Genomic DNA, 144,179 nt, shown 5'->3' with positions numbered 1-144,179 from the left:
TGAGTTTTTCCAATCTTTTGATTTTCTCCTCTGCTCCCAGGGTTACATTTTCTTTTACGTTTTTTTGTCCCGGTTTCTTTGAAAATAAAGTAAGAGCAGCTGCTCTTCTTTCTGCTTCCTCCTCCTTTGTGCACTTCCCCAGTCGTACTGCAAAATGTCTCTTCTGGATGGTGTGCTCGCACCCCCTTATTTAATCCTAAAGACAGGGTTCCGTCTGCCGCGTGTTTGAGAAAATCCCAAATTGGCTCACCAAAAAGTCACAAGGTCAGGTATAAATTTGGCTATTATTCAGACACAAAATAGAGAAGAAGAAGACAAGCTCACAGTCACCTCCTTTTAAATCCCCACGCAGTCTGCAGAAATAAGTGTTCGATAAACTTGTCTCAAAACCTGAGTAATTTGCTTGCGCCTGTCACTCGATACACTTTGCAATCTCCTGGTTACATCCGTAACTTTAGAAACATGTCTGAGTAACCACCCAGCGAGTGTCACCGCTGCCCCGGTATGAAAGGGAATCATGCGCATCCGCCGATGCGTGTTCAGCTTAACCTACACTGGGGACGGATAACAGACACACAGGCTTACCTCCGTAAAGTCTATTACACCAAATGTGTGTCCTTGTGCTTCAATGGGGTTATGTAGCTCAAACACCTTCCACCACCGTTGTTATTCAATTGTTAATTAAATGACGTCCTACCTTATTCCCCTACACACCTAGCAGCCCGCACCTAAAATATAACTTAAAAAGTATGTATTTCATTATTTACATATTTGAACTCAATGAAATAATTAATTAATAAGTATTTGTTAATTAATTATTACTTAATTTACTTCCCAGCCTAGACCACTACAAACCTGAAAACCGAAAACTAAAATATGATTAAAATAATTAAATATTCCATAAATGGAATATTTAAAATTGGATTAAATAATGCATTTATAAACAATTATTAATAATACATTAATTGGTAATTAAATAACGTCCCACCCTATAACCCAATACACCTATAATCCCACAACTAATCTATTAGTACAATAAATCTGTATACCATAAGAATTACTGTTCAATTATTTATTATTAATTAACTTCTCACCCTATCTCCCTACAAACCCAACAACCCACAATGACGCTACAAATTACTATAAAAAATTAAATAAAAATGTATATATATTCTATATCCCACACAGTTCCTTGGCGGATGCAGAATAATGCACTCTCAGGACACAGATCAAATTTGCAGTTCAGTGAATTTAATCCGCTTCTTCATGAAAAACAGTGTGGGCAGGGAAAAGGGTATGGCCAGACACTACATGATAACATAGAAAAGTTTGCTCCTTTGTATCATGGTCCAATTTGATCTCCCTTCAGTGTTGACTGTAGTGTCAACACTACAGGCAACACTAAGGGGTGCGCATTTAGTGTTGATTGTAGTGTTGACACTACAGTCAACATTGAGGGGAGTGCAAATTGTGCACTGCATGTGCCATGATGCAAAGGAGAAAACTTTTCTGGGTTATGATGTAGCGTGTAACGTACCCTTTTTCCTGCCCAAACAGTTTTTCATGACCTCCTCTACCATTTATCACACATTCCTAATGTTCCTTTTTGTAAAAATTGCAATCCAGTCCATTGATTACACTGTATTTGGCCTAAGCATGGGCGGAAAATCTGTTCCGCTCACGGATTTTGCGGATTTTCGGTAAATTTGCAATCCGCGAGATTCGCGAATTTCCTGCAAAATCCGCGAGCGGAACGGATTGGGTCAAAAGTTCAAGCTGACTTTTGTAACTCTTTTAGAATGGCACTGGCAAGCTGCCAGAGCCATTCTAAAATAGTTACAAAAGTCAGCTTCAACAGGAAGCTCTAATAGATAAAGTAAAGCAGGTGCTGCTAAAATTCAGTTACACAATCATTAATCACCCCTAACTTGGGGTGATTAATGGTTGTGTAACTTAATTTGACCTTCAACTCCAGCACCTGCTTTACTTTATCTATTAGTGCTTCCTGTTGAAGCTATTTGCAGCTATTTTAGAATGGCGCTGGCAGCTTGCCAGCGCCATTCTAAGTGGGGCTGAGGGCAGAAGGGCAAAAAAAGTGGGACAGAGGGCAGAAAGGGACAAAAAATGAGTGTGGCAGAGGGCAGAAGGGCACAGAAACGAGTGTGGCAGAGGACAGATGGGCATAAAAAACGAGAGGGTGGCAGTGATTAACCAGCAAAAAAAAAAACCAGCGAAAACGCAAACGCCTCGCGAACACCCGCGAACACGCAAAGTGCCCCGCGAACACCCACGAACTCGCAAAAATAAAAAAATCCGCGAATCAGGACGAATTCGCAAGTTTTGCGGATTGCAAATTTGCAAATCCGCAAATTCGCGGATTGCGAATTCGCAAAATTCGCCCATGCTTAATCTGGCCCCAGCTGGAGATTACGGCTTGAACTGGAGAGTATGGCCCTAGCCGGAGCGTACGGTCCGGGTGCGGATAATCTGGCCCGAGTGCAGACATAAAGTTAGGAGTCGTAAGTGCATTCTGTGAATACCAAAATCGTAAGTGCCTTCTGTGAATAGCAAAAGTAGTAACTTTAGGATTTTGTCCCAGATTAGTTATGTGAATCAGCCCCTAAGAGATTACTGCTCCACTCTTGCATGTTGCATTTTTGCTCCCCTGAATTATAATTGGATGTGCAAAACATTTGTGGCTTGGAGCATTTGTTTACCTTATGTTTATGGTACTTCACTCATAATTGATATATATGATGTTTTGTAACTGAAAGTTATCCTTTGTGTGGATGCCTTATTTTCTATTTCAAAAGTAAAATATTTAAAAGATATGATCAACATCCACCCTGACTAACGTTGTGTGAGTGGAAGATGTAATGATCTGGAAGGATAAATGTTTAAATGCTCACCCTCCGAATTTCCTAGTCTAGCCCAAGGCATCCTCAAATTTTACTTTTGATTTCACAAGCTGCTCCCCATCCTGCAGCAGGTCTGCACTGCTAAGCAGGCTTCTAGTACCTTGGACAACAAGTGCTGTATTTTTTGGAGACATGAAACTTTTCCCGTGCCTCTTAGGGACGTGCTCAAGGTGTATGTTGGCAGGAGTCAGAAATTCCTGGCTTTATTACTAAATAAACTTGAACTTTAGCCTTTCTCAAGAGTCTAAAAGTAAGCTACAGTATGTGAAGTGCGCCTGTGTGTATAATTTATCAATCACGCATTATTTCATTATATTAAGATAAACAAAAATGTAACATATGCAAACGCAAAGTGACTGAAAAAGCAAGAAGTGGTGTATTTTTGTTGAAACGTAATCCATAGTTGCTTTTTGTGTGGTTCAATATATTAATGTGAGATAACCTAGCATTAAGTCACTGTGCTTCCTTTTAACTCAGATCCTGTTTGTAACCATGCCATACTGAAGGATTTGGCGAGAGTGAACTCTTATTTAAGTTTATTTTTTTACGTTTTGAGAAGTATAAGTGTTGTGACATTCATAAGAAATCACTTTAAGATTTTCTCTTGTAAATATGGTTTGAACAAATTGCCAAATAGAATCGATTTATAAAAACTGGAGGTTTTTTATAGAGCACCTGCACACCAAACAAAAGTTGATGTTTTCCCTTGACGAAAGATGCAAGAACATGTTGGACTATTGTATCTGTGGATTCTTGTTTAAGGCTTATGTTTGTTCTAGAAGCCTCTAAGTACATGGGGCCATATTATGGAAAGTGTCCTGGGGGTGCAATGGGTGTATGCACCTGCTTTGTGCACCCGGAGCACTTCGATCTTACAGAAAGGGCTGCAGATGCTTATGCGGCCCCTTCTGTAATGCTGATAGTGCTTGTAGTCCCCAGCGCTATCTTACTTGCCTCATTTTCATGCAGCCATAGAATCACATTGCCTCTGCGCCCTTGCTGTATTACAGACGTGGGCGCAGGGGCAACTATGTTGTTATAAAGCTCACTGATAGTGCGGCACAAAAATGTGGCACAATGTGAGCGCGCCCCCTAAGGGCTGTCCTTTGGTGGGGTGAAAGGGTGTTCCATGGACCCCCCCAGACATTCCCCTGCAGGTGGGTGCAGTCACTTACTGCATCTGCCTGAAAGGGCTCTCTTTGCCATCTTTAATGTGCAGGTAGTTTGCTGCTTGCCCAACGAAATGCGGAGCAACTTTTAAAAAGCTGTTCCTTATTTCAGTGAATTTGGTGCTCCCAAGGGCAGTGCAAGCTCGTTTCTGCCCCGTGGGCAGCTCATTCATCACAATAGAACACACTGTACCTGTTTGTGCCAAGTGCACCTGTTTAAAGGTGCGCTGTGCTGCAAATAGGGAAAGTGTGCCCAATTTGTTATGTGGCCCCGACGTTTCGCCTCCATGCCCATGTGAGGGTACACACTGGGGGTTCTATCACATAAAATGAGCACAGAGAGATACATTAAGATACATTCTCTGCCTCAGTTTTAAGGTGACTGATGTCTTAAGTGGTTGAAGAGGTGGAACAGTGCTATTTTACCACCTTTGTGCCAACTAGGATATTGGTTGCCTATCTGTGTTGCTAAAGTTGTTGTTTGTACCATCGATTTCCGAGCGCTTAGAGGCCTGCAGGTGATTGGGCGCGTTACAAATCAAAAATAACAATAACAATAACAATAACCTTGGACAGTTGTAAATACAGTTGTAATTGGTTGCTTGTCACAGGAACTTTCAAGGCATGTGCTACTTTTTGGTGAAAATATAGCAGTATATGTTGATATATATAAAGTAAGTAATACAACATAACACAATACCAGGCATCAAGCAATGTAACAACACAATTAAAACATGCATAACATGGCTTAACACAACAAAACTGTCAAAACAGAATGCAATGCAAAAACCACAGTGCAATATAACAAAATCACATTGCACTAACGCATAAAAACACAGCAGCGCAAAACTAAAACGAAAGTCCACGCAGAAAATGTGAACAAACATCCTTTCCCCATATTATCAACTTCAGAATCCAGTTTCCAAAATAACTGGCCTGACTGGGTAAGCAGATGTGTGCTGTCGTCCGGCAGCCTGGACTGCCAGAGGACCTTCAGAAAGGAGGAGCACTTCCAGCGGAGGGAGACCAGCTCACCTTGTCTTTGGGCCTAGGAGTCACTGAAACAATTGGAGTTTGGTTCACTTTGGCCGGTTGCGACACCCACAGGATCAGGGTGGTGCCCCCAGGCTGGGAGTGACAAGCTTTTCTCCTTCCTCACCAGACAGCTTGGTTGGAACTGCAGCCCTGCAACTGGGGCTGCCAAGAGGTCCTGTGAATCGGCTGTGCGAGGGACCAAATCAGTGGTGAGGAGCAGATAGACTTGAACATTTCTGGTGAGGTAGGGTAGCTGATAGGGACTGCTCCCTTTTGAGTTTTGCCCCTATACGGTGCCCTCGTTGCTACACAGTTGGGATGTGTGGAGGTTCACTTGCAGGGTCTCATGCAGAATATGTTGCCCTTGCATATCCTCTTTTCCTTGTGCCATCTGACCCCTTGCCTCATTGTCGCTAAAGGTATGCATGACATCACTCATTCATTACCCGAGACTCCTTATCTGCTGATTGGGTAAGGCATGCATTTCTCCCCTTGTTGCCTGCCACAGTATATATATCCTGATCAAACATGTGTCTGCAGTGGATGCCTCCAGATGCCCTAAGGTACAGAGGGTCCCCTTCTGAGCGACTGGGAAGCATGGACAGGCATTTTCACATGGTTTTAGTCCTGCTGTCAATAACTTAGCCTACACAATGAGGAGATGCCTGAAATGTGCGCTCAACGCTACTTGTAATTAGTGTCCTCTTCACAGCTGTGGGACCAAGGCCCCCTTGAAACTTGCTACCTGCCATGCTAAAGGGCTGCTTACGTTGTTGCTGCTAGCTGTAGCCTTTTGGTTTGGCAGGCCATGGAAAGCAGGTCTGTGGTCTATGAGCTGGTACTTTAGGAATTGGCAACCAACCTGATCTGGGTTCTTGAGCCAAGCAACACAGCAGAAATGGGGAGGCTCACAGAGGCAAAGTAGGCAAAATAGGTTATCAGTCATCGACAATCAGACATAAACTCAAGTCAATAGATCTTCCAGGTACTGGCACATCAGCACATGAACTTGTTGAAACTAAAACAGAAACCATCCTCAAAGCAATTGGAATTACCAAGAAATCCCTCAAATTCAACATCAATACTGTGGCTTTAGATCTAGGTCTTCTATGGGATGACCACAAGAAACTGACTGACAGAGTGGTGCAGTTAAAGCGTATGCAGCATGAATTGCAACCACAAACATATGTGTTGCAACAGCAAGTACACAAACTGACAGATTATATAAGCAGGGCGAAGATGCGGGGAGCCATGCTCAGCGAAGCAACATCAGAGTTGTGAGTCTCGCTGAAAGCTCCGAAGGACAACATGATTGACCTTTTGGAGTACTGGATTAAAAACTTTGTAGCTCCCCACAAACTATATTTTCTTTTCTCCATCAAGAGGGCCCACAAAGTACTGGCATAGAGGTCATTCCGTAACCCCCTTGACTAGACAAATTGAAGCCAAGCTGCTTCAGTTTAGGAATTGTGATGAAGTCATGTAGCCCGTCAGACAGGCTGCCCAGCTTGAAATGGATAATCATCAGCTTTTCGTCTTTCTGGCAGTACAGCACAAAAGTATCACTTTCACTGGGTTACAAAAAAAGACTGAGAAACCTGAGTAATGGATGTTGTTTCCAGCAAAGTTCAGCTTTCAACAAAACCATCCTACAATGCTTTCTAAAACACTGCCTGAAGATGAACGTCATTTTGCTTTGGCGATGGCAGCATCGTTCAGAGAAGGAATGGTGGCCATGGTCTCAGGACAGACTTATTCCTTGAGTGACAATGGCACTTCTTCACCTCAGATGTCTCTACAGGGCCCTAGTTCCCTCCCGGTTGTGACCCCAGGAACAACAGATACCTTACTTTGGGGAAATCATAATTTGCTTCGCCACTGTCTGTTTGTACTGTGTTCCTGAGTGGGTATGCTGATGTTTCATTGCTTCTATGACACTCTTGCCACACACCATAACTGACAGTATTAACAACTGGTTATCATTTATGATTACTGTTCACACCCGATGTTACCTATTTAGCACATGGTACACACATCACCAGTGCATCGTAACTGGCTATCTCCTGCAGTTATCAACTTGTGCTTGCCCGTTTCTCTCATGCATTAATGCTTCTGGGTTCATGACCCCAGCCAGCAACTATTCTGGAGCACCGGCGGAGCTCCATATAGTCACACTGCACTCCTCTTACTGGACGATTTGGGCGGGAGGCTGGTTGTCTCCTGTTCTACCTATTGGAGTTCTTGTTATTATTTTCACTTTCACAGGCAGGGTATGAGGTTTTTTTTATGTCTCTCTATTTTATATTACTGAGGCCACAGCTCCCACATAACGAATGTGCAACAGGGCAGGAAAAGTTGCCCAACAGAAAGAAATCCCTAACCAATACCACAGTGACTAGACTGGCTGATCTTACCTTTCTCACATGGAATATTAGAAGAATTCACTCCATACAAAAATTTTCCCCATAGACTCCTACATCAAATGCAGAGGGGGACAAATAGTTCTCCTGACAGAGTCCCAAATTACTGTGTCAGAAAAACTACACTCCAAAAACGATAGAAGGGGCAGGTTTTCATCACAAACTACTCTGCTTAAGCCAAAGGTGCTGTAATCTAGGTACGAGTAGGGGCTCCCATTCAACCATGCACCATATCACTGGGCAAGGAAGGTAGATATGGTCTAGTGGAGGAATGGCGGGACATCAATCCAGTCTTACTAGGGAGCATTTATGGCTCAAGCTCCAAGCAGGAGCATTTCCTAAATAGACTAGCAGAGCAGCTTGTTTAATGGGTTGACATCTGGGATCGTGGGTGGGAATGCAGTTGTGGCATGGATATCAGATTAGACAGATCCCATCTCCCTCTCTCTAAAGCGCCCATGACACAGAACATATGCAACAGTTGTCACTCTCTCCTATTTGCTCCACAAGGAATGAAATTGCTGTTCCAATAATCCTTGAAATAAGGTAACAATATGGACTCTATCATTATTTTAGCTATTGCATAAAACCTATGCTCCAGAGCGAATCACACATACATATAAAGAGCCCATTGGCTTCTGTTATACCTTTTTCTTCTCCAATTATGATTAGCAAGAAACACTGTTAAAATCACAGTGCTAATTCCCACAAGCTTTTAAAAATACATAACTGGCGTAATAATGTGCCAATATTCACTATGCAAATGTCATCTTAATATGCAGAAGTTCAAGAAAGCATCTCAGCGCGCTATGCCTCCAATTCCAATAAGCAAAAGCCGAAGAACGCGCTTCAGCACGATGTGCCAATGTCCCATATAGCAATATTAAGAAAGCGCTTCAGCGATGTACTGAAACCCAATATGCAAATGTTTCAAAACGCGTGTCAGCGCGATGTGCCAGTTTTTCCCATACAAGTGTCCAAAAAAGCACTTTATGTAAATGCCAATATACCAATTGTCCAAAAACACGCTTCGGCGTGATGTGTCAAAATTCCTTTAACAAATGCCCAAGAAAACACTTTGAGCAAAGGTACTCAAATACAAAATACAAACGTAAGCTTATAGCCCTCTTGAACCAAATGGAACGATCCTACCTGCTGGTGTTCAAAGAAAGGATTTATAACCTGCACTCAATTGACAAGAGGCTTCTGACTGCAACCGGAGATATTCTGCTACTGCTCATCAGAGTTCTCAATAACTGGCAAAGAGAACTGGGAGTGGAGTGGCCGCTATTTAAAGGCCTGAATGGATTGTGTCGAGGGACTTCCGCCTCCAGAAGGATGTGGAAGTTCCTCAACACATTCCTTGACTCTTTTGAGCCCCCATGAAAATGAGCTCAGGCCAGCCAGACACGGCCTGGCATCCCTATGTAAGCGCCACCCTATCAAAGGAACTTAACTGGGCCCTAAGGTTCGCAACCAATTTGGCCCTCTCAGGCTTGTATGTATGACATCATGTGTAACAACGTTCCCCACTGTATGTTAGAAGTAATTATTAACCAATGCAACTCTCAGGTGTCCGTCAACTATCTCTTCTTTGACTTTCACCCCTTACTTTCCTGCCCTATTCTGTCTTCTTTCTCTCTTCTTCACTGATAACGACATGTAGTGTTAGGTAAGAATCATAATGTCAAAATGCGTTTGGAATAACCTATGCTAACCCTGTAAAAGAATTGATAATGTGTTCTTGTATAAAAATTAATAAAACATGTTGAATTGAAAAGGCCTTCTCAAGAAAGTTCCAGATTCTACTGGAGCTGAGAAGGGCCAAAATGCCTTAGGTAGCAGACTGTGAATTGGATGTCTGCAATAAGCATTGGCATCAACAAGAGACAGTGCAAAACAACATGCACAGATAAAACCAATATAACAAGCACTGGTAAAAACAATAGCAAATATGAAAATACATTGACTGACAGGATCATGACAGTCCAAAAAAGCACTAGTAAAAACAATAGCAAACATGAAAAGAAAACAAACACTGGTAAAAATAATAGCAAATATGAAAGACAGTGATTGACAGACTCATGACACCGGGGTAGAGTTCACCCTCCCATTCTGAACTGGTGGTTTCAACACTGTATGCTAGAAGACCATGCATGCAGCCAGACTCTAAGTGAGAAAATTCATGATTACTTCATAAGTAGTCATGATGTAGCATCTTCTTTAGCAGGTGAATGGGAAGCATTCAAGGTTATGACTAGAGGCAACTGTATTCATGCAATGATTGGATCTTACCAAACTATGTAATTGTGAGTGGTAGAAGATCCCTGCTCCAACTAGAAAACAAAAAGGCGGTTGATCCCGCCCACAGAGATGTGCATAGGGCAGCATATATTAGGCACTAAGCCATACTTAAACAACTTTTTCCAGCTGCATCATTTGATTCTGGAAGTAAATTCAGAGCATAAATGGGAAATTCGGTGTCTTTTGTCTGTCATGAAAGAGCATCTACCATGCCATGTCTATTACCAGGCTGATAGGTGATTAAATGATTTAACCTTGAGAAGAGTAATGTCCATCTAGCTTACCTCACATTAGCATATTTCATGAAGATGAGGTATACATGTTTTGATGTCATAGTCATACTGTGATTCTGTGATGTTCCCCTCCAAATTATGTCTCCAGTTGGCAAATTCCTGTTTGATAACCATCAGTTGGCTGCAATAGGTTGTATAATTTTTCTCTGTTTCCCGGAGCCTCCTTCGAAAAATAGTAATTGTCCTCTATTTCTGAGACACCTTGAGAAATGGGATACAGAATGGACATTTTGCATTTAAGCATCTTGTTGAGACAATGCTGCTCATTGGCAAATGAAAATGCATATGTGTCTATTACAAACTGCAACATTATTCGACTTCATCTTCCGAAAAACTTTTCAATACAATACAATGCACTTGTAAAGTGCACAACTGTCTCCAAGGAGGCATCCCAGTGCTGGCAGAAGGATGACCTGTAAGAAACCTGGTAGCAGAGAACCTAGGCGATGTTTAGGCAAGGGGTTTTGTAACCTCTTTCTAAGGACAGCTTCAGAAGAGTTGCTCCTGAGGTCAAGAGGAAGAGCATTCCACAATTTCAAGGCAAGGAGAACAAATGATCAACCTCCTCTTCCAGCTTTATGGATACTGGGGAGCTGGAGTCTTTTTAGTTTGTTAAATCTCAAAGAATTGTTGTGGTAGTGGCGGATGGTGACATTTGAAAGTAGTGAACCGTAAGAGGACGGGATAAGTGTCCTGTGGCGAGCAAGCGTAGCGAGCGAGCTGAACCTTTATAAGAGGGGTCAGGGGGGGGGGGGGGAACATTTTGAAAAAAGAGTGAGAAAGCAAGAAGGTTAATAAAGAAAATGTGAAAGTGTAGTTATGACATCAATAAAGAGCCTATGGGTGGTATTACTTGAACTTCAGTCACAGTGGCAAGCTGGGGTGTTTTGGATGTCCATTTGGTGTTGTGGACATCCATTCCAAGGGCCCCAGGTTCTTGTAGGTACCTGTCCATTGGGGAGGTTACAGCTGTGGTACGGAGGTAAATGCTAAACTAGAATATCTGAAGGCTAGTACACCTGGAGAAAAGTCAATCACATGTCAGGCTGGTGTCTCTGAAAGGCCAGCATGGCTGTTTCAGTGTCAGACACTTGTCAAGTTGATCAACTGAAAGACCGGATGGGGGTGACAGTGTGTGTCCGATGTCTGACTAGTGCCTCCAACAGACGAGCTGGACTGGGCTGGTGTCAGTCGCTTAGTGGCCTGTCAGACTGGTGCCTTTGCAATTCTTGTTAGCAGAGCACATACTAACATCTGTAGACCTCTGAACAGTCACCCGCATAGAGCATAGTAGTAACCAAGGAGTTGCAGCATCTCCAAGCACTAGAGGTGTGTTAATAATAAAGATTTCTTAGAACCAATCCAAACCCACAAAGCAGGGGAAAGTTCCAGAGAATAATCTACTCCAAGCAGATTCTGAATTGTTCCTAATTCAATCTGCAAGTTTATTTCTATTCCTCCAACTGATGGAATATCATGGATAAAATGGAATGGAATATTGTTAAACATTTATGCCTTGCCGATTAAACTTATTGGACCCAATAGCACGTTATTTGGACAAATGTTCTAACAAAGTCAAATCATACATTACCACAGTGCAACATTACCTATTGTCAAAAAAGAATGCTAGTCTATATGAGAACAACATCACAACAGCCAACAAATGGAACCACACTGAAGACTTAGCTGTTTTGATTGCACTGCACTAACTTAGGGCCAGATGTAGGACACCAAATACCGGTTGGTAACTGCCGATTTCGGCCGTTACCGACCGGTATTTGGTGTCTGATATGTAGCGTTCCAATATTTATAGAATCAGTATTTTTACCGATTCGGTAAATTTACCGATTCTGTAAAATACCGAATCAGTAAATTTACCAAATCGGTAAATCCACATGTAGGTGGCACTGTAAACAGTGCCACAGGCCCTTCAGAATTCGTTATTTACCATGACATACTATGTCATGGTAAATAACGAATTCCTGTGTACATGCACATCTGTGCATGTACACCTGTGCCATGTGGCCCACAGACATGCCCTAAGGGCATGTCTGTGTGTCACATGGCACACAAGTCAGAATCAGGGGTGCAACAGGGTGTCAAAGTGACACCCTGTCCCCCTTGCAAAATCGGTAATTTTACCGAATCGGTATTTACCGATTCAGTAATTGAGATTGATTCAGGCCCATAGGAATCAATGGCAATTACCGAATCGGTAAATACCGATTCAGTAATTACCGAATCATACAGATTCGGTAAAAATTACAGATTTTTTACCTACATCTGATTTACCGAATCTAGAATACTGAATCGGTAAAATTCGGTATTCTAGAGTCGGTAAATCAGATTTACCTACATCGCACCCCTGATCCCTTGCGTTCCGGTTTAGCTTAACCCCATTCTTTATAACAACATCAGATAAAAACGGACTACCTAAACAGCACATACAGACGCCCCTTACAGCAATGATGTTTATCATTATTGTTGAGGGAGAGGGAGTAGTGAGTGCCATGAGCCACTCAAGGATTTTCCTCTCGAAGGCCATGTCGAATGGCCCCTCCCCAAATACTACACTCTGCACATCGACATATGTACTATATCTCGCAAATTGAAGTAGTTAAAAACTGGTGACGCACGGCAGCCTTGCTGATTGCAAGCGGCCTGGGCACTTTAAGCATAAGCCCTGGGTTTCCAAGGCTGCTTGTCAATCAGCGAGGGTGCTCTGTGTATTGCTGCCCCCACCCTTTTCCTAACTCGTCACATCATGGAATGGATGGACTCGTTTGGACTGGATTCACAGGACCACAACCACGGATGGCAGGAACAGAAGAGGAGGAGTGGACGGCAACAGTACCAGCAGCGCTCCACTGGAGAACAGCGACTCAGACAACGGGACCTGTAGGATGGAGGTCGCATTATGGTAGGGCCGGATGGCACCCGACTAACGGAGAGGGAGGCGATTCCGACACAGAACCAGTTTTCCCTATTGTGTCTGGTGAAGGAGATGCAGTCGGAGCAGGGAGGTGCTGCCAGCCCAGCAGATACGGAGTCATGAGACTTTTTGCAGGCCAGCTAATGAACTGAACCATGGGGGCAAATGGTCACCGAAACTGTAACTACGAGACTTGGCCCTGATGAGTTTGAACTTGGCCAAGGAGCTCCTACTTGAGGGGCCCAAGCCGCAGGGGCGATGGATTGATGTGGAGGAGTTCTAGAAGGGATGGACACCATTTTGCCACTGCCCCAGCGCACCACAGTCGGAGTGACTGTGGTGCGCTGGGGCAGCCTCGCTAAATCATTAGTCAGCGGGGACGCACGGTGCCAGATAGTTTGGCTATATATCTGCGATTGGGAGGGTTATTTTTTCTAGTGGAATTTTTTTCTATTGGAACGTGATAGTTGATATGAGGTGGGGGTTAGGTAAGGGGAGGCTGGCAGAGGTGGGGCGGAGTCCTGAGTCCTCAGACCACGGTTGGGTTGTGAGAATGCAGTACTACTGCCTGAGGGAGGGGGGTGGAGGGGTTGGGAGTTTACATTATTATGTTTCACAGTTTCATGATGGGACTATGCTTTGTCTAATCAATGCTTGTTTTATGAGGTTTCATCGCACAGGGTCACACTACGTCACAGGCGGGATCCTCCTCACAAACGAAGGGGGTACCACCAGATATCACACTCATGGTAGGCGATATTTAGAAATATAAATTCATAACGTGGAATGTAGGAGGGCTTAATAACATGGCCAAATGGGTAAGGGTGGCTACATATTTAAGAAGATACGGGATAAGTATAGCCTTTCTCCAGGAGACATACTTTTGGGGAGACTGCCTTATATACGTCCAACGCAGATGGAGAGGCCAGTTTTTGCTACTTCCTACTCTGAGTTTGCCAGAGGAGCACTTATATGGATAGTGCCTGTAGTCCCTTTCAAGGCAGTGAACACTAGACTAGATCCTGATGGGAGATTCTTGGTGCTGACGGGGCCACTAGATGGACGATGCATAAGCCTGGTAAATATATTCGCCCTAAATGGTGATGATGGAGAGTTTCTGGGACGGGTCGTGGGTCAGTTAGATCTGGATCCAGAGGTAGAGCTGATTATCACAGGAGACTTTAATTGTGCCCTGGAAGGAGAGCTGGACAAACACCCCCCAGGCTAGACACCAAACCAAAAGCAAGAGAGGTCATACGCCAGATGCCCCACAGCTACCACCTGTTAGACGTCTGGCGCCACCGCAATCCCTCCAGGCGCGCATACTCGTGCCATACACCTGCTGCCAACACATACAGTAGACTTGATTGCTTTTTATTCAGGTGACATCAGCTTCCCGGGTAGAGGAGACTAACCGTGGGCGCAAAATCCGGTCCGTTTGCGGAATTTGTGGATTTTTGGCAATTTCACGGTCCACGAATTCCGCAAATTTGCCAAAAAATCCACAAATTCGCAAGCTGGCGAATTTTTTTGCTTGGTTGCGCTTGAAAAATACAATATTGCGCGCGCGGCGTAGACTTACCATGATTCTGTGTTCGCAGAGTTGTTTTTCTCCCGGTTTGCATGTGCTGAGCCATTTTGGATCTTGCTGCGTGATCGCGAGAGAGTTTTTCGACCGCGATTACGTCATTGCGGCCCGCCATCTTGCACAGCGAGAGTTTGACAACGCCAGTACGTCATAAGGGCCGTGATCACGCATCGCCGTAGATGCGGTGCGCACTGACTTCCGGCGGGAGATTTGAACAGCTCGTGTTCCCAAACTTGCAAAAATTGAATTCTGCACAAGAAATCCATCACAGGCAGCATAAACCTTCTGAAAAAGATGATTTTGATCAGAATAACTCCTCAGATTGACATTTGGCTGCACTTTTTTGTACACGGAGTCCATTTTTTGGAGGGGGGTGGTAGGAAGTAAGTGCCCCAGAGTCTCCAACTTCCTGTTCCTGTCCAGCAGGCTCCTCCCAGTGCTTTGTCCATGTCCTGGTCACTTTTGATTTGGATCTGGAGCTGGAAGGATTACTTTTTGTGGCTGCTGCTGGATATTTATATTTAAGGACTTTTTGGAGTTTGGATCACTTTTGGATTTGAGATTTTACAAGTAAGTTGGTTTATAGTTTGTTTGGGGCATTGCAGTTGCTGCAACTAAAATGTTAAAACTTTTTCACAACTTTGAAAAAAAATATATTGTGGGTAGCCACAGTATCCAGTAGGCCCAGGGTTAGTCATGGGTGCATGATACAACTGTTTCAGGTGACATCAGCTCCCCGGGTAGAGGAGACTAAGCGTGGGCACAAAATCCGTTCCGTTAGCGGAATTTGCGGATTTTTGGCAATTTCGCGGTCCGTGAATCCAGTGAATTTGCCCAAATATCCGCAAATTCGCAAGCTGGCGAATTTTTTTACTTGGTCGCGCTTGAAAAATACAATATCGCGCGCGTGGCGTTGACTTACCGTGATTCTGTGTTCGCCGAGTGTTTTTTCTCCCGGTTTGAGTGTGCTGCGCCATTTTGGATCTTGCTGCTTGATTGCGCGAGAGTTTTTCGACCGCGATTAAGTCATTGCGGCCCGCCATCTTGCACAGCGAGAGTTTGACAACGCGAGTACATCATAAGGACCTGCGATCACGCATCGCCGTAGATGTGGCGCGCAGCTGACTTCCGGTGGGAGATTTGAACAGCTCGCGTTCCCAAACTTGCAAAAATTGCAATTCTGCACAAGAAATCCACCACAGGCAGCATAAACATTCTGAAAAAGATGATTTTGATCAGAATAACTCCTCAGATTGACATTTGGCTGCACTTTTTTGTGCAAGGAGTCCATTTTTGGAGGGGGGTGGGAGGAAGGAAGTGCCCCAGAGTCTCCACCTTCCTGTTCCTGTCCGGCAGGCTCCTCCCAGTGCTTTGTCCATGTCCTGGTCACTTTTGATTTGGATCTGGAGCTGGAAGGATTACTTTTTGTGGCTGCTGCTGGATATTTGTTATTAGGACTTTTTGGAGTTTGGATCACTTTTGGATTTGAGATTTTACAAGTAAGTTGGTTTATAGTTTGTTTGGGGCATTGCAGTTGCTGCAACTAAAATGTTAAAACTTTTTCACAACTTAAAAAAAAATATATTGTGGGTAGCCACAGTATCCAGTAGGCCCAGGGTTATTCATGGGTGCATGATACAACTGTTTCTGTGAGGTTTTTTAACTTAAATCTAATTTATGTCATGGAATGTTAGCTCACTGTTATATGTGGATTTTTTTTTTAATTTTGGGGTGCCTGTAAAGCCTCACTAGCCAGTAGGCCCAGGGTTAGTGAGTGGTGCATGGACCAAGTCTTTCTGTGGGGTGTCTTGAATTTAAACATCATTGAGGGCATGGATGGCGTTGGATTGTGGTGATGTTTGTGTGTTTTTCGACTTTTTGGGGTGTTCTTGGGACCAGGCCATGTGGGTGGGGGCCATTTTGAGGCCTGGCCATGTGGCTGGGGGACAAAGGTCCATTTTGAAGCCAGGCAGTGTGCTCAGAGCTGCACCCAGTTTGCCTTGCTTTTATCCATTATGCCCAGGGGTACTCAGTGGTCCATGGACCAAGTCTTTCTGTGGGGTGTCTTGAATTTAAACATCATTGAAGGCATGGATGGCATTGGATTGTGATGATTTTTGTGTGTTTTTCGACTTTGTGTGTGCTGTTGGGGCCTGACGATGTGGGTGGGGGCCATTTTGAAGCCTGGTCTGGGCAGGGCCTGGCCATGTGGCGGGGGACAAGGGGCCATTTTGAATCCCAGCAGTGTGCTTTGAGCCGTAAGTCTGCACCCAGCCTGCCCTGCTTTCACCCATTATGCCCAGGGGTAGAGAGTGGTGCATGGATCAATGCTTTGTGTGGGGCCTCTTGAATGTAAACATCATTGAGGGCATGGATGGCATTGGATTGTGGTGATTTTTGTGTGTTTTTCGACTTTGTGGGTGCTGTTGGGGCCTGACCATGTGGGTGGGGGCCATTTTGAGGACTGGTCCAGGCAGGACCTAGCCATTTGGCGGGGGGACAAGGGGCTATTTTGAAGCCAGGCAGTGTGCTTTGAGCCATAGGCCTGCACCCAGCCTGCCCTGCTTTCATCCATTATGCCCAGGGGTAGTGAGTGATGCATGGACAAATGCTTTGTGTGGGTCCTCTTGAATTTAAACATCATTGAGGTCATGGATGGCATTGGATTGTGGTGATTCTTGTGTGTTTTTTGACTTTTTGGGGTGTTGTTGGGGCCTGGCCATGTGGGTGGGGGGCATTTTGAGGCCTGGTCCAGGCAGGGCCGGGCCATGTTGCTGGGGGTCAAGGGGCCATTTTGAAGCTAGGCAGTGGGCTTTGTGCCATAGACCTGCTGTACCCAGGCCAGTATGCCTTGCTTTCATCCATTATGGCCAGGGTACTCAGTGGTGCATGAAACAACTCTCTCTGTGCGGTCTCTCTTCTATTCATGTAAACATCAATTTTTTATTAGAAATATATTTGCAATTTTTATTTTTGGTCTTTCCGATTTGGCGTGTGTTGTAATAATATAAATGCCTAGTTGCAAAGTATTAATTGAAGCACGACATATGCAACATTTATTTAACTGATGTTCCTCTGGCTTCGTTTGCTTTTAGGTACACAGAGACGAATCAACCTCATTGTTCATCATCAGTGCCAGGAAGAAGTCCTGCTGCGGTGTTTGCAGCGCAACGTCACGTGTGGCCACAGACAATTCTGCAACTCGTGCAACTGCGGCCTGCTTTTCTGACGTCTGAATAAGATGGGCCCAAAAACGATGGCCGTAGCTCCTCTACCAAGAAAGTTGCCAGTAAGAAGGAGCAGAAGAAGCAAGTGGCGCCACTTACCAAGGAGACTGGTGTGCCGACCAGCACATTTTTTGGGGTAAAAAAAACTACGCCTGCAGCAGCGGGGTTCGCCGGGGACCAAGCTGGGAGCAGCACCTCCACTTCATTGGGCTCAGGGCCACCACGCCAAGTTAGGTCCAAGTCCTTGAGTGCTGCAGAGGCAGCAACTGTAATAATTGCTCAATCACCATCGACAAGTGATGTTGGCTCATCGCAAGAAAGTAGCATCCAATCAACGCAGGGTACAACTCAACTGACGAGTGTTCAACAACCACAGCCGCAACAACAACCACAGGTGCAACTAGTACAAGCCCAAGTACATGCGCAAGAGGCGCAAGGACAGGCACAAGAACAGGCAAAAGGACAGGCGCAAGGAGAGGCGCAAGGAGAGGAGCAAGGAGAGGCGCAACTATAGGCGCATGGAGCGGCACAATTGCCCACAATGCTTGTTCCTCCAGAAGTAGGGGCACATCAGGAAATCGAAATTCAAGCAGAGGTATCATCCGAGGAAGCAACTCCACCTGATGATTCATTGTCTTCCAGATCCCCAGCAAGAAAAAGATCAAGGAGGGCTACTACAAGTTTTTCTTCAAGCCCCGTTCCTTCTGATGATCTTGATGTGGATTGGAACCCACCACCAACAACAATGCATTCTGAGTCTGAGAATGAGGCACGCCATGAGCCGACAAAGGTAGCTAAGCCTAAAAGGAAGGTTCCCGCAAGGCATTCAATTATGGGTGATGGCGACGAACAAGAAGTGGTGTATTCTGCTGCTTATGAACAGTCTGACGACGACCCAGTCATCACAGACGTCACTCCAGCCCCAGCGGGCATGCAGCAGACAAACATTTTTACCCTATCTCGAATTGCTGCAGACCGGGATGTGGGCGGCGTGGCACTGGTACCAACACCAACGCAGTTAACTAGTAAACCAACACCACCTACAGCTTCCATATTTTCTCCTCAGAAGGGCCGGCAGGGACCTCCATCCAGCTCAACCTCCATTACCTCAAGTAGTGGTGCTTGAATAAGTGCACAACAGAATCAATTTCTGCAATGTCCATCCTCCACTTCATCTGGCATTGAAACTGAAAGTTGCACCTCCACCACCAGCAGACATTTCCAGCCCCGAGTTTGGGACTTCTTTAGTGTAAGCACAAAGGTGGAAAACATGGTCATTTGTTCGATTTGTAGCCAAGTAGTTAGTCGGGGTAAGCTTGGTACCAAATATGGTGCCGGAGCCCAGATAGGTCATCTAAAAAAAAAACCACACTATTGTTTGGGAAGCGTACCTAAGGAAGATCCCAGGAGCCAAAAGTACAACAAATCCAAATGTATCCATTGATATTGCATCTGATGATGATGACGAGGGGCTTATCGTGCAGGGAGGGAATGAAGAAGTAACAGACATTTCTTCTGGTACACCCAGTACCCCTGGCAGCAGCACCTTCCCTACCCCTGCAACATGTATGAGGCACAGTAAGAGTCTGGGAGAGACACCAATGCAAAAAAGTACATCAATGAGCCTAACTCGTTTGAAGAAGTCTGCATCATCATCATCATCACGTAAAACGGTCCTGAACACCATTAGCAGAATGTTTTGGTCGGATGCACCATTTGAACGCAACCACCCAACGGCATGTCTGTATAACGCAAAGCTGGCTAAAATGCTAGCGCTGGACCTTCTCCCTTTTTCTTTCAAGGAAGGGGTGGGTTTTCTACAATTTGTGGCAACAGTCTACCCTAAATGGAAGGTTCCGAGCTGGTCCTATTTTGCCAGAGTTGCTGTTCCAGCACTACATCAAGATGGGCTGAAGGTGATTGGCGCAGCTATTCAGAAGAGTGCTGTTCACACTATCCACCTGGCAACAGACATGTGGACCAGTTGCCAAGCCCTTGATTACATGTGCATCACTGCACACTGGGTCTCTTTTGCAGGGGTAAAAGAAAAGGTAAAAACAGGTGTTGACACAGACACAGTTTTTCAAGCTACTCGGAAACATGCAACAGTAGCCATGTTTGCCATGGAGAAAACTCATACTGCACCTAACCTTTTGGAGGAGTTTGATAGGAAGGTCTATGAATGGCTGCATCCAAGAAATCGCATGATGGTTTATGTTTCCACGGATAATGGCAGTAATATAGTTAAGACCATACAGCAAGTTGGCTATTTCAGAGTGCAGTGTTTGGCGCACAGTATTAACATTGTTGTGCAAGATTTCTTGAAAAAAGAAACCACAGTCAGTAAGTTACTGACCACCTGCCGAAGAATCTGCACACATTTCAGCCATTCTTTTAAGGCCCGGAAGAAGCTGAGGAGCATGCAACATGAACGTAGACTGCCAGGGAAAGGACTCATCCAGGAGGTGGCAACAAGTTGGACCTCAACCTTTTGCTTGCTTGAGCATCTGTCTGAGCAGTGGGGGGTAATCAATGAGTATGTCTATAAACTGGGTTCTACTATGAAAGACATGAGGCTAGAGTTGGAGGAATGGAAGCTAGTTGCAAGCCTGACAGACATGCTTCGTCCTTTTGAGGTTTTCACGCGTGAAGTCAGCAGGGAGGACTGTTCTTTGGGCAAAGCTAGCCCATTGTTGCGTATGCTAGAGCACCAACTGAAGGCGGTGTCTTCAACGTTCGGAGATGATGCTGAAAAGCAAGACGCATATAAGTTGGCGGAGAGGTTATTAAGCCGCCTACATGACAATGAAAGGTTTAAAAAAATACATACAGAACAACATTACATTTGTGCCACTATTCTGGATCCACGGTACAAAAAGGCAGTGGCGAGAAAAGCATTCATTCCTTTTAATGAAGCATTGGCTAGCTGTGTCAGCCACTCAGTTCGAAAAAGAGCGGCAGAAAATTGAAGGAGCCGGCAGAAGTACTACTGAATCAGCAGGCCATCCGGCGTCAAGTTCCACTTCTGAATCTGTGGCCGAAGGGAGTCACTTTCCCTCACAGCCGTTAACGACACCAGCAACCGTATCATCATCCTCACCTGTACCAGGCCCAGCCATAATATTGTCGGAAGCGGATTGGCTAACTCATCAAGGGTTTGCTCGTTCCAGTGATGCAAAGGCCACAGATGGTACGCAACGTGGACAACCATGGAGAACCTTGAGTCGATGGGGCAGGCCTATCTAGATGACACAACAGAGGTCTTTGTTAATCAGAACCCATTGCTGTACTGTTATAAGAAAAGGCATCTATGCCCACTGGTCACCAACCTGGCTCTAAATTATTTGTCTTGCCCACTCACAAGCGTTTCTTCTGAGCGTGTTTTCAGTGCTGCTGGTGCCATTGTAAGTTCAAAAAGGACCCGCCTCTCGCCCAAAAATGTGGAGAGGTTAACAATGATCAAGATGAATCAGCACTTCATACCACCAGATTACAAAATACGTGAATGCACGCAGGAAGAAGAGGACACCGACTTAGGTGACGGAAGTTCTTCTCTGTTACCTGACCTACTCCCATCTCAATTCATAGAGTTTGAGGACAAGCTCTACTTCCCTGACACCGAGGCCGGAAAATGACTTCCTTTTTTTCGTCCTTATTCACTTTTATTCCTGCGTGTCTTTCTTTGTTTTGCAAATTTTACCACAACAAAACTCTAATCACCTAATCACAACAAGTCCATCAGCAGCATTGTCTTTATCTTATTTCCTTATTGATTTGAAGGTGCTGCAGTCTGCATTCCTGAGGTTCACAACTCAATCATGCTCCTCTATCCTCCTCCTGCAGACTCCCCCTATCCATTTCGATCAAGGCAGATGGCTGGATTATGCAGAATAAAGAAACTTTGTCTTCGTAGACAAGTCCCCTCAAGTGGGACTGGAATTACTGACTACATGCTTGCTGATTGCTGACAGTTACTTCTGAATTTGACAGGAGAGGCTGCCCTGTGGTCCCTCACTTTCAGAAGAATATGCGGACAAAAAGGGGAACAGGTAATGAATAATGAGAAGAAGATGGCATGCAGTGGACAACAATAGCTGTCTGGCTCTGATGAAAGCAATTGCTGTTTGTTTGTTGTGCATGAAATGAATCATATGCCTTCTGTTATCATTTAATCTTTTACACACTAAATGTAACTCAAGTCTACTCTGCTTTTTTTTTACCTTGTTTAATTCAAATTGTACTTCAACTGCAGGGGCCACTACGTTGCATTTTCCAATATGCAAAATGTCCTTGGACTTACTGTTTGCCAATATACCATGATGATTGATTAAATAATATATATTTTTTCTTTACAGTCGCTCACTGGGATGGTTAGATCATCAGCGTCAGTTTACGGAAGAACTATGGCCAATTCGTGAGTGGCAAACAGGTAAACCGGTCTACAACAACTACTACAGCAGTGTAGTGTTGTTATGCCAGGCAGAGTACAGACAGCAGTTCCTGTACAATTGGGGCTATGTGGCTTGCTACATACAATTAGATATGCTTTGTCTGTCTGTGTCAAAGAGCCTAGGTATGATCCATCAGGTTGCTTCCCTCAGTGGTGCCTGCCTTGACCGCCTGCATGGCCCTGCCGCAAGCATGGGCCAAAAATCAGTTCGGCTTGCGAAGTTTGCTGTTTTTTGGCGGCAAATTCGCAATCCGCGAATCTCGCGAAAATTCGCAAATTCTTTAGCGTAACGTTTTTTGGGCCCATGCAGGGCCATGCAGATGGTCAAGGCAGGCACCACTGAGTGAAGCAACCTGATGTAGGTAGATACCTAGGCTCTTTGACACAGGCAGACAAAGCATATCTAGGGTTTAGGGTTCAGTGCGGTTTACTAGGGTTTTTGGGTTTAATTAAATTGTAGGGTTCCCGGAGTCTAGGGCTCAGGGCCCGATGCAGGCTCATTCATAATGATGTTGGCAAGGTTTTAGGGGGATTTGGGATTTTTGGTTCCAGAATTGGCCGGATTTTGGCCTTTTTTGGTGTTTTGCGAGCGCGTGTGTTCGGGTGAACTAGTCGTACACCTTCCAGTGGATCGATTTTGTTCTGCCTTGCTGAGATTCTTGGGAATCAGTGAATCAAGTGTCCTGGTAAGTTTCAAGAGGATCGAAGTAGTGGAAGTGCTGAAAACTGCAATTTATTGTCAAGGCGCGATTTGCCATGTTTTGGGATAACAGTATTACATGTATTTGGAGGGCTGTTTGGGGATGTTCTAGATTTTTGGGGGTGGGTTGAGGGGTCTGGGAGCACTGCTGGGAAGGTCTAATTTTGATTACAATTGGTTTGAAGAAAATCCATGGTGGAAAAGGAGGGGTTGGGCTTAATTGCAGAGAGCATTTTGGCACGATCGGCAAAAATCGCCAATAGTTACTAATTACTATCCTTGAAAAGTAGACTCGGAGTACGCACTTTCGAAATGATGATTATATGTAATACTGTCAACTCTGAAACTGAAAGCGTTGTTTTTGCACTACACAGCGTACCTTATATTTTTTTCTCCGTGGTGTTTTAATATCACTTCCTGTTTTTCCATCAACAATTACAGGCCAGCTTTTACCCTGCGCTTTGGAACAAACGATTAAATCAGGCTTACCATTAGCGATCCGCAATTCCGCACCAGGCAGGCAGTGGACAGTGTGTCTGGTCACCAAGATTGATCAACGGAGCGTCAGATGGAATGGAGGAGTACCGCGAATAGGAGGAATGGCTGGATGCATGCAACTTCACAAATGCAACAGGACACCTACAACATACAGTTACAGAATCCTCTTAACTTCTTATCTTTTAAATGTTATTGTTGTGAACTTCAACTTCTACAAGTGTGACTCTGTGCGTTTGTTTGCTCTCTGCTTCAAATTCTTCCCTCCAGCTATTTGATAAGTTTCTTTGCTATTTATAAAACTAATTTAATGTACTAATAAGTGTTTATTCTCTCTGAGGGCAGAGAGGCAAGTGAAATTGCATAATTATAATTATTACTGCAGCCCTGTACTGTCAAATTGTTTCTTCATAGTTACAAGTAAGTTGTAGTAAGTGCTACTTTTCAGTAACCTAACCATCCATTTAGCAAACAACTTCATGCATGCAGTAGGGCATTTCCTTTATGTCCCTTAAAAGATTTATGGATATCTTCGAATCCAAAGATTTGTTTTTCTTCATTTGTTGTTTGCCCATGCTGTGTTGTTTTCCTCTCTCCACAAAACTTTCCCAATAACCTCCATTCCCATCCAATTTTCAAACCCTAACCCTCTTCCCCCAGGCTGTGTGTTTTTTCATTGAGGTGTGACTAAATGACAACAATAAATTCCACACACTTGCTGGGGAGGATAAGATCAAAGCAACAGAAAAATCATTCTAATCAGAATTTCATGTGCGCCATCGTGAATTGATCATCAACAACATCCTCCTCCTCCACGTGACAAATCGAATGCTTAATGCTTATGTTGCTTTGTTCTTTGCCTTAATACTATTTCTTATAGTAGCCATACTCTACGCAACTAGTACTTAGTTATCTTTTGAATACTTTAGCACTGCTTAGGCTACAATTTATGGCACTGTTCTCTACCGTACTATCTATCGTACTGTTTCTAATGCTACGCTCAGGCCACTCAATGTTTCATTTCCTTTTTTACATATGCTGCTACTGCCAGTGTGTACCACTACTACCACCAGAACAACTATGATATTTCAACAATCCAGGATTCAAGTCAACAGCCAAACTTAATCGCCATTTCCCAAGCAGCCAGCCCTGTGCCTAGCCCTATTCTCAAACACGAATCACAGGTAAGATAAGCATTTTGGGGAGGTAGAATAATGGGCTAGGACTCGGAGTAGAGGAGAGACTGACAGTAGCACTAGTAAAGTACTAGTAGGGCAATTGAATTCACTAACTCTGTTAGTGGCACTTTTGTACATGTTTGAACATTTAGATAATGCATGCTAGTAAGTTTGAAGAAAGCAAATGTACAGTAACCCCCGCCCACACAAATTAATATGAACGCGTATACTATGTTTAAGTATGTAAAATAAATTAATATTTTTCCCCTAACAAAACTAAACTAACCCAACTCACCCCCTCCCTAAACCCAACCAATGTCCAAATGTCCTTCTTCAAGTCCCTTTCCCCAACTCCCTATTCCCACCCCCCCAACAATCTTTAAAAAAGGGGCAAGGGAAAGTCACTTCCTCCGGCGGTGTCCTCCTGTGGACAGGTCCCGCACCTCTTTGCGGAGGTCCCGGAGCTGGCGCTGTTGCTTCTCTGCCAATCGCTCCAGGTAGTCCACTCACTTTCGGAGGTGGTACAGACATGCTATCCAGGTTCTGGGGGCAGCAGCTGTTGTTTTTTTAGCTGCTGTGCGGCGGCGGCGGGAGGCTGTTGGGCCACAGCGCCATTTCGCTGGAGGCTGCTGGCTGGTGGACCCGGGGGCACTGGAGGAGGATGCAGTAGTTGCCGCGCCCACAGCCGCCGATATTCAGCGCAAATGGCCTCCAGCTTACGTGCCCTGGCCCGGACAGCCATCTCCTTGTGGGTGAGCTTTTTTGGAGCATCTATATAAAGAAAGAAAGAAAAATACTGTAGCCAATAGACTTTAACATTAAGTCAAAGTAATTCAACAGAAAGGTGTCTCACAGTAACACTAGCAACTTGCAAGCACAGTATAACATTTTGGCATGTATCTTTCCGCATTCTTTGTAGGCCTGTGACATTAGCGGGAGTTTCAGGAATTCTACTAGCAGCACTATGGACTCACTACTACATAGTCAGAGAGTCAGAGACTACACCAGTCTTCTTCTTTTTTTCTCTTGTTTTGAAAAAAAAATTACTTGTAACTGAAATTGTGGTAGCCGGCATTATGCCAGCTCACTTAGCTTGCACCCAAGAAAAACAGACACAAGCCATGATGACGCAGACTCGCATTACTTTAAGCAGTACATGCAGGTGGGGATAGGAAGCTCTTTCTTTTCTATAGGAGTGGCACTGGCCATACTCGGTTACATCAAGGGCTACTGCTCAATGTAATTTATATCTCGCACTGCCCCCCCGGACCTTGACTACTACAAAAGGAAAATGAAGATTATTCATTTCTGATCATATATCCTGTCGATCACATGATCTTTGCTTATATGATGGATGACCTTAGGTGCTTTGGTTTGATAGATTGAGTGAACAACAGCAATAGTCCACCCATGACACAGCTGAAAGAAAATTATTAACATAGAGAGTAAGGGTGGTACCCATAATTGCCGGAGGAAGGGACTTGACTTGATATAATGTCAACTATTCAATACATACACAATATATGCTGCGCTTGCAAAGTAAACTACTGTACTGTTAGTCAAGGGAGAATGTTCGAGTGTTTTCGTCATGTTCGATTGATGGATACACTGCATAATCAGGGATTTAGTTCGAACCTCCGGGTTCCCTTTTTTGTGCGGCAGCCATTTTGTGGTTGCCCTCACATAGGCCGATGACTGCGGCCGAACGAGTCTTTGGGACACGTACACCTTTAGCTGACTTCTGTGTGACCTGAACGAACTCACTCCATTGCCCGAAGCTGACCTTGTTGAGCCAGTTCCTTGTTAGGCAGCTGGTCAGATAGAGATCAAAGAACAGGACCTTGCTGAGTTTATGGTACACGCACACACCCTTCTATCTTGCTTCTCATCTGTTTCTGTTCCTTCTTTTATGGCCCATTTATGGTTTGGGTTGAGGTCCTTTTATTATGGGTTTGTCCGGCCTGTACGAGCAAGAATGTTGGATTTTGCCTTGTCATTTATGGTGGGCTTGGCAACTGAAAGTGGGCTTGTCGTTATGTGATATCTTTTGAAATGTCACTGTGTGATTGGACAGTTCGTAAGTAATTGATGCTAGTCAGGAATGTGATTTTTAGCATAAAAGACGATGTCTTGCAATACGAAAACTGTGCAGTCTCTGACGAACTACCCGTGTCGTGCTTCGTAGACTTCTGTTCCTGGTTGCAGCCAATAAATTTGATCTTTGACGTCACCGAGAAGTATCCCGTGTCTCTGTATTCAAAGACAGGTGAACCCGAAGACATTGGGCGTGCCCCTGGCGCCACTGGGTTCTAAAACCCGGTTCTTCAGTTGGCGCCCAACGTAGGGCGACTTCAGTGGTACCGGTCCAAGCCTGAAGATCGTGAGGAGCTTCGTGTGAAAATTCTGGAGGAAGGCCTACCACTTCATCGACCCCTGTATGTCGTCATGGTCCGAAAGTCTTTGCTGTGAGGTTCCCCGCTTTCCGACGGCTACGAAGGACTGCTGCCCTGACTGTCGCCCTGTCTTGGAGCCGTTTGACGATTTGTAGAGCGAGACAATAGACGGGTCTTCTGGCGACGTCATCAATATTTCAGTTAAGTATGAGTGGAGCGTCTCCCAGTCCCTAGTTTTGTTTTGGGTATCCTCTTGGGATCTTTGATTTGGGACTTGCAAGCTCCAAAGCCGAGGAACTTGTGTATTCACGAGGCTATCGTATTCGATATTCCCTTGAAGTTTGAAGCTAGAATAGTGAGCGAAGATGCCTGGTCTTAGCAGACTTGGAAAGATATTTTGTTGTGGTTGTAATAGGGATTCCCGATTGGAGGACTCGTGTCCGGTGCCTCCGATTGGAACTCCAACCTATGAGCTCTATTTAAAACATGGCGTGGGCCCTATCACGTATAATGAAGTATGGATTAGATATACTAGGAAGGATGGTGTCCTAAAGTGGCCCCAATATGGTAGTTATGACACCGAGAATTTAGATAATTTAGAAGTAAAACTTTTCAAGAAGAAAGGCCGGCCGGCGATGTTTGACTCTTTCCGCCTATGGCAAAAGGAAGCCAAACAGAAAGAAAATAAATTAGCGAAGAGAAATAAAAGAGAGAAATGTATTTCAATAATGCAAGCTGCTATACAGTTTAAAGATAACGAAGAAAAACAAGCGAGTGAGCAGTTGCACAGGCAACGTAAAATGGCGATTGATAAGTGTTATCCAGCTTTGCCACCTCAACAGCAAGGTGCAACGAAGGACCTTGAGAAAGATCCTTTGATGTCACATTTGTTGAGTTCGCCACCCCCTTATGTGCAGAGTGCTACAGCACCTCCGCAACCTTTAGTTGCACAACCTCTGGTTGCTTTGCCTCCTGCTATTGTACAACCGCCAGCTTCTCTTCAGTTGGCTCCTATAACTCTGGTGCAGCCTTCTTAAGGGCCGCCGACTTTGCTACCTGCTCCGCCTCCAACTCCTACGGCTTTGTCTCCTGTACTTGCTACTTCGTCTGCTATTGTTCCTACGTTGGTTTCCTCTCAGTCTGCTTTGTCTCCTGTTCTTATGTCAACTTCTCCTTCTGTTCGACAGAGATGGACTGATACTGTTACTGGTCTCTTTTCTCCTCTCTTTGGGTCATTGGGTATGACCCCTGTTTCGGCGCGTACACAGTTGCATAGCCAACTGCCTGGTCCCGATGAGCGGGAAGTATTGGATCATTTGGCGCCCAAATGGGTTACAAATTCTTTAAGGTATACTTTAGAGTCTGTTATGGATGTCTTCTGTCAATGGGAAGCACCGAAGCAGAGATATGTTTTCGAGAAGATGTGTACTTTCCTTCATGAAGAATGGGAAGATGGTGATTTGGGACAGACTCCGTCTGAGTTGTTCCACGTACAGTCCGAGTTTGCGAAGGGAACTATAGTGGATTTCGACGTTGAAAGAGCAGTTGCGACATTGTTGTCGTTTAGGAGGGAGTCTCCTTCTCAGCCGTTGTTTGAGCCTGATTCTCCTGTTAAGAGAACAGTGTGTCAATATCCGATGAGAGAGGTTCCCCCAGTTTGGAGAGCGGGAGATGTAGCTGCTAATCCACTATTCCACCACATTTTCAGTGTGTTTGGGTACATGTTCCATGGAAGCGAGCTGAAGTTTTGGCCCTTAAGCAGATTTTGCCTGATCCATGTAAAAATCCTGCAGGGTACTATAAGGAATTATCACAGACTGCAGATTCATGTGTTATGAATCTAGCTGATATAGACATGTTGTTTGGAAATGTAGTTCCACAGCCTTTATGGGGACTGATTCGTCATATGGATCATGCGCAAGAGTTAGGTGATACATGGAATAACATTGGTGCTGCAGATGGCCGACATGTTGGTGGTGCTAAACCTGAGCCTTTAGTTGCAGAACTCCCTGGTAGGATTATTAACTACATGAAGACGTTGATGCCTGCTATGCGAGTAAACTGGGACAAATTGTCTGCCTGTAAGCAGAAGAAAGACGAAAGTGTGTCTGATTTCTTCACTAGGTTTGAAGAGATGTTTATCGACCATAGTGGTCAGGACATGAGTACGGAAGGTGGTCAACGATTGTTTGTCGATAAGTTTGTACATAATTTGCTTCCAGATTTTTACACTAAGTTGAAGGATTCTGAGAGTTCTTGGGCTGTTTCTTTGTCAGCGCAGATATTGGCTACTGCACAATACTACGAGAATAGGGATAAGGATGAGAAAGATAGAGCCGACAAGAAGACTAAAGAGTTGAAGACAAAGGTTCTTTTGCAGCAAGCGTATCCGCCTCGTAATAAATCAGTGTAATTATCAGCAACCTCAGCAGTATCAGAGAAACTCTCAAAGGTTTGAGTCTTCTCAACAGCGTTTTCCTGTAGGCCCTAATCAGTGTGTGTATTGTAAAGAAGAGGGTCATTTCAAGAGTAGTTGTCCGGTTCTTTTACAGCGCACGAATGGTGCTTCTGGTGTGAGAGGTCGAGGTGTTCCGCAAGCTCTAAGAGGTAGAGGACGTGGTGTGTTTCCCCAGAATGTGCGTTCTTTGCCTCCACAGAATTCTATGAATGTTTTTGATCATCAGAATGGTGCGTCTGGTAGGACGGCTCAGTTCTATGCGGACGACTACTATGTCGAAGGTGAGAATATGGATGGTAATGATTGCTAGGACAGCCATAGACAAAGAGAGGGAGTTGTTTCAGTTCCAGTAGATCAGAGTGGACCTTATGTTGAAGTGATTGCATCAGGTGTGCCAGAGCCTTTTCTGTTGGATACTGGTGCTGCGAAGAGTTCTATTATGCACTCTAAACTCCCTGGCGCACCTTTGTATAGCTTGACGAATGTTTATGTAGGTTTTTCTGGCGCCCCGGTTAGTAATCCGATTTCTAGTCCTTTGTCTCTTTCTTTTGGACCTTGTGAATTTGAAGCACCCCTGATTCTGACGACAGGTTGTGGTGAGAACTTGTTGGTATTGGATTTGTTGAAAAGATTGTATGCAACATTACATTGCTCTCCTTCAGGAGTACAACTTACATTAGGTAAGAGAGTGATCTCTCCGATGTATTTGTCTAAAGATCGACTTCCAGCAGAATTGTCTTCTCTTCCTGATTCTCTTTGGGCTACTGGTCCTAATGATGTGGGTCTTTTGGAGATCCCGCCATACGTTGTGATGCTGAAAGTGAATGCTAGATTGCCACGTATTCCCCAATATCGGATTTCTAGTGAAGGTGAAAGAGCGCTTTTAGCGATCATCTATGATCTGATTGAGAAAGGTGTGATTGAAGAAACGAGAGGTAATATGTGCAATAGTCCGGTTTTGCCTGTTCTGAAACGTACTGATTCTTCACAACCGCCTGTATATAGGTTTGTGTTCGATCTCCGCGAGGTGAATAAGATTGTAGTTCCGCAATTTCCTGTTGTGCCCGATATCACTGCTCTACTGATTCCGATTCCAGTTTCTGCTACTTGGTTTTCGGTGATTGATCTGAAGAATGCTTTCTTCAGTATCCCGATTGCCGAGGAGAGTAGGGATATTTTTGGCTTCTCTTTAGGAGGCCGAAGTTTCCGGTTCAAACGCACTCCTCAAGGCTATTGTGAGAGTCCATCGATCTATAGTCAGGCTTTGAAAATACAGCTTGATTCGTTTGTTTTACCTGATGGTGCTGCTCTTATTCAGTATGTTGATGACTTGTTAGTTGCTGCTGACAATGAAGAGATTTCTAAAGAGGCTACTTTGTCGTTGTTACGTCATTTGTCTGATTTCCATCATAAGGTGTCTCTTTCGAAGTTTCAGTATTGTCGAAGGAGGGAAGAAGATTGACCCCAGAACGAATTCAAGCAATTGCGAAAATGAGTGTGCCAACGACACTGAGAGAAGTGCGTGCTTTCCTGGGTATTACATTGTATTGTAGACAGTGGATTCCAAATTTTTGGCTTCTTGCAAAGCCTTTGATAGCCCTTACTGTTAAGGATACTCCGAATCCTATTCCTTGGACTGATGAATGTCTGAAGAGTTTTTCAGAATTGCGTGATGCGTTGTGTTCGGCTCCTGTGTTGGGTACTCCCAATTACAGTAAGCCTTTTACACTCTATGTTCACGAGAGAGAAGGATGTGCATTGTCAGTTTTGACACAGCAGTTCGGCGATAAGCAACGTCAATGTGCGTATTTCTCGTCGACTTTGGATCCGGTAGCTAGAGCGTTGCCGAGTTGTTTGAGAGCTACAGCGGCAGCGGCTGTCTCTATTCGACAGTCTGCTGGTTTGGTGATGGATAATACGTTGATTGTGATGGTTCCACATGCAGTGGATACCTTGTTGAATAGGACAAAGACACAGCAGTTAACTAGTGCTCGGTTGTCAGGTTACGAGTTGACACTCTTAGCGAGTCATGTGCACATTAATAGATGCAATACGTTGAATCCAGCTACGTTGTTGCCGATTTCAGTTGAGGCAGATGTTTCTGAACAGCATGATTGCTTTCTTAGGACAGAGGAGGAAACGAAAGGTAGAATAGACCCTCCTCTTCCAAAGTGACACTCCTCTTCCAAAGTGTGATGGTACTTTATGTGTTGATGGTTCGTGCTTCAAGCTTCCGAACGGTGATACGACTGTGGCATATGCTGTTACGACTTTGCATACGATTGTTGAAGCTGCACGTATCCCACATAATTCAGCGCAAGCAGCAGAGTTGATTGCATTGACAAGAGCGTGTGTGTTGTCGAAAGGGAAACGAGTGACTGTGTACACTGATAGCCAGTATGCATTTGGTGTGGCTCATAGTTTTGGACGATTGTGAAAAGAGCGTTGGTTCCTGACTTCGCATGGAACTAAGATTCAGCATGGTCAGTTGGTGAATGAACTTCTTGAGTCACTTACCTTGCCGTTGCAAGTCGTGATTGTGAAATGCAGTGCACATAAGAAATTTACTGATGATGTTGGTCGTGGTAATGCGTTTGCAGATGAAGTTGCAAAAGAAACGGCGAGAGATGTGATGAGTCGAATGTATGTTGCGGGTCCGGCGAGATAGGTTCCGGATAGAAGTATGTGTGAAGATACGATAGAGAGCGTGAAGTCCATTCAAGCTGAAGCTACAGAGAAAGAGTTGAATGAATGGAGAGAAAGTAAGGGTAAATTGGATTTGAATGGATGTTGGGTTGAGTTGTCAGAGCATCAGCAATGGTTGTTACCTGATGCGCATGTGCTTCCAGTGGTTACGATGGCGCATGGAACGGCTCGTATCAGTGTGAAAGGGATTTGTAAGTTGTTGGCTCCAGTATGGCAAAATGCTGGAATTCCTAAGTGTGCAGAGAACCTGGTTAAGAATTGTATGGTTTGTCTGATGTACAATCCTGGTAAGGGAACTCCAACTCCAGCTGGTCATTTTGTGCCTCCGACGTATCCGTTCGAGGTTTTGCAGCTAGATTACACCCACATGGAGAGGTGCAACAACTTAAAATACGTGCTCGTGGTTGTTTGTGTCTTTTCAAGATGGGTAGAAGCATATGCCCTGAAAGATAACACTGCTTTGTCCACTGCTAAAGCCATTGTCAAGGAATTCTTCCCTAGGTTCGGTTTACCGAGAATGGTCTGGAGTGACAATGGGAGTGAAATTGTGGGTCAAGTGATGAAGAGAGTGTGTGATGGTTTAGGAATCCGTCAGAAATGTCATGCTGCAAATCACCCCCAATCAGCTGGTTTGGTAGAATGCTATAATGGCACCCTTAACCTAAAGCTCCGGTCTACAATGGCCCGATGCCTTGCCATTAGCACTTCTGTCAACAAGAATGACTGTACATTCACAAATGGGACTTAGTCCCTATGAAGTTGTTTTTGGTCGCCCGGCAAATATATGGGGAGTGCCGTGGCCGACCAAATTTAGTGACATAGAGCACCCTGTATTGCTTAATTACCTTTATGAATTGACGGCTAAATTGCGTGTTTTGCATTAACAGGTTCAAGATACACTGCCACAAGCATCTGAAGATCCAGGACATGTTATCGAACCTGGTTCCTGGGTTTTGATAAAGAACTTCCAGCAGACTAAGAACGATCAGCCCCGCTGGATTGGACCCTACTTGGTGCTACTGTCCACGCAATCAGCAGTGCGAGTGCGCGGTAAAAAGAACTGGATCCACGGCGTACATTGTAAGAGGGCCCCTTTGCCTCTGCCGTACGACCAGTGGGTCCAGAATGGTATTCCTGACTCTGAAACTGAAACCGTGCCTCGTTTTCTGCCTTTTAGCGATGTACGTTTAATTGGGACAAACTCTGAACGAGAAAGCGACGATCTTCTGCAAGAAGCTGTGCTTCCGTCAAATCGTTTGTACACTTCCGAACCTGAACTTTTGTTCCGCGATCAGACATTGCCTGGCAAAGGCCATTATAATTTGCGACCAAGAGTCGTGGGACAAATAAAATGAAATTCTTTCTTTCCTATTTTCGAAATTTGTGTTCTCTCCTCCGAGGAACTGTTTTGATTGATTTTTGTTTTTCGAACCGCCATCCTGGTTCAGCTGTAAGGTCGCGGTGTAAAGACTTGGGAGTGCAAGCCGAAGACACAAGGTCAACGGTTCTGGTTGGTCTTAGGGCGTTCCCTGGACTGACAGACGCATTCCTCAGCACGGAAGACCCAAGCGCCACGAACAGCACGGTTAGAGGATGGAGTTTTTAGAGATGGAGAGACCTGTTGAAAGAATGAGCTTCAAGAGCAAAATGTGTACAGTGATGAGCAGAAAATGTTTTTTAATATTATGTTTGTTGATGTTACTTAGTTTAATGATGTTTCTGATGGGATATATAATATTCTCTTTTCGAGTGACGTTTGCACCCACTACACAACCTATACCTCCTCCTACTGTTTCTTCGCATTCTTTTCACCCTCTGCCTGAACATGAGTCCATTAGGAGATTGGAATTCGTTAATAACTCCTTTGTTCAGCTTCTGCACCAACACCAGCTAGTAGTGAACATGACTAATTGTTGGGTGTGTGGTCTTATGCCTCATACTACTGTTAAAGGTATTCCTTACCTGGTCCTGCCATTTAGTTATAATGGTTCTGTATGGTCATACAGAACGATGTTCATCTATGCTCGTGAAGTGTACCCCCTACGTTCTGTGAAGGATAGTCCAAAGAATAGTGCTCTAGTCAAGGGTATAGTCGATATGATTAGAGGAATTAGTTCCTATGAGACTATCCCGAAAGATGAGACACTAGCGTATTGGATGGAACATTACTGGATATGGAGTTAGTCTGAGTGAGAACCAGCGAGCGAAAAGATCTTCTCCAATTTGGATTGTACCCCATCAGGGTCATTACTGCCTGCAAGGTAATGGCAAGAATCCAAGAGCTCAGTTAGGGAAGAGTGTTTGCACTGAGACATATGTTTTTCCGTCCCAGACATCCCCATTTGCTATGATATAGCGTACACATGGTTGCCCCCTGATTTCTCAGGCACATGTTTTGTCTCGTTTCTGTTGCCTCCTACGTTTACAGCTGCGGCAGATTACCACAAGACGAGAGTTGTTAGAGGTGTCTTCAGTAAGGAAGATACTGCAGGACAAGTTAGGAGATTTCTTAAAGGGTTTTCTGCCGTTTTGGAGACCTATGGCTAACAGCAGGAACATTCGAAAGCTGACGAGAGTGGTCGAGTCCACCATAGTTGAGACTGTCGGTGCCCTTAGTAACTTGACTGCTGAGCTCCAGTCGAATCGCCTTATGACTCTTCAGAACAGAGTTGCGTTAGATGTCATACTTGCAGATAGAGGAGGGGTATGCAAATTGATTCAATCGAGCTGCTGCGTTTTCATTCCAGACAACCCTCCGACATTGTTCCAAGCTATTTCCAAGCTACATAAGATCTCCGAGTCTGTACATGTGGACGAAGGAGATTGGTTGTCAATGGGATGGTTTTGGGGATTGTTATCCACCAGGGGATGGAAGATTCTGATGGTTATTGGGATGATCTTAGCTATCTTTTTCCTGTTCTGTCTTTGCGACCAGTGTGCTCCTGCTATATGTGGCCTTTGTGCTACTTCGTGTGAGAGGAGACCTGTCCAGAGAGAGCTACTAAGTAATAGGATGATGCTACAGCAACATCTTGATGATCTGATGAATATAGACCTGGATTCATACTGACATGAGTTTGGGTTTATTGCCTATGTAAGGGCAAAAGGAGGGTCTGAGATTCCGTGATTCTGAACCCGTTCAATAAAGGTCGTCGTATCATGACGATTTTGGTATCAGCGGACCGCAAATGACGAGCGCGGTATGTACGAGTGTTTTCGTCAAGTTCGATTGATGGATACACTGCATATTCAGGGATTTCGTTCGAACCTCCGGGTTCCATTTTGTGTGCGGCAGCCATTTTGTGGTTGCCCTCATATAGGCCGATGACTGCGGCCGAACGAGTCTTTGGGACACGTACACCTTTAGCTGACTTCTGTGTGACCTGAACGAACTGACACCATTGCCCGAAGCTGACCTTGTTGAGCCAGGTCCTTGTTAGGCAGCTTGTCAGATAGAGATCAAAGAACAGGACATTGCTGAGTTTATGGTACACGCACACACCTTTCTATCTTGCTTCTCATCTGTTCCTGTTCCTTCTTTTATGGCCCATTTATGGTTTGGGTTGAGGTCCTTTTATTATGGGTTTGTCCGGCCTGTCCGAGCAAGAATTTTGGATTTTGCCTTGTCATTTATGGTGGGCTGGACAACTGAAAGTGGGCTTGTCGTTATGCGATATCTTTTGAAATGTCACTGTGTGATTGGACAGTTCGTAAGTAATTGATGCTAGTCAGGAATTTGATTTTTAGCATAAAAGACGATGTCTCGCAATACGAAAATTGTGCAGTCTCTGACGAACCACCCGTGTCGTGCTTCGTAGACTTCTGTTTAAGCATGGGCGAATTTTGCGAATCTGGCGTTCGTGAATTTTGCGAATTTGCGAACTCGCAATCTGCAAAATCCGCGAATTCTCGCGAATTTGCGGATTTTTTTTGTGTTCGCAAGGATTTTTGCCAGTTCGCAAGGATTTCTGACAGTTCACGAGGGTTTTGTAACAGTTCGCAATCGCGAACTTACATGTAGGCTCGCAACGGTCACGATTATGTTGTTTCTACGTCTGGTTCATCATCATAGGTTTCCAGCACCCTCTGTTTCACCCCTGCCACCCTCTGTTTTACCCATGCCACCCTCTGGTACATCATTGCCTTATGCCACCCTCTGGTTCATCATCACTGTAGATTATGGGGGGAAAAAGCAAGCACACCTGCCTGCTTCAACTGACATGAATTAATTTGGGGTTGATTTATTAATGTGTCACTGTTTTAAAATTCCAGTCTGGCACCTGCATCCTTATCTGTAATTTGCTTTCTGTTGCAGTGCAATTTTTTTTTCCAGGACCTTTGTGGCCTACTTGTAGCTATTCTATGAGCCTGCTGTGAGGGTCAGAGCAGGGTCATGCAATTGTTGCAACTAGCAACTGAACAATTGTTGCAACTAGCAACTGAACTTTGGAGGGGCCCTTGTCAGGAAGCACTACAGGGAACGGTTACTAATGATGAGTTTGAACTTTTGAACCTGCTTTCACTTTTGCAAAACTCGTTTTTCTGCAGAGCAGCATTACAGCAACTTTAATGCCCCACCAAGCTTATATGAGAAAGTTGATTTCTAATCCAAAAGTTATCCAAAGAAAATCAAAAGGCCTCAAATCTAAAAAAGTGCAGGCAAATGTCAACCTGAGGAGTTATTCTGATAAAAATAATCATTTTCAGAAGGTCTATGCTGCTTGCTAGTAGATTTCTTGTGCGGAATTGCAATTTTTGTAATTTCGCGAGTGCGAGATTGTTGCTGCCCGCCGCACCTACATGTTCGCAATTGCGAACTTACACCGCAAAGAAAAAAAATCCGCTGCGTGCGAATTTGTGGATTTTGCGGGAAATTCGCGAATCTCGCGGATTGCGAATTTACCGAAAATCCGCAAAATCCGCGAGCGTAACGGATTTTCCGCCCATACTTACTTCTGTTCCTGGTTTCAGCCAATAAATTTGATCTTTGACGTCACCGAGAATTATCCCGTGTCTCTGTCTTCTAAGACAGGTGAACCCGAAGACATTGGGCGTGCCCCTGGCGCCGCTGGGTTCTAAAACCCGGTTCTTCACAATCACAACTTCTAGTATTTGGATTTCCTCAGCTTTGCTACTCTGGCACGGACATGCTGTTCAAAGTAACACTGTTCATCCGCTGAGCGTCTGGTCTACTACATACACCTCTGCTATCTATGAGGAAGAAGAAGATACCATTCAGGCTTCCAAAGTAAACGTCTATCATTCTTATTAATGTCTCAACTTGTACCAAGTTTACTTTTTCTCAACAACCAACTAACAACCTTTACATTTTATTTTGTAAACCACTGTCTTGACTTGCATTTGAGTTTGACCCAAATTATATATTGTAATGCACACCACACATGCATTTTCTCATTCACCCACACAGGCAGTCATCTTTTCTTTCTCCTCCAACCATCCTTGCTTCAAGCAGCCATGCATCTGATTCCTTAATATGAGCCACCTCTGCCTGCATTCAAAAACACGTACCATTCTTTACAGTCATAAATTTTACGACCTTCCTTTCACCCTTCTTTCCCTTTTCATTCTTCACATCCCTCAAGATCATCTGATATGACTTGCCTTCATGATAAATGTTTCCCAGCTGAGTTGAAGTCAAATAGAGGGGGCCATTGCTTACCCGAGAACTAAGGCCTCTAATGCTATTACTAAGTCAAGGTTGACTGTCTTCCCCGTGATTGGAAAAAATGTAGTTCTAAATTAGTAACTGTTCTTAACAGTACGGTGTACTCTTGTAGTAGTGAATTATCTACTGTACAGTACATCATAGACTCCTTTGCGAGACTACTCTAAAATATCAATAAATAAGGAGTACAATAACTTACCACCGTCCGTCGCACTTGTGGCGCTGCCGCATCCGCCCCTGGAGTGGACCTCTCTGCGCTGCTGGCTGGTGGTGGGAAGTGCTGCATCCGATGTTGTGACGCCTAGAAAAAACATGTCATATTTTTCGATGCCATACACCACCCCCTATTTCGTCTTGTAATGGAAGAGAAAATGTTAATACATAATACAATTTTTAATTATTGGGACTGAAGAACAGTCACGGTTTTGGGGAGGGTGTTAACTTATATGCTTAGCCATAACATGCAACACTTTTTAGCACAACTAATGAATGCTTGCTTTTTAACGTGCAACATTTTTCTAATTACAGACAGAACCAACTACTCCTCATCACCACCAGGAGGACTTAAAGTTTCAACAAGGTGAAGGCTCCCGAGTCCCGCACAGTTACTTCTGACTGAGGTATGCCGAAAGTCGAACTGCACCTATCATCAACAATGTTCTATTTCTCTTGTCCATACTTCTGTATGTGCAGAATAGTCCCTAAAACACTAGTGGTATGGTGTGTGCTACTATCAAATCAAAAAGACAACTACTAGCTTATTCTTGGTTGACATTGACATTCTGTTGTTGGAAATTGTCAAAGCACTAACATTAAGAAGACTGGAATACACAGAAAGGGCAACCAAGAGGACTGCCCTCAGTGCCTCTAGAGCTATTGCTGGATCAGAGTTTTGTTTAACACCGTTTGCCGACTGGGCAAACTAGCTACCTACACTGACTCATAATAATAGTAAATAGTAGTAGAACAGAGAGTGATGGTAGAGAAGCAGGATAAGAATGTAGAAACAGTCTACAAGAAGATCAAAGACTATTTTGTAGGAAACAGTTTGGAATGAATAGGAGCTGTAAAAGTTAGGGAAGTATAATTATATTAACAACATAACAACTTACTGGGGCCAGCAGAAGAGGCTGCAGAGGACCGTTCCTGCCCACTTTCTGACACCGGAGTCTGGGGTGTACTCTTCTTGCCCATGGGAGGTGCTGAATGTGAACATGAAATAAACACAAACATGGATGATTGTTTTTTTGAAATATTTGATTTCTTTTACCACATTCTAAAATTATATTGGGGAAACAAATTACCAACAATTGCACTACATGTATTGACCTATCTGATCTGGTCAACTAGGAGGATACTAGTACAGTATGGCTGGATTCGCAGACCATCTACTTGGAAAGTTATGTAAATCACTAACTAAACAAACAACAACAAAAAGGTTCTACTACGACTGCCAGCACTCAGCAGCATGCGACGTGACAGACACAGTCCGTCATCATGATTGCAGACCACTAAAAAATGTCCTACTACTAATAACAAGTCATAATATACTCAACCTATCAATCCACCACTATCTCTTCATCTTAGTGGCAGCAGGAGTACAAAGGAAGGACTAGACTTGAGTCTCTAGTCTCTCTAGTATTACGCAGTTCTGTAAAGTACTACACTCATACATATTCAGGCCAAATGAGCACAAAGTTGCAAACAAGTAAGCATAGTAGCAACACCACAGAGGAGGCGAGCACCTGCAATCACAGAAGCTATTTAAACATTATTTTACCTGCAATGTAATCGAATCAGCAGCATTCTTGCTCTTCGGGAAAAACATATATTAGCAATATAACACAGAGCAGAAGAAAACAAAGTAATTATTAAATAGCTACTCACCAAGGCCAGGGATCTCCACGCCTAGCAGGTGGACCAGGTCCTGCTCCCTGTCACGGACGTCTACCCACCGATGCGTCGCTTGGTCATAGGTGTGCCGGACCCCTGACTCCCTACGCATGGCCCAGTACACCTCATCCCACAGCTGGCGAAGCTCCAGGAGGCCATACCCTTGGCCGGGCCTCTCCCCTGATGCCACGGTCTTTGGGAGGTGGCGCTGAACATAAAAGTGCGGCCACCTCCACCACGCTGAAAACCTCCCTGGCCACCACATCCTCCCCCCTCAATCGCCCGCAAGGGAGCCAGGTACGGGGTGCGGGACCCTTCCCCTTGCTCTTCCCGGCTCCCTTTGCCATGGTCCTGGACAGCTGAAAAAAAAATAGGAAAGAATAGGGAAAAAGTAAAGAAAAGAAACGAGTTAAAAAAAAGTAGCTTTAAATAAACCAAATGTAGAAAAGAACACAAAATATAGATGTAGAAAAAGAGAGGGATAGATAATGAGTAAAAAAGATCCCAAAAAAGTTCAAAGAAACAAAGGATTGCAAAGATTAGGGATAGGATTGACAAAGCATGCCCAGAACCATAGCAATGACTGAAAAACAAGATGGCCACGCACGTTGAGGACCGCGTCGGTAAGTTTGCGCGATATTTCCCCCGTGAGCACGCAAACACGCACACGAACACGTAATCGCGCCCCACGCACAACGCGAGCATGCAACTAGCGCCCGGAAATGGAAATACGCAACTCGAACAAGATGGCAGCGCCCATGTACGACTGCATGGGTAACTTTGCGGTCGATGCGCTGCAAGCGTCCCGCAAACCAGCAAAAAGCCCAGCGAACACGCAAAAAAAAATCTGCAAATTCGCACAAATTCGCGGATCGCAAATTCGCATTTCGTCCATACTTAGAGGAGACTCAGTATCTGGCCCGCTATTTGTACGACCACTCCCCCTTGATGATATCCTACACGCTAGGCCGGCCACGATCTAAAGTATCGCTGTGGAGACTGAACACCGAAGCCTTGATGGACCCGACATACAAAGATGCGATAACAAAGGTGTTAGATGACTATTTCAACCTAAATTGGGGCACAACTGGCACTAGAGCGCTTGAATGGGATGCGATGAAGGTGGTGCTATGAGGGGTGTGTATGTCCACGGAGGTGGGGGTGAGGAGAGTGCTAGAACGGTATTTACATCAACAAGAGGAGAGCTTGACAGTTCTAGAAAGGGAGCTTGCAACTGCTGAGGAAGGGCCGGCCAAGTGAAACTATGACATAAGATAGGGGACATTTGAGACTAACTGGGCAAATACAATAGAACCACGAGCAGGAGTCGCAGGTATACAGAGGGGATAAGGCGCGCCTGATTAGGATGGAGACGCAACCTCTCCTGATTTTATCGTTCAAAAAAAAGCAGGGCCAATTAGTATATACACAGCACAAGATCAACAGAGCATTCGCCCCCCATCTGTAAAATATATATTCAGAGCCCAGGACCCCCACAGCCCCCCAGGTGGTGGAGACCTACCTTGCCAAGCTGGAACTACCATGTCTTGACCCAGAGAGTCAGGAATGATTTGGGGCCCCTTTAGAGGAGAGGAGATTAGAGCAGCAACCGCCCACTTGAATATTGCGAAGTCCCCTGGGATGGATGGCCTGGGGCTGAGCTCTATAAGGAGTATGGGGGGTCTTTATTCCTAAACTCCTGGAAATCACGGTGGAAGCAGGTGAGATTGGCTTTCTCCCAGACTCCATGCGCGAAGCACTGATTGTTATGATCCCCAAACCAGGAAAGGACCCCATGCTCCCCAGTTCGTATCGGCCAATCTCGATGTTGAACGTGGATCTTAACTTTCTCAGCCAAGTGCTGGCCGGCAGGCTCCTTCTGTATCTTAGGCAGCGGGTTCATGATGACCAGTCCGGTTTTATGCCTGGCAGGAATGCGTTGAGGAATATCTGTCGTCTCGCTCGCGTTATGCAGTCGATGGAGGGTACGGCCCACCAGAGTACCCTAGTATTCCTTGAAATCGAACAAGTGTTCAACTTGATCCAGTGGGAATACTTGTGGCAGGTGCTTCTAAAGATGGGGTTGGGGGAGGGCTTCGTGAACTGGGTGAAATTACTATATGCTCACCCGCTGGCAAGGGTCCGTACGGGTAGATCTGTGTCGAATACAATCAGAATAAAAAGGGGGACGCGACAGGGGTGCTGGCAATGGAGCCGTTGGCTTGTTATCTCAGTGGCGTACTTCAAGGGCAGGGCATTCAAGTGGGGGGAACAGAACATATTGTATCATTATACATCGACAATGCACTGGTGTACCTGCTCCAACCGACCCAGCCCATGTCGATGCTGTTTGCAGTTTTGGAGCAATTTGCGGGGGCCTCCGGACTTTCACCTCATTGCGTGCTGCCAACAGTATTATCAAAGGCTATATCCAAGGACCTACATGCTTCCAACATGACGTCCCATTCCAGCGCTATTGGGGTTTTCCACAGTCCTCTCGCCTTCTCCCGCCTCAATGCAGCACTCCCTGCTTCCCCCCATTGTATCAATTCACTGTGCCATGTATATGTAGTAGGCGGCGTTTTTGAATTCCACCGCATGGTGATGGCCTTCACTGCCAACAGAAGTGCCAGATTTACAAACCTATATTTTACTTTGTATTTGGCCGTCCTTTTCCTTAATCCCAGGCTGCAGTCCTCTTTGGTAGCATGTAGCTCCCTTTGGGTGATCGCTGATGTATGGCGTCTAACTGAGTCCCAGTACCCTCCAATACGTTGGCATGACCATATCGTGTGCACTAGGTCAGCTCCTTCCGTTCTGCATCTGGGGCAGTGGTGCCGTGTTTGTGGGAACATTTTGTCTAGTTTGTGTGGGGTAAGATAAGCCCTGTGTAGGAGATTGGCTTAGATAAACTTGAACTTCGCATTCCTCGATACTTTTTTGGGGTGTTCCACAACTCTCTCCCATTCTTTATCCTCAAGGGCCCTGCCTATGTCTCCCTTCCATTCAGCATGTAGCGGTGCCAGGGCGACGTGTGTGTTGGAACGTAGCCCTACATACAGCCACTTGATGAGGTGCCGGCCCTTCCCATGTAATACAGTGTTTTTAGTAGATCATGTGTGGGGGATCCTTGTCTTTGCGGGGCCCAATGCACCCTAACATATCGCAATAGTGCTGCGTGCAGTAAACATAAGTGGGCGGGCGCTCCTGTCTCTCTCACAAAATTATCATGGTCCAATACCATCGCATCACCAAAGAAGTCTGCCACCGTTGTGATCCCTGCATCTAACCAAGGTGTGAGTCTTCGTGTCGTTAGGCGTCCACCCTGCAGCGGTATACCAAGCAGGGGTATATTCCTGTTGTATGCAGGGGGGCGCTGGTATATTGACACCGTGCTCAATAGAGGGGGGAGATCCCGTGGGATTTTGCTATTGGACAGTAAGAGGGTGTGCAGAGCCCCTTGTCCTATGTCCCGTTCCGTCATCCCTATCTCCTGTAAATTACACCCCGCGGGCCTCAAGGACAGCCAGTGCAGTTGACAAGCGTAAAAATACGCTCTGGGTTCAGGTTCTCCCAAGCCTCCTCCAGACATGCTGTGCTGGTCCGGGAGCCTCTTGAGACTTATTCTCCGTCTACCTGATCCCCAAATGAGTTCAATTAGTGATGTATTCAATAATTTAAATGTGGTGCACGGAAGCATAAGTGGTAAATTTGTAAAATAATAGAGTAGTCACGGGAGGACCACTATTATTGCAATTGCCGCCCTACCAGCTAACGATATTGGAAGGGTGGTCCAAAAAGCAATGCTGGATCATAGGGCTCCATGGACTCTATTCCGGTTACCCTCCAACTTGTCTGCATGTGTCCGATACACGTGAATGCCCAGATATTTAAATTTGTGAGGTGCAACCTTGAATTGCATTGTGCCAAATTGAAAGTCCAGTGAGGGCGCCTGTTCTTTAAAGTAGGATACAGTCGATTTCAATGGGTTGATAGCGAGACCTGACAGCCATTCGAAGCGTTCAAACTCTGCAGCAATAGCGTCCATAGGTGTGTGAAGATCATGCAAATATAGGATAATATCATCCGCATATGCAGACAGCAAGTGCGTGGTGTTGCCCACCTTTATACCCATATCAGCCAGTTCTGCCCGGATCTTCAATGCCAGAGGTTCAAGTGTCATTATAAATATCAGTGGGGTGTCCATAGAAAATGAACAGGGATTGTTCTGCACAGGGATTGTATGCTATAGACCTCCTAGGGCCTTTAGCGTTCAGCAGCAAGGCTTATTGCTGGAATTTTTTCCCAACTTGGCGGCCACCCATCATAAACTGATCATCTTGGGGGACTTTAACCTGTGGTTTAATGGTTCCTTAGACCCCGGTATTCGCAACCTGCTTCAGTCCTGTGAGGGTCTTGGTCTCTATCAGCTGGTCTCCGAGGCTACACACAAAGCCGGTCACCTCCTTGACTTGGTGATATCCGAATCTCACCTCTTGGAAGGGGCTGGCTCATATGAGGAGCAGCAGACCTGTGTTTAAAATTAGGGAAACTTTCCGTCCAGAAAATTCGGTTGAGGACAATTACACCTCACTGTACCACAACCTTGGATACCTGTGCCCCTCTTAAAAAGCATAGAGGCAAGGGTAAAGCATCCGCCCCTTGGTTTATTTTATTTATTTATTTATTTTTTTTTATTAGCAACACCGGAACCAACAGTATACAAAAATGAGTCAAATTAAAAGAATTAATCAAGACGTCTACAAGGTTAACGTTAGGTTGGCATTAGATCATTTGACAAATTTCTTGTTAGATCCAAACAAATATATACATGTATCTTCACACATATAAAACAGAAGACAATAGTGATCTAGATTAAACATGATTTTTTTAAACTAAAATATGAGAGACCTCCAGATTTTATTGAATTTAGCTAGAGATTTGGTACCCCTAAGCCTAGCCAGCGCTAATTCCATACTATGAATTTCATTAAGGAGAGACCACCATTCCATTATATGTGGGGGATTAGGGGAGATCCAAGTGCGAGCAATTATAAGTTTAGCACAAGTTACCATAATAGTAATTAAGGATTTGTGTTGGATATTCCTACCATTAGTGTCTAACATAACTAACGCAGAATCTAAGGGGGGTATATTCCCTAATTTCAGTGTTATTATAGTCTGAAAAGATGTCCAAAATTCTGAAAGTTTGGGGCAGGTGTAGAATATGTGCACCAAATCTGCTGCAACCAACGCACATTTGGGGCACTTAGTTCGTTCACTATATATGCTATTCGAGGCCCATTTGGTTATTCTTTCTGGGGTATGGGAAAGCATACAGGTTATTTTGAATTGCAGCAATCTTAAACTTGACGATGAGACCAAATTATTCATATTACGTAGAGATGAACTTATTACAGCCGGAGTAATATTGGTCCCTAACATCCTGCTCCGCTTATCTGATATTATATTGCAGTCTATGTTTCTATAAGTGTTGAGAGATTTATAACAACCACTAATTAATGATTTAGTTTCCTGTGAATAGAAATTATCCCATATGCTTGAATCAGAAATATTCTTTAGTTTCGTTTTTCGAGAAAAAAGTCAAATAGCTGCAGGTACTTGAACTTCGTAGAGTCAGGGATATTATATAGTATTTAAAGCGTTTCAAAACGTAGGAGCCCTTGTGCTCCGTACAGATCCCCTAGTTTTTTTATTCCATGTGTTCCCCATATGTTAGTTAATCCATCGTTGAATATTCCCGGTAAGCCGGGGTTTCCCCACAAAATCAAATTAGGATGGAAAAAATTCACGTTACAGAAGGCCTGGATATTACGCCAAATTTTAACTAGATCCCTCGCTATCTTAAAGCGAACTCTTTGTAATAGTTGGGGTCATTAATTCTCCATAAGAACATTTTTGCATCTAGATCAAACATAAATGTAAGGAAATAAGGTTGCTTTTCTGTACCTTCAGAGTTAATTAAGTATCATAAGCGTCAAACGAATACTGCCCAGAAGTACAACTTAAAGTCTGGGAAGTTCAACCCTCCCATATCGATAGCGCCTTTTAATAATGTCATCGATCTGCGGGCTTTGCGATATCCCCAAATGAAACTACTGAATACCCCGTCTAATTTTTTAAAAAAGGAATTGCATAATGCCAAGGGAATAGAACGAAAAAAGTACAGAAATTTAGGTAAAATTATCATACGAATCAAGTTGATTCTGCCAATGATATTTAAAGAAAGTTTATGCCATTTTTTTAGCAATATTTTTAACTAGGTCATCGTAATTTAGTTTAATTAAATCCTTAATATTTGCAGATAGTTTAACCCCTAAGTAAGTAGCTGCCGAACACAGTCCAATAGTTAGTCCTTCTGGTTTGTAATTAGCAATTATTTGGGTTTTGTTTAGATTTAATTTATAGCCAGAGACGTCCCCAAATCTATTGGCTTGTAGTATGATGCCCTGCATCGCCTCACCGATATCGGTTGAATATATGGCGACGTCGTCAGCATCAGCTGTAACATTCAATAAGTGAGGACTGAACTTAAAAGGGATAATGAGTGGTTGTATTCGTAAAGCATAAAGAAATGGTTCTATTGATAAGGCAAATAAGAGAGGTGATAGGGGACACCCCTGGCGGGTTCCCCGAGCTATACTAAATGAAGCAGATAATAGGCCAGCATAGCTGATCCTAGCCATGGGATTATCATACAGTGACTGTATCCAGTTCAGAAATGTGCCCCCAAAACCAAGACCAGTCATAACTAGCCACAGGTAATCCCACCCCACTCGGTCAAAAGCCTTTTCTGCGTCGAGCATAATCATACCGAGTGGGGTGGATTCCTTTTCAGCAATATCAAAGGCTGTGACAGCCAGATTGATATGTGCGGTGGTATCCCTACCAATTACAAACCCATGTTGATTGGTGCTTACTATTTTTGGTATTATCGGGGCTAATCGAGTGGCTAACACTTTAGCAAATATTTTAGCATCCGCGTTAATTAGCGAAATGGGGCGGTACGAACCGCACTGATCAGGTGATTTTCCCTTTTTTTTAAAAAAAGACTAGTTTTACCTTATTCCAGGATTTCGGGGCTAACTTGTTTTCCCCAATATAATTAATAACTTGGGAGAGGAGAGGTATAAGTTCCTCGGCACACCCCTTATAAATTTCTAGTGGGATCGTATCTTCTCCGGATGCCTTTCCAGCTGGTAAGGAAGATATGGCCTTTCTTATTTCACATGGACTAATGGGATTAGATAGTGGTTCCAACTCAAGGGAGTCAGGTTTCTCCTGAAAATCGTCCATATATTTCTGAATATCCATCTCTGTCGGTTGATTTTCTGGAGTGTATAGTTTTTTGTAGAATGCAGCGAAATGTTCTAAAATTTGATTGGGTTGATCAATTATATTATTATTAGGGCCCTTTAAATTCTTGATCAGAGTATTAGCTCGTTCATCAGTTATTTTATAGGCTAATAACTTTCCGACTTTATCGCCACTCTCATACTGTGTCACTTGAAATTTGTGTAGTTTAATGCTACTTGCTTCCCAGAAGATGGTTTTTAGGGCAGATTTCGGTCGTCCTAATTGTAGTTCCAGTTCTGTTATATTCGTGGCTTGTCGGCGAAGAGCCTCCGCTAGTAACAGTTCAGTAGAAAGTATATCGTTAACCAATGCTCTGTCCTTTTTAAACCGCTCGGAGTTTTGATGAAATAAAAATTGCTGGGTAAAGCCCCGGATACTCTCCTTACAAGAGTCCCATACCATTAAACATGTCGTGGAGTTAAGATTAATATTAATAAAGTCTGCAATATGTAGCTTGAGTTGTGAAATAAATAAGATATTGGTGAATAAGTGCCTGGGAAATGAGAATGTTCGGGTGTTATATAGCTCTTTTCAGTATCAAAAGTAAATAAAATAGGATTATGATCTGAGTTAATTCTGGGGCAAAGTTCAATGGTGCTATTTCTCATTACTCTATCGGATGCCTAGACCATATTGATGCGTGAGCAGAGCTTGTGAGAGGCAGAGTAGTATGTAAACCCAGGTGTAGTAGGAAAGGCAGCTCGCCCCTTGGTTTAATGCATCTTTAAAAGATTTGAAATTAGATGCAAACAGGCAGAAAGGAGATGGAGGTATGGTTATAAAGAGTCAGATAAGGTGCTGTGGAAACTTAAAATTGAGGAGTATAAACTTGCAATAAGAAAGGTTAAAGCTGATTACTTCACCTTAATTATCTGCAATGCCGCTAATAGCTCCAGGAGTGTTTTTAATATTCTAAACAGCATTACAAACCCTAATTGTAGTAGGAAAGGCAGCTCGCCCCTTGGTTTAATGCATCTTTAAAAGATTTGAAATTAGGATGCAAACAGGCAGAAAGGAGATGGAGGTATGGTTATAAAGAGTCCGATAAGGTGCTGTGGAAACTTAAAATTGAGGAGTATAAACTTGCAATAAGAAAGGTTAAAGCTGATTACTTCACCTTAATTATCTGCAATGCCGCTAATAGCTCCAGGAGTGTTTTTAATATTCTAAACAGCATTACAAACCCTAATTGTGCTAAGAAAGAAATAGTTCCCTCCCAGGACCTCTGTGAAAACTTTTTTTTTTTGAAAAATATGTTTTTATTGCGGTAAATACAGAGAATACAATCAAGCAAGTCTACCGACAGGCACTTATAAAGGAAAGGAACAAAAATGATCATACAGGAGAATACACAGCCATGAGGCCCACAGCCCGGAGGCCAGGCGGCGTAAAGACAGAAAGTGCCAAAATATACCAACATAATCATGTGCATAAAATAAATGAACATCTCCAGTATACGCTATTTTCAATGTTGGCCACCTCCCTCCACTATCGCCTCTGTGAAAACTTGGCTAGTTTCTTTACAGAAAAAATCCAATCAATCATTAAGGATCTTGGGGTTGGGCAGCCGGCCGCAGGGAACCCCGGACCCAAGGCCGGGGACCCAGGAACCCCTTCTGAGGAGGAGCCAAAGGACAAGGATAATGGTTTGGGGTGGTAGGATACTGAAACCCTGACTGAGTTCGGACCGCTCTCCACAAAGGATTTCAACCGCATAGCACACAGTATTACTTCTGGATCCATTTTTGACCCAGTGCCACATAAGATCTGGATGGAACATTAGAAGGACCTCCTCCCCACCCTTCGGCTGATTTGTAATCAGTCGCTGGAGAGCGGAGTTGTCCCCAGACAATGGAAACAAGCGTTAGTGTCACCATTGCTGAAGATGCCATCTCTAGATCCTGACTGCTCTAAAAATTACAGGCCAATTTCTTTGTTACCATTTCCAGCTATAATTGTAGAACGTGCTGTTGCCATTACTCTCTCTGAGCATTTGGAATAACACAACTGGCTGGAAGAAGTTTAGTTCGGCTTCCGGCCGGCACATGGAACAGAGACCGCTTTTGTGACCGTCATGGACAAACTTCGAGGGCGGACAGACAGGGGTCAGGCAGCTGTATTGATTCTGCTTGACCTGTCTGCCGCCTTCGATACGGTAGACCATGAGATTTTGCTGGGAAGACTTAGTGAGGCTGGAGTGAGAGGCTGTGCTTTATGCTGGTTCCGTTCATTTTTGCATGATAGACAGCAGGCAGTTTCCTTCCTCCTTTTCAGCAGCCATCTCTAATATGCAGTTTGGTGTGCCTCAAGGATCGGCAATCAGTCCTATCCTTTTTAACATTTATTTTAAACCTTTGATTGCGGTTATAAAATCCTTAAATATAGGCACGGTGAACTACGCGGATGACACCCAGATGATCCTCTCCTTTGAAGGAGAGGATTCAATTTTAATAGAGTCCTTTCATTATTGCTTCCAGGATTCGGCCCGATGGCTTCGGACCAATTCCTTACAATTCAACGCTGGCAAAACTGAGGTGGTGTGTGTGCTGTGAATAATATCTCACATCCTCTCCCTCTTCCGGACAATTTTTGGCCCGCTGATAAAAAGTGCTCGCAATTTGGGCATTATGTTCGACTGCAAGCTCTCTTTGGAAGCTCAGGTTATAAAAACTACAGCCACCTGTTCTGCTATTATTAGGTCCCTCCGTAAGATCTTTCCTCTTTTACCTTATAAGGCGCGTGCTACAGTAGCAAGGTGCACAATTCTAAGTAGGCTTGACTACTGTAATGCCCTCCTTCTAGACTCTCCTAATTTTCTCTTGGATAGGCTACAAAGGATCCAATCAGCGGCCGCCAAGCTGGTGCTTGGCTTATCTAGAAGGTCTTCTGTATCTGCTGCCCTTGCCAAGCTCCACTGGCTTCCTGTGAGACAGAGAGTGTATTTTAAATCACTCTGCCTGATTTTTAAAGCCCTTCATGGGAGTGGACCAATGACTCTGCAGAAAAAGTTTGATTGGTATACTCCAGCGAGATTGCTTCACTCGTCCTCAGCCAGATTGGTGAAGGTACCCAACTTTAGGAGAGCCAGGTCAGGAGGCAGGTCCTTTGAAGTAGCTGCTGCCAGATTGTGGAACAAACTTCCCGGCGAAATTAGACAAATCAGAGAACTTCTCCCGTTTAGGAGACAGGTAAAAACGTGGCTGTTTCCGACGATGTAGATGACCTGCTCTGTGGGACCCTTTCCCCATCTCCCCTCTATCTTTTGGCTGCTCAGCGCCAGGATACCTGCCAGGTGATTGTGCGCTTAATAAGTTGAATAAATAAATAAATAAGTGTTGATAGCGACCATCCCTTCCTCGTCCTCCTGTGTATCTGGTAATATGCCGAAATGTGCCCACCCGTCCGCGCTCTAGCCTTAGGGGCGTTATATAAGAGGTGAATCCATTTGACATACTCCTCCGGCAGTTCAACTCTCACTAGGGCCCTGAATATGTATTCCCACTTAATGGTGTTGAACGCTTGGCGCATGTCCAAAGAGACAGAACCCATATGTTCATAGCGGTTTGGGGCCTTTGTAAGCAGGTGATGTTGTTTCCTAGTGTTTAAGGACCTGCTACCTACAGGCAGGAAACCCGTCTCGTCTATATGGATCAGCTTATGTAGTGTCGGCAGAAGTCTGTTAGCTAGTACTTTACTAAGTATTTTATACTCCGTCGTTAGCAATAGACTGAAGATCTATTAAAAATTGTCCCCATCGGACCTCATTCCTGCTAAAATGGCCTCCATACTATCCGAACAACTAGCTGGCCCCATCTGCTCTATCCGAAACAGCTCTTTGAATTAAGGTATCCTCCCATTAGAATGGAAAGCCGCACATATTCTCCCAATTAGGAAAAACACTAAAGTCCCCATGGAAAATGTAACAAATTACCGCCCCAACTCATTACTTCCTTTACAAAGCAAACTCTTGGAAAAGCACATCAACACGCACTTGTCCGCATTCGTTGAATCCTTGAACTACTTGGACGCTTCTCAATCCGGAGTCCTACCCAGATACAGTACAGAGTCTGCGTTAGTGGCAGTCACCGATAACATCAGATTGCTGTTGGATAATGGTCAAGCGGTACTTTTGGTGCTACTTGACCTATCCGCAGCATTGGATACCATCTCCAACCAGACTGTACTCAGGCGACTGGGAGATATAGGCCTTAAAGGGAATGCCTTGAAGTGGATGGCTAACTTTCTGTCTGACCGAACTCTACCATTAACCTGGGTCCCTTTCGCTCACAGACTGCCAGGGTGACCAAGGGAGAACCACAGGGCTCATGTTTGAGCCCTACTTTATTTAACGTTTATGTTACTCCCCTGGTGAGACTATTGAGCAATTTGGGATTCATTGCTATATCCTACGCTGATGACACCCAACTTCTACTCTCCTTCGACAAATCCAATTCCAACGTTCAGACCACCTTTTCAGAGGGAATGAAAGTCATCGCGGACTGGATTAAAGACAATTTTCTTCAGCTCAATGCAGCAAAGTCCAAGATTATGCTGTTTGGTGAAGCAACGGTAAAGTGGTGCCCTAGCTGGTGGCCAGAGGAACTAGGTTCTGCCCCATGTCCAAAACAGGTGGTAAAAAACCTTGGAGTTCGATTAGACCACAAACTCACATTGGGGGGGGGGGCATACCACCTCGACTGCTGCAGCATGCTTCCACAGCCTTAGTCTACTTAGAAGAGTCTTCCCTTTCTTACCCCTCTCCACATGGAAAACCTTGATTCAGGCATTGGTACTAAGCCGTCTGGATTATGGCAGGGCTCTGCTGATTTTAGCTAATGAAAGCACCATAAGCAAATTGCAGGTAGTCCATAACACTGCGGCCCGCCTGGTGACCAATGCCTTCCCCCACCCCCCCCCCCCCCCCCCAGAGAACCACATCTCTTCCTCTTCTTCAAAAACTGCACTGGTTACCAGTGCAGAAGAGGATCAATTTTAAGATCTATTGCATTGTTTATAAATCGATAAACAACTTAGGACCTAGCTACCTAAACAACAAATTCTTCAGTTAGATGCCTTCTAGGCCCCATCGTTCTGGAGCTAAAGCCCTGCTCCAGGTCCTGCGCTTAAAAAAAAACAGTTTTGGCGGCAAAACCTTTTCCACCTATTTCACACTACTGGAATCAACTCCATATCTAGTTGTGTCAATGAACGGACTACCTGGAGTTCAGAAAGTTGCTGAAAACTACACTGTTTTGATTGTCCCTCCTTGGTTGATTATGGCTGTCTCAGCACGGAGATACCCTGATGGGGTGATTCGGGCGTTTTATAAATAAATAAAATAAAATAAATAAATAAATATTATAATTCCACAATGAAATCTAATTGGTACAATGCCAGGTTTTAAGAGGAACTAGTAAGAGTCTAAAATATCCCACAGATTTTATGTGTGAACATTTAATCTGGCCACAAATAATGCATGGCTGCACATATCGCAATAAAAAGAGAACAAAGTTTGCCACAAAAAATACTTCATACTGCAGCCAAAGTTTTAGCAATTTCTAAATGCTCAGTAGTTTTGGATGAATTAAGCAACCTTATAGCCTGTTGCCTCAACTTTGCAGAAGGCAAATGCAGAGTCTGTCCTTGGTACTTTAATTCATCTACCTCACTTCTGTCTTCTTTTTTTCTCTAAGTCAGTTAGTTTTGCCAATATTAAGAAGGTATCAACATTTATCAATACTATAGAATTTGAAAATATCAAATTGAAATTGAGTAATGGTTGCATTTTTTATTTGAGGCTCAGCTTGTTGATCTAAGGCATATCTTCTTTCATTATATGGACCAATGTTTTTTTATTGATTACTAAATCATAATCTGAAATGCCCACCTCAGCTGTCTAGGAGTTCAAAGTGAAGCTGTTTAAGAAACTGGGAATTTACATGGGCTGTTTATACCTCTACTGTGTGTATATCCCCCAGTAAATAATATTTCTTTTCCACAAAAGATATCTTTATTGCTAAACGTTATTGACCAGTGATGGTATAGTTTACATCTGGGACAGTACACTATGGGATGTGCCTTCCCAGTCACATGATTTCTCTGTTATAACATCATCCTATTGAATGATATAATGCATCCATTTCTATAATAAAATGTGAGTTCAAAACTTTGATGCAGGAAATAGGAACAGTGTAAAAGTGTTTTGTCAGAAAACAAAAGGCTCTATGAACATCCTTTATGAAGAATTTGAGTAATAGGTTTACCAATCACTGAACAGTAGTGAAAACATCTCTAAAAATTGGTAAAGCTTGAAAACTTTACAAAGACTTAATAGATGCAATGGCATGCTAATCAGGTATGGCTCACACTATTTTCTCATCTATTAGGATGCATTTTGGGCTGATCTTACAACCCAGAAATGTCATAGAAGTTGTGTGAAATACATACTTATCCATGTTGGCAAAAGGCAACGTTCTCTTAACCTCTTTTGTACTACCTGTTTCCAAAGTAATGTTAGCAATGGGATTTCTGGTTGGCTAGGGCTTGCGCAAAAGCCAGGCAGAAACCAACACTCTAGTTAGGGCAAGGGAGTTACACACTGAAGATAAACCCTGCTCAACCCCTTGGTAGTTTGGGAGGAGCAGTCAGGCTTATCCCAGAGGCAATGTGTAAAGCATTTGCGCAACACACAGCAGCAACACACTAGGCACACCACAAAAGAAACTCCACACAAGGTTATATGAATAATAGCCTTTGTATTGTCATAAACACATTAGAATCATAATCACACAATATTTACTGTGCCAACCGGCACTAGGGAATTTTCACAGGGGACTATATTTAGGACCAGGCCATTCAGGCCACGGAATGCAGGTAGTAAACATAAAACACAACCAGTAACTAGTGGTACAATAATGACATTATTACTTTAGGCATAAAACACATTAGGTCCAAACCTCCTTTGCATAAACACATTACGCAATAGGCCTCACCAACATAAACACATTATGCAGCTTTGTAGAGCCTGGTGCTCTACCAACCTCACCCACAATGACCCCAGCATCTGGCCTTTCTCTAGGGCCTTAAATGCCCTTTGTCCAGAATGTCAGGGCTTGGCTGCCAATGCAGCAAACTCCAAAGTGCGCAATTGCGCAGGTATAAACGTGGCAGCTGCCGCTAATTGCGGTACAGCTGTGAAGAATGCTGTAGGCAGGGGCACTCAGTGTGCCCTCGGGAGCCCCCCACTGGGACTCTCTAAAACAACTGTTGCCAAATGAGCACCGGCAATGTGCCCCGATCGGCACCCCCGTGGCCTTGGGCTGCCCACATACATCAATGCCCCCATTGAAATTAGCACAGGCACTAACTGTGCTCTCTGGAGTCCCCACAGGGATTCTAATTAAAGGCGGTCCAAACGTTGCAGTTGCCTGCACTCTCGCAGGGCAGCTGGAAATGGCAATGGCACCTCTGTGCCTCTTTGGTCCTTCTCCGGGACTAGGGGAGATCATCAACAAAGTTGCCACCCCTCATAGCAGCTGCCCGCAACCGTGGGCAGCTGTAAAGATCGAGGAAGGCACTGGCCACAATTGAGCCTTTGAAGCCCCACTCCAGGACTTCTACATCACATGAAATCGGCCCCAGGGGGCTCCGCCCGGGGCACCTCTCTGTACACCAACTGTGCCTTGGTGGCCCTACCTCGGCTCCCTCACTCTGCGGACTCAGCTCACACTCACCAGGCTGGTCAGGGACTCCTCTGGTCTGGGACGTAGTCTCACTAGCAGGGCTCTGGCGGGGAGCGGCAGAGAAGGGCACAAAGGTGGGGTGGGCTCCCACCAGTCTCAGGCCACCCGTAGCGAGGTCTCCGTTTTACTGCTCGTCCCGTCCCAGAGCGGGGTAGGCTCCTGCCTGGGTCTTCGCTTATGGCCACCTTCACCGGACACCATACGACATTCAGGGCTCTCCCTCTCCTCATGGGAGCCCCGCTCCAGCTGGTGCTGACTTTGTCAGTTGCCCAGCCCCCGCCCACAGTCAGACAGCTTGCCTGGCTTCCGGGCCGCAGCAGTGATTTTCCCTCCGGAGGTGAAATGCGGGGTCGGCACTTGCTCTGAAAATACGCATAAAGCGGGGTAGGCAGCCGCCAAAAAGGGCACCACAATGCAGGGTGGGCTCCTGCTGAAAGTATCCACAAAGCTGGGTAGGCTCCCACTCTCCTTAACAAAGCGCAGGGTTGGGTTCCTGCCTTACCAGCGTAGCACAGAGGGAATGCCACCCGTCGGGATTCCCTCACAGCCTAACGCTGCAGACGCCAGCTCCTCTCCTCTGCTGGCAATTCAAATATAGCGCTGACGAGGCACTGGGTCCTGGTTAAAGGTCAGGGGCACAAGGCTGGGCTCAGGCAGGCCAGCACACAGGGCCCTCCAGCAGGGAGGCAGTCCCTCATGGTGGTTGCTCCTGGAGCCTAGCAACAGCAGCCCCCAGTGTCAGAACAAGCACAGCTCCTCCTCATGGAGTCACAGCCCCTACATTTATACACATATTCTTCTTTGTCTGCAAGTACAGGGCTTTGAGGGAACTAGATGCAACTGGTTCAGGGGGGAATTGGAGCACTTTGTTTACAAGACTCCTCTTCCCCTTTGTCAGGTGGGTGATCATCATCAGACACACCACAGGGGGGCGGAACCAGCATTGTACAGGCTAGGCACAGGCCTATTCAATGACCAGTGACAACTCCTCCCACTACTCCGAATGCAGATGTCCCATTCAGCCTGGTGCTAACTCACCCTGTCCCTCCTGGAGCCATACACACCTCCTAGCCCCTGTCACTCAAAAGCCATACATCCAATTCACATCAGGCAGGCAGACACATAGCACACAGAAATACCAACTTCTAAAAGTGGCATTTCTAAAATAGTTATAATAAATCTACGCACACCCTTGCCCAGCATTTATTATTACCATTCCAAACATACTAAACCTGACCATGCTGTACCTCTCATATCAGGAATTACCACTGAAACACTTATCATTCAACGGGAGGGCAGCCCCACAGAAGTGAGAAACCAAAAATGGCTGTTTGTCACTACCAGGACATGTCACACACTTTAGGTACATGTCCTATCTTTTACCTACAACGCACCCTGCCCATAGGGCTAGCTCGGGCCTACCTTAGGGTTGACTGATATGTAGTAAAAGGGGGGTCACGGACATGGCACACACTTTTAGTTGCCACGTCACAGCAGCAGTAACACTGCACGCTCAGGCCCTGCAATGGCAGAGACCTGAGATAGGTTTAAAAGGCTACTTTGGTGGGTGGCGCAATCAGAGCTGCAAGCCCCTCAGTAGCATTTAATTGACCAGCCCTGGGTATATGGAATACCACTTTACAAGGGACTGACAGGTAAATTAAAGTGGCCAAACAGGTGTAGACCAATCTTACCATATTTAACACAGAAAGCACACAACTTTGCACTAGACAGCAGTGCTAAAGTGCCTAGAGTCCTAAAACCACCTACACCATGTCAGAAAAAAGGCTAGGAGCAAGGCAAAATGTTTAGGGATGGCCCGGCAAAAAGGACCAAGTCCAACAGTTAGAGTAAACCAACATATCATCTAAGTATACTATCCAGGGTATTAGTTCCCAATGTGGTCTTTCATTCATGACCCTCATTGACTCCGAACAAATGTTCAGCTCCTCCAAGTTCCAGCTTAGTAAAAATATGTGCAAGTTTGATCTGATTCAGAAGGACTGATATTAATTGCCACATACATCTATCTTTTACACTATTATGTTCTGCAATAAATACATGTCGTCAATACACCACTCTTCTCAGGTGCACATAGCAGGGTGGAAAAAGCTTGGAACTATCATCGCTTGATAAATCCATTAGGTAGAAGAAACTTTTGTTCTTTGCTCCAAGATGGCTGCCGTCTGTGGTCTGTCTTGTGAGAGTCCTATGGGCTTACGGGACATTTAGTCCTAGTTGTCTTCACTAAGTGGTTTACAAAATGCATTGTCTTTAGACATCAGGCTGCTCTGCTGATAGTGTCCTCACTTTGCATACTCTTCCATCCCCCTGAACTCCTGAACGCATGGATGTTCGTAAGCTTCAGAGCAGAGTGCCATGTGGGGCCAGTATGCGGTTCACTGACAAAATATCACCTCTAGAAATATAGCCATACCAAAATATCTCCACATAAATATAGTTGTCAAAAATATCGTCATGCTATCTTTATAATGTAATTGACTAAAATCTTGAATTCAAAATATTGTTGTCATTAATATTGTTGTACAAAATATCACTTTTTAAAATATGTATAACTATTAAACATGAAATATATTAAAAGTAACAGTAATATAATACAAATGAAATACATTAAATACATTTTTAAATAAATATAACTATTATACTTATCCCACAAATTAAAACACACATATATATTAATATATAAATATGTATATATTAAGTTACATGCACATAATTAAAAATAATATTAAACTAATATTTTCAATTCATATTTAATTTTAAATGTATTTTAAATGTAATAATGTGATTAATAAATGTATATATATATACATATATTGATTGGCAATAGGGTGTTAGACAAACCTCTTCTCACTTTTAGGAAATCAATTTCAATGGCCAAATCTTTGGTCAAGAATACCTTGGAACCTCAAATTTCTAATACATGGAAGGCCCTGGGCAGAGGTTTCAAAAAATGTACCCAATGTAAGGTGTGTAAATATGGGATCAACAAGACCAAATATGTTGGCCCATTTTCACAAGAACCTCGGGAAATCAACAAACGCCTTTACTGTAGGACGGACTATGCGGTCTATGTGCTGGAGTGCACGTGTGGGCTCAGGTATGTGGGTAGCACCCGCTTGCCGGTCCACAAACGTGTACTTCAGCACATTAGAGCCATCAACAACAAAGATCAAGCCTACCCGGTGGCAAGGCATTTTGAGACTGAGCATAGTTCTAATCCGTTGCATTTGACATATTTTGTTATTGATTCTATATGGCCTATGAAGAGAGGTGGGGATTGAGATGCGAGGCTACGTCTTCTCGAAACCAGGTACATTTAGAATTAGACAGCAAACAACCACATGGGTTGAATGCAACGGAGGACCTCTACACATGCCTGTGAGCCTTCCGAAATAACATCAGAATCAGCTCATCCCCACATCAGACAGCAAGGATGTTTTTTTGGTTTGCTGTGTGAGTTGATACCTATGTGGAGTCAGGAGATACAAACGGATAAAATATTGGATAGTTTTTTTAGTATTCATAAGTATAACAACAAGTTTTTTTATGACAGTTTGTGCAGTTTTTATTGTAATAAGATGTGACATTGTGAGAATTTTTTCTAAGCATTAAGGAGTCCGCACTTCCATATATTATGATTAAATGAGCTATTTTAAGAGGGCTACACCAGGAGGGATCCTGGGGAAACTAATATCAGCTCTGTATTTTGATTATCAATTCTTTTTTGCACTAGCACTAGCACTTTTTTGTATACCCATTTTTAACCTCTTTTTATGCCGGTTTGTGGTTAGAACAAGGGCGAGTTTTTAATAATTCAATTATCAGCAACAGTAGGTTTTAGCCCACTTGGGTTTTATCTATTCTTCCAATGCCAAGTACACACTTGAAGAAGTGAGGTAGTTTGTAAGACAAAAACATAGAAATAACTGTATTGGGATTCGAGGATGAGAATTAATCACTGAACCTTTTACAAAGTCTTACTTTAAACATGAATTTGCAATGAATTTTAAAATATTTAAATACTTATTTATGTATTTTATAAATTGTTCAATTGTGTAAATAGCATTGTTTTTGCAAACACCACAATGTACAACATGTTGCAAAAGTATTTCTTCCATGTTGTTTGCTGTAATTTGTAAATTGCCCACGCACTAGCACTTTAAATACCGGCATTAACTCTTAGCAACTTGCCATGTGATCAAGCTTTGTGGAGAGCGAAACGCGTAATGGCGGCTGGCTTGCTGGAGGAAATAAAGCACCTGGATTAAGCACGAAAAAACGGGTCTGCCCTTTCGTCATTTGAGATTGGGCTGGTGCGGCTGCCTCAAGTCGTTTGGCGAATTTACCTGCATATATATATATAAATAAATATATATATATATATATATATATATATATATATATATATATATATATATATATATATATATATATATATATATATAGCAGCACAAATCAACCCATCTGGTTGACAAACAGCAAGCACACGGGTATCCAGTTATAAAATTATTTATTTCAAACCCCCTTCACCCTCGACAGACGCGTTTTGCTATAAAAGCTTCGTCAGTGTCAGTTTGTGCATAGGAATGATCGCCATTTTAAACCCCACCGAGCCTTTCATTTTCCAACAACATAAACAATGGTAAATCACAGTGAAAGTGGTGGCCATTTTGTAGTGTAGTGTTACACATACCTTACATTGGTTAACATGGCGAATATAAAGTGCTCTAGTGCTAATTTAAAAACATTGACAGCAACAAACATTTCATTATTGATGTGCACATCTCATTTCATTAAACCCATCAAGTGTTTTATAAAATTTCCATCATCATTCATTTGAGAATAGATTTTTTTAGGATTCCTATTTGTGTTATAATGGGGTGTACCCCCAAAAGATGATTTCTTTAACAAACCAAAGGAACTTCACAGTTTGTTATTAAGCTTGTTGGTTCGCCCTGTATGGGCTCGAATCCTACTGGTACTCGATACAAATATATATGTGTACAATGTTACATTTTAGGAGTTTTCAAGTATAGAAATATAGTTATCTGTTACTGTTTTCCAGTTCTGAACCATTGGAGAGCAACTCGTCATAATCTACAGGTGCACCCACATCTCCTCATCGTTATTCAGACCCCAAGGTGTCATTGTTTTGAGGTCCATGATGTACCTAGATTCTGCGATGCGGAGTGCCTTTTCCCTGTCCCCACCCCGTTCTAAACGTTTGATTTTATCTAGGCAATAAAAACTAAGTAGATCCCTATTGCTTCGATTCCGCAAAATGACGAGCTACCGGATAGGATTTATCCTTTTTCGCGATAGCTCTCATATGTTCCAGGATTCTCAGTTTTGTGGGGTTAATAGTGCTCCCTATGTAACGTTTCTTGCATGGGCACTCTAAACAGTAGATCGTATAATCAGAGTTGCAATTAAGGTGTTTAGTGATTCTTCTATTCTGTTTCTCATCTCCAGTTCTTCCTGGATATTCTTTCACTTTTTTGCTATACTTACAGGCTTTGCAGCGCAAGCACGGAAAGAACCCCTTTACAGCCGGGGATTCAGTTTGAGGGGAGAAGTGGCTGTGGATTAAGTGGTCTGATAGGGACTGGCATCGTCGATAAGTTATCATCGGCCTATCTGACAAATGTTTCTTCAAGATATTATCCGTGTGTAAAATATGCCAGTTTTTCTTGAAGGTGTGGACTAGATCACCTGATTTGCTGTTAAATGTGGTGATCATTCTCACTTGATCAATCTCGGTCTGTGCCTCTTGAACCACTAGGAGATCCCTCCTATTAATTGCTGATGCTTTCACAGCTGCCTGTTGTAAAATGCACTTAGAATAGCCCCTAGCCAGGAACCTATTGCTCGCATATTTTTGCGCATCTTGAAAATCTTTTTCAGCAGAACAGTTTCTTTTGAGGCGCAGATATTCACCATATGGTACGTTCTTGATCAGACTCCTAGGGTGGTGGTTTGCCGCTTGTAGCACGGCATTGCCCGCCGTTGGTTTCCTATAGAGTCGAGTGCGGAGACTATCATTCTCCACAAATACCTCTAAGTAGGTTGACCAGATTTTCAAAATTAAAAACCGGGACGGGCACAAACATAGAAAAAGGACTAAATGTTCTGTCAGGTTTCAGGGATATATATATATATATATATATATATATATATATATATATATATATATATATATATATATATATATATATATATATATATATATATATATATATATATATATATATATATCATGTATAACATGTATATATAAATACATTTTTAAGAACACAAACATATATATTTGTCCCCTTTTAAAGAAATGTATTTTTACATTACCTCCCGTTCTGTAAAGAGCACCAGGGTCCAGCTACTGCTGGGCCTGGCCTTGCCCTGTGGCCTCTGCAGCCCTGATTCACACCTCATTAAATCCTGCTGTGCTGCTCAAGTGAGGCGAAACAGCACAGCAGGAGAGGTAAAGAACTGAACTTCTGCCGCCGTTTCCTGGAGGGCGGGTCGTAATGTGAGCCTGCATAACACTAATTAACTTGCAGGTTCACCCGACCCTTGCTTAAAAACCGGGACATTTCTTTTAATAACCCAGGCACTACCCAAAAACCCGGACATTTCTCCAAGTTGGAGAAAAGTGTCGGGACACCGGGACACTTCTCCAAAACCCCGGACCGTCCGGGGAAAACCGGGACGTCTGGTCACCCTACCTCTAAGTCAAGATAACATACACTCTTTTCACTTATGGTACTGGTGAATCTTAGATTAAGATCATTATTGTTCAGGGTGGCGATGTATTCCTCCGCCGAGGAAAAAAAATATATATATCAGTGATGTCATTTGAGATGTCATCAGTGATGTCACTGACCATGTCATGAATGATGTAATATGTGACATCATCAGCAGTGGATTGCGGGTGCGCGAAATATAGTTAGTACAACTAACTATGTAGGAGCAATTTCAATGTTTTTTTAAATGCTAATTCGTAACTATATAAGGCCTGAAACCTACGGTTTTTTAAGTGAGTTTGCAAGGCTTTTAAAATGCTAATTCCTAACTATATAAGGCCTGAAACCTATGGTTTTTTAAAGTGAATTTGCAAGGTTTTTTAAATGCTAATCCCCAACTATATAAGGCCTGAAACCTATGGATTTTTCAGTGAATTTGCAAGGTTTTTTAAATGCTAACTCCTAACTATATCAGGCGTGAAACCTATATGTTTTTTCAATGAATTTCCAAGGTTTTGTAAATGCTAATTCTATTAGCGGATAACGTTTATATATGTTATTATCCTTCTTGGACCATCTGAGCAGCCATCTTGTTTCTCAGGAGAAGTGAGGCACAAAAGAGCACAAAACAAGAGTGGAAAACGCGGAAAGGGGCAGGGTAGAGACCCCCTGACCCCCACGCCCTTCTCAGGGGGTCCCAGAAGGACCACCAAGTGCAAAAAAAAAATTATTATTTTTTTAAATCGCGGGGTACGCACACGGTACTCGTACCGTACGCGTACGGTGTGCATACCCCTCAATTTTTTTGATTTTTTTTTTCTTTTTTTTTGCCCTTGGGGGTCCTTCTGGGACCCCCTGAGAAGGGCTAGAGGGTTGGGGGTCTCTACCCTGCCTCCTTTTCGTGTTTTCCACTCTTGTTTTGGGCTCTCTTGTGCCTCAGTTCTCCTGAAAAACAAGATGGTGGGCAACACTTCCAATGTTTTGGACAGTTTGGAATGTTGACAGTCGACTGCCAGCCAATCAGAAACTCGCTCGCGCACGTAATGGTATGCGCACGTACGCGTACGGTACGCGTACGGTGCTCGTACGATGAGCGCATATAGATATATCATTTGCTCAAATTCAATTTTCTCAAGAACTACTGGAGGGATTTTCACCAAACATAGCAAAGGCACACGTGCATACCAGGCCCTACCATTTTGCCAAGTTTGGTGTAATTCCATTCAGCCGTTCAAAGGTCCCTATGGAAATTAACATGGGGAAAACACGTTTTGGGACCCCCCTTTCGGCCCCCGCTTGACGAATCCCGCCAAATCTTTCAGGGAAGGAGCGGAGCATAGATGGGCAAATTTAAGGAAAATATCACACAGATTCCTCATTTGGGGCCAAAGTTATTCCCAAGAGAATGTTGGGGATTTCCTATGGTAACTAGGTCCTAACTAAATATACCTACTGGCGATCGCCATTAGGTTATATATATATATATATATATATATATATATATATATATATATATATATATATATATATATATATATATATATATATATATATAGATATATATATATATATATATATATATATATCTATATATATACATATATATATATATATATATATATATTCACTGAAAAAAACATAGGTTATAGACCATATATAGTTAGGGATTAGCATTTATAAAACCTTATTTTACTCACACAAAACCATTGAAATTCGCATATATAGTTAGTTGCACTAACTATATATCGCGCACCCGCAATCCACTGCTGATGATGTCACATATTACATCATTCATGACATGGTCAGTGATATCACTGATGACATCACTGATGACAACTCAAATGACATCACTGATGACAACATCCAGTGACTGTATCTTTCTGTAAAGTCAAAATATGTTTTACATATTGAATAATGAGTGGATGTATAAGTGTCTGGATGAAGGATTTAGTAGGTGCATGACTGACTGTATGAGTGAGTGATTAAATGTGTCTCACTGAGTGCATGGGTTAGTGACTAAACTGTCTTAATTTGTGCATCATTATGTCTGTTGTTCTGTAAACTGCTGCATGTGTTGATCAGTGGCTATATGAGTAACTATATGGGTTATTGATTGGTTGCCCAATTATTTGTATGGGAGACTGAGTGTGTGTGAGTGGGTGGCTGGGAGGTGTGTGACTCTGTGCAAAGATGTGTGAGCAGTTGATTCACTAGATGTATGGGTTCAAAAGTGCATGTGGAATCAGCTGTATGGGCGGTTGACTGTGTGCATGAGTGTATTGGTGAGTGAATGGATATCTCAGTGCTACATGTCAAAGTAAGAACATATGTAAAACACAGTAAATGTGAGAGTTGACATATATAAATAACTGTGCAAAAGAGCCAGTGAATGTGTGAGTGGATGTATGGATCATTGTAAACTTGTATCAGGGATTGTATAAGAGAGTACATATGTGTTAGTATATGTTTGAATAAGTAAGGTGTGTATAACTGTATAGTTGAGGAAATGGAGGTGTGATTGATTTTTTGCATGACTGACTAGGTGTGTGAGTAACTCCATGGATGAGTGACAGTCTGTGAGTGTCTGTTTACACTGATTGTATCTAAGGTTATATTAGAATCAGAAGAGGTTCATCGTATTATCACATGAATGATATTATCAGTGATGTGATGAGTAATGTCAAATGAGATGTCTTCAGTGATGTCATTTGAGATGTCATCAGTGATGTCATCAGTGATGTCATTTGAGTTGTCATCAGTGATGTCATCAGTGATGTCACTGACCATGTCATGAATGATGTAATATGTGACATCATCAGCAGTGGATTGCGGGTGCGGGATATAAAGTTAGTGCAACTAACTATATATGCGAATTTCAATGGTTTTGTGTGAGTAAAATAAGGTTTTGTAAATGCTAATCCCTAACTATATATGGTCTATAACCTATGGTTTTTTCAGTGAATTTTCATGGTTTTGTGAATGCTAATCCCTAACTATATATGGTCTATACCTATGGTTTTTTCAGTGAATTTTCAAGGTTTTGTAAATGCTAATTCCTAACTATATATGGTCTATAACCTATGGTTTTTTCAGTGAATTTCAATGTTTTTTTTATTGCAAATATCAAAAACTGTTAAATGTATTATTCTTTTAAATGAAAAATATATTTTATATGTTTGTAATATAATTTTTTTATGCATCTGCCAAACCCTTACCTCTTAATAGTGCACTGTGGTGGAATTGATTTTGGGACTATGACTGGGGTTGGTCCGGAAATGATTTTAAAGGACACCTTTCATCAATTGATGACACTTTTTCCCCAAACTGCCTTGGTATATTCCAATATATGCCAAAGACAGAAATGGAAGTGGTCCAACCAATTTTTTCCACAATTTGAGAAAGCACGGAAACATGTGAATAAATCTATTTCTGCTTACATGAGAGAATTTACAATGGGTTTAATATACAACAATAACTTGTGTTACAACATGCAAGACATCTACAGAGGAGATGGTGTGCACTTCTCCGATTAGGGGAATAGAATATTCCTCCTGAATTTAAAACTGTGCATTGGAACCTACTTGTAAGTATCTTAATTAGCCACAGAACCCAATAGCTCTTGTCATTGCTTCCCTACCTCTGATCATTCAAAGCGTTTATCTTTTTCTAGCTTATTTTTTTTTTCACCAAAGTACGTTCCCCGGTTCGCTTACCGGTGCGCGTACCGGGCGCTCCCCAGCGAAATTTTTCAAATTTTAATTTTTTTATTTTTGCATATATCAGCGGCCTAAGCCCCCCTCAGAAAACCTAGAGGGTCACAAATTGTCTACCGTGCCCCCTTCTACCCATTCCGAACATTGTTTGTCCTCCATCTTGTGTCTCAATTCTACCGATACACAAAATGGAGGACTACCGTAACGCTGCCGGTTCGCGTACCGGGGCGCGCACCGGTGAGCGCTCGCTAAAAAATGGTGTGAAAGTAATTTACAGAAAAACCACTAGAGACACTTTCATCAAATATAGAATAGGCCCCACTACATAGCAGTCCCTACCATTTTCCCAAATTTGATGGAATTCCATTGAGAAAATTATGCTGTAGGCCTGACTAAATATCCTGAGGTAAATTACCTAACAAAAACACTTATGAAGTGTTAGAATTGACAACCAATTAAAATGCTACTTTCATTATCTTCTATTATTTCATGACATTTGATTGGTTATGTACCTGAATATATATAAAGAAAGAGAGAGAAACACAGCCATTTTGACTACTACTTCCTGAAGTACATTTCAAGTGCATTTCAACTGAGAACTTAAACTTCTTTTTCAAAGGTAAGATGTTATTTTAAAAACTGAAGTATGTTGTGCACTTTAAGTTAATTAGGAAAACATTTTCTGATAGTTATATACTATCCCTCTGTAATAGTTATAGAATAAGATAGACTTCTCTGTTATAGTTATGGATGGAGTTGGGCTTGTCTTGTATAATTATGAATTCACTTAGGCTTTATCACATACACTTTTTTATATTTCTACTTCCAGTCTGATACCATACACTGCCCAAAGATAAAATCACTGTTAAAAAAACCAAACTACCTGTCTGAACTTAAACCCAACAGTGCCCTATCTCTACTGATATATTTTTTTTAACTTCAAATTACAGCACAAAAATTGAAGGAGAGCAAAAAAATACCATTGAAATTGTTCTGGAAAGCAACAAAGATACAGATATTGAACACAATGACTCTGAATTCTTTGATGAATCACAGGACTATGAACTTCTTCAATGTGTAGAATCAGTAGATTTCCTGATTGAAAATGAGGACATTTCTGACAATCAAATATTAGAAGTTCTTTTAAATTTTGAAAACGAATCTGAGAAATAAATGTATATTTCATAATTCAAAAATTGTTTGAGACATTATTCATTTTTATATGTATTTTTTAAACTAGTACCAAATTGACTATAATGTAAATTCAGACTTTAAATATACTGTGCAACTTTTTTGTGTAACATAGTAAGTTTGCTCATAGTTACTTCCTTTCTCCCACTATTTTATCTCCAATGTATATTTAACATCTCTTTTTCATCTCCTGCCTCCATATTCTTTCTGCTTTCCTCACATTCTATGCTATGAATTCCATATACCACAATAACTTCTGAAACAACATGCAAGATATCTACAAAGGAAACGGTGTATTTTTATTTTTAGACTCTGCATTGGTACCTACATGTTGATACTTAAATAAAAAAAAAAAAAAAAATACAACAAAAAGAACAATCAATATACATACATTATTTGAACATTCTTTCATTTTATTTTCCCTATATTATGCTCCCCGGACCGCTTCCCGGTGCGCGTACTGAGCGCTCCCCCGCGCAAAAAAAACGATAATAAAAATTATTTTTTTTGCCCCGCGGGGCCCTTTTAAAGCCCCCTCATCAAACCTAGGGGTCAGGGAGGATGTACTCTGCCCCCTTATGCTCATTTCCCCCTTTGTTTTGGCCACATCTTGTGTCTCGATCCTACCGAGACACAAGATGGCGGCCGCTCCGGACTGTTTAGAATGTTCACAGTCACCGGGGAGCCAATCTGCTTCTCCTCGCGAAGTTCCGTTACGCGTCAGGTACGCGAACCGGGACGCTAACCGGGACGCTGTCACAGATATATCTGTTTTTTAAAATGTTAATTTCTCAAAATCCACTGGAGCACATATTTTAAGACATAGCAAAGGCACGTCGGGCAAACCATATCTACAATTTTGCCAAGTTTCGTGTAAATCCATTCAGCCGTGATGTAATATGTCATATGTCATATCAGCAGTGCATTGCAGGCGCGCAAGTTATAGTGAGTCCAACTAACTATAACGTGGGAATTTCAATGGTTTTATGTCAGTAAAATTTCCAGCTAACTGTAACTGGTGTGAAACCTATGGTTTTTTCAGTGAATTTAATAGTTTTTTTTAATGCTAATTCCTAACTATAACTGGTGTGAAACCTATGGTTTTTTCAGTGAATTTCATAGGTTTTTTAAATGCTAATTCCTAACTATATAAGGCCTGAAACCTATGTTTTTTTCAGTGAATTTCAAAGGTTTTTTTAATACTAATTCCTAACTATATAAGACCTGAAAGCCCACCAGGAATCTCCAGTATTCGCCAGGGGACTGCATTGCAGAGAGGTGTAATGAAGCCACGCCCCTTTTTACACCTCTCTGCAACACAGCCCCCGTGCATGTTTGAAGAGGGGGAACTAATTCCCCTTGCATACTGGGGGCCCCTGGGGGCCAACTAGCCCACCTGGAACCTCCAGTATGCGCCAGGGGGCTGCATTGCAGAGGTGTAATGAGGCTATGCCCCTTGTTACACCTCTCTGCAACGCAGCCCCCTGCCGCGTTTGCAGAGGGGGAACCAATTCCCCTTGCATACTGGGGGTCCCTGGGGGCCAACTAGCCCACCAGGAGCCTCCAGTATGCGCCAGGGGGCTGCATTGCAGAGAGGTGTAATGAGGCCACACCCTTTTTTACACCTCTCTGCAACGCAGCCTCCGTGCATGTTTGAAGAGGGGGAACTCATTCCCCTTGCATACTAGGGGACCCTGGGAGCCAACTAGCCCACCTGGAACCTCCAGTATGCGCCAGGGGGCTGCATTGCACAGAGGTGTAATGAGGCTATGCCTCTTTTTACACCTCTCTGCAACGCAGGCCACTGGCGCCTTTGCAGATGGGGGACTAATTTCCCTTGCATACTGGAGGTCCCTGGGTCACATCTGTCCAAACACCGATATCCCGAACAATTGAAAATGACGTTTCTTGAGAAACATTTGGAATTGGATTATCATGTCCTATACTTTGGAATTCTTGAAAGTCTGACTTTGAGGATGCTATAAATTACTCGAGTCTGCCCGAATTGTGTGGGTAAAATTGATACCTAGTCACTTTGAATAAGAATGTACTTACGTCTCGTCTAACATTTGGAAGAAATATCTAGTTATATGACAACAGGATACCGACATAACTTGAAGGAAATAAGAACGCCCTGAAGAAGTTCTGTTGTACAGAACGAAACGTTTCGGCTGGCTGTGGTACATAAACTTAAGGAAAATAAAAGCAGTTGAATATACACCAAGATTCAGCGCTTCAATAAGGACTCTAAGTTATATGATTTGATTGGACTTATTGTGCAAGTGGTGCTGTGCCAAACTTTGGAATATTCTCCACTACTCTCTACGACTTACTCTCTCCTACTCCACAACTCTCAAATACTCACTCTCTAACAACTCATTCTCTACTACTCTAATACTCTCTACTACTCTCTCTCTACTACTCACTCCCTACTACTAACTATCTACTACTCTCTACTACTCACTCTCTACCACTCTCTCTCTACTACTCACTCTTTACTACTCACTCTCACTACTCTCTACTACTCACTTTCTACTTCTCACTCTCTACTACTCTCTACTACTCACTCTCTACTACTCTCTCTCTACTACTCACTCTCTACTACTCACTCTACTATTCACTCTCTACTACTCTCTACTACTCACTCTCTACTACTCTCTCTCTCTCTACTAGTCTCTACTACTCACTCTACTACTCACTCTCTACTACTCTCTACTATTCTCTCTCTCTGCTACTCACTTTCTACTACTCTCTACTACTCACTCTTTACTACTCTCTACTACTCACTCTCTACTGCGCTCTACTACTCACTCTACTACTTACTCTCTACTACTCTACTACTCTCTACTATTCACTCTCTACTACTCACTCTCTACTACTCTCTACTACTCACTCTACTATTCACTCTACTACTCACTCTCTGCTACTCTCTCTACTGCTCTCTACTACTCTCTACTCTTCACTCTCTACTCTCTATTACTCACTCTCTACTCTCTACCTCTCTCTACTTCTCTCTCTACTAGTCTCTACCTCTCTACCGCTACCTCTCTACCTCTACCTCTCTACCTCTACACCTCTACCTCTCTACCTCTCTCTACATGCACACATATACACATATATATATATATATGCATATATATGCATATGCATTTATATATATGTATGTGTATGTATATATATATATATACATACATATATAAACATTTATAATCTGTACATCTATATAACTACAAATATAAATGCATGCATACATATACATATATGCATACAGATGCATGTTATTTACATGAAAGTTTAAAAAGCACTAATAAAAGCAAAGTTAAAAAGCCACCTCATTACAAACAGAATGGCTTTAACTTAAACGAGGGCGAGATCTATTGCATTTTCAATGCTTGTTTACTTTGGTTCCATCAAGAAGGCATTCAGATGTGTCACACATTTGCCATAAATTCTGAATCTTAGCACTCTAGTTGCTCATTAGATCAATGTAGTAAAGCTACTGCTCACCAGGGAAGTCTGCTGCTGGTATTCAAAGTGCATGTTTCAGTCTGCATGTCAGAATTTTTTTAATGAAATAGAAGAGGATTTGAGAAGTCACTCAAAATGATCCCTATTTTTTCTTTCTGAAGCACTAATCATACTTTCTATGGCAAAATGAACCAACTCATTTTGTTCCTTTTTAAATTAAATGTTTTCAGACTTACCACTTCATTCCAATCAAGATGGCTTCTGGTGTGCCATACTTTTGTCATAAGTAAGACTGTTAGCGCTCTAGTTGTTCTTTAGAACACTCTGGGACATTCCGTCATTGGGCTATACTTGGGCTACATCTGGGTGATATTTGGGCTACATTTAGGCTCTTTAGTCTCTGGTGGCCATCTTGGGAGACTGTATGTCAGAATTTTGTTAATGAAATTGAAGAGGATTTGAGAAGTCACTCAAAATGTGCCCTAATTTTTCTTTCTGCAGCACTAATCATACTTTCTATGGCAAAATATACCCCCTCATTTTGTTCCTTTTTAAATTAAATGTTTTAAGAGTTACCACTTTATTCCAATCAAGATGGCTTCAGGTGTGCCATACCTTTGTGATAAGTAGGACTGTTAGTGCTCTAGTTGTTCTTTAGAACACTCTGGGACATTCTGTCATTGGGCTATACTTGGGCTATATCTGGGTATTATTTGGGCTACATTTGGGCTCTTTTGTCTCTGGTGGCCATCTTGGGAGACTGCATGTCAGAATTTTTAAATGAAATAGAAGAGGATTTGAGAAGTCACTCAAAATGTGCCCTAATTTTTCTTTCTGCAGCACTAATAATACTTTCTATGGCATAATATACCCCCTCATTTTGTTCCTTTTTAAATTAAATGTTTTAAGAGTTACCACTTTATTCCCATCAAGATGGCTTCAGGTGTGCTATATCTTTGTAATAAGTAGGACTGTTAGAGCTCTAGTTGTTCTTTAGAACACTCTAGGAGGCTGCAGTAGAACACAAAGGAATCAACTGGCAGTCTCTGTCCTTGTTGGATGTACATGTTTTACTGAGAATGTCAGACTTCATTCTCACATGACTGAGAAAGATAATGTGAATTTACAGAAAATATGCTTTCAGTGTAGCTTATAGATCCCCTTCCAAACCACTGTGGGAAAATCATGAGATATTAGTTTTCTTTCAAACATGATTCATGATATCACAGCAGAAGGCTTTTTCACATGGTATAATCACCTTAGAACACACCACAATTCCTAAAATGAGTATGGTACCATCAACAAATGATTTATAATGTAACTAAAGTCCTAAAATCCTCTATTAACTACAATGCTTTTTAATGAGGTGCTATCATGTATATTGGTCCCAAGATGGCTACCAACACTTCTTGGATGAAGTGCTGACAGCCAATCAGATAAGATGTGTGGTTAGGCTCCACCCAGATATATATATATTTTTTAACCTAAATTACTCAAAATCCACTGGAGCACATATCTTGAGACATAGCAAAGGCACATCGGGCTACCAGTCCCTACAATTTTGCCAAGTTTTGTGGAAATCCATTCAGCCGTTCAGGCTAAAAGTGAGTCCAACCGCCCTATGGAAATTAACATGGGGAAAACACGTTTTGGGACCCCCTTTTATCTCGGCCCCCGCTTGACGAATCCACCCCAAACATTCAGGAAAGGAGCGGAGCGCAGCGAGGCAAATTTAAGGAAAATTACAGGCAGATTCCTCAACCGGCTCCAAAGTTATCCCCAATAGAATGTTGCGGATTTCCTATAGAAAACAATCCTAACTATAACTACCTACTGGCGACCGCCAGTAGGATATATATTTATATATATATATATATATATTACCTACTGGCGGTAGGTATATATAGTTAGGATTTTTTCTCTATGGAACTTTTGAAAATTCTATGTCTAATAACTTTGGTGTTTGTGGACGGAATCGGCTGAAATTTTCAGGAAAATGGCACATTTTGTTTCTGAGCAGCCCCTGAAAATTTGGGGGGGTTCCGTCAAGGGGGGCCGAGAAAAAAGGGGGGTCCCAAAACGCGTTTTTCCCATTCATTTTTCCATAGGGCCTTTGGCCTTACTTTTAGCTTGAACGGCTGAATGGATTTGCACGAAACTTGGCAAAATTATAGGGACTGTTAGCCCGATGTGCCTTTGCTGGGTCTCAATATATGTGCTCCAGTGGATTTTGAGAAATTAACGTTTAAAAAAACAGATATATCTGTGACAGCGTCCCAGATAGCGCTCCAGATCGCGTACTTTTCGCGTAACGGAGCTTTGCGTAGCGAAGCTGATTGGCTCTCCGGTGTCTGTCAACATTCTAAACAGTCCGGTGCGGCCGCCATCTTGTCTCTCGGTAGGATCGAGAGACAAGAGGAGGAGAAAAACGAAGGGGGAATTTAATGAAAGGGGGCTAGGTAGACCCCTCTTGACCCCCTAGGAATGATGTTGGGGTTATTAAAGGGTCCCGTGGGGCAAATAATAAAAATTTGATTTTTCGCGGTAGAAGCGCTTCTCGGTTCGCGAACCGGGTCACAAACTGGTAGCGAAACGTGAATTCGCCATTTTGTGTTTCGATTTAATTAAATTACTAGGTATAAGGGGGTACGGGAGACGTATCCTGACCCCTTATGTTTTCTGAGGGTGGCTGAGGAGGCTCATATATGTTGATACATGTCTTCCAGCGGCTGTGCGTGAGCGTTTTTTTTTTTTGCTGCGTGACGTCTGTTAACGTTCGATTCAATGGAAATCAGGAACTGTTGACCGCCATTTTGTCACTGCGAGTAAATATTTTGTTAAAAATAATTGTTATAAATTAATCCTTATTGATAAACATTGTCTGCGCCATCTTGTCTTTTTTGCAATGCCACACTTTTGTTGAGCACGGCAGCCATTTTAGATGCCTTGACCAGACCCACTCTCTGCACGCCGCCGATCCTCAGCATGGCTCCCCACCCTCGCAAGCATCTCCCCCACGCACTGGTCACCCCCGCTCTCTCTCTCATGCATGGGCCAGAAACCTCCTCCCATGTGCGCTGCTCTTCCCTGAGAATCACACCCTGTGCCCGCCCGACACCACCCTTTCACCCTATTCACTACCGCACCCTCTGACACTCCTCTTCCTCTGTCTCCGATTGTCCAGGCCGGTCCTAGGCTATCACCTAGCCCTGCAGATGTAGTTTATGGCCCCAGCTGTAGAGAATCACCCCTCTTCAAAGGAGTTACAGTAGATCAAGGCCCCCACCCGATGAGATCCGTCACACCACACGCGTTCCTACTATCTGATAACCATCCTGTATTGTGCTTGGGGAGGGGATTCTCACTGTGAGGGTGTGTGGGACCGAGCCTGAAGCGGAAGATTGCAGGGATGCCTCTTTGTACATCAAAGTTTTTACAATTATGTGTCATATTAAAAATATATAGCACTCCAACAAAGTAGTAGGATTATAACACTTTAATAACTTATAAATATATAGAACGCAACAAAAACAGAAAATACATTTAAACATTTTTTTGAAAAAAGAAGCAACAATGGTCAGTAGCTGTGTTTTGTGCGAATAGTCCCAAGGCAGCACAACGTGCTGAGTTCTGGACGGCACCCAGGTGATGTTACCTGGGTGCCGCACTGGTTTTTAGTATCCTACAATGCAGCTCCGAAAAACGGCGTGGGGCGTCCCGGGGGGTGCGCGGGGAGGCCTCGTCAGTAGCGGTCTGTTGTGCGAATAGTCCCAAGGCAGCAGAACGCGCTGAGATGTGGATGGCACCCAGGTGATGTCCAGAAAGTTGTCGCACTGGTTTTGGCATCCTACAATGCTGCTCCGAAAAACGGCGTGAACGGGCCTCCCCAGGTGGAGGCTCGTTTGCTGTACTGGGGCGACCCTTTACCGTTTCAGTTGCCATTCCGCCCGCTTTTGCTACACTGTGCCTCATCCTCCATTCAGCTGTTTATCGCCCGCTCTTACGGCTACAGCGTCTCGCTCACCATGTAGTTGAGTTGCGCCCACTCTTGTGGTGCAGCGATAGGCGGCTGCCACAGGACTCTTAAAATGGCGGACGGCTCTTCGGATTTGGGCCTGGTCCACTAAAATGGCCCTGGGACACCTTGGAACTCGGACGTCCCCTGAGCCTTGAAGATTTTACAAAAGTCTGGGGGGCTCCCGACTCCTGCAGGCTTCCGGTGGGGAGCGGCTGCCATGATTGCTCGCGGAATGACCACGACGTAGCCACGAGATGGTGGTGCTCTCAGGCTGACGCCAGCTTCAGTCTGAAACATCTAGAAACAAGGTGGGGCTTTCATCGTTTGGGAAAAAAAAATGTTTTAATCCAATGAAAAGTGTTATTTTTAGGTCATATGATCAAGCCTTCCATCATTAGGAAACCAAAAGAAAAATGAACCAATGAAAAGTTTTATAAAGAAGTCACATGACCTGTTATGCTTACGTTACGCGCTGCTATAAAAAGCGTAGAAAATCCGTTGGCACGTGAGGCGGCGTCAGTAGCGGACCGATGTGCGAATAGGCCGAAGGCAGCACAACGCGCCAAGATCCGGATGGCACCGAGGTGGTGTCCAGCAAGTTGCCGCACTGGTGTGGCCATCCTACAATGCTGCGCCGAAAGTCGGCGTGGGGTGTCCCGTTGGCCTATGAGGTGGTGTCAGTAGCGGACCGATGTGTGAATAGGTCGGAACCAGCACAAGGCGTCAAGATCCGGATGGCACGGAGGTGGTGTCATAGTTGAGAGTTTTGAGCAGCGCTTGTAACACTGTCTGAAGCTTATTTGCACCTGCTGCAGCTTCACTATTGCCCTGGTGTGGCCAAAGATCGCCCATGACATAGGCGGCAGGCTCCCGGGGTCCGGCGGAACTTTTTTCCTTTTCCTTTTTGCATCTTGTCCCACAATCCGTTTGACCTGAAGACACGACCAGGTCCCTGAATGTGTGCAGGGGGACGCTATTGATTGAATCAAAATGGCGGCTTCACACAAAGCTGACTCAAGCGTTGCTGCTGATGCTATACAGACAAAAACTGGTTTTCAGTTTGTACATTCTTCAGGATTTTTCCATCCAAGGCTGGTTGAGAGTTTGTAGAACAATGGCTTCAGATCTTGCCCTCCTCTCTTTTGACTGTTGGTTCTTGTTGCCTATCTCTTCTGTTGTCATTTAACTGAACCTTTTTTGACTGCCGAAAGGGGTTCTGGTCCGACCGCTGGTTGGTGGAGACATTTTGACTATATCCTGGACCTGCTCGGCCTCGCCCAAAATGGCGCCGGTATTAATGGGACTCGTAACTCCTTGTTGTGTACTGGTTGCACAACCTTGATATCAAGAGATACGTATGCAGTTTTGAAGCACATGGCGGGCGGGAACGAGAATTGATTGAATATTTCGACATCCCTATTGATATTAAGTTCTGATGTGTTATTGATTACTGTACTTTTGAAAGTTCGAATTAACGTCACCCATGGTACTTGCCCGCAAATGTATATCTAGATAATTTTATTGTAAGTGGCCCTGTCGTATTTTAATTACAAAATGTACGTCCACCGATTCCGCAACTGTTAGACACCTTAGTTCTTGCAACCTAATGGCCCGCTCGTTACGTTCCTCTACAGTGTAAATGTCTCCTCATCATATACGATTCCAGTTTGCTCCGTGGCCGGCCCACGTGGTTATAGGCCCGTATTTGTATACTGACATTTTCACAATAAAGGTTTTTAAAACAAAACATGGTAGTAGTATTTACATTGGTAAAGTTTTTAATTTTAGTCACTGTTTTCGAATCAGTAAAAGGCAAGTGAAATAAAGCAGTCCAATTACATGACGGATAAAAGGTATAATACGCAGGAACGCAGTAAAGATAAATGGTCAAGGGCTGTTGTGTTTTTTACTCCTGCAACATAAAGTGATCGATAAGAATCTGATATTCAGGCGTATCGGCCACTAAGACAGCAGGCCAAGCATCTTTTGCTCAACGGCTCCGTCATGGGACGAAGAAACGCCCTTTTTCTAGAAAAATGAATATATTTTACTTGCAGGACAGCTGTACATTTTCCAGGAAAATACATTAGCCTGGAACATTATAACATATATGTTTAAGAAAAAATAATGTTCGAAAGCAATAAAAAGCGTAATTTTTAGGTCATATGACCAAGCCTTTCATCATTAGAATAACAAAAGTAAAATGAACCAATGAAAAGTTTTATTAACAAGTCACATGACCTGTTATGCTTACGTTACGCGCTGCGCGCCGCGCCCCGGATCCCTTCCGGGAAGCTGTGCTTCGCGCACTGGAGTACTTCCGGGTGCGCTAACGCGGCTTGTCATATAACGCATTACGCGACAACGTAGGTCCCGAATATAGTCAAAATGTCTCCACCAACCAGCGGTCGGAACACAACCCCTTTCAGCAGTCTAAAAAGTTCTGTTAAATGACAACAGAAGGGACAGGCAACAAGAACCATCAGTCAAAGAGGGGAGGGCAAGTTCTTCCCTACCGGGTCACGTTGGGGCGCTACCGGAACTGATCGAATTGGTAGTCTACAGTGTTTCTGGATGTTTCAGACTGAAGCTGGCGTTAGCATGAGAGCACCACCATCTCGTATCTCAGTCGTGGCCATTCCACGAGCAATCATGGCAGCCGCTCCCCACCAGAAGCCTGCGGGAGTCGGGGGCCCCCAAGACTTTTGTAGAATCTTCAAGGCTCAGTGGACGCTTTCGAGAATGGGGACCAAGCCCTAGCAGACAAGCGTCCGAGTTCCAAGGTGTCCCATGGCCATTTTAGTGGACCACGCCCAAATCTGAAGAGGCGGCCGCCATTTTGAGAGTCCTGTGGCAGCCGCCTATAGCTGCATCGCAAGAGCGGGAGCAACTCAACTACATGGTGAGCGAGACGCTGTAGTCGCAAGAGCGGGCGGTAAACAGCTGAATGGCGGAAGAGGCACAGTGTAGCAAAAGCGGGCGGAATGGCAACTGAAACGGTAAAGGGGCGCCCCACTACAGCGTGTCTTCAGGTCAAACGGGTTGTGGGATAAGGTCCAGAATGGAAGAGTCATCAAAAGGCAAAAAGTTCCGCCGGACCCCGGGAGCCGGCCGCCTATGTCGGGGCGATCTTAGGCCACGCCAGGACAACACGACTTGGGGAAGGGGCAGGAGTCAAGCGCACCCTCCCAGTCCGCGCCACCACACCGTATGTTGAAAATCTGATGCCATCGTTCTACAAACTCTCAACCAGCCTTGGATGAAAAATCTTGAAGAATGTACAAACTGAAAACCAGTTTTTGTTTGCATAGCATCAGCAGCAACGCTTGCTATCAGAGTGCATGAGTTTCATGCTCGATCGATTGAGCTAGCCGGATCAGGCAACAAAAAGTATAAAATAGTTATGTAAATAGTTATTTAATAAAATGTTTTACCCTGTCACTTTGCTGGTGTGTTGTATATATTTATAATATTTGCATAGAGTTTATCGTTATTTTGGGTGGGGTGGGTGGCGGAGCCGAGCTGTCTTGCAGCCATCATGGTGTGGAGCTCAGTTCATCTCACTAGTTTCGTATTTCTCATGAAGGGTTGTTCCTAATGTTTCTATTTTAGCGAGGTCAAAAAGAGATCCCATTATTGGCCTACTGATTTTGCTCGATTATTATCTTTTTTTTTTACACGATTTTTCACTATCTGCAAAGACTAAACAGAGTATTGCGGCTTTGTGCTTGTTAGTAAATAGAGAATGAACCAAAGAGAATAAATTCTAAAATAGTAAATGCTTGGATAACAATCAATCAAATGGAGAGACAAGCAGGCACGACGGATTACAACGGGGGCAAAGGCCTGCGTTAACTACCCTTCACTATCTGCAAAGAGAGAGTACTTCTAAGAGAAAAGAGGGCGGGGGGCAGCGTTCAAAGCACATCAGCGTGCATAAATACGAGAATGTTTTTACCTATCACGTACTTGACATTTGACAGCTTTTGATATTTGCTATTAAAAAACCATTGAAATTCACTGAAAAAACCATAGGTTTTAGCCCATATATAGTTAGGGATTAGCATTTACAAAACCTTAATTTACTCGCACAAAACCATAGAAATTCGCATATATAGTTAGATGCAATAACTATATATCGCGCACCCGCAATCCACTGCTGATCATGTCACATATTACATCATTCATGACATGGTCAGTGACATCACTGATGACATCACTGATGACATCTCAAATGACATCACTGATGACATCACTGATGACAACATCCAGTGACTGTATGTTTCTGTAAAGTTAAAATATGTCTTACATATTGAAGAATGAGTGGATGTATAAGTGTCTGGATGAAGGATTTAGTAGATGCATGACTGACTGTATGAGTGAGTGATTAAATGTGTCTCACAGAGGGCATGGGTTAGTGACTAAACTGTCTTAATTTGTGCATCATTATGTCTGTTGTTCTGTAAACTGCTGCATGTGTTGATCAGTAGCTATATGAGTAACTATATGGGTTATTGATTGGTTGCCCAAGTATTTGTATGGGAGACTGAGTGTGTGTGTGGGTGGCTGGGAGGTGTATGACTCTGTGCATAGATGTGTGAGCAGTTGATTCACTAGATGTATGGGTTCAAAAGAGCATGTGGAAACAGCTGTATGGGCGGTTGACTGTGTGCATGTGTGTATTGGTGAGTAAATGGATATCTCAGTGCTACATGTCAAAGTAAGTACATATGTAAAACACAGTACATGTGAGAGTTGACATATATAAATAACTGTGCATAAGAGCCAGTGAATGTGTGAGTGGCTGTATGGATCATTGTGAATTTGTATCAGGGATTGTATAAGAGAGTAAATATGTGTTAGTATATGTTTGAATAAGTAAGGTGTGTATAACTGTATAGTTGAGGAAATGGAGGTGTGATTGATTCTTTGCATGACTGACTAGGTGTGTGAGTAACTCCATGGATGAGTGACAGTCGTTGAGTGTCACTTTACATTGAGCGTATCTAAGGTTATATTAGAGTCGGAAGAGGTTCATCGTATTATCACATGAATGATGTCATCAGTGATGTGATCAGTAATGTCAAATGAGATGTCATCAGAGAAGTCATCAGTGATGTCATTTGAGATGTCATCAGTGATGTCATCAGTGATGTCACTGACCATGTCATGAATGATGTAATATGTGACATGATCAGCAGTGGATTGCGGGTGCGCGATATATAGTTATTGCATCTAACTATATATGCGAATTTCTATGGTTTTGTGCGAGTAAATTAAGGTTTTGTAAATGCTAATCCCTAACTATATATGGGCTAAAACCTATGTTTTTTTCAGTGAATATATATATATATATATAGATAGATAGATAGATATATATATATTGCCCTCCGTGTGTGGCCCATTGTCTCGGCCTGAGGGCACTCTTTGACGGTGCGATAAGATACGGCAAAGCCCCTCCCTTACGTCTCATTAATCCTTGATTCCAAAACGAGATTCCTCACGCACTCGTAGATCTCCATAAATTATTTACTCCACTCCATCGTGCTTTTGCATAGATGTTTATTTTAGCATTCCAGTGAGGTGCCGGGTTTTTAGGAACCCGGTGGTGCCAGGGGAAAAACACCCAAAGACCTCTGAGTTCTCCCTGTTCCGGACCACAGAAACACAGAGTCTTCTAGGTGAAGTCAAAGATCGAGTTTTATTGGCTGCAACCAAGTAACAAGTGTCCTAGAAGTACAACAGCACAGGATGTAGATTCTCAGGAGACTGTTCGTTTTTACAGAACCAGCCTTCTCCCTTTATACTAAAATATATGCTCTAGGCAAGAATTCTTTGGTTTACAATACGGTCATAGACATATTTCCAAAACACTGAAAAAGCAAAGTCATGATGGCAAACCCACATTTTAGATGTCCAGTTTGTGATAGATGACCCAGCCCGGCCCAGAACTACCATCAGATATCGATGAAACCACAATAAAACCGGGCACCTCCTCATCGTAAAACCGGCCATAAACAAGAAACATGGACAGGTGTATGTGTGTGGATAACGTGGTTTGTATGTAGTGAATGGTTTATGGCATGTTGTGCCTTGATGCTATCTTACTCGGCCACTGGGCGAGGGACTGCCCGAACAGGTTTGGCTAGAGGCAGTGGAGTCAGCTCGGTCAGGTCATGGGGAAGTCAGCTAAGGTGGACGTGTCCTTTCAGATCAAACTCGGCCTTAATCAATTGACTATATGTGGGCAAGCCACAAGATGGATGCCATTCACAAAATGGAGTCCGAGGGTTCGAGACGGAAACCATGATTTAAGGGTGATAGCATCACTCAATCAGGACGCAAATGCATAGGGATAATGTCCTAATCATTACCGGTCTGTAGACACCAAATTCGTCATGGTACGATGATATTTTGTGACACGAGTGTTGGGCCTCGGTACCATATTATAGCAGGGTCCAGAATTTCAGAACCACACCAGCATCCCCTACGTGTTTCGGTCTCCGCCGAGACCTTGCTCACGGGTACATTCAAAACAATGCGCAACGTTATTTCCTCATTTTTAAACAGTTCGACATCACATCCTGTGTCATGTTATTATGCATTGTGGTATCTGTAGTTTTACTATAAAACATTCTTTAAATTCGTAATACATTATATATCTAATTTGTGTATTTTCCTCTGATGTATTTCTTCCAATTGGAACAATTTCATATATATGGAGAGAGAAACAGTAATTATTGTAATAATTAATGAAATAAGAGTTCAGATTCAATCTTATTTAACGTTAATGCAGTTCATATCCCTTTATGTGACACCAGATGTTAATAATTCTTAAGGCTCAGCCCTCTAGTGGGCCCTAATACATACAATCAAAGACATTTATTGCAAAGATTTCACCTCAACCTTTCTCTATTTATATATATATATATATATATATATATATATATAACATTTCTAATTAAATGTATTAAGTGTTACCACTTTATTCCAATCAAGATGACATCAGGTGTGCCATACTTTTGTCATAAGTAAGACTGTTAGCGCTCTAGTTGTTCTTTAGAATACTCTGGGACATTCTGTCATTGGGCTATAGTTGGGCTACATCTGGCTGATATTTAGGCTACATTTGTTTTTTTTGTCTCTGGTGGCCATCTTTGGGCTACATTGGGCTACATTGGCCTACATTGGGCTACATTTGGGCTCTAACATATATATAGCCCAATGTAGCCCAATATATATTTTTTCAAAGTTAATTTTCCTAAAAACCACTGGAGCATATATATCTTGAGACATAGCAAAGGCACATCGGGGTACCAGTCCCTACAATTTTGCCAAGTTTGGTGGAAATCCATTCAGCCGTTCGGGCTAAAAGTAAGGTCGACCGCCCTATGGAAATTAACATGGGGAAAACACGTTTTGGGACCCCCTTTTATCTCGGCCCACGCTTGACAAATCCCCCCAAACTTTCAGGGAAAGACCGTGGCGCCGCAAGACAAATTTGAGGACATTTTCAGGCAGATTCCTCAACCGGCACCAAAGTTATTCACAATAGAATGTTAAGATTTTGCATTGAAAATAATCCTAACTATAACTACCTACTGGCAACCGCCAGTAGGTTATATATATATATATATATATATATATATATATATATATATATATATATATATATATATATATATATATATATATATATATATATATATATATATATATATATATATATATATATATATATATATATATATTTACAACTCGTGGTGTCCCAACGTGAGCTGCACACGAACGGCATGTAGGTTACCAGCCTCAATCACAGGTACTGATGGGCACAAGACTGGTACTGTGAGCAGCTTCTCGTATGCCTGACGCGTTTCTGGGTATTCCCTTCATCAGAGGCAGTTGGAAGAAGATCGCGCTGCTGGTAGGCAGCAACTCCTTAATTAATGTCCCGCCCTTAATTCACGGTAATGGAAGTCTGGGAGTTGTAGTGCCTGTAATTCCTTCCTTTAATTCGGCGCACTTATTTTCTGCCGTGGATAAGGCCCGACTTGGGCCCCAGTCATCGTGTCCATCATAAATCCTGACATGACGTTCCACACTTGGAAACGGTGAATCCATTGCCGTGGCCCCCTGGGTGTCATGGGGTGGTGCAAAACTCTGCGGCTGGGTTGCCGCATTTAGATTTACAACTCGTGGTGTCCCAACGTGAGCTGCACACGAACGGCATGCAGGTTACCAGCCTCAATCACAGGTACTGATGGGCACAAGACTGGTACTGTGAGCAGCTTCTCGTATGCCTGACGCGTTTTTGGGTATTCCCTTCATCAGAGGCAGTTGGAAGAAGATCGCGCTGCTGGTAGGCAGCAACTCCTTAATTAATGTCCCGCCCTTAATTCACAGTAATGGAAGTCTGGGAGTTGTAGTGCCTGTAATTCCTTCCTTTAATTCGGCGCACTTATTTTCTGCCGTGGATGAGGCCCGACTTGGGCCCCAGTCATCGTGTCCATCATAAATCCTGACATGACATTCCACACTTGGAAACGGTGAATCCATTGCCGTGGCCCCCTGGGTGTCATGGGGTGGTGCAAAACTCTGCGGCTGGGTTGTCGCATTTAGATTTACAACTCGTGGTGTCCCAACGTGAGCTGCACACGAACGGCATGTAGGTTACCAGCCTCAATCACAGGTACTGATGGGCACAAGACTGGTACTGTGAGCAGCTTCTCGTATGCCTGACGCATTTCTGGGTATTCCCTTCATCAGAGGCAGTTGGAAGAAGATCACGCTGCTGGTAGGCAGCAACTCCTTAATTAATGTCCCGCCCTTAATTCACGGTAATGGAAGTCTGGGAGTTGTAGTGCCTGTACTTCCTTCCTTTAATTCGGCGCACTTATTTTCTGCCGTGGATAAGGCCCGACTTGGGCCCCAGTCATCGTGTCCATCATAAATCCTGACATGACGTTCCACACTTGGAAACGGTGAATCCATTGCCGTGGCCCCCTGGGTGTCATGGGGTGGTGCAAAACTCTGCGGCTGGGTTGCCGCATTTAGATTTACAACTCGTGGTGTCCCAACATGAGCTGCACACGAACGGCATGTAGGTTACCAGCCTCAATCACAGGTACTGATGGGCATAAGACTGGTACTGTGAGCAGCTTCTCGTATGCCTGACGCGTTTCTGGGTATTCCCTTCATCAGAGGCAGTTGGAAGAAGATCGCGCTGCTGGTAGGCAGAAAATAAGTGCGCCGAATTAAAGGAAGGAATTACAGGCACTACAACTCCCAGACTTCCATTACCGTGAATTAAGGGCGGGACATTAATTAAGGAGTTGCTGCCTACCAGCAGCGCGATCTTCTTCCAACTGCCTCTGATGAAGAGAATACACAGAAACGCGTCAGGCATATGAGAAGCTGCTCACAGTACCAGTCTTGTGCCCATCAGTACCTGTGATTGAGGCTGGTAACCTACATCCCGTTCGTGTGCAGCTCACGTTGGGACACCACGAGTTGTAAATATATATATATATATATATATATATATATATATATATATATATATATATATATATATATATATATATATATATATATATACATATAAATATAAATATATATATATATATATACATATATATATAAATATAAATATATATATACATATATATATAAATATAAATATATATATATATATATATATATATATATATATATACATATAAATATAAATATAAATATATATATATATATATATACATATATATATAAATATAAATATATATATATATGTGACCAAGGCCTCTGTGTAGGCCGAAACGTTATGCTGCCGTGGTGTACTACCGAATAAACTAAACTCACTGCACTCTGGGTCTTCCTGTTCTTTCCTGTGTGGGTTCGGTGATTGCAGACTGGCGCAGTGGGAAGGACAGTGCGGATATATATATATATATATATATATATATATATATATATATATATATATATTCATTACAATTGCTCTGCAGCTTGGGATCTCACTCGACTTCGTTTTGCCATCGGCTTTAAGTTTCAGCCTGCCATTCCACATTATTTTCCTGCTGCCAACGCGTTTCAGGGCTTCACAACCCCTTCTTCATGTGCCATGACAAACAACATTTGAAACTCGCAGCTGGTCATTTTGCATCCATTTTATTAATTTACATGGACCGCCCCCAGTGGGCGTAGGTAAAGTGCACGATGGGACATTGAGTCTCACTGCAAAAACATTGTACCTTTGGTAAGTTCAAATGTGATGTTTGTCTCATGGCTTAGTGCGAGCCAACGCCCACTGGGGCAGGTGATCATCACGATAAGTGCTGCCTTCACACTGCATGTGCTAATGAAATGCGCAGTGGTAAAATTTACTATTTCCACTCCAGTCAGTGAAACAGTACGGAAAATGTTGGATTGCGGAGGGGTAAAATGTATCACTCCCACTCTAGTCAGTGCAACAGTAGGGAAGTGTTGGATTACGGAAGGGTAACATTTACTATTCCCACTCCAGTCAGTGCAATAATAGGGAAAGTGTTGGATTGTGGAGGGGTAAAATTTACTATTCACACTCCAGTTAGTGAAACAGTAGGGAAAGTGATGGATTGCAGAGAGGAATAATTTACTATTCCCACTTCAGTCAGTGCAACGCCTATACCCGCACCTAGTGAAAGTGTTGGATTGCAGATAAGTAAAATTTATTATTCCCACTCCAGTGTATGCAACAGTAGGGAAAGTGTTGGATTGAGGAGGGGTTAAATTTACTACTCCCAATTCAGTCAGTGTAACCCCTATACCCCTACAAAACCTATAACCTACAACTAAAACTTAACATTAAAAAATGTAATTACACAATCAGCCAAATTAATTATCAACTACATAGTTAATGGCAACCCACGCTACACTGCTGGATGGGAGTCAAGTTAAATGAAAATACATTTTATTGTACCTGCCATTGGTTTACCTGAGTGTCTTTTACACACTGCTTCCACCTATGACAGTAAATGGCATGAAGTAATCGTTCAATCTGCATTCGTTATTGGTTCTTTTGCCCTCTGAATGATGCCATTTTTGATCATGTGTGTTCAGCCATTTGAAAACGATTGTGCTTCATTATCAACCCTTTAATAAGTTTTCCTTTTATTTCTTTGCTTCTCTTTTTTTTTTACAATTTGATATTTCTTAAGAGGATACTACTTCTCTCCAGGCAATGCTTATGGGTTGCTTGCTGCTCATTTCATCTACAGTGTGCTGACTTGCACATGGCCCTTCTTCTAAAACCATGAGGTCATAATGGAATGCTGTTGTCCATAGTGTATCATGGTTTTACCAATGCACGATGGCCAGCATGATGGTTGTAAATGTGGCAGCCATGTTTGAACTTTAAAACAATGGTAGACTATTTACAATACTTTTGCAAGATAAACTCCTGCTGCAATGTTTAGCTTTGTTATTGAAAACATAAGCCCACTGTGTTTAGAAGGCAGCATTTATTTCTTCTTATATACTTTTATTTTGCATACGTTGTTGAGTTTGTGTGTGTTTCACTGCTGTTGTTTCAGAGGGTGATTGGATGGATGAATCTGGGGTTGATGAATGGACGTATGAGTGCAAAGGTGAGTGACAGAGTGCCTATATAATCCCTGATTGAGTGCTTACTCCCATCAGTGACACAAAAGGCATTTCCATCCATAAGCCAGACCTACTGGTATTACTAAGGCTTGTTATAAAGATAGATTTAAACAAAGATATGATCAAACCAGCCCTCGTAGACTATGTCAGCGAATTTCCACTTAAATGTGTCTTGAACTCAAGCCTTCTGATTACTGTCCCATGAATCAAGGTCCCAGGCACCTTAAGAGACGAACACTGAGGGGCATATTCTCAAGGACTTATCGGCAAGTTATCGGCACTTTAGCGTAGCAAAAGTGGCGAAAGAATTATCGCCCCATTCACAAGCAGGTGTAAACTGCTGATACCGCCAGTTTTCCAGCGATAGCTTCTGCAAAAAACATCGCCACAGATGAGAGCGACAACTAACGCTAATGATATGCAGAGCAGGCATTCCCGTGTAAAAACACATGTAAACACCACTTCACGATCTTCACAATGACCAGCCAGATCTGGGATGCGATCCAAAAACAGGCGATAAGGCGCATTAGCAGCAGGGATTTATCACCTACCTTCTACTGGTGTAAAGCAGGATGACTAACTGCAGTATGAAAGGGAGCCCAGCCCAGAGCCACATCTGAAGACCAACACATGTCATGGAGACACTGATCATGGAGCTTGGAGAACCAGGGGCCACAACACCCAGCACCACCCACATGCCCCCATTCCGACCACCCCCCGGAACTACCACAGAGGCAGCACAGAACATGACAGCGGACGTACCAAAAATGGCATGGCCCATCAGCCACACAATAGCAGAATGTGTGGAGAGGTGGGAATCAAGTATTTGTGAAGGAGGCAAGTCACCCATGAATAAGAATGCACACAATGCCAAGTGTGGCTGTGATGTGCTGGACAGATCTCAGTATGCAGAACACAGACCTGTCCATGTGGACATATACTGCTGGTGTTTGCAGTGTTGTGGACAGTGGACGCAACCATGTTACCTCAGGCAGTGGGGAAGACCTCGGTCATGTAGCTGGGTCGTCGTCCCATGAAAGCATAAGTGGAGTGGGCTGGTCTGGCATATGCCAGTCCAGAGTAGGAGTGTGAATAAACAGGCCAGGCCCTGGGCATGGTTAACTTCCGGGAGGGCCAACGTGTCTGCCGGAGCGGCGGCACTCACCCTACCACGAGGCCACCACCGTGACCGCCAGCCTCCTCGACACAGGCCCCCAGCGAACCCAGTGGCACAGCACCACAGAGTTATATCTGTGCTGACCGTTGCCTTCGACCTACACTGCAGTCAGCAGGGCTCACAATTCAGATCGGGTCGCGATTGAGGATGACGCAGTCCAGTAGGCAAAAGACATTGCTCCCAGTGCGGCCCGCCCGGATGACGCATCATCGCTGACTGCACACCCCCTGAGCGCTTCAGGTGCCACTAACTCTGTGCACCACAAGTCAATGCCACGTGGCTGTGGGGCCCTGCTCACCTCTGCCTCCGGCCTACACTGCCGTCAGCAGGGCTCACACACATCCAATCCATTCCTGACCTTCACGGACGACACATCATCGCTAGCTGTGCACCCCCTAAGCACTTCAGGTGCCACTAACTCAGTGCACCACAGGTCAATGCCACGTGGCTGTGGGCCCATGCTGACCTCTGTCTCGGGCCTACACTGTGGTCAGCAGGGCTCACACACATCCAATCCATTCCTGACCTTCATGGACAATGCATCATTGCTGGCTGCACACCCGCTGAGCACCACAGGTGATACTAACTCTGTGCACCACAACCCATGGACCCTTTATGATTGAGTTACGTACTGCGGATGCAACAATGTCACATCAGGCAGTGTGGAAGACAGGGGATGATGATGATGAGGATGAGGCAGGTGTAACACACCACACTGCAGCTAGACACAATCATTGACAATTTCTTCACATGAGCACGCTCAGCTCTGGTGCCCCTACCTCAGTGCACCAAAAGTCATGGCCCCTTTTGATTGAATATTGGGTGACCTCTGTAATTGCTCTGGCTACCTCCATGATGCTTCGCAGTTGTTTGTGTTATGTTGGTGTTTTCTGTTTCTGCTTTAATAGTGATCACTGTTCAAGTTGTTGCCAGCACCAACCACTCCCTGTGGGCTGGCACACTCATCCCACACTCATCCAGCACAGGCGTCACTTGATATGTAATCCTGGTAATAAAAAGGGTCCGGGCGCAAGTTCCCGTAGCCAGTTCCACTACCTATTCAAGTGTATCTGTGTGGTCAATATGTATGAATGATGGCCCTGGGCCCTACCATATTGCATTGGGCTGTGGACAGCGGACGCAACCAGTCACTTCAGGCAGTGGGTAAGAGCTTGGACATGTAGCTAAGTCCCCCCTTGTAAGCGACAATGTTGCAATGTAGCATGCACCCAGAGGGCGGGCTCGCACGAATGGAGTAATGAAGGAGCGCAAGTCCGCTCGGAGTCCAGGATCATACATGCCAAGTTTTGTGTGTATCTGTATTGCTGCAACATGAGCCAAATGCCTAGCTACATTAGCAGAGCCAGTTCAGCCAGGTATGTACTCTACATCTGAGTCTTCCCTATCCTTACCATAGGCCTACACTCATGTGGCCCACCACCTTCAACGGCCAACATCACAGTGTCGTTGTCAGGCTTGTGGACATGCACAGACAGGCATGACAATACGGTGCAGTAGGAATGCAAGTGATGAAATCGCGCAGCGCACATAAGTAAATGGATTCGGGGGATGGAGGAGCATCTGCGAGGCAATGTAACACACAATGATGCCGCTCATATGTCACATGCAAGACAGGTCAAACATGAATCCCAAAGTCGCACACATCCCAAACCCCATCCCCAACAATCCACATTACATTTCCTTAATGCAAGCAGATGACAAACTAACATTAGGGATGAAAGCTCCTTTGTTTGAACTATCAGGTGGAGCACATCTTCACCTCTGACCTCAGAATTGCATGTGCCCGGCACCCCCTGACAGATACCATAGCAGCTGATGACGACTCCCACACTACGCACAACCTAACGAAGGAACAACGTACACACACCCCACAGACAGAAGTCCTTGCTCGAAGTTATCTTGCATGGATGGCCTTCACACTTACTCCCACACCATCCCAGGCGTACAACCATTGCACACTAAAACAACTCATTGATCCAAGCTGTGTCATTTCATCCACCGAACTGGCGCAGATCAGAACAGTGCTGCTTCAACCAGAGCCACTGATGCTATGGCAGAACATCCTGGACACATGCACAACCCCTGTCACGTGGAACTGTACTGTGCACCTAAGCTGCATTTACTGGGGGACCTGCCATTGGTAGTGATGCAGATCAGTTACCGGCTAAGCTTCCGCCTTGCCAACGTCACCTGTGTTCAGCCTGTGTTGCATTGTCGATCGACCATATTTGAGTGGTGCATAGATGTCTGCCATCCAACAGGACGGTAGATGAAGTGGATTTTGACATGTGTGTGTGCACCCCCTGTTGGCACACGATCAGGAGTGTCACTGTGATACCCGTTTATGGGATGCCTTAATATTTGGCATACATGCTGGCAGCTGGACCTGGGAGATTGCACAAGTCCTCGTGTGCAATGACCACATTGAACTGCTCCCCTATTGGGCTGTAGTGCAAGTTGGTGAAAGGGGTTGGACGCAGCACATCTGTCTGGACCTGCTTGATGAATTCGACAACAACCTCATGTTGGAAATATTAGCTTACGCTTTCATGGACGAGTCATTACCTACCTGCAGCCACAACAGTTTGGAACACATTGCACATGTCCTGACACATTGTTGCATCTTGGAGAGCTGGTCACATATCCCATGACAACAGTGGACATGGCTGCATTCGCCTGGATTCCGAACACATGAGCGGACAACAACGCAGCTTAACACACACCTGTGAAAGGTGAGATACTCCCCTAAAGTGGACGGCGGTGCTTGGCAATGTTCCTAATTCTGACGCACTGCTGCACTGGTCTGTATGTTGTGGCACGTATGTTGCCCGTACTGATACGCAAATGCTAATAAAGTCTATGCTCCTTCGCTTGTATTCAACTGTGATGAGTGTTGATTTAAATGACAATGTGTGTCTCAATGCTTGTCTGGGCCACAGCCATACCTGCGCATTGATAGCATTTCCAAGGGAGTACCTTTTTGTGGAATCACTGTCCCTACATTGATCCATACTTTCATTCTTGATTGATCATGGCCATGACACATCAGTGTGAATTGGAATGTTTTATTCACATTCAGTGGAGTGTTGAAGCTGGACCAGTACAGGGCCATGCAAACCCCACTTTACATTATTGGCCCGTGGAGGGCCAGCTAGAGTCCTTTCGGATTGACAAGTTCATAGGGAGTGGAAGACTACAGTTGGCAGTGTGATTGCTGTGTTATTGATCAACAAACAAAATATGGCAGTCCATGTTGAGGTCCAAGGCGAGTGTCGCTTAGTGTATAGGGGGACAGTGGGAAGTGTTATTCCAGGGCATGATGCAGAGGGAGAACCAAGCTGAAACCAGCCATATAGCGGAGATAAATGCTACCACTTCATTCTTACCACAAAGCCAGAGTCATCATCATCTTCGTCCTCTGATGTGTCAGGGGCCTCACATGCGGGTGGTGGCATTTTGTCTGCATCACTGTGTGCCAGTGACAGATCAGGTGCCGGAGGAGGAATGTCTGCTGCACTGTGTGGCACTAACAATTCAGGGGGAGGAGACGTGGATGGAGTGGTAGCACCAGCATCCATCTGCTCCAGGCCTTGTGGTGGCAATGCCATGACGAGGATATGCAGGGCATGGAAGATCACAACTACATCTCGCTGGCCCGTGGCAGCCATTTGTGAGGCTTGCATCCGCTACATGTTCTCCACGATCATTCGCATGTGACCCAACTCCTTGCTGACAACACTGATACCACTCTGACTAGACAGTTGTTCTTGGTTCAGAGTCATGACTCCAGCGATGTCAGCATTGGCTTGTTGTAGAGGGATCACTGACAGAATATCGAGGAGAAAAATATCGACCTGCCAAAATATTGTGGAGAAAATATAGAATGCCAGAATATCGAATTCCTTTCTTCAAACAGGTAAGTACAAAAATATCGACTCCAAAATATTGTTGTAAAAAGTATAGACAGTCAACATATCAAATTTTTTAAATGTCTTAAAAGTAATTTAAAATTAATATAATAATACATTTAATTAATGTAAACATACTTAAAACACTTAAATAAACTTAAAATTAATAAATAATTATTGTAACCTAAAAATGTTTTTAATAATTTTAATACACACATATATATATATATATATATATATATATATTCACTGAAAAAACCATAGGTTATAGACCATATATATAGTTAGGAATTAGCATTTACAAAACCTTGAAAATTCACTGAAAAAACCATAGGTTATAGACCATATATAGTTAGGAATTAGCATTTACAAAACCTTATTTTACTCACACAAAACCATTGAAATTCGCATATATAGTTAGTTGCACTAACTATATATCGCGCACCCGCAATCCACTGCTGATCATGTCACATATTACATCATTCATGACATGGTCAGTGACATCACGGTGAGCTACCCGGTTTGCGTACCGGGTAGCACTTCCACCACAAAAAATCGAAAAAAATGTATTTTATTTGTTTGCCCCGCGGGGCCCTTTAATAGCCCCCACATCAATCCTAGGGGGTCAGGAGGGGTCTACCTTGCCCCTTTCATTCATTTCCCCCTTCGTTTATTTCCACCTCTTGTCTCTCGATCCTACTGAGAGACAAGATGGCGGCCGCTCCGGACTGTTTAGAATGTTGAGAGTCACCGGAGAGCCAATCCGCTTCTCCTCGCGAAGTTCCATTACGCGTCTGGTACGCGAACCGGGGCACTAACCGGGACGCTGTCACAGATAAATATATTTTTTTCAAAGTTAATTTCTCAAAATCCACTGGAGCACATATCTTGAGACCTAGCAAAGGCACATCGGGCAAACAGTCTCTACAATTTTGCCAAGTTTCATAGAAATCCATTCAGCAGTTCGAGCTAAAAGTGAGTCCAACCGCCCTATGGAAAACTCAATGTTAAAAACACGGTTTGGGACCCCCTTTTTTCTCGGCCCCCGCTTGACGAAACCGCCCCAAACCTTTTGGGGACGCTCAGAAACAAAATGTGCAATTTTCCTGAAAATTTGAGCCAATTCCGTTCATCAACACCAAAGTTATTCAACATAGAATTTTCAGAAATCCCTATTCAAAAAAATCCTAACTATATATACCTACTGGCGACTGCCAGTAGGTAATATATATATATATATATATATATATATATATATATATATATATATATATATATATATATATATATATATATATATATATATATATATATATATATATGTATATATATATATATATATATATATATATATATATATATATATATATATATATATATATATATTGCTACACGCTCGCTCACATCCAAGAAAGCAGACGGCACTCGAAGCTGGATACTTTTAGATTTATTGACAGACCCCCGTCACCCCTTCCAAAGACAAACGCGTTTCGCCGTGAAACGGCTTCCTCAGTGTCAATGTGCAATGTGAAAAATCTTCATTTAAACTCCATCTCTTCATAACAATAAAAAGAGGACTAAGCCAACAATACATAGAAATAGTGGCAGACATATTGAAAGGTGCTAATGCATACTGGTTCTCCATACAGCATGGGAGAAAATGGCGATCAATAAAGTGCTCGTGCATTTTAAAAACAAAGAGGGAAAAACTTCCCTTCGTAATTCATTTAGTTATTCTTTGACTCACTAGCAACTTAGAGAGAATACATTTTCGACCAGTTCAATTCATATTATTATACATATATACATTGTGTCAATATAAACATGTATATCTTAAAATACTTTTATATTTTGATATTTTGAATGCTATCAAGTAATATCATTGTTCGTCCTCCGCAAGAGCAATCTACATGAGGAACTACATAATCAGTTGAAGGAAAATGTAAGTGTAATTTAACCTTCATTTTGATAGCAGTACATTAAAGTGCACCGTGTATATTTGGTCTCTCTCTGTTAAGTTGTTTAGTATATGTGTGTGAGTCCATTGGTTACTTAGCGCCCTGGATGGGCATGTTTGTTTTTTGTTTTTGTACGTCTAGCCCTGTATGGGCATATGACTCCCTGATATAAGTGTATAGTTTACATACTATATTGTGTGCAGGGGTGAGTTTGGCAGATGATGTTACTATATTTCAGTTTCAGAAGTTGCAGATCATTACTAGTGAAGAGATACCCCTATTAATCAGTCCAGATGTACCCAAAGTTCTTCATCATTATTGAGACCTGTCGGTTTCATTGTTTGAAGGTCTATAATGTATCTGGATTCCATAGCCCTGAGGGTTCTGATCTTGTCCCCACCTCTTTCTTGCCTTCCTAGTTGGTCAGTTAAATAGAATGACAAGAGATCCCGTGGCGTGGCTCAGTGGTTAGAGGCGGCAGACCCGGAAGCTGAGATCGACCGTGGACCAGGGTTCGATTCCCCGCCTCGGCGGGTCTCGGGCTCAAAATTCCACGGACTCGACAATTCTCGCTCTGGTGCCTACTCAACTCACGGGGTCACACTCTGCAACTCTGGGCAATAGCTTGCTTAATCTCCACTACGGCCCCTCGCGGCGGGATGCCTGGCTTTCACCTTGTGGACACCCTGCTGTGGTTTCTCACAGGAGAATACCGGGACGGGTTCCCTAAGCAAGCGCCGGGACGCTTACGGGCAGCTGTGCGCTTTACAAGTCCAGCACATTCACATTCACATTCATCCCTGTTACTGTTATGGTGGGTCTCGAAGTGGCGTGCCACCGGATAGTTCTTGTCCCTGTTTGTGATGGCACGCATGTGCTCCAAGATGCGCTTCTTTGCTGGATTGATGGTACTACCAACGTACCTCTTGGAGCACGGACAAACCAGAATATATACCACGAATTCCGAGTTGCAATTCAGGAATTTTGTGATATTTCTAGTTGGTCGAGGATCATTGGGTCTACCCTCATATCTTATTTTCTTCTGGCTATACTTGCATGCTTTGAAGTGCATGCAAGGATAAAAACCTTGTATGGGTTTGGATCTGGGCGCTATAGGGGGGTCAGTGTAGTGACTCCTGGTGAGATGATCACTGATGGACTGGCAACGTCTGTATGTGATCAATGGTCTGGGCGATATTCTGTTCTTTAAGATGTTATCTGTGGTCAGAATATGCCAGTTGTTATTAAAGATTTGGACCAATTCTTTTGATCTCATGTTGTAAGTTGTTATCATTCTTGTTGCTGATTCTGTCTCTGCCTGTTTGTTTTTGATTACCAGGAGGTCTTTTCTGTTTTTCTGTTCCACTTTTTTCGAGGCTACTAATAAACATTTCTATGGCAAAATGAAACCCCTCATTTTGTTCCTTTGCAAATTAAATGTTTTAAGTGTTAACACTTTATTCCAATCAAGATGACTTCAGGTGTGCCATACTTTTGTCATAAGTAAGACTGTTAGCGCTCTAGTTGTTCTTTAGAACACTCTGGGACATTCTGTCACTGGGCTATAGTTGGGCTACATCTGGCTGATATTTGGGCTACATTTGTTTTTTGTCTCTGGTGGCCATCTTTGGGCTACATTGGGCTACATTGGCCTACATTGGGCTACATTTGGGCTCTAACATATATATAGCCCAATGTAGCCCAATATATATTTTTCAAAGTTAATTTTCGTAAAAATCACTGGAGCATATATCTTGAGACATAGCAAAGGCACATCGGGCTACCAGTCCCTACAATTTTGGCAAGTTTTGTGGAAATCCATTCAGCCGTTCGAGCTAAAAGTGAGTCCAACCGCCCTATGGAAAACTCAATGTTAAAAACATGTTTTGGGACCCCCCTTTTTTCTCGGCCCCCGCTTGACGAACGCCCCCCCCCCAAACTTTCAGGGGACGCTCAGAAACAAAATGTGCCATTTTCCTGAAAATTTCAGCCAATTCCGTCCATCAACGCCAAAGTTATTCAACATAGAATTTTCAGAAATCCCTATTCAAAAAAATCCTAACTATATATACCTGCTGGCGACTGCCAGTAGGTAATATATATATATATATATATATATATATATATATATATATATATATATATATATATATATATATATATATATATATATATATTTTATTAACAAAACATATACAACAACGTAGGATAGCGAGAGGGATAAATTTACTATTACCACTCCAGTGAGTGACACAGTAGGGAAAGCATTGGATAGCATAGGGGTAAAAATTACTATTCCCACTCCAGAGAGTGCAACAGTAGGGAAAGTAAATACTTCATATATGAATTAAATTAAATTAAATATTAATACCAATTACAAATAATATAAAATAATTAACAATTTGATATAATATATTAATTAATCAATTAAAAATACAAACAAAATTTTATTATTAAAAAACATTACCTACTAATATAAATTATTTACCAATTAACACTAAATAATTAAAAATTATTAAAAAATTAAATATTACAACAAAAATAAGCAATAAATAAATTTAAAAATTTAATTATTTATAATTCAATTACTTCCAACACTATTCCCCTATAAACGCACAACCCACTACTGAAAAGAAATTAATAAAATTAACATAATTATCAATTCATCAATTAATTAAAACTACTGACCAATTATATTTTAATTATTTACCATTAAATAATAATTAACAATTAATTCAACATGAATACCAATAAACAAATTAACATATTGACTTAATTATATTTAAATTAATTCCCACCCTATTCCCCTATAAACCCACAACCCGCTGCAGAAAATACATTATTTAAATAACACAATTATCAATTAATCAAATAATTAAAATTAGTTACCAATTATATTTTAATTAATTACCAATTAATAATTAATTACCAATTAATTCAACATAAATACCAATAGATAAATTAACATATTTAATGAATTATATTTAAATTACTTCCCACCCTATTCCCCTATAAACCCACAACCCGCTACAGAATTATATTACGCAAAAATTAAATACTAATAAATTAATTATAAAATAAATATACATTTTTCACACATATAGTAACATAAAAAACACTTAAAAAAAATTATATTAACTTACTTACATCAAATTCGTATTTTTGTTGTCTATATTCTGTCCATTCGATATTTTGTCCATTCTATATTTTGGATTCGATATTAATGCTATTCTATTCGATATTTTGCTATTCTATTCGATATTTTTGTAGTCTATATTCTGTCCATTCGATATTGTGTCCATTCTATTCTAACTCGATATTTTGGCCAATCGATATTTTTTATTCGATATTATGACTGTATACCGTTGTAGAACAAGGAGCGGACAGTGGGTGTCCATTAGGGACTGTGAGCGGCCACTTATGGGACTTAGACATCCACATATGGCATCTAGTTTGGCTGCCGTGGGGTCGTTCCCAACCCGCAGCTGGTCCGACATCTCCTTCTGGCACCCTAACACATGGCGTTGGAAGGCCATGTGTTGGTCGTGGGGGTCCTGGGAGACAGCTGTGGTGGTGGGTGCTTCCCGCTGTGTGGTCTGTGCAGGGGGTGTGGTCTCATGGATGCAGATGGGCTGCCCTGCTCCTGGAGGTAGGGTGCCAGAACTGTCCCTGAGCTGTTGGAGTGCGTCGGTCTAGATGTTGGGGAGGTCCTCTTCATCATCAGTGCTCAGTTGTTGGGTCTGCTCTGCAGGAGGTGTTGATTTTCCCTCTGCAATGTGAAGGGGAAATGCAGATTGAAATTGTGTTCACATATATGTTTACGCATTGTACACTTTACTGTCAGACTGCATGGCAATGTACATTGTGACTGTTTATGAGGAGACGCTATTTGAAGTGGGACACTTGGCATTTCTACGCCATCAGGGATGTGAGGTTGTAGTTGTACATTGTCATCCCACAGTTTCCTGCTATGCCAAATGCGAATGGCCATGTTCTAAACACAAGCGGCAGCAGTTGTGTCCTCTGTTCTGTTGTGCAAATGTTGCAATTTGTACCACATTGTTGTCAATGTTGTAGTGCTCTGCATCTTAGGTTTGTGCTGCATTGTGGGGGAGTTGCCCCTTCGGCTCTGATTTGGCTGGCCCTTATCTCTTTCAGGCGTTGTGCCTCTCACTTCTGTGCTCATACAGAGCTGAGATGTTGCTGACTTGCATAAATTGGGCTCTTGGTCGGAGTTGTGACTCTTGGGCACGGTTTGTCCGCAGATGTGCTATACTTGCTTGTTCATGTGTGCCATTGTGCCCATCTCCCCCTGTCCCCCCAGTCCCTGGTCGTTACTCACCCTGTTGCTGTTGACTCAGGTCATGTTGTTAAGTGTACGGTACCCCAACTCCTGCCACCGTCTCCGCAATGATGGTCCCAGGCTGGTCCTCCGTGGGGTTGTGGGGTTGTGGGGTTCTGGTTGTCCTCTGTACTTCCTCGGGCTACCTCCATGGTGCTTCGCAGTTGTATGTGTTTTGTTTGTATTGTTTGTTGCCGCTTGCATAGTGATTTTTCCAGCCTGTTTTGTGTGACTTTTAGGGCTGGCACTTAGATTTTTATCGCTGTCCGGGTGATTTTATCGCAGACATTTGAGGCATTACCGGGAGACTATCGCATGTTACCGCCATGTTGTGAATAGGACGTTAACACAGAGTTATTTTCCTGCGATATGAAAGATTGCGTTAACAGATTTTGGCGATGATTATCGCACATTTTTGAGAATATCCCCCTGAGTTCACACAACGGCGAACTGCCTGGTCCTCAGGGCTCCAACCTGAGGCCCTCAGGAAAGCCTGCACCAATGATGAGCCAGGTTTGATCCTCTATAACACACCAGCTCATCTGTAAATAAACACCTGCTTGGCTCCGAAAACGGAAGTATCACTAATAAATCTAAACTTTATATTAATGATTTCTGCCAGAGAAGAGGTGGTAATGGAAAGCCAATGTGCCTGCCCTGCCTTTAAAAGCTGCGACTCACACCTCCATTATAAAGAGTCAAGAGGGTTAATTTTGGAGGCCTTCGAAGAGACCATTCCCCCTTTGCACTCTAAGTAAAACTCGCTGGCACTGTGCCGTGCTTCACTGTCAAGCTGCCTGAGCCCTCTTCCACCTGTGGTGGACGAGCACACAGATTCTGTTTGATCTCTTGCCTCACCCTTCTAGTCCCCCTAAAATAAAACGGTTTTGGAAGCTCGTGCGTGGACGCTAATGCTTGGGCTTTGAAGTGCAGGCTATAGAAAACCTTTTAAAAACACATTCCATGCTTCCCGCCAAAGCAGCAGCAGGAGTCCCGGCATCTGGCACTGATCGAAGTCGGATAAATCAATAGAGTAGATTGAAGGTGACCACTCGCAGCCTTGGAAAATACACGATAGAGCCAAAGGCTGAGCATGCGCACTCCAGCTCTGTGAAATGCTGAGGCGGCAAGAGGGATCCGATGTTCAGTTCTAGCGTTCCTTTACGTTTTGTATAAGTGCACATGTGGGCTGTCAGTGCCGGGGCAGACTATTAAACTGTGAGACATCTAGCCCACCGAGGCTTCGAGTGTGAGAAGGCTCGACTGGATTGCTGAACAAGGATTTTTGAAATTAGGGTTCAACTAAAACGTGCAATTCCTAGATTACTTATTAGTAATCCTCATTATTACTACCTCATTATTCCCCTCTTCGTCACTTTCTTTTCAAAGAGAGATGGACTTGCACCTCTCAGACTTACTTTTCAAAATTCTCTCTGTGACCCTCGCCCATCACCAAGAGATGCCATGAAGGGTATGGAATTCTTGACAAAATGCCGACTCCCTGAATGAGGGCGAAACAGGCCTCCATGTGGAGGGTGAGTGGGACGTAAAGTCTGTGACGGTATAAGTGATGATGATTACCGATAAGTAATCTCATTGGTCTCTTCGTATTACTCGTTCTCTTCAAAATTCTTACAAAGTGAGGCATACTAAACTTGACAACCCTTTACATGATAACAGAAAGACCAAATATGCTGCAAAACACATTACTTTACATTACAGCCTACTCATTTTCAATATTCCTTTATTTCAACATTTAGGGGGAGATTTACCAATTTTTAAAGTAGCGCACTGCAGCAGCTGCAAATGCTGCGCTGTGCAGCATGAGGAGGTAAAATAAGGCACTCTCCTCCCATCTCCCTTGCACCGGCACTAAAATCAGGTTCAGTGCGCCACACAGACACATTTGAGCCATGGTGCAAGGCAGTGGCGGCTCGTCCATGGGGGCGTTTGGGCGCCGCCCCACTGCTTTCTCGCCGTGCGAGAAGGCAGAAACAAATTGTAGTTATTACCGTAATAACTACCATTTGTTTCTGCCTTCTTGCACGGCGAGAATGCAGAAGTTAGAGTGGGCGGGTTACTCGAGGGCGGGGGGAGTGGCTTGCTCACTGTTGTTAATACTGTCTGTTTGGGCAGCCTGAGAGGCTGCCAAACAGACAGTATTAAGAACAGTGGGCTAGCCGCTCCCACCTGCCCTCAAGTAACACCTCCCACTCTCCCTGTCTCTTTGTATGCTTCAGCATACAGAGAGAAATGACGTGGTTGGGGCAGCCGGCCGAACCAATCACAGCGCTGGCTGCGGTGGAGGGCAGGGAGGCTGCCTGCAGCCTTCCTGATCCTGTTGACGAGAGCCCAGACCAGACGTCAGAGGAATTCAAAATCCAGGACGGCGGGAGTCTGGAGTCTGCAGTCTTGGGAGAAAAGCGGGAACTGAAGCCAAGGTAAGTTTCTTTTATTATATTTTATTATTTATCGTCGACGTCGCATGTAAAGTGCTCTGCCTCCGTGTACCCGGTACATGTATCAAGTGCTGTGCAGCGGCAGCGCGGGAGAGTCGGGGAAGGTGAGGTCCAGGGCGGATCTGACGGGGTGCAATGGGCTGGGTACAGTGTTAGTGCATATCTAGGGATAGATTCCACCTGTGTCCGTGTTCTTAGCATTTAACACAGGAAGTGAGGTTAGGGTCCGAAGATGCCACCGTTGGAACGTGATGCATTTTTTATTGCACTAATACGAGTCTTTATTGTGTAGATCTGGGTGGATTTAGCACAGATGACAAGTTAACAGAAGGTGCTCCCTTCGTTCTGCATGAGCCGCGCCTCACAGAAAGGATGTGCGTCGGGATAGCGACCTCAAAAATATAGAGCTACCACAATAGTGTAGGTAAATATGTATTGAAACGTATACATTTACTGTTCTCAACTCCATATCTCCGTGCCTCGAAGACAATCATCACCCTGTACTATTCAGCAGCGTTTGCGCTTTAAAAACACCAACGCTTACAACATATATTTATTGTCGACGTCGCATGTAAAGTGCTCTGATACATGCTCCGTGTACCCGGTACATGTATCAAGTGCTGTGCAGCTGGTCCTCACACTGGGTGTTCCTGGGCGTTACACAGAATGTACGTATGCCGTGACTCCACACTGGCTTCCCCGGCCTCCACATGGCGTGTACAAAGTCCACCCCCGCGTGGACCCGGCGGGGGACCGGCGCAATGGACCCAGCGGCCCTTGAATTATTAATCCCGGCCGCGCCTCTTCCTGCTCCCCCAGGTGCCCTCCAAGGAGCCAGCGAGCCACTCCCTGTGCCCCAAGGCCCCCGAGATGGACGTCTTGTACAACTCCACGCTCAACATCTACATATGTGAGACACCCGGGGACTGTGGCACGGGGAGGGACGGGGGGGGCTCGGCCTCATCTTCTTTCTCCCTCAAGAAGAACCTTGTCCTGGGGTAGCCCCCAACCACATCTTCATTAGCTCCACCCTCGCCATCTGTAAGGCGAGATGCCAGGTGGACTGGGCACGGGAAGGTTGGGGGTTTTCAGCTTTGCGCCAGCCTCCCTCCACCCAGAGACCTGTGCCTGTTGTGGTCCAAGCCTCAAGCAGCGTGATCCACGGGGGCAGTTATGAGTGGGATAGCAGGTTGGGCAAACAACCCTCATCCTACCCTAATTAAAAATCATTCTAGGATGTAGGCTTGTTTTTTATAATTTTAGTTTTTTTGAGGGCGATTACCTATCTCTGGACACTACTGCACTTTCCAGAGGTTGCCTCAGGCTTGAGGCTTGCATACAGCACAATTAATAAACCCCATGATAATGCAATAACGCATGTGTGAGGCGGAGAACCAAGATATACCACCAACGGCTTTACCATCGCGTTTATGAGGGGTTTTTAAGTAAAACCTAGGTAACACAGTTACAAGTGTCCATTCTTATCCTGATTTTTGTATGTTGGTACTCTATCTGATGCTTTAGTACTATACAGAGCTTCCAGATACTCCCTTCGTAACATCGACCAGTGGTCTACTCGGTATGCCGTTTTAGAGTAGTATATTCAATGTAGGATCTTTAATTGAACCAACCGGAATCAAAAAAGTATTGCCACATCTCTCAGGCCCTGCTAAGCCTCTACCCAGTCTTCCTCTTCAGGAGGGCCCAGGACACCCTCCATGCAGCTCTCAGTGGTCTCAGGAGGTCTGGGGTGTTAACCACAACTTTCCTATATATTAACAATACCGCTGTCTCCACTAATGGGTCCGTTAGCAATCGGTCCTCTAGTGGGGATGCTTCTACTAGCTCTTCCCCTTCACGAATATGATCAGGAAGCACATGAACCAATTGCAGATATCTCAACCCTTCTCCCTTCCCCATGTCATATTCCTGTTGTATGCTGGCAAATGTGACATACGCCTGCCATTTCCAAATGTCGCCCAGTTTCTCCAGGGCAAGCAGCAGTTAGTTACCAAAACTACGCAGCTCATCTACCTTGTGAAGCAGATCACTATCCCAGAGCGGGGTGTAGCGGGGATGGCCGGTTGTCACGTCTAGGCACGGACTCTGTGACCTCTGTGCCCCCTGAAGGGGATTCGTATATTAAAACTCCCCTCTTGTCTTCACAGCCACATGTATTGGGAAACACAGCTGAGCAGGGCTATATACCTGGCGAAGAGGAGGACGGCACCCCCTTTAACTGGGCCGGCCTGGGAGAGTGGGCGGAGTCACAATCACCTTCAAGACACGAGGACGAGATTGCACAGGTGTGTTTTATCACCGAGGCGTTGGCGGTATCGGAGAGCAGAGGACGGAGGCGAGTGAGGAGTTTGAGGCAGAGGCAGAGGACGGAGGAGTGGAGGAACGATTGGAGACCGGAGCAACATCAGGGGAGACTCGGAGGGAGAGCGGAGACCCGTCGGCGGCGCGGGAGCCAGGAGGCCATCGGCACCACGAGCCGCCCAGCCGCACGCCTGGAGGTGTGTGGCTACACCAGGTATGCAACCGTATAGCGGGTTGGGTCGGGAAGAAGGGAGGATCCATAACCTGACCTGGGTTCCTTCTCAAGTGCCCCCCCATCACGTATCCAATCCCTCACAGCGTTGTGTTCACACACCAGTGGTGTTTCCTCACTGCTTTTCCCCTGCGCTTTTACGAGCACCGCAAATCCAGAAACTGACAGCTGGTTCTTTTTTCCTTTACTTTGAGCACGATGTCGGAGGAAGAGCGAGACTATACACCCCATATCTCCCGTCACCACGGAGACAGCGGAGGACAGTACAAGGAGCGGACTGGAGTGGGAGAGAGGAGAAGAGGAAAGCTGTAGGAGAGAGCGGAGGGAGAGAAGCCGATCGCCACTACGCTTCCTCTCTAGGAAAACCTGTACTGATCAATCGTTGACTCAAATAAATCCCACCTCAACCAAAGCACGTCTCTTGCCCTTTTCTGCCACCCGCTTTACACGGGTCATCTTTGTTAGCCTACTCTCCCAGCCCAAATGTTTTGTTGCTGCCCGCCACACCCTTACCACTGTCTGCGTGTGGACCAGGAGGCCCGCCTCTGCTTTTTTATCATACTGTAGGGGAAGATAGCTTATCTGTCCACTCTATATGCCATCTCTGCTCGGTCTCTGAAAATCCAACATTTCACCATGACCAACTGGGAGGTCCAGTAGTATATCTTAATATCGGGAACTGTCAGTCCCCCATCATAAACACCCCGTTGCAGTTTGTGCAGTGCTAGCCATGGTGCACCCTCACTCCACAACAGGGATCGCAGCTCAGCCTTTGAAAAAAGGCTGAGGGAATTTGATAGGGTGAGTTCTCCAAGATATACAGTAGGTGTGGGAGTGTCATCATCTTAAATAGGGATGTCCGGCCTATTAGTGTGAGGTGCAACGACCTCCGGGATTGGACATCCCTAATAAGTCTGTCTAGTTGGGTTACTAGGTTCCGCTCATAAAACTCCCAGGGTTCCCTTTTCACATATACCTCCAAATATTAGAAATCTTTCATAGCTAAAGGAACCTCACATCTAGATGTCAGGCTAGGAATATCTCCCACCAGTGGGAACAGCAGGGACTTGTCCCAGTTTATGGGGTACCCCGAGTAGTCCCCGAAGATGCAGAAAATGAGCAATATTCTATTGATGGACTGCCTTGGTATCCAGCCGTATAGTAGAATGTCATATGCATAGAAGGAGATGCGTCCATCCTATTCTTCTCCCACTGGGATGCCTCGTATCAGGGGATCCTGCCGCACCCATGCCGCAAGGGGCTGTATAGCCAAGGCTAATAATACAGGTGACAAGGGTCAATCCTGTCTCATTCTTTTCTGTAGAGGGAACACCTGGGACACTGCAGAATTGACCTGCACCCTAGGCAATGGTTAGTTTCACCCATCCAATGAAATTAGGCCCAAACCCCAAACGGTGCAGAACAGCTAAAAGGTAACACCTCTTCAGGCTATCAAAAGCCATTCTAGCATCTAAGGACAGGAGGTACGCCGGGTCCACAAATTTGGCTTCTATGACATGTAGGATCCCAAACAGTCTACACAGGTTTAGTCTAGTTCCTCTATGAGGCATAAATCCGGACTGATCCGGATGGATGTGGGAGTCAGTCACTGCACAGAGATGCATGGAAAGGGCCTTAGCCAAGCCCTTGACCTCATAGTTGAGTAGGGAGATTGGTCTGTATGACCCACAATCTGATGGAGCTTGTCCTCTTTGAGGATTACAACTACCACTGCTGTTCTCTGGTTCTGAGGTAGGGCACCTTCCATTTTGGCCCCCTCAAACATATCAAGGAGGTGCTCCACAGTTAAATCTAACATACATTTAAACAATTCTACCGGCAAGCCATTAGGACCCACTGCTTTCCCGGATTGTAGCGCATGTACCGAAGAACTAATCTCCACTGTCAAATCTGCCTCCAAAGTTTCTCTATCACCTGTGGATATTTGTGGTATGGTTATGTCTCTTAAAAAATCTCTGCAGTCCAACTCTGTCATTCCAGATAAGGAAGTATATAATGTTTTGTAATATGCTACGAACGCCTCTGCTATCTTTTCCCAGTCTCATGCCATCGTCATATACTATCATGTATCGCCAGGACCAGCTACCACACGCCCTCCTCTTATCCAACCATTCCGGTAGTTTGCTTGCCTTGTTTCCCACCACATATAATCGGTGTTGTGTAGCAAATACCTGCACACTGGCACAATCATTTAGTAACTCTCGTAGCTCTCACTGGCGTATTCCAAATTGGTGGCTCAACTCCATGCTTGATATATTACTTTCTAGGATGATGCACTGTAGCTTCTCCTGGGCTAGCCCCTGATTTCCCTTTTGAACGCTTCCCAAAGCTTCCCCATTGAGCCCATGGACTCTATGTTTTCTTCAAAGAATAGCTCAGTATGCTTCCTCATACTGGTTTTGAATGTTTTTACTTTGAGATACCACGTTTCAATCCTCGGGTATAAAGTGGGGTCCCTCGTTAAACCCTCAAGCATGACCTCCACTGGTAAATGGTCAGGCACCCCTTCACTACTTGTGTGGCCCTCATAAAATCCCCCAATCCGTAGGGGTGCGTAACTATGTAATTAACCAGGTGAGGGCCCCCGTGGGCCACCAACATGTGGGCATGTTGTCTAAGGGTAGGGTGTTGATGATGACATATATCACCCAGACCCATGGCCAAGAGGAATTTCCCCAACAGGTCCACCCTCCTCCCCAATGCAACCCCCCAAAACATCCAGCTCAATTGAGACAACATCATTCATGTCTCCACCCAGCATCAATTGACCCCCCCGGAAACTCAAGAAACAAATTCCCCAGCAGATCCAATGTGGGAGCCTGTAACCTATATGGGACATACACCAAGCAGAAATTGAGAGTCCCCCTCCCACTTGCCACTCACTGCCACAAACCTACCTCGCGGGTCAGTCCATGTTTTCATTGGGATGAAGGAGAGAGTTGTTTTTCGCAGTACCCCCACTCCCCTGGAACCAGTAGTCTAGCCAGAGTGCACCATCAGGGTATACTCAAATCTGTCCAGCGCTGTACAGTGATTGCCCAGCAGGTGTTTCCTGTAGCAGAATGATATCTGGGGCATGCCTCTTGATAAATTGCATGACCACTGTTCAAAAGATTCTCCCCCCTTCTGATTCTTCTGACTTAGATAGTTTATCGCCCCTTTACTTAGCTTCTTGTCCACTGTGTGATGACTGCCCTCCCTTCTCCCCTGCTGAGCACTTAAATTTATACTTGTGATACTACCATAACAATTCAACTTTCCCCAACTTTGACCCCCCTCTCTGCTACCCTGCTAGATAGGTTGTGCATTCCCCAACTTCCCTTCGTGCAGAGAGCTTGTTTCCCAAGCAATAACATACTGTAACTACAATCAGGGGTGTCCCGGCTTCGCCAAGATAACCAGCAGAGAGTGTCACTTGTTTTAAACTCATAACTAAAACAATTACAGTCTGAAGTCCCCAATTGTCAAAGAATGATTGTTTCTGCGACGGTGCGGTGGCAAACTCTGCTTACAGTTCCACTGCAGTATATTTTCAGATCATTGCCACCTGGATGGTTGCACTCTCTCAGTGCCAACCTCGGTTGTGATAATTGAAGTTGTTTTCAATTATTGTGCATGGGGAGTCCCATGCTTGGGCGGGTGCACTAGGTCCTGATGCGCCCTCTCAACTGAGAAGAATTTGGACAGTATTTTAGGCCGCAGTGTGTTCAATATGAAGTCCGAGGAAAACCAAAGGGGGTGATGGACGGAGCATTGACAATACAAACACTTACCCCCAGTCAACTGATCTGGGTTTAATCCATCACCGTTCTTTAGCTCACTCCGCCACCCCAGTTCAGACATGGCCATATGCAAATCAGTCTGACCCTGTGCCTCATGGGAACAGTCCAGCCCGAACTGCCAAGCCATGTCTTCCCTGGACCAGAATCAAGCTTCCCAGGACCGGTTTCTGGCATTCCAGCCGTCTTCAGCCGGGCTTGCTTGAATCCAGTGGCAAAGTAAGCAAGGGACTCACGTCTGAGCATACCCTGCCAACTTAGGGCGAACAAAGAAAAAACAGACTGATTTGCATATGGCCATGTCTGAACTGGGGTGGCTTGGTGAGCAAAATAATCATGGATTAAACCCAGATCTGTGACTGGGGGTGAATGCTTTGCCATTGTGCAACATTCCGTCCATCATCTTGTGTGTTTCAATATGAAGAAGAGGTCTAGGCTGGGGCCCTCCACCCCCTTCGGGACCCCCACCACCTTGATATTATTCTTTCTTGGTCCTTGAGTTTTGCCACCATGGATTTGGCCTAATGAGTTAGGGTTTATACTTGTGATTCTCGGTGTTTCGTAGTGGACTGGAGCTGGGCTATTTTCTTTCGGCTGTTGTGACTTTTTCGCTAAGCTTTTGAAAATCTGCCCTGATCAAGTTGACCTCAATAGTTACGGTATATATTTTGGGCTCCAGGGTGCATTTGACATCCTTTATCGCTGCCTTGATCGCTCCGAAGGAAGGGCTCCGCCACGATTCTCCCTCCACTGCCACGGGCGCCTTCCGGACCAGGTAGCTATCTATTTTGTTAGTCTGAGGCACTCCCTGCCCTTTAAGCTTCACCAGAACATGTAAAATGTAAACCCACATGTCCTACTTTTTAAATACCAACCACCTTGTCCTATGAGCTTCTAAGGTCTACCTTAGAGATGCCTTATACATATTAAGAAGGAAGGTTTATGCCTGGGAAATGATTTATTTTGCAGGAACAGAATTGCAGTTTAAAACTGGACTACAGGCTGCAATGGCAGACCCAAGACATGTTTTAAAGAGCCACTTTAGTTGGTGGCACAATGAGTGCTGCAAGCCCACTACCAGCATTTGATTTACAGGCCCTGAGTACCTATAATACCATATACTAGGGACTTACAAGTAAATTAAATATGCCAATCAGGTGTAGGCCAAAATTACCATATGTTGGAGAGAAAGCACAAACATTTTAGCACTGGCTCTCAGTGGTAAAGTGTGCAGAGTCCGAAAGCCAACAAAAACAAATTCAGCAAGACAGGAGAGTGGAAGGCAAAGTATGTGGGGGCATACCATGCTGAAGATGTCAGGTCTAACAACCATGATGAACTTCTATCTGCTCTAGAGAAGAAGAGAGAAGGTATAAATGACAAACAGCCCCAAAAACAGGGTGTATCCTCTTGAGCTAATCATTTCATAGTGGGGCATTGCTCATATTTTAGGTCAGCAAGAGCAAAATGTCCTCCTTATTGTAAGGACATTGACGCTTTAATTGGTTCAACCATTAGCCAGGTGTTGCTGTTGTTTCCCCTCATATAAATAATGCCAACACAATTAGCTGTTTACAGTATTTCAGGGAAAACAAAATACCAGAGTGACAATGATCCCTTTAAAAAGGATGAGGTCTCAGATTTGCTTTCAGTGGGGGTAGCCATTGCAGTTCAGATGGTGTGCTGTATGTAATGAGCAAATATTCATCCCCAGCCACTAAAACCACACTGTGAGTATGGGATTCTGTGGCTTAAAAACTCAGCCTCAAACATTTCCCTCCTCAGTCGCACTGATTAGCTCCAACCCAGATTTTATTTTGGCTCTTAAGGGAGATCAGTTTCAAGCCTTGCACTAGGCGGTTTGCAAATGTATTGGAGGCATAATGGACCTAGAGGGAGTGATGACTTTGAAACAGCTTTAAAAAACTGGGTTCGGGGGACGTGGCTACGCATTGCGGAAGATGGCGGCGTGATCCCGGAGCTCCAGAGCCGACCCATCTCACGAAGCTCTTCTCGATGGCGTCAGCAGTCGTCCAGCTTCGGCAAACAGCTCAAATGGATCCGTAATGTGAGGTGAGCCTAGCGCCCTCACTATTTTGAAGATTTGCGGCTTTTTCGCGGACTTGCTCGTTTCGGGCGGGATTTCAGTCCCGACCGCCATTTTGTGCACAATGCGCCTCTCGCTATCTGAGGCATATTCTCCCACAAAAATTATCTGTGAATGTACTGGGGCAACTCCTACATCTGTGGTGAGTCTTTTCTAATTTGCACTATTAGAAATGTCTCTTTTCCTCCGTTATTGAGCCTGTGATTAAGACTTGCTTCTCCAGCCGCCATTTTGTGATGCTGTATGCCTCATGCCTCAAGAATGTATGACGCACTCTTCAATTTGAATTTCTGCTTCAACTCAACTGCCATATAACAGCCAGGCTTGTTTCATTTTCTGCGCTCCTGAATGTTTTGGCTTTCTTTCTCCTCACTCTGGCTCGCGCAGCATTCCAACACCTCCTGTTGTTATGCCATCTTATCCTCATTAATTATGACTGATTGATCATTACTGAGCCTAACTCTCTGCCGACAATCCCTCTCTTGGTGAAGCAGTTTGGTCGCTGTTGGTTACTCTAAACTCTAACTCCTTTATGTACTGAAGTACTCCCCTTATCATTATTGCTCAGTGTACTTGTATGGGGAAACTCCGCAATTTGAAGCTCGCTGCGGGTATCAAGCTGCCTTCCGGATCGGATTCTGACTCCCCTCTTCAGGATATGGAAGGAGGCAAGTCGTCAAAACCTGATATTTCGCATGGAGCTATTCCTAAATCTCAGAATGGCGGAAAGGCACCTCTAGTTTCTGGTAAACGTCTCAAGAAGGATCCTCCTGCTCCTGAGAACGGCACCTCTTTATCTACAATGGATATCATCCTAGAGGAAATTCGCGCTCTCAAGCCCTTCATGGAAGCTACCACTAAGAACATGCAAGCCATGCAAGACAAATGGTCTACTTTAGAATCCCGTGCCCTTATATTAGAACAATCTTCGGAATCCCTTCACTCCTCCTGTTCTCGCATTTCCTCCCTGGAAACTGAGGTTCTTTTGCTTAAGAAACAGTCAGAGGATTTGGAAAACAGAAATCGTAGGAACAACCTACGCCTTTACGGGCTTCCGGAACTGACGGAGGGGTCTAATTCTACTGCTTTCTTTCAGACTTTCCTTTCAAAGATTAATTTGGATACCCCAGCTCTAGCTTCCATCAACATCCAAAGAGCTCATCGCCTTGGTCCTCGAGTTTCCTCTAAGCCTAGGGGGGTCATCATGCTATTTCTTCAGTACACTGATCTCCTGCAGGTTCTTTCAGCTGCGAAAGTCAAAAAGCAAATCATGTGGCAAGGTCACCGTCTTTATCTATCTCAGGATATATCCAAGGCCACAGCAGACAGACGGAAAAGATTTCTTGACCTACGTCCTCAGCTCAGAGCTCTCAACGCAAGATATGGTCTTCTTCACCCGTGTCTCTTCAAGGTTACCAACAAAGACAAAACCACCACTTATGAAGACCCTGCTGTTCTTCAAGAGTTTCTCCGTCAACAGAGCCCTGATGTTATGGATGTTTCCAGACCGCCCTGATTGAGCCTACAGTCTCTTCTGATTTACTATCCTTAATGTTGTTGTTATTATTCTCTGAATCTCTTGTTCTTGTTGCGAGTTTTCTTCGCTATTTTTGTCCTTCTTGTCCTGTGACCTGAATCATAGTTTTCTGTTCCCCATGGATTTACTCTTTTTCTTCTCTTACATTTCCAGACACCACTCCTTCTCCTTCCTTTTTCCATCCGGTGTTTGCCCGATGTTTGTACGCTGCCTGTGTATCTGTGAATATTATGGTCTGGCGTCCACTCTTGGTGATGTCGCTGTCGTCTTTCTGATGCCTACACCCCTGTTTTCGTTTGCATTTGCCGTACCCGTAAGTATGTCTTTCAGTCGTTCGTTTTGGACTTGTACTGTCTTCTCGTTATCTATTGTTCCTGTCCCCTTTCTCCTTTTCTTTTTCTCTGCTTGCTTGCAGTCATTTTCTTCCTTCTCTTTTCTCTCTTCTCCTGCTTTCTATTTTCTTTCTATTCTCTGGTCTATCTCTTCTCTTTTTTCTTCTATGTTTCAATATTCTTTCTGTAGCAGTTTTCTCTCTCTTTTCTCTGTGTCTTTCCCTTTTTTCTTTCTTCTCTCTTATCCTCTTCTCCTTATCATTAGATCTTTACTATTCTCAGCTCTCTTAGTTTATTTTTTATGCATTAATAGGCATGTTTCTGCTAGTTGTTTTTCTCAATTGTTTCATTCCGTGTAACGACATGGAACGTTAAGGGATTGAATAATCCCATTAAAAGGCAAAGTGTTCTCTCGCATTTGGCAAGACTTAAGACTGATGTTGCCCTCCTTCAAGAGACGCATCTTGCTGAAGCAGAAGCTCTAAAGCTCAAACGTTGTTGGGTGGGTCATGTTATTTGTTCCCCTACGGCAACTAGGAAGAATGGTGTTGTAATTCTGTTACATAAAAAGTTAAACGTTTCCTCCATCATTCATGAATGTGATGTTGATGGCCGTTGGGTTCTTGTTACATTACTTATCGATAACATTCCTCTCACCCTTTTCAATGTGTATGCCCCTACTGGAATTGACAGGTTTTTTTGGCCCTCTATCTCTTCTAAATTGTCCTCCCTGTCTGGGGACTACATACTCCTTGGCGGAGATTGTAATCAAGTTATTGACCCTTTCCTTGATCGTCAGTCAAAAGTCAAATATGTACCCTCTCGGATGCACACTCAATTTGTAAATTATTTTCAAAGTAATTCTTTAGTGGATATTTGGAGACTGTGTAATCCTGATGTTAGAGAATATAGTTTCTACTCCCCCCCTCATCAATCCCAATCCCGCATTGACCATATTTTTCTTAGTAAATCCTTGTCCCAACTTGCCATCCGCTCTGAAATTGGCTCCATCCTACTTTCCGATCATGCCCCAGTTTTTGTAGACCTTGACTTAATCCCATTTTCTCCCCATTTAGGCAGATGGCGGTTCAATAATGCTTTGCTTCTAGAATCCACTTTTTGTACCGATTTTACTGCCTTTGCCAACAATTTTTTTCTTTCAAACCATACCCCCGATTCCCCTTTTGTTACAGTTTGGGACTCTCTTAAAGCAGCCTCTAGGGGTTTTATCATCAATTTTGTGGCCAGGCGGAAGAAGCTTCGTGAAGCCAAGTCCGCGAAAATCTTAGCTGATATTAAAGCTTTAGAGCATGCCTACTATGCATCTAAATCTAACTCTTCTCTTAAATCACTTATTGATGCTAAGATTTCATTTAACAAATACACAACCGATGCTGCTTCTAATAGTTTGCTAAAATGTAACTCCAGATATTATGGGGGTAAGAATAAGATGGGGAAACTTCTGGCTAATTATTTAAAAATAAGAAAAGAACGCACAAAGATTGAGTCTATCAAGACCTCTTCTGGAGATTCTACATATAAAGATAAAGACATCCTCACAGAATTTGTCAAATTTTACGATAACCTTTATACTCCTGAACAACTCCCGAAGACTGACGATCTCCTCTCTTACTTTCACTCTCTTCCCTCTCCTCTAATTTCCCACGTTGATTTTCATTCCTTAGAACAAGATATTTAGATCGCTGAAAATTCCCATGCTGTTTCTAAATTACGTCATGGTAAATCTCCGGGTCCTGACGGTTTCACTATTGAATTTTATAGTCATTTTGCCTCTCTTCTCCTCCCCAAACTCCTCCTTTTATTTCAAACTTTCCTTGGAGCCGGTTCCTCAGGTGGTTCATTTCAACAGGCTTTAATTTGTTTGATTCCCAAAGACGATAAGGATCATACCTTATGCAAAAATTACAGACCAATTTCCTTGGTCAACACTGATTATAAAATTTTAGCCAAGATTTTAGCATTACGCATGGACCCTTTTCTGCCAGATCTACTTGGTGCAGGCGGGGTTTGTCAAAGGGCGTCTCTCCTCCGACAACTCGCGTGTTTTCCTCAATATACTCAGCAAGGCTTCCTATTTACCTCTTCCCTTCGCAGCTATCTCTTTAGACGCGGAGAAAGCCTTTGATAGGATTGGGTGGGATTTTATGTTTCAAGCCTTACGTTGGTTTGGTATCCCCTCCAAATTCATTTATTTGATTTCTTTACTTTATTCTGATCCTCAGGCTTCTATTTTTGTTAATGGGCTGTCTTCAGATTATTTTTCTTTACATAGAGGTGTTCGACAGGGGTGCTCCCTATCCCCTTTACTTTTTGTATTAGCATTAGAACCTTTTCTTACTAAAATCCGTCTAGATAGCAACATTTCTGGTTTTCAATTTGGCTCTCATCTGGTTAAGCTCTCAGTTTATGCTGATGATATTCTTTTTTATTGTTCCAATCCTGCTACCTCTATCCCTTCTTTCCTTCAGCAAGTCTCCTCCTTCTCTGCGGTTTCTAGTTATCGCTTAAACACTGATTAATGCGAAATTTTACCTTTAAACCCCCTCTGCCAGAAACATCTTTTTTCTCAAACGGGTTTTTCATGGCAACCAACTAAAATTAAATATTTGGGAGTTTGGTTCGCCCCCCTTTTATCTGACACTCTTAAATTAAACTTTGATTACATTTCCAAGAAAATGGACACGGCTATTACATGTTGGCATCCACTCTTTCTGTTCTGGTGGGGCCGACTTAATTTTATAAAAATGATGTTATCCCCCCTTCTTCTGTATTTTATTTCCATGCTTCCTCTCCGCATTCCAGTTTCTTTCTTCAAAAAGATTGACTCTTTACTATTGAAATTTCTCTGGAACGGTAAGCGCCCTCGGATAGCTCTTGCTTCCCTACGGAAGGATAAAGCTCATTCTGGAGTACGTTTTCCTGATTTTAAGGAATATCATCGAGCCTTTACCATGAAACAATCAACCCACTGGTTATCTTCTGATCTTCCTCACTATCCTCCTGTCTGGTTGAATATGGAAACTTCCTTCATTTCTCCATTCACCTTTCGCGAATTCCTATCCTTTTCATCTCCTCTAACTCGCCTTTGCACGCCTGTTATTTCTCACTCTCGAAATCTCCTTTTACCATTCCTATCTTCATCTTATCCATCCCTCCTTTCCATTCACGAACAACCGATTTGGAACAACTCACTCCTAAAAATTCATAACCGTACTCTCTTTTGGAAATCTTGGTATTCTGGTGGAATATGTTGGATTTACCAATTAATATCTCAAGGTACCCCTCTCTCCTTTCAGGAGCTCCAATCTCTTTACTCATTACCTGCTTCTGCCCGGGCACAACACGCTACCCTTTTACCTGTCTTGATCTCCTATCTTCGCTCCTTGTCACCTTCCAATGATGTTCCTCTTGACCATAAATCCACCTCCCTATTACTGAAAGCTTCTCCTTCTGCATCTGCTTTGTATAATTCATTCCGCTTTGTTAATGATAGACCTAAATCGCGCATCGAAAATGCTTGGGAATCAGATTTCTCTCAGAATTGGCCTGTACTTCTTTGGGATAAAATTTGGACTAAACTTCATAAAACCTCTATAGCTGCGAATACCACCCAAACTTTATATTTCATTTATAACAGAAACCTATTCACTCCACTAGTTCTATCCTGTTTTTCACCAGATACCTCTTCTACTTGTTGGTCATGTCCCTGTCCCGCTGCAGACCTCAAACATATGTTGTTTGACTGCCCTCCTACTTCCCAGTTCTGGCAACTAGTTTGGAAGCAAATACAGAAAATCTTTCAATTTCAAGGTCCCTTTTCCCCTACACAACTTTTTCTAGGCTCTCTCTCACCAGAGCTTCCTCTTTCTCCCAGCCATTATCTTTTACTTGACCTCGTCATAGCTATAGCTTTTCACATCATCACTTCAAACTGGAAACAGGCTGCAACTATTTCCTACCAATCTTGGTGGAATGCGGTTTGTTTTCATCATCGTTTGGATACCAATTATGTTTCACCTATATCCCTAGCTATTAAACGGGGCTTGATCTGGCTTCCTTTAGTAACATACCTTTCCTCCTCTGCTCCTATACATCCCACCCCTGATCCTAACACAGTTGAAGTCCGTAAACCACCATGATTTTCTTGTTCTTTGACTACTGTAATTATTAAGTTTCATCATATTAATTTTGCCTTTTATCTAAACTTAAGTACTATTGTTCATAATTCCTCATGCTTGTTGTGCATATCCTACGTGGAAATCATTAATGTATTGCTTATTTTGTATATCTATTTATTGTAACTCTTCCTTCTCTCTCCCCCTCCCCTCCCTTTCCTCTATTTTTTCTTCAATAAATCAAACTTAAAAAAAAAAACTGGGTTCTGTCTGAAACATAATGCCTGCACTATATGCATTGCACTGGTGAGATACTGGGCACTTGCAGGGTGTTGTGTATGTATTTTATTATTGTGCTGTAGTATTGGTTATGTCATCAGTAGTTGTTTTCTCTGGGCGCCTGCTCAGGTAGTTCACATTATACTTTGGAGTGGAACTTTCAGAGAGATGTTGAGAGGATGGAGTGAGTCTAATGCGCTCATCTGTATCAATTTTGGAATAAAGCATCTTTGTTAAGTGCTCCTTCTGCTTTACTTTACAATTTGGCGACAAACTGGTGTTGAAACACTGAGGAACCTACTCAGATTAATTTGGAGGATGTGAAGTCTGTTGTACCAGGGGGGGAGTTAAGAATTCCTGTGCATTCCTGTCTTTCAGACTCGCCGGACGTTTTCACCCATGAGGACAGGTTGGAATCACAGCTAGTTGTTGGGTATTGGGTTTACTTCATGGTATCGTGTGGAACGGCATCTTACCTTGGACTTCATTATGGTTGGTTGCTGCATATTTTTTAATTTTGCAGCAATTCCCTGCTTGTGAGGGGAATCTGTCTGTGACATCACATCTCTCTCAGTTTCTTGGTGATTGTTGCGATTAGGTAATGCTACTTGCTTTGTGTGAGGTTAACGTGGAGAGATCACGTAATGAGCTGCCATCTTTGGTTTGAAAATTGCTGCATTTTTTGAGCTGCTATTTCTCTGGCATTGTTCTCTTTGGATTCCACAAACTTTGTGACATGGTGGGTGACTGTGATGGAACAAGGATGGGTGAAAAAGAGACTTGCTTGAATGCAATCCTCTCCAGTAACCTCTAATCCTGTATTAAAACTTGTATTGTGAAAATAACATGCATTTACACATCATTTAAGTATAAGATTGAAGCTTGCCTATGTGTCTTACTAACCAGTAACTCGAGAGTGATGCTAAAATGGCCGCTAATCGAAATTCTTTAGTGCGCATGCGTCTACTGCATCTATGTAGCATGACGTGTCTATGCTTGGAGGTAAACCTTCTGCACTTGCGCAGTAACTAACAAAATCGCCGCTTGAAACTCACATGCTTGCCAGCTGCTGGCTGAAAATGAAACCCAGCTAATATACTAATGCTATTGCAGTAAATAAGTAAATGGGATTCAAGTAGAGATAGGTGGTATACAGTGAAACCATTTATTTTTTATTTTAACATTTGTCTTTTTGACTCTTTCAATAGTGCTTGTTATGGGCCTTGAGTCTTGAACTACAGTCTGTTCTCTCTCGTTTTACCGAACAGCGCAGTGAACCCAAACTGAATGACGCAATGTCAACTTGAACATCGTCCAAGGCTGCAAGTTGCTACTTTCCTGGGAACCGGAATGACAGTCCACTGAAATGCATGAGAACTACTGTGTTTTTTTCTTCTAATATGTGACACTTACATTGTGGATACGGGTGGGAATAAAGACTGATGTATAAAACTTAAGGGGTAAGATTTCAAACACAGGATTGAAAGAAAATATTAGAAATTAAGCATGGTGTGATGATCCCCTCCCCTTGCCTGTCCATTCAGAGTTATGAGTTTCATAAATGTGAAACATTAATGGGTGGTACAAGCATGCGGAAAGGTATAATTGAGGTAGCATTCGTTAGTTAGTTTGCTAGAGACGGGATGCTGTCCGAGAGCACGGAGAAATCCCAGACAGAGATGCTGAATTGCTAAACCAATCATTTTGAGAAAATGTATTTTGAAGAAGATCATGGGAGAATCTGGAAGAGGAAGAGTCTATCAGAGAGGGGTGGTACGCAAGGGTTGGTAATAGAGAGGTCATCTGTCCTGTCCTGAATCCTGTCCTGACGTCTTTGTTCGCCAGACCTTTCTCGGGGGACCCTTTCTAATTCCTAGACCTGGGAGTTGGTTTGCACACCATACTTGGTAATTATATCTATATCTGTATGTGCGCTTATGTGCTTTTCTCACTATCCTCTCTTTTTCATGCAGTGTTATTGCAAAGTATAAATGAATGCATCTTTATTGATTATCTGAATCTTCCTTACTGTGGGAGACAAAGTTTGGTCTGTACTGTGTAAGTGGTTCACATGAATTTTGATCTAAGATAATACTTTAAAAGACATCCAGACTCTGTGATTATTTTCAATGTGTGTGTATATTGAAATCTTATATCATGCCACCATCAACTAGTTCCAACTAATGGTCCATTGACCAGAGGAAATAACTTTTGATCAGTGAAAGATTAGTTAGGGACTAAAGATAATTAATCTAGAGAATTACAAAACCTGACCCCAGCGGTTATTGCCAGTATGTTGTGAATTAATGTATGGGCCCAGGTGAGCAGTGGTGTTAGATTACCTGTTGCTGGTAACTCGCTGGATCAGTTTTCTGGTAGCAGAGCTATGGTTATTATTGACTAGTTTGGTGATAAGTATTGGTTTTTGAGTATTTGTTTGTGTTGTGTTTTGTTTTATGCACATGTCTGAACGTAAGGTGCAGGCGGAACAGGATTGGCCAGCTCCCAAAAGCACAAAAGAAGTCCAATGTTTTCAGGGACTTGCGAACTACTATCGTAGATTCATCCTTCATTTTTCTCAGGGGGCAGTTCCTCTGACACGTTTGCCTTTTGTGGTTGAAGCAGATGCTTCAGATGAAGCAATTGGGGCCATTTTGTCACAGAGAAATCCAACCACGGGCCAACTGCATCCTGTGTCTTACTAGCGGAAAAAACTGAGTTCAGCCAAAAGAAACTACACTATTTCTGAAAAAGAACTGTTAGCTATCAAAAAGGCTTTCCAGGAGTGTAGACAATATCTGTGGGGGGCGGTGTTTCCAGTCAAAATATACTCAGATCACCGTAATCTCAAATATATGAAAACAGCACAGCACCTTACACAAAGACAAATGAGGTGGATGCTGTTTTTTGCAGGTTATGATTTTGTGATTAGCTGCAGACCAGGGGTTGACAATCGTAAAGCTGCCTCTCTGTCTAGACAAGAGGCAACTGAAGGTTCTAATATCAAACCTGCTCTGGAATCCATTGTTGAGCCATCACGAGTGATCTGTGTAGTAGTTGCAGAGAATTTTCTGAATAAAGTAAAGCATGCAAATACTAAAGCTGAATGGGAGTCCTGGGTTACGGAAGTAGGCAGACGTGCCATCAAACATGGTCTCCCTTTTGTTTACAACAAACTATTTTTGCCCACCGTCAATGGGCGGAAAAAGGCATTTAGTTGGTGTCATAATTCACCTGTGGCAGGACATCAGGGAGTGCTCAAAACAGTTCAGCTAATGCAAAGACATATTTAGTGGAAAACCATGAAACAAGATGTGTTAACTTGGGTGGCTAGGTGTGAAAACGGTGCCAGAGCCAAAAACGACAACAGTAGGAAAAAATGGAAACTAATGACCATGCCCACCCCACGAAAGCCATGGCAGAATATCAGTATGGACTTCGTTACAGGGTTGCCGTCTGACCAGGGTAAATCAGACATACTGGTTGTCATCGATAATATCACCAAATTGGGACACTTTATTCCCTGTGTTAATCTTCCTACTGCAGGGCAAACAGCACAACTACTGTTAACCAACGTTACTTGTTTACATGGAATGCCTGAAGGGATAGTCTTGGACAGAGGAGCTCAGTTCATAGCCAGGTTCTGGAAATCCTGATGTCAAGCCCTACATATCTCTTCCACGCTTTCCACGAGTTTTCATCCGCAGACGGATGGACAGACTGAAAGATTAAATCAGACTTTGAAGAAGTATCTCAGATGCTATGCTGCTGAGGCTCAAGACTCATGGGTATCACTTTTATGGATGGCGGAGTTGGCGTTTAACAATGCTTGGCATAGCTCCGTGGGTGTGTCGCCTTTTTGTGCCAATTATGGATTTGATGCTAGTATTCTTCCCATTTGTATTCCTGAAGGTGTAGCAAATCAACCATCAGTTATGAGTAGAATGAGGAAGTTACACTCAGTTTATCGTCAAGTTACCAAACACTTGACGAAAGCCAAACAAGAGTATAAGATGGGAGGATCGGCACAGAAAGAATGGACCTGTATATCAGGTGGGTGATAGGGTATGGCTCTCCACCAAGAACATTTGTTTCAAACTACCCAGTGTATTTCACCCAAGATACATAGGGCCATACACCATAGTGAAGCAGATCAATCCTGTGGCATATAAACTAAAACTGCCAGGTACGCTCATGATACACCCGGTGTTTCATTGCAATCTTCTGAAGCCTGCTTTGTCTGCCCGGCATCGCACTCCGTTGCCGGTGTTGTGTGATGGGGGATTGGAATACGAGGTGAAGGGCATCCGGGATTCCAAATAGAGGAGGGGTGTCCTGTGGTATTTGGTTTCATGGAAGGGGTATTCTACTGAGGATGACTCCTGGGAGCCATGTCGGCATGTTCATGCTCCTGTCACTGTTCATTTCTTTTATGTGCGGTTCCCGTCAAAGCCTGGCCCTAGTAGGCGCTAGGAAGGGGGGCCTACAGTCAGGTTCGGTCCCAGCCATGCCTGGCTTACACGTACTGAACTACAACTCCCATGATGCTTGAGGAGAGGAAGTACTTTAGGCAAGGTCGCGCTGGGACGTATGCGTGTTATTCTGATGCTGTTTCCTGTTTGTTTCCTGATCGAGGATTGGTGCATCCACCGAGCGAAGTCCTTAAATGCCCGTCGTATGTGGTCGTCTGGGGCTGTTTTCCGAGGCTGCTGGATTGGTGTTGTTACATCGCTGTAAGATCCCTGAAGCGGAGAGCTGTGATTCGCATAACCACGCGCTACTGTTTTCAAAACTGTGACCTTGGATTGATTTCCTCAGGAAGCGCAGCGCGGTGGTGTGAATAACCATGCGCTGCTGTATTCCCTCTTAACCCCGATTGATTGCTTGTTGAAGTGGAGCACTGTGGTAATTAATTTACTACGCGTTGCCATGTTCTCTCCTGTTACCAGTTTGTTAGAGAAGCGGAGCGTGGTGGTAGGTTTCCACATGTTACCGTGTTCTCTCGTACCCTTGGATCTTCAAAGAGATCATTCCCGAGTTTCTGCTGCATGTTGAGACGCGGAGCGCAGTGGTGTTTTAACCATGCGTTACCATGAAATCTGGACTATTGGCAGATACGCAAATATACTGAAACGGAGCTTAGTGGTGAGAGTAACCACAGGCTGCCGCGTTTGTGCTTGACTTGTTTTGCTTTCAATTTCAGGAGGACATTCCCCTTGTTGTGGCAGATTCCATCTCTTTTCCAAAACTTTACAGGATTGTTCTAACATTCTCTACCCTTTGGGAAGGAGGGGTTTCCACTTTCACAAACTTCCAACTTTCAAGAATTAGGGAGGCTTCCCTCATTGGAGTTGTTGAAGGAATGTTTTGCTTGAAGGCTGTGAATGTATATGTTGAAAAAACCGGGAAAGGTGGTGTTCCCTGTAAGAGTGTTTATAACTATTCATGAGTAATTCCTGTACTTACAGATTTTACACGGGAAGAGAGTGGTCTTGGAGGTGCTACTGCCTTGAGAGTGTATTCTGTTCTTCAACAGGTTTTGTGAAGTTTATTGAGAGTAGTCTTATATACACATGCCTTGTTTATATTATTGCTTTTATTTCGTTTCAGATTATTTTCCCTGCTGTCCCCTTCCCTTTCAGATTATTTTCCCTGCTGTCCCCTTCCCTTTCCCTCCTTTGATGATTCAAACACCCTGTGTTTCCGCTTCAGGGTGCTGGTGACATCAAGAGGGGGACCCCATTTAGCAACACTGGATCCTGCGGAGCATACCTGACAATTGATATATACATGGTGTAGTACATCCATGTCTGCCTCTATATTATACAAAAAGAGGAAATAAATTATATATGTGGCCCCTCTCATTGGAAATGCACTCTCCCCTGAAATTAGATAGCACAACCATATTCATGGCCTTAGTTCGCATCATTTAAATCATTTGAAAACTAAAAGACATTAAAAGACACACACTCTCAGGGCCTGACGTATTATTAATGGTTAGCCAGTTGGTAAACATGTGGCCCATCCTGCTAAAACTGAAGGTTTTTCTGACCAAAGATGAGTGTCAAGGGTAATTTGAGAGGAACAGCAAAACAGTGTACCATGGTTGTTTTTATGAGAATTGTCCCCCCGGTATGTCATTAAGCCAAGGGTATCAGAGCGCAATTTTAAAACCCAATGTTTCTCTTTTTCAAGCAGGTTCTTGTCAAAGTGTGTGCGATTCTGAATGGTTTCGAGCACCACCCACCTCATGTCGTTCGTGGTATGTTGTTTTTCCAAGAAATGTGTAGTCATTTTTTTGCTGGATCTTTTGCACCTAATACTGCTGCGGTGCTCTACTATGCATGTACTGGTCTTCCTAATGGTCATTCCCACACAGTGCAGGTTACATGTGCAGGTGATTAGGTACACTACACCTGTTGTGTTGCAGTTAGAAAAGGATCTCAGATCCCAAATTACCCCATTGTTGCAAACAACTTGTTTAGTTGCTGCGGTAAGATGGCAAACGCTACAGTATGTACATGGGTAGTGTACTTCAGGAAGGGGGTGTAGGAGGCAAACTGTGCCTTTTGAGCCTTGTATGTCTATGGGTCGTGTGTGAACCACATAGTTCCTGAGATTCTTTCCTTTTTGGTGGCTGAACATGGGCTGTTGTAAGTTCAAACTTCCACTATTCAAGGTTCTCCAGTGTTTTTTGACAATTTCTGTTATTTTGTCTGAAGCTACGTTAAAAGTTGTTATGCAAATAGGTCTTTTGCTTTTGGTAATTGGATCAGCCGTCTTGTGTTCTAGCAGGGCATCCCTGTTGTTATTCAAGTGAAATACTGAGTGACTGCTTCAGAGCCGCTTCATTTGGGCATTTGGCCAGTGCTGAGTTACTACAGCAGGCAGTGGACAAATCCTCACGCTACCTTTTTTAGGTCCCGCCTAGTGTAGCAGCGCGCATGCGCTGCTCGCTCTGCAAGGGATATTGGGGTAGAGGAGATTTTACAAATGACTTGAAGCCCCTCACCTCATATTCATAGGGTTGAGTCAGCGTTTATGGTAAACGCTGGATTCCCATTGAAAAGGAGTCTACATGGTTACCGCCCTTTCTCCTTTTCGTCCTGTCCATCTGGACTGGATTGTCTGCTTCATGGCTGTCGTGAAGTAATTTCTTATCTATAGGGGGCATGTAGTGAGGATCATGTTTACGAAGTCTTGTTTTCAGCTTGTTTTTAAATGTGTCCGCAGATCTTTTTAGACTGGAGGACGGCGGCACCTGGAGACAAACAAACCCCAAGAGTAATGTTTTCCTAAGTGCAGTAATGTTTTCCTTCACGTGTGCAGCGCAGATTACAACATTTTCCAGGGCTGCTCTCCGTGCCCAGCCCTGCCTGCGGTGGGAGGTGCTGTGAGAACCCCTGCGAAGCCCCCAGAGTAATGTTTTCCCATGTGCAGTAATGTTTTCTTTCCCATGTGCAGCGCTGATTACAAAATTTTTCAGGGCTGCTCTGCCGTACCCAGCCCCACCTGTGGTGGGAGCTGCTGTGAGAACGGCCTGACTCATGGCTGGTGGTGGAAAGCCCCCGCTGTTTTATCATAATACAAGCAATGACAATGTCCCCCCACCCATCCCCCATCCTAACCAGAGCCAGCATCCCTGGTCCTCCATCACCACGGGCCTCAGAGACCACCGATGGCAGGGGTTGCGCACACAACCTCTCGACCCCATATGTTCTTGACGGGGCAGGCTGGACTCAGAAACACCCAGATGCTCTGGGACCAGGGTGTGGGAAAGGCGTTCCGCTCACTCGACGGGCAAATATGGGTTTAATAATTATCCATTATGTCCTCCTTATAAGTGCATTGCATGACGCACCCTAGCTATACGTAAAGATGAAGAGACAGAAATGAGGCACGTTTGTCTGAGATCACTGACATTTATAGGTGGCCCACAAAAAATTCTATTTGTCTCTGAGAACTTCTTAGACTCTGTCCTTCGACACTGTCTTTTGCCCTCATTTAATTGCGGGCAGCTATGGCAAATAAGAGAACTCAGACCTAAAGAATGAAAAGAAAATCACTGCCCAAGATCACATATTGGTTGGGGGTTGTTCTGGGGAGCCGGGACTGCACAGGATGTCTGGCCCAGTTCTCTTTAGGTGGCAGGGGTATAGATTTATCGACACGCAACTAAGCACATTTAGAGGCTTTCGATAAAAGTAAGTGACCTGCTTTATTAGACCACAAATGATGCGATATAATCACAGCTTCATTATTAACAAAATGGCAATGCAAACACAGAAAAAAAGTGAATTAAAACTTGTAAAATGGCCGAACAGTTATCTCCCTTTCTCGCTACCTATTGAAATAAAAAATAAAAAATTGCAACGGCCCACTAGTGACTCATTATTCGCTCCCAAAAACCAAATGGCCATTTTTACACTGTTGCTGGGTGCGATGTCGTCATCATTGGGTGAAAGTATGGAGGGTTACAGGGGGTATAAGTAGAGGCAAACCGGGCTGCTAGAGGCAGCTGCAGAGCACGGATGGCACACAGGCAGCCAGACCAGCTGTGGGTTGCTGTTCTCTTATAATCGCCATGTATCATTTTTATGAACCCGTTTAACTTACGTAGATCTGTGGCGTGTGTCCCAGCTCTGACCATGGTGCAGTGTGTGGAAACTCCCAGAAGCGGCTGGCAGCTCCTGGAAAGAGAGATGTGGGGTGGGAGGTGCGATAGGAGTCAGACAGCTGTAGAAGAATAAAAGTCTAACCCCTCCGTTGGGGTCTGACAGATCAGGAAGAGGTTTCTTTAAACAGTCTCAGAGCAGGCATAGGCATGACCAGACAGCTCCAAGAGGTTGGATGGGGAAGCCATTCTTATGTGCAGTGTACACTGCACTATTTACAGTGCAACCCTCCTCGGTTCCCACATACTGACCCGCCCCAAACTGCCAATGCTTGGTAAAAGTCAGAGCTCTAGTGTAGGTAGTTTAGCCAGACCCCCTGTGTCAGCATCGCACTTTCATTCCGGTAATTTAAATGACCACCTGAGTGCAGTATGGGAGTTGCAGTTCTTTACTTTGGTTTCAGAATGTTTTCAAAGGACTTGAAAGGTACATTTTGCTGGTAGCAGCGAGTTGGTGCCCTTGGTGTAAGGGCGAGCACATTGCGTGCTTTGTTTAACGCCCCGTATATTGCATGTGTAAGTCTATGCCTCATGTCTGGAAAGTTCCTTCTACCTTCAGTAATGACAAGACATGTGGTAAAGGTTCACGGGTTTATTATCTATTAATTCGTGGTCGGAGAGCGCCGAGCCGCTTTTGCTCCAGGCTCCGGCACTCGCACTCTTTCGCTCAGATGCGCGCGCATCTCCCCCTTGGCCGTGGGCACGCTACGTCATCACGCGACGTATGACAGCTAGAGCGCTAACATTACATATCTACCTTTTTTCCACCAATGAAACAAACATGAAAACTTATAGTCCATCACTCATATCATAGTCCTGGAACCTGGATGGTCTCACCACCGCTCTCCCCCCTCGGGTACGTCTTACCGGGGTGGCTGTATCTTCTCTCTCCTGAGTCTCTCCAATACCTTCTCTCTGGCTCGGTTCAGCTGGGCTCCCCATCGACCTCCTTGCACTTCTCTCCATCTCTATCCTGGGGTTACTTCTGCTGCCCTGCTCCTCGCTTGAGTCTCCCTCTTCCGTGTCCATGTCCAAGTTGGAGAGTTCATTTCCTTTATCAAGCACCGCTGCCCCCTCCTGCTCCTGCTCACCAGAGTTCCACTGTAATATTTTGTTGCAGCTTGCCATACGGTCTTGCGACCATACATTGCCATTGCTTAATAGGGCAGCTCTATCATACACCTCCATGACCTGAAGGGGTTTACTGTATTTGCTGTCCCCCTTCCTTTGCATTACCGCCAACTTGACTCTCACCCATTCGCCTTCTTCTAATCCAGTGTCTCTCACATTCCTTCGTAGTTTGTAGTACTTGGCATAGACTTCTTGTGCTCTCTCCAGGTTCGCTTGAACCACTGCTGGAGACCATTTGCTGGTCACTGTTTTCTCCTTCCACACTCAGTTGTCCTTCGTGAAAGGATCTCGCCCCTCAGAATTTAGAAGGGGCTATACCCTGTCCCAGTGGGGGTGATTCAGTACGTCCATATCATTTTCCATATTTCCTTCTCCCAGTCCTTGTCACTCATTATGGCCGCCTGTACCGATCCCATCACCACTCGGTTAAAGTGCTCGACTAGGGCATTCCCAGCCGGGTGATATATGGAGGTGTGTTTGGACAGGATACCATATCTCTCCCTGAATTTAGTCAATTTTTCTGAGGTGAACTGAGGTCCATTGTCGCTCAGTATGGATTTGGGAATGCCTTCTCTTACGAACGTATCATTCAGAAACCTTAGAATTGTCTCTGTGTCCATTACTTCCTCCACCTTCACTTCTGGCCACTTGGAGTATCTGTCTATGAGGACGCACACGTACTTCTGGGTTCCTTGCCCATCTAAGATCGGGCCCAAAATATCAATATATTTACAAAAAGGGGTGGTGAGGGACAGAGTCTCTGAATTAAGCAGAAAGCTCTCACCCAGTCAAAAGATCAGGGCTAGATCCAACACCGTTTTTTAGCTCACTGCACCATCCCAGTTTCAGAACCTGGCTGTATGCAAATTAGTCTGTTCCTGTCCCAGTGCATGATGGGAACAGGACAAACCAAACTACAGAAGCCAATTCTTACACTGTAGAGGAAACAAGCTCCCGGGGACCGGTTTCTGGCATTACAGCCGTCTTCGGCCCGGTTTGCTTGAATCCTGATGGTGCAATGAGCAAGGGTCTCACATCTGAGAATACCCTTCCACGCTTAGGGTGGACAAAAATATTTACAAAAAGGGGTGGTGAGGGACAGAGTCTCTGAATTAAGCAGAAAGCTCTCACCCAGTCAAAAGATCAGGGCTAGATCCAACACCGTTTTTTAGCTCACTGCACCATCCCAGTTTCAGAACCTGGCTGTATGCAAATTAGTCTGTTCCTGTCCCAGTGCATGATGGGAACAGGACAAACCAAACTACAGAAGCCAATTCTTACACTGGGAAGGAAACAAGCTCCCGGGGACCGGTTTCTGGCATTACAGCCGTCTTCGGCCCGGTTTGCTTGAATCCTGATGGTGCAATGAGCAAGGGTCTCACATCTGAGAATACCCTTCCACGCTTAGGGTGGACAAAAATATTTACAAAAAGGGGTGGTGAGGGACAGAGTCTCTGAATTAAGCAGAAAGCTCTCACCCAGTCAAAAGATCAGGGCTAGATCCAACACCGTTTTTTAGCTCACTGCACCATCCCAGTTTCAGAACCTGGCTGTATGCAAATTAGTCTGTTCCTGTCCCAGTGCATGATGGGAACAGGACAAACCAAACTACAGAAGCCAATTCTTACACTGGGAAGGAAACAAGCTCCCGGGGACCGGTTTCTGGCAGTACAGCCGTCTTCGGCCCGGTTTGCTTGAATCCTGATGGTGCAATGAGCAAGGGTCTCACATCTGAGAATACCCTTCCACGCTTAGGGTGGACAAAAATATTTACAAAAAGGGGGTGGTGAGGGACAGAGTCTCTGAATTAAGCAGAAAGCTCTCACCCAGTCAAAAGATCAGGGCTAGATCCAACACCGTTTTTTAGCTCACTGCACCATCCCAGTTTCAGAACCTGGCTGTATGCAAATTAGTCTGTTCCTGTCCCAGTGCATGATGGGAACAGGACAAACCAAACTACAGAAGCCAATTCTTACACTGGGAAGGAAACAAGCTCCCGGGGACCGGTTTCTGGCATTACAGCCGTCTTCGGCCCGGTTTGCTTGAATCCTGATGGTGCAATGAGCAAGGGTCTCACATCTGAGAATACCCTTCCACGCTTAGGGTGGACAAAAATATTTACAAAAAGGGGTGGTGAGGGACAGAGTCTCTGAATTAAGCAGAAAGCTCTCACCCAGTCAAAAGATCAGGGCTAGATCCAACACCGTTTTTTAGCTCACTGCACCAATAGACAGCTCTTCCCACGGGTTCTTTGGGGAGTCAAACTTTCCCAGCGCTGGTCTTAAAGGCTTAAGTGATTTGTCCGCTCCTTGGCACTGGATGCATTCCCTGACGTACCGTTCGGTTTGCAAGTCCATGCCTGGCCACCAGTATCCCTGTTTGGGCTGTAGTTTCGTCTTCCCGATCCCCAGATGTCCTTCATGGAGTATCGCTAGTAATCTCGGAACGATTCCTGCTGGGGGGATGACCTTGTCTCCCCTGTATACAAACACTCCCTTATCATCCACTGACAGTTGCTCCCTGATCTCATAATACTTCCGTAGATTCTCACTGAAGTGTTTCTTTTCTGGCCATCCATTCACTATGCACTCCTTCACCTCCTGTATGTCACGATCTTCCTTATAGGCTTCGTCCCACTCTTGGTTGCTGATGACCCTTTCCTGGTCCTCCATCAAAGCTACCATTTCCTCTCCAGCTTCCTTGTCTTCTTCTTCTGTCTCCATGGCTGCCTCCCTGCTCAAATAGTCTGCCACTTTATTCCGACTACCCGGGATATACTCTACGTCGTATCTGTACTCCAAAAGCTTCAGAGTCATCTTTGAAATTCTGGGCGTGGAACTGGCATGCCCATTTGAGGTGAGTACTTTCACCAACGGTTTGTGGTCAGTCTTCAACTGGAACCGTGTACCCCATAGAAATTGCCGGAACCTTGTCATTGCCCACACCACTGCCAGCATCTCCTTTTCTATGACGCTGAACTTTTTCTCTGTGTCACTCAGTGTGCGAGATGCAAAGCTCAATGTCTCAACCACTCCTTGTCCTCTGTCCTGCATCAACACAGCACCTAGCCCCTTGTCACTGGCATCTGTCGTGAGCACTGTTCTCCCTTGGGGGTCCTAGCCTTTCAGGGGTACGACGTTTACCACGTCCATTTTTATGCTTTCAAACTCCCTTTGTGCCTCTTCCGTCCAATTGAAGGTTGCTTTTTCTCTCGTTAATTGTCTCATGTGGTGAGTTTTCGTTGCGAAATGTTGAACAAATTTACTATAGTATTCTGCCATCCCTAAAAAGGACCTGACGTCCTCCTTGCTGGTGAGGGGTGGCGCCTTGCAATTCACCTTCACATTCTCAGTCTTGGGCGTGATTCCTTGCACCCCAATTTCGTGTCGTAAGTAGGTCACTGACTCCATACCTAGGCAGCACTTCTCCCACTCTGCAGTTAGGCCCTTTTCCTCCAGCACCCTCAGCACCTTAGCAAATTTTGCGTTGTGGTCTATCTTGTCTCGTCCCATCACTAGGATATTATCCTGAAAGTACCGGATGCCGTCCAGGTCCTTGAACAATTGGTGCATTAGTTTTTGAAACACCGCTGCGGCCAGACCAAACGGCATGCGGCGGAACTGGTAGCATCCGAAGTGGGTGATGAATGACGTTAGCCTCCTACTCTGCAACGCGATCTGGTGGTATGCTGAGGTTAGGTCAATGGTGGAGTACCACTTGACTCCTCTTGTTTTGGCCAACATCTCTTCAATCCGTGGCCAGGGGAACTTCTCCACTACGATGTTTTTGTTTAACTCACGCAGGCCTACTCATAACATGACCTTCCCACTGGGTTTCATCACCACAACTAGTGGTGCCAGCCATTCGGCGCACGTGATTGGTTCGATTATGCCCTTTTTCTCCAACTCCTGCAGTTCTACCTGCACCGCATCTCTCACTGCGAGAGGCACATTTATCACCCTGTGGGACACAGGTTCCGCTCCTGCTTTGAGTATGATCTTGTGCGCAAACTTCTCTAGTTTCCCCACCTTGCCTCCGAACACCCTAGGGTATTCCCTTTTCCATCTGTCCATAATCGGCCATCGTTCTGGTTCAGTGAGCAAAACCTGAACCTCTCCTCCCTGGTCCATCCACCCCACCATGGGTATGCGGTCACCATTGTATGAGACGGGCCTTATATCCAGCTTCTCTAGCTCCGAGCCCAAATGTAGTTTAAATGTCTCGTTCCAGACCGCCCTCTGGACTATCGTGTACGGTGAACCCGTATCTGCCACTATGTTTATTGGCACTCCACCAACTGTCATGTCCAGCACAGGCTTACTCGATCTCTTGGTGTCCACGCATAACACCTGGTCGTAAATGCAGAGTACCGTGTCCTCTTCCTCGTGGTTGCTCTCCCCTGGGTCATCTTGTCCTTAGTCGACATATTTCAACACATTCCTGGTTGTCTTCCAGCGGCACACCTTCTCGTAATGCCCTACGATCCCGCAGAACATACATTTGCCGTGAAACGCAGGACGTTTCCTGTCATTGGCCTCTTGTGCCGTGCTTCCACATCAATAACAGGCATTCTTGCCGCCTCCCGTTTGTTTTCCCGGTGGGCCTGGATTTCCCCGCCACCTGTTCGGGCCTTTCTGTGAGGTTCCCTTGTTCCTGCTGTATCTTCGGGCTCCTCCTCTTCTATTCTGTTCACCATCGGTCTGGCCAACGTCTCTTTCTTCGCCGCCTCCGCGCATCGTCGTGCCAACTCCGCTTTCTGAACTATTGCCATGACTTCCTTCAGCGTGGTATCCCTGCTTGCCTATAATTTTTCTTGCACGGCCTTACTTGTGGTGTGCATCACTATCTGGTCTTTTATGAACTCTTCTTGGAATGCGGCATATCTGCACGTGGATGCTAGTTGCCGTAATGCCGCTACATACTCTTCGACTGATTCCCCAGCCTCCTGCTTTCTCTGTTGAAAGTATCGGTCAATTGAGACACATACGGCTGGTCTGTAGTGCTCATTTAATTCCTCAATTGCGTGGGCATAGACATCGTCATCGGTGTCGTCACCTTGTTTAGGTACTAAGTTTTTGAATATTCTGAGCCCCTCCGGACCCAGGTTGTGTAACAGTATCCGTTTCTTCCTTTTACTTGTAAATTTCTCCTCGTTTTCATCCTCTAGTACTTCAATAAAGTTATCAATTTAGTCTCTCCAGTCTTCCCACTTCATAAGGGGTTCTCCTGGCTTGGGCAGGAACGGTACAGGCGCTGTTGCAAAAGACGCCTGCGCGCACATGGTTTCGCGCCTTTCAGGCGGTGCGATCCCGCTTTGGCCCTTGGGACTGCCCGGTGCGCTGTGTTCCTCCTGCTTCTTTGGTTGAAGTTGGGGACTCTTTGTCTCTTCCTCTTCACTCTTTCCTGAAGTCGCCAGCTCTCCTGCCCCTCTGGTGTGTAGATACTGTGGGGTTGCCCCTTGCGTTCTTTCACTGCTGCGTGCCCTATATGACCTTCTGTGTGCCCTGCCCGGCTCCCACTGTAAGTGTTTGCGTGGGGGGGGCTCTCCATACCTGGTTTCCTATGGCTCCTTCGTGGAGTGGGGTGTTGTGGGCTCTACCGCGCTCTCTGATGTCCCTGGTGCTCTTTGTGTGGCTTGGTTGTTGTTGTCCTGTCTCTGGACCTCTTTTGTGGCTTGGTCTGAGGATTGCACCTATTTGTGACCACTGCTCGATTTTTGCCCGTTTTTTTTTTCTTCATCCCGTCCTCGTCGCCATTGTAATGTTCCTTCTATCTTCAGTAATGACAAGACACGTGGTAAAGGTTCAGGGGTTTATTATCTATTAATTCGTGGTCGGAGAGCGCCAAGCCGCTTTCAATCCCGGCTCCGGCACTCGCGCTCTTTCGCTCAGATGCACGCGCATCTCCCCCATGGCCGTGGGCGCGCTACGTCATCACGCGGCGTACGCCAGCTAGAGCGCTAACATTACAATGTCACGTATATATAACCGGGCCATAATGTGTGTGTGGGTTCGGAATGGTGGGGGCAGGGGGCTGCAATTCCTAAGTGGCTGATATAAATGAACATGGACATTCATATAACGTTTCAGATGAATCAGACACTTGCATGACTCCAGGGTAAGACCGGGAATACGTGGAGAGTGAGAAAGGGCTCAGACACACACAGATTGGAAATAAAAACCAAGACCACCGGGCGGGGCCAGCACACGGGGCAGTCGTGAGGAACTTAACAAAAATAGGTGTAAAGGGATTAAACACGCGCACATAAACACAACTCGAACCCACAGGGGCTGTGCAGCAGGATACTACGCACAACGTGGGAGTTGGGGAACTGTGCGGCACAAAAGTTCACACACGCCTCTGTGTGCCCCTATATATCAGAGCATGACCCACTGTCTCATTTTATCGCTAATTCCCTACATCTCTCACACGCTCTTTTCGCTTCCCATCTCTACTCGGACTCTAACTCTATCTCTGTCACATTTTCTCTCTCCCCCTTTCTCTTTCACACTTCATTAATCTCAGCTTCCATTCTCTCTTTTCTACACCCCTTCTCTTTTTTCTAATTACACACTGTTTCCCCAATCTCTCTCCCTACCTGTCTTTTGCATCTCTCTCCCCTCGAATAAATAATGGCAGAAGTAAAAGTCAAAAATTCGATCATCTACAGAGACAAACAAAAAATTACAGTGACATCAGTCGAGATATTTTGTATTTAGTGGAAACCAAACAAAAGAGGAGCCGCTGCAAGCACTACAAAATTTCTAAATCGGAATTAAAAAGAAGTGCACTGTAAACCAGCCATCAAGAGAAACTTTTCAAATTACCTTCTTGGAACAACTCTAAACTTTATACTGTAATCATTTTTTTTCCCTTCGTGCCGAGCCCGTTTGCAAGAATTTTGCCTGTACACGAGGAGTACAATTTCCACTCTCTCTCCGATGCTATAAGATATTGGGCACATACCCCAGTTTGGGCCCTGGGCTCACTGTGCCATTGGAATCAGTCTATCCTGGCTGTAGAGGGGTGAAACCCCGAAACCGGTCCTAGGATGCTTGTTTCCGGTCCAGGGAGGACCTGACTTGGCAGTTCGGGCTGGGCTGTTCACATGAGGCACAGGGTCAAGAATGATTTGCATATGGCCAGGTCTAAACTGGGGTGGTATGGTGAGCAAAAGAATGATGGATTTAACCCAGATCTCTTGACTGGGAGTCATTTCTTTTTCTCTCTCTGCCCCCCCAACACACTCTTTTTTTCTCTTTTACTTTAATAAGCGCAGCGCCGTCTTCACAGACACCACGCTATACAATACAATAGGTAATGCTTTTGGTATTGGAAATAACAATAGGTCATATGTATCAAGCAAAATTGCATTCCCAAACGTCGAAATTCGTAATTCGTAGAATTTTGGCGTTTGCGAATGCAATTTTGCCAAATGGTATGTATTCAGGCAAAATAAGGAATCGCAAAATTTGCGATTCCTTATTTTGCGATTGCATTTAAGGAATCGCAAATTTTGTGATTCCTTAAATGCAATGGCCTTAAAGAATGCAAGCCCTTAAGGAATTGCAAATTACCACCAACTTCAAGTGACACCTTAGCACCCTTGAAATTGCATTCTCAATTTGCGATTCGCAATTAAGGAATATGTAGGACTCGCAAAATGTATTGCAAATTGTACAGTTTATAATAGTATGGCATATTATGTCATGATATGGCCTGTTATTGTATAGCATGGTACAATATGGTATGATGTGGTATGGACTGTCAATGTATTGTATGATATGATATGGCCTGTTATTGTGTAGTAAGGTATGGTATGTTATGGTATGGTGTAACATTGTACGTTATGGCCTGTTATTATATAGTATGGTATGGTGTGGTATGTCATGGTCTGTTATTGGATAGTATCATGGTATGAGTATAGCATGAGGAATTCAACCGCAAGCACCAATATCACCAGTTAGTACAATTTAAAAACCTGTAAATTAAGTTGGCTTTTCCAGTTGCGAAGGAAAGCGACATAACACGGAATGCAACCAAAACAAGAAGGAGTCATAAACAAGTGCACTCTTAAGGAATTCTGCCACATGTAACTTGATTAAAATGTAATAAACAGTATTGTTGTTTTGTAATGTGACTCTGACAGGACTGGTGGTAGAAAAGTGGCTAGATAGAAAGAAAAGTTTTCAGATCTCTGGAAAGTAAACAACTTGCAAGGGGAGCAGCGAAAGGCGAAAAAGCTCAAATAAAGGGTCATAAAAAACATCTAAAAAAACTAGCTAAAACTCCATAGGAGTGTGGAAAAAAACCATACAAACAAATAAATCAACACTCACAAAAGAAAAGGACTACAAAATGAGTGCAAGCAATGCGGAAGAACACTAATTAAGAAATCATCACAGTAATTAGGAAATCAATCAGTACTTGGCCCATGCCCCAGAGGAGAAAACATAAAGGAATGATGAAGTGAAGTCGACAGGCGCAGACACATGCTCACCAATTAAAAGGAAGTAAATAAGAGTGGCAAGGAAGCCAACAAATGGTAAGTGATGGGCTGGCTAAATGCCCATTTTTATAGGGTTTTTTAGGACCAATAGACCGTCAGAAGCGATTGCGCATGCACGCTGCCTTGGGTGAGACCTAAAATGAGAAAGATATAACGTAACCATTCTCATAAAATCATTGTACATGACAGGAATTCTGCTTGCTGTCCTATCCCTCTCCTTTCGTTTTTGAAAGCAGACACCGACACAATGGAATTTCCTTTTTTATTTACTGGCGAAACAACAAAGACGACACATTTCGGTGGAAACCTCCACCTTGCTCACATAGTGCGACCGCCATTTTCGTTAAACTAAAATACAACAGTATTCACATATGTTACCTGTGAACACTGAAGAGATACTATAGGTAAAGTGTTTTGTTTAAAATAAAATAAACAAACAACATTTCATTAAATTAAATTAAATTAAATACAATAAATAGGGACATTGAACATGTCCCATGTAGCAATATACTCTTTCTTAATTCAGATATAGAACTTCTGCAAAATGGAACATGCATGATGATTATTTTACAATTTCAAATTAAGTACACAGTTTATTACCCATACTCATAGTGATCCCTAATGATAGCCTGGGTTTTGTTAGTCAATTCATGATTCGCTGTGATTTTAACAGTATATACAGAAAATTGTGTATATAAAGAACAATTTACACAGGAACATTATTACCACATTAGTCTCCACAAGTTCATAGTGAGGAACCTCTATTCCAAGCTTGGTTAGGTCAAGAGCAGCTAATTGTGTGCCATAGCTCTACAGTCACCATTGTGAGTTTATTGGTCACATTTTACCCCATTGAGTGTTCACTGCTGAGGTTTTTACACTGTAAATCTAATGTGTCAGGGCCTACTTTTACGCTCTGTTTTTGACCAGTGTCTGACTCAGTTAGATCTTTCACATATTAGACTCATCAAGTGTTCAGACTCTACTGGGTGGTAAACTGAAAAAAGAAGAAAAGAAAGTGCTCACTGTACTAACTAAACCCAAATTAAATGCATGGAACTCTATGTTCTGTGGCCTATAATGTTCTCTGAAACTGAGAAACACTGGGAATCAATCTGCAATATGTACTATACTCATGTTTACAGGTGCACATGCATTTCTTCATCCAAATTCAAACTATTCTGCATTTTATTGTTCAGCATTATTATATAGCGAGACTCCAGTCTCCGCAGTTTCTGTTCCTTGTTGCTACCCCTCAGATTTTTTAGGACTGAATCTATAATGTAATAGATCAAGTCTGTTGTTCTGACCCCATGTACTTTGTTTATGTGTCGATCTACTGGGTAACTCTTATCTACCTTCGCTACGGCACATACATTTTGTAATATCCTTATGTGCACCATATGTATGGTGCTGCCAATGTTCACCTTTTGACATGAGATTGTAGAACATACTTTGCAAACTCATCCTACAATTGTAAGAGTTGTGAATCTTAAACAGGGTACTAAATAGAGGATGTTGAACTTTCTCATGTTCTTGCCCATTGTGCTCGACTTGCACTTGTGGCATTATTTTAACCCAGGATCCGGAGGTAAGCCATGTTTTGAGTTTGACCATCTCTGGGCTGCTGACACATAATTCACCTCTCATGGATTGAGCCCGCCTTAATGTGAGGAGTGGATTCTTATTCACTGTTTTCCCAATGATTGGGTCACTTTTGATTAAATTCCAATGTGAGGATAAAATGTTCCTTACTCTTTAGTGGTAAATGTTGAATCTTGTTATCATACTCACCTCACCCCGACTGTCTTCTTTTCTGTGTTGTTCTTTAAACAACAGAGTTTCCCTAGATTTAGTATTTACTTTCTCCCTGGAATGGTCGAGTGTGGTTTGATCATACCCCTGGTTCGAAATCTTACATTTAATTCCTCCTGGACCTGTTCCAATGATTTCTCATCACTACAATTCCATTTCATGCAGAAATTCTCCACATAGGGAATACTGTGTTTTGGTTTCGGTGGGTGAAAATTTCCTGCATGGAGAATTGAGTTACCTGCAGTCTCCTCTCTGAAAGATTTTGTCTGACTTTTTGTTGTCTTTAATGAAAACCTTAAGATCTAAAAATTTCACTTCACTATTGCTGATCCTAAATGTGAAAGAAAGGTTGAGATCATTTAGGTTCAATCTATTTGCAAAGTCTTTGCCAGATTCTATATAGCCCTTCCATAGGACAATCCGATCATCTTTTGAAGCGGGCCAATAGGATTATGTTATCTGCCCAATCCTCAGCAAAATCGACTGCAAGCACTTGCTCCTCCCACCAGCCCATATGCAGATTCGCATAGCTGGGGGCGAATCAGATGCCCATCGCTGTGCCTCTTATTGTTTATACAGCTGTTTCTCAAACAGGAAAAATTTCTATGTCAAACACCACTCTATCATTTGGAGTAGCATTTGCGTATTATAGTAGAAATTGATATGTTTCACACTTAAAATGTGTTTCAAGCTCATGCCTAATACTCGTATATAAAGATGTTACATCTAGGGTCATGAACCCATATGTCTCATCTTGTGTGTATATATATATATATATATATATATATATATATATATATATATATATATATATATATATATATATATATATTATAATAGCAAATGTCCCAAGATGAGAGGAGCAGCAATAGCTGGTGCTGGCGGCAAGGTTCAGGACACCCTCGCAGTTAAATGTTTTCAGCAAACACTCTTCAACAGAGAAAACGCCGCACACTACTTCGATTGTTGAGCTTGTTAATTTATTTTCTGTAGGTTCCCCACCATATGGTGGGGAACCTACAGAAAATAAACTAACAAGCTCAACAATCGAAGCAGTGTGCGGCGTTTTCTCTGTTGAAGAGTGTTTGCTGAAAACATATATATATATATATATATATATATATATATATATATATATACATACATATATATATATATATATATATATATATATATATATATATATATATATATATATTTATTTATTTGCAGAGACATTCGCGAATCAGTTGCAGAGTTACACAGAGGGCCTCTGGGACCCCCCTTTTGTGGATCCCGCTTGATGAATCACCCCAAATCTTTTAACTTAGCAGCTGAACTGAGCGTCATACTAACTTTGAATATTTCGTGAAGATTTGTCAAAGGTTGCCAAAGTTCTGGGCAAAAAATAGCTTTTCCTATGGAAACTAGGTTCTAACTATAACTATCAACTGATATTTGGCTATTTGGAGTATGTGGAGTATTAGTGAAAGTAATACATATGATAAATGCAGAAGTAACTCTTCTATATCGATTGTTTTAGCAGGTATATTTTACGTAATTAGGAGAGCACTCAGTTTAGATTGAGAAAGGCTGGTTAGCCGTAACGCGTATCCTTGAGTGACTTCAGTGCTGCCTGATTCATCACGCAAAGGATGCTCGTGCTCATTGATGGAATAAACAGATTGGATTTGACCGAACCTTAGAGTGCAGGCTTTCGCTTAAGTTTGGAGAGGCGTATAGAAATATATACATATATATCCATATGCAACTGCTCCACCATTGAGGCGCCACACACTGTCATGTTAACCTTTTATTTGGCAGGAAAGTGGGACATCATCATCACCCTACCAGCTTCGATAAAGTGTCCAGACGCATTTCGGGCTTGCTAGCCCTTGTTCACTGGCATGTTCAAAGGGGAATCCGCAGCATAGTTCTCTCGCCACACTTGTGGCATTCACTTTCAATCCCACCTCAGTGGGCGCGTTCAAAACTGCATTGTGATCTTAGGAGTTCTTCAATTCAATGTCCATAGTGGTATGCTGTGATGCCTCCTGTTGTTTCAACTCTTATAGTAGGTCACTGCAGCAAGGTAAGTCACCTCGCCTAAGTAGTCACGCCGTTCCCCTTACCCTCATCTCTTCAAGCGTTTTGAAGCTGCTCTTCATCAGCGGGCTGCCTCACAATCTGGGCTGACACTATACATCCATATGCAACTGCTCCACCATTGAGGCACCACACATGGTCATTTTAACCATTTATTCAGCAGGAAAGCGGGACATCATCATCACCCTACGAGCTTCAATAAAGTGTACAGATGCTTTTCGGGCTTGCTAGCCCTTGTTCACTGGCATTTTCGAAGGGGAATCTGCAGCATAGTTCTCTTGCCGCACTTGAAACTTTTTGGCAGCACTTCGGCATTCTACTAAGGACTTTTAAAATCGAGACTACTGAGACCATAATGCAGTATAGCCACGCCCACTATGGCAGGATTTAAATGCAAGCCCTGCGAGTGCGGCACGAGACTGTGTTGTTGTGCCTCCTGCTAATATCAGTGAACAAGGGCTAATGGAGCCCGAAACGCGTTTGGTTTATTAACTCTGCTAATGGGCTGAATCTGATGTTCGGGCTAATGGAGCTCGAAACGCATTTGGTTTATTAACTCTGCTAATGGGCTGAATCTGATGTTCCGGCTACCTGCAAAATAAAAAGGTGAACAAACGCTTGTGAGTGGCGCCTCAATTTCAGGGCAGTTTTATTTGTATGTATGTTTGTTTTGCTCCCAGTTTTGCAAATCTATTCATGGCAAACTGGGAGCAACGGGTGGCTGAAACCAGTGTACTATATCGCAGCCATGTGAAAACCTGGCTGCGATATATTGATGACCTGTTTATCATCTGGGATGGTCCAAAATCAATGGCAGAAGACTTTATCCGTGAGCTTAACTGTAATGATCTTAACCTTAGTCTGGAAGGGAAAATCAGTAATTGCCTTAGGGAGTTTCTAGACTTGAAAGTGGAGGTTGTGTATGACAGACTTGTGACGAAATAGTTTCGTAAAGCCACGGCAGGCAACACCTTGCTTCATGTTGAGAGCAGCCACCCGAAATCCCTTATACGCAGTATCCCTTTTGGCGAGTTCCTCCGGGCTTGGAGGAACTGCAGCAAGGATGAAGAATTTGTAATTGAGGGGGGGGTGTATGAAACAACGCTTCAGAGAACGTGGATACAATCCACAGGTAATAGAAGAAGCCTTTGTGAAAGCGAGCAACATCACCCTTGAGTCTCTGTTAGTCCCAAATGAGAATAAACCTGTGGGACAGGAGGTGATTAGGTTTATCTCCACATACCATGCGAGTTCATGGCAAGTACAGAACAGCCTCAAAAAACATTGGAATGTGTTACAAACTGAATCCACTTTAACTGAGGTGGTAGGCAGTAATCCCAGTATTACTTATCGGAAAGCTGAGTCTCTTAAGGATAAACTGAGCAAAAATGAGGTTAACACCAAACCTAGAAAGTCGAGTGATATACAGGGCTTTTTTACATGCATGAAGTGCAAAGCTTGTAAATTTAGTAACAACGGTAAATCAGTTTATTACCCGCTAGAGGATAGAGAAAAAACCATTGTACAGCACTTAACCTGCCTCTCGGATTATGTAGTATATATTCTGGTGTGCCCGTGTGCCAGAAATATGTGGGGAGCACAATGTTCCCTGCAAAAAAACGTATTCTTGAACACATGAGGGCAATTGAAACCAAAGATCAGCATTCGCCAGTAGCTCGCCACTTTGAAGAAAACCATAGAAGCAATCGCAATCTACTAAAATTTTTTGTGATTGATAAGATCCCACCCATGAAGAGAGGGGGTGACAGAATACGTAGGCTGCGACAACTGGAAAGTAAATATATTCTTGACTTAGATACACGCATTCCAGGAGGGTTGAATTCTGAGGAGGAATTGAAATGGCATTTGGGAGAATAACCTGTGTTGTGTAAAACCGACTGCATACATGTATATGTCTGATGGTTGTCCTCTTAGGCTCCTAGCTGTGATTCTTCTGTTTTTAACTCACTTTATTCATCATTTTACTTGTTATGCACTGTACAGTCAAATGCTTGTGGCCGTCTTAACTGTGATAGTAGCCTGATCTGATTGAGCCATTCTTGTTTTTTCAACAGGTAACTTCACTATATGAAGATTAACTCATTCAGAAGATGCAAATTCCCACTTGGGATTTATGACATATATTTTTGGACACTATATCTTATTGCTTAATCTGCTTGAGATTTTGACTGAATATTTTTTGTTATTTATGACACTAGCATCTCGTAATTTTTCCCCACTGGGGAGTGGTATATATTCAAAGTACTTAAATTAGGTACTGTTATTCTATTTGAGATGCTGTCAAATATGCAATGCAATGTAAATCTTTATTAGCATCTTATTTTTTGCTAGTATATTGCTATGCTGGTTTAGAATGTCTATATTTACTTTCAGCTCTGGCATGCTACAGATTTACCATGCCAAGATGGCCGCTATGTTTATTTTATTATTTTTGTGCACGGTGTCCTTTGTTTATGTTTACACAAGGAAGTGGTTTTTGAAAACTTTATTTAATTGTTTGATGTTCAAACACTATTTACCCGTGACCAAGGCGAGTAATCGCTGAAACGCGTTGGGGGTTTGGTTCCATGCACTGTCCTTCCATGCTGGAAATAAATTGAATAACTACGAACTCTTGTTGGATGGCTTAATTGTGCGGTGATCATTGCTGGTTTTGAGTGCATTCACGCTACGTCTGTGAGCGTGTGGTGAAACGCTATATATATAGACCAATTGAATATTACGAGCACAACAAAGTAATCATGAAAAGTATTGAGTGGTGCCTAAATAACAATTACTTTGCATTTGCTAAAAAGATGTATAGGCAATGCAGGGGCGTGGCGATGGGGTCGTGCTTCTCCCCCAGCTATGCCTGTTTAGTGGTTGGCTGGTGGGAGGAGCAGACACTAAGGAAAGATCTGTCGTCAAAATATGGTAACAACATTACAATTTGGTTACGCTTTATAGACGACGTCTTTGTGTTGTGGAGAGGGGATGATGAAAGTGTAAAAACCTTTTTGCATGACATTAATGTGAACGAGATGAACTTAAACTTCACCTCAACTGTCAGTGTTAAAGAGGTCGAATTTTTAGATACCAAGGTTTATGTAGAAAATGGTGAACTAAAAACAACATTACATAGAAAAACAACAGCCGGTAACTCTACGTTGCATGCCTCCAGTGCTCACCGCAAACACCTAATTGACAGTATTCCCTATGGTGAGCTTCTTAGAATAAAACGCATATGTAGTGATGAGGGACAGCAAACAATATGCATACGAGAGGCAGTGGAAAGATTCCGCAGAAGAGGCTACACGGCTAAAATTCTACAAAGGGCTTTGGATAAAGCCCATAGTAGACCCAGGGAATCATTATTACCAACATCAGAAAAAGAAAAAACCTTGGAGGAAAGTAAGGACACCCCCAATACACCTAGGCTGATTCTTACCTACAATAACCAGCACCGCCAAATTCGATCAATAATTAATCGAAATTGGGCGATAGTGCAGACAGACGCAGTCATAACATCTGAACTGCCTCCAAAGCCCACATTGACTTTTCGAAGAGGCATTTCAATGAGAAACAGAATAGCTAAGAGCGTCCCGGATCTCAACATCAAGAAGAAGAGCACTCACTGGTTACCAGAAAAACAAGGTTTTTTCAGGTGCTCATCCTGTCGGGCATGTAAATTTGGTATAACCACCAAAAAATATACCACTCCATTCAGCCCGAGGGAATTTAACATCCAGGGATGTCATGACTGCAAAACTGAGTATGCAGTGTACATTCTGACGTGTACTTGTGGGCTCCGCTATGTGGGCAGTACCAAGCAGCAAGTACACGTCAGAATCCTACAACATCTACGTGCCATCGTAAACAACGATGGCACGTACCCTGTCGCATGACACTTTAAGGCAGTCCATCAAAACAACTTGGCGGATTTGAAATATTTTGTCATCGGAGCGGTGACTGATAATCCGCGTGGTGGCAACAGAGAAAAGCGCCTTAGACAGCTGCAATCGAAATTCATAATTGAACTAAATAGTAGACAGCCAAACGGTCTGAATAACACGGAGGACCTCCATCACTTCCTCTGAAAAAGTCAAACATTGGTTTAGGGTGTCCCCGTTGGGGTTTTCTCTAACTTTTGTATCCTGTGTTTAAACATTGATTATTATAATGTGACCCCAGTGTCTTCTCCATTTTAATCTCAGTTGTGATTTTAGTCTTTCACGTTATAAGTATAAATTAATTTTATCTTATAAATTTTAAAAAAAAGTATTTCAAAAAACCCAATCAAACATAAAAAATCTCTTCTTTATACAAAAAGACACGAATATTTGGGTATAAAGAAAATATCACTTCACGCACTTTATTTGAAGATATATTTACATGCTGCTATAAACACACTCTCGGGATCCAACTTGCAATCCTGCACACAATATTAGCGGTATAGTGTCCCATTGCATAAATGAGCTTAGGTCTGCATAAATTTGGAATTCATTCCGTTAGATCTATATAACCAATTGTGGGAATACCTATGGTTTTAGAGGAGGTTTCTATTTTTAAATTGTATATAATATATAAATTTATCAAATGTATATATTTTTATAATGTGAGATATATATATTTTTATATGTTATGGTATTTTCATGAAAAACAATTGAAAATATATACATATGTAACCTATTTTACTCAGCTTATTTGCACGGGGACCTATTTGCATTTGGCATTGTATTCCTTTACCAATGAACTGGCATTTATGCAGTTATAATGTATTTTGTTAAATGGACAAACTATACTATGATTTTGGTAAAAGTTTGTGGTGTTGAGACTACGATATCCAGCATGCACTTGCATGTAGTATTTCTTCTATTCTTGCACTGGGAATGGGTGAAAGCATCACTTTCAAAAAGTATAAAAATGAAAAGCTGACTATTTGTTTGTCGATTGAGAAAGAATACAGAGGTATTCGAAACGCGTCTGACAAATCTGAGATGAAATAAAGACCTGCTAATACCACGTAAAACTGGAGTTTGTATCCGTTTCTTTGGCTGTGTTCCGGCTGGGCGCTGCAAAGAGATTCGGAGGTATTGGATGATTGGATATATATATATATATATATATATATATATATATATATATATATATATATATATATATATATATATATATATATATAATATGTATATATATATAATATGTATATATATATATATTGTGTTATGTTAGTTGCCTGCCTATTGCTTGCTTCAGTACCAGTGGTGGTCGTGTTATCTCTTTTGACACCTTTCAGTTTGAGTACCTTTTGACACCTTTCAGTTTGAGTACCTTTAGAGGTGAAGTTTGGTTTGTGAATAGCTTTGTTCTCCCTCTTATGTAGATGCATGTTGCCTCCTAAACCTTACATTGCCCTACAGCACTCCCATATAGTAGCAGATATTTCCCATTTTCGCACCACTCCTCATGGTCCCTCCTGCATTTACTACTAAAACATACACCTACGTTTGCAAAAATCTCCTTTGCATGCTGTGAATGAGATCTAAAGAAAATATATGAGAGGTGAAGACAGAGGTCTCTGGCCCTAGGTTTCTAAATGTTATTTTTTAGTACATGAATAGTACTACTGTGGTACTTCCTTGCGTAATACACAATGCAGTGTGTGAAGCAAGTCCAATACCTATACATACAAGTCTTATTATTGCTGTACTGTCCTGCATAAAATCTGACCTTCAAAATACAATGCAATCATCTATCAGCATAAAGACAACACTTTAAAGAAAACTACCTGGTATGAATAACTTTAAAAGATCATTCATAGGTGTGTTAGCCCAAAATGTATAGTGAGTTAACTGTTTAGGTCATGTTGTCGACAAATCAGTTTATAATGTGAATTAAAGTTTATAAAATGTTTCTACGCCTAGTATAACTATCAACAAAGGCCTACTTCATTGTTAGTGCGACAAGCCGGTAGTCAAAGTGCCTTTAGTGAGTGGCACAACTACTGAGATTGCTACCACGCTCCTTCATTTCAGGAGAACTAAATCGCTTTTGGTAAGGTGCATAGTTTAAAACACTTGGAAGTTATTGAAATTCACATGGTCTTCCAATGTTAGCAAACAATTTGTACACTGGTTGAAACATCAGATACAAGAACAAGGATGTATAGTGCTAGGTAAAGCACAATGAGCATATTCTAGACCATGCTGTATAAGCAATTTGTAGAAAAGGGCTGACTCACAACTTCAAATGACCTATTTAAAAGTTTGGTTTGTGCTTGTAGATGTGTGAGAAATTGGGTTGGTGCTTGACAGGGATGTGAGCCCTGGTGAAGCAGCAACCACAATCTTTTCTGGGTGAGGCACAAGCCAACCCTAAATTAACCTGTGCTCCACCCTTGGGTGGCTTGGCACAGAGCAGTCAGGCTTAACTCAGAGGCAATATGTAATGTATTTGTGCAACACATCAAACAGCAGTTATGTGAAACAACACTACACAAAAAGGATCCCCCACCTGGTTAGAACAATAGAGCAGAAATAAAACAAGACTAAAATAGCAAAAATCCCATTAGTAGTACCAGAGTTATGAATTTTTTAATAATCATAAATGCCAACTAGGGATATCTGGTCATGCTGGACCGGGTCAAAGTCTCACTTTCAGGCCGACGAAAAATGGAGCATTGGTCGGCTATAGTCACTAGGTTGGGCTTCCTGAAGTTTACCTTCTCAAATTTCTGCCAAGAGTCCCACTCACATTGGATTGGGCTGCAAGAATTCAGGGAGAGCATTGCTACCGGCTCTCGGTGTAGCATGAAGAGCAAGTTGGTGTCATGGACAGGCAGTGCTGGAGCTTTGCATTGACGGTCGCCCACTAGCAGTCAATGCTGCAGTCAATGCTGTGGTGTTAAGAGGTAGCTGCCGGACCTTTGCTTTGGATCGTGGTTTGAGCTACAAGGAACTGAGGGCACCACTTAGGGGTGAGGAACCCACTATAGCTGGGTCAGAGAAGTGGCAGTCATTTCAGCAACACCACAGCCCTTCTTCCTTACAGAGTATCCAAATGGCCAGAAGTGTACTCAGGAGTTGGTGTCTGAGGTCCAGCATTCATATACAGTTGTGCCTTTGAAGATGACCTGCCTTCCTGGCCCTGGCTCCAGACTAACTACAGAGGGTATGCAGCCCTTTGTGTGGAGACAGGACACATCCTATTCAAGTGCAAGTGTGGTTGGGCCTAGCTCCTCCCTCCCAACCAGCCTGCCAGTGATGGCCCATCCAGTCGCACCTAAGTGTCCCATTGTGTATGGCTGATTAGAAGAAATAAACAAAGTACTGCTGTCAGCTACACCCAGTCATGTCACCCAGGGGCAGGCTGCAGGCACCAAATGGCTAAGACAAGCAAATGCCAAATTTCTAAAAGTGGCATTTTCGTATTTTCAATTTAAAATCTATCTTGACCACAAGTTCGAATTTTTCATTACAATTCCAGAGACACCAAACATGAATTGCTTACCTGTTCCCACTTAGAAACTACACATACATAATGTAATAAGGTAACGCCAATGTTATCCCATGGGAGAAGTAGGCCTTGTAAAAGTGAGC

The sequence above is a fragment of the Lissotriton vulgaris genome, chromosome 7 (assembly GCF_964263255.1).
Source record: "Lissotriton vulgaris chromosome 7, aLisVul1.2, whole genome shotgun sequence".
In the NCBI taxonomy this organism is placed as follows: Eukaryota; Metazoa; Chordata; class Amphibia; order Caudata; family Salamandridae; genus Lissotriton; species Lissotriton vulgaris.
Note: the sequence above shows the minus strand (reverse complement) of the source record.